Source organism: Heterocephalus glaber, unplaced genomic scaffold, assembly GCF_053883595.1.
Source record: "Heterocephalus glaber isolate CG9 unplaced genomic scaffold, H.glaber_assembly_v1.0 deba00001561, whole genome shotgun sequence".
Lineage (NCBI taxonomy): Eukaryota > Metazoa > Chordata > Mammalia > Rodentia > Bathyergidae > Heterocephalus > Heterocephalus glaber.
Window position 1 is genome coordinate 463289 of NW_028258349.1, and position 144179 is coordinate 607467.

At 36.3% G+C, this 144179-nt stretch overlaps 1 protein-coding gene and 1 pseudogene across 5 annotated transcripts; one reads left to right on the forward strand and one right to left on the reverse strand.

Moving 5' to 3' along the window:
• Positions 1-20447: 20447 nt before the first annotated feature.
• Positions 20448-83110, reverse strand: Nuf2 (NUF2 component of NDC80 kinetochore complex). 4 transcript variants are annotated; one of them, XM_087190855.1, is made up of 14 exons: positions 82967-83110; positions 52444-52583; positions 51034-51108; positions 49932-50008; positions 49362-49423; positions 44500-44597; positions 43236-43309; positions 40289-40385; positions 39390-39452; positions 29665-29802; positions 27514-27654; positions 26441-26616; positions 25358-25493; positions 20448-20853 (listed from the first exon to the last, which is right to left on the reverse strand). In XM_087190855.1, the coding sequence occupies exons 2-14, from the start codon at positions 52564-52566 to the stop codon at positions 20719-20721; spliced, it is 1395 nt and encodes a 464-aa protein (XP_087046981.1). In that variant the 5' UTR covers positions 52567-52583; positions 82967-83110; the 3' UTR covers positions 20448-20718. The 4 variants fall into 4 exon arrangements, with proteins under 4 accessions (XP_087046981.1, XP_004865234.1, XP_021100285.1 ...); XM_004865177.3 differs by lacking the exon at positions 82967-83110 and adding an exon at positions 57099-57257; XM_021244626.2 differs by lacking the exon at positions 82967-83110 and adding an exon at positions 56835-57235.
• LOC101714138 (eukaryotic translation initiation factor 2 subunit 3, X-linked pseudogene) lies at positions 57368-98021 on the forward strand (annotated as a pseudogene). The gene is made up of 3 exons (XR_015443008.1): positions 57368-57565; positions 60149-60257; positions 90902-98021. The product of XR_015443008.1 is annotated as a eukaryotic translation initiation factor 2 subunit 3, X-linked pseudogene (transcript).
• The last annotated feature ends 46158 nt before the right edge of the window (positions 98022-144179 follow it).

Here is a 144179-nt window from a genome sequence, read left to right on the forward strand (position 1 = left end):
TTTCAATCCCCAGTAATGAACCAAGAAAGAAAGAAAGAAAAAAGAAGGAAAGAAAGAAAAAGGCTAAGTTGAATTTATCCTGGAGTTAGATACAATCAAAGTACTAGCAATAAATGATATTACCTGCATTACTTTTAAAGGATTTTTAAAAACCCAACAATTATTCAGGGCTTTCTCTTTTAATCTATAAATGTTATTTGAAGGAGGAAAAATTATTGAACTATAATTGTAAAATATATTTAATAAAAGTAAACAACAATTAATAAAGGTTTAACTAAAACAGTAATAGAGGGCCAGGGATTTAGCTCAGTGGTGCTACCACCTGCCTTGCAAGTACAAGGTCCCAAGTTCAATCCCTGGTACCAAAAAATAAAAATAAAATAAAATAAAAACTAAAACAGTAATAGAATAAAAATGCCTAAAAAGAATTAAGTACATGAAATAGAAATCAATAATAAACAGAATTACATGGAGAAACAGTAGATGTATTTCTGCAAAGGTGAAAAAATGTGAGAAATATTGTATCTGCTGTCATCACCAGTTAAACAATATTCTGGAATTTATGGCTAATGAAATAAACAAAATGAATATATCAAGAGATTCAATCAAAATAAAAGCAGCTATTAGAATTATTAAGAGAATTTAGTAAGGGGCTAGATACAACATTAATAAGCAATTTTCTTTGATACTAGTAAGTCAGATAAAAACTATAATTGAAAAGGATATTCCATTTATCTTAGATACTTTTCTTGTTGCTGAAACAAAACATCCAACACTCACAAGTTAAAGGAGGAAAGATTTATTTTGGATCACAGTTTGCAGAGGTTTCAGTCCATAGTTGGCTAGCTCCAAAGAAGGGCAGCATGGTAAAAGGCAACATAGAGGAGAAATAGTCCATGGCAGGGTAGACAAGAAGGCAGCAAGCAACAAGCAGCAAGCCTTCCATCCAGGCTACAAGCCTTTTGAGTGGTGCCATCCACACCCAGGGTGGGGCATCTCATCATCCACACCCAGAACTATGCTAAACCAATCAGTAGACTAATTTAGTCATCACATCCTTAATCTATATTCACATACCCTTAATTCACATCCACTTACCCCAAATCCAGCCACTTCCAAAAAGCTCATTGGTGCATGAGTGCCTGAGACTGTGGGGTGATATCTAGATACAAGCCACAACATCATTCATACATGTCAGTGGAACTCTAAAATACTCAGAAATAAATTTGTAAAGGAAATGTGCAAATCTAATGAAAAATAGAACATAAGAACTTCTGGGATATTTTTGTAATTTTGATATTTATATTTAGTTTTTTTGGTGTTCATTTTTAAGTAAAATTTAGGAAAGGTATCTAACTTTTGTTTTCTGAGAACTGTTTAGCTCTATTATCCATTCCCCATTATTTTAAAATATTAAATTTATCATATAGTAAATTCACATGTATTTGGATATTTTTCTAAGCTACTAAGGCTAATATCACTGATTTATTTGCATATTTCTGAGCCAATGGTATATTAATTTTGGGGGGGTATATTAATTTTTAAGAGAAAAAAATTTGCTGGAATATTCTATCTACTGGTTGATAATCCCTGTGATAAAACATAAAAGAGAAATTTTTAGGATATCAGTAAACAGACTGCAGAAATTCAGAGCCCAGTGACCTTTGTCCATTTGAGAAATCCTGTATGTAGAGTCTAAGAAAGTGAATTCCTTCACTGTCAGTATATCCCCACCCATCTTGTTTTAGGAATTGCTATTAAATATAATGAGAACTTGATCTTAACAGAAAGTTTCCACCTTCTCTGTTCTCTGACCTAGTTTGGAGCCCAGCAAGTTGTTGCTCAGCTTTTAAAAAACTGGTGACTCTCTCTAGAGGGTTTTAAAATACTCATGCCAGGTGCTGCACATTCCTACAAAGGCAGGCTCAGCATTTCCAGGCGATTTCAACTCTTCCCCAGGCTGAAGCTAGCAGTTCTGTAAGTCTGTCCCTAAGGTAGCTAGGGGTCCCGCCAGGAAAGAAAAGAATCCTGCTATTTTAATTTTGATTTGCTTCAGAAAGCCTTACACACAAATTTTAGTAAGTGCCTATGAGAACTCATTTGTTAACCTAGTCACCATTTCACTGCACAAATATATATGGACACAATCCTTGCTGTTTCCAAGGAGACATAATTGTACCCACAGACAATACATGTGGATCAAAAAGGCTCCATTTCCTGAACCTAATTAGAACTTTTTCTATTCTAATCAAGAGATTTGAATATTTTCCACAGGAGGAGAAGGTATAATCTGGCATTCAGAATGGCTAGAGTTTAAAACTATTTCAATTAATTAATTAAATTATTATTTTTCAGTGCTGGGGATCCAACCCAGGCCCTCCTGCATGGCTAGGCAAGCACTCTCTAACCGAAATACATCCCATCCCCACAGTGAATTTAAAAGCAGAAAATACTGCACTATTTCACAGTTTGTGCTCTAAAATATATCACCAGTTCACTGTATCATTCTGTTAACATCCTTTTAAAACAGCTTTCAAACGTATTTTCAAAGCGATCAAATATATAAGGAAGACCATGAAGATTGCATATAGATTTTGTCTTCAGTAATTACCCTTAATTTTTTCCATAACTGCATTTCAAGGAATAGTTGGATTAGCCAGAAACAATTTTTAGAAGGAAGAGGGAATTGGTTCAACAATGAGCTCTTGGCCAGCTCTAATTATATGGAATAGCACTGGGCAGTGATATGAATGATTTTCTACCTCAGGATTTTAACCTTTTGAGAGTAGAATGCAATGCTATTTGCATTTGCTTTTAATCATTATCACGGATCATGAAACTGGCATCAATTGCTACCTGATTCTAGGAAAAATAAGTTGATAAAGTAAAAGTTCTAATGTACTTAGACTGATTATTTTATACTAATGTGAGAGCAAAAAACTTCAGTTTGACAAACATTTGTCAAATCTTGTGGAATATGTATTATATCTTGGGAATTAGGTTAGGTACAGAAGGTATAAGGATGGGATACTAACTATAAGAAGTTACAATCTAATGAGAAGGATATGTGAACTTGTAGATAGATAATCTCTCCATAACGTGTGTAAAATAGACTCAAAACATCTTCAAATGTGATGGTCAAGAGTAAAAGCCAGACCCTGGAGCCAGGGTTTTCTACTTATAACTTTGAGTAAGACACGAAACCGCTCCAGGACTCAGTTGTTCATCTCAAAAAAGAAAAACAGAGAACTTACCTTGAAAAATTGTTGTGAGGATTTAGATGAAATATTTTGTATGAGGTGTTTACTTCTTAGCAGTCATTAAATAAGTAGTAGCCACTGGTATCATATGCTATTAATATATAGAACATACCAATGCACTACTAAAAAAAGAAAAATGAACAATGTGCATAAAGAGATCATTGACAAGAGTAAATACAAATAGCAGATAAAAAAGAACAGCAGTCAACTTCACTCACAAAACATTAAAAAAATCTACAATGCGGTCGGGGATTTAGCTTAGTGGTTTCGCCGCCTGCTGTGCAAGCACAAGGACCTGAGTTCGATCCCCGGTACCAAAACAAAAAAAATCTACAATGAGATGTAGTTCTTGACAACCAAATTTACAATTTATTTAAAATCAATAAACATGGTGAGATTGTGGTGAAATGAACCATCTTGGTAAACAAATATAATCTTTCTGGATAATTTTGAGTGGAGGTTCTTTCTTACAGTTCTAAAATATTGTTATAGTCACGTAGACACTGGTGCTGGGGAGGAGTTTGCTTCTATCTGAGGTCAAGATTCCCAGAAAATTAGGAAGCAACAGTAAAAGTTGACAGTCTGTTTTCTAGGCAACCCCAACCATTTTCTCTCTCCTGTTTTAAAGCATAGAGAATCTGGGCAACTACCTTGCTATGGGATATATTCAGAGCAGAATTAATTGGCACCTGCTGATTAAATTTGGGGCTATAAAATTACAATATAGCTGTCACAGTTCTAGCAACTGTGGACTATGTTATGTGTTTTCCAATGAGGTGCTTAATTAAAATGAATGTCTAGATATTTAAAGCCCTAGATTCAATCAATCAACTGGTTGTTTGTGCCTTATCAATGGTCTCCCTTTGTCCCTCATGTGTTGTGGTATATAATATAGTGTGTGGTCTCTAAACTGATACGGCAGCTTATACCCCTGAGAACTGAGTTCACAGTCTCATGAGTATCTGATTTTATCAAAGAGATCAAATGCAGCAAAACATATCAAACTGCTGTGCTGATGGAAGTATGAATGACAAATGATCATGCCTGGAAATCCAGACACCAGTTTCAAAAATGCCTTTTCTACCTATAGATTCTAACTCTTTCCCTTTCTTAAGAAGTCTCAGCAATTTAATGTTTATGTTGTGTTGGGAAGCAATGTGCACTTGGTAAGTGCCCAATGAACAGCTATGTATTTCTTTCTCCAACTATGTTTATGGACATAGATAATTGAGAGAAATGTTATTTTTCCTTTTAACGATGAATGAATTTTAATTAGGGTTGCTAGATTTTAACAAATAAAAACCAGAGGATACCTCATTAAATTTGTATTTCAGATAAACAACAAATACAAGAGGAGGACATACTTAATACTGAAAATTTATCCACCATTTATCCAAAAATCATTTTTAACTGGGAGTCTTGATTTTACATGTCAACCCTAATTTTAAGGCTTGCGAGGATTGAAAGTCCTTCTTTAAAGATATTATAGGACTATTAATAGGCACAGGAGAACACAGAGGTGGGGTGATATGCCAGAATCATGCACAGTTATGTCAGAACAAAGGCAGAACTCCTGTTCTCTTTAGCCCCTGCTGGATTCTATTCTGTTCCATCAGACCATTCTAGTATGCTTTGGTTGGGCAAGTCATTTGATGAATTTCATTACCTTCTAATGACTCCATGGAAGTTTATGTAGCATACTAAGAGAGAAATAAGCTTGTTTAAGCAAAACTATGAATTAGTTAATTTGTTAACTTGAGAACCAATTTGTTAATTATTGGTAAATACCCAATTAAGTATACAATATTATTGGAATTTTTTAAAATAGGATTTTATGAAAACAAAATAGGAGCTACAAATAAAAACACCCACTTTAAGGAATATGACTAAGGAAGAGCTTCCTATCCATCAACTAGAACTACCGTGGAATAGAAATTGGACATTCATGTTGTACTCCTGCCTCATTAAGAAATTAGAAAAAAATCTTTAGTTGGCAAAGCCAGTGGGAAAAAATCACTGTTGTAGAGATAGCCAAATTTCTCCTCTTCTCTCTAGTCCTAATTTTGGAGATTCTCCCACATATTACACATATTGTTGTTCCACAATTGTCTCTCAAGGATGGTGCTTCCATGTATCAAGATCCTTATTGCTATGTGAAGATTTTTCTTAATATCTATCTACAATTGCTTATTGTTTGTTCTCAGCTTTACAGGTCCTGAGTGTTTTCCAAGAGTATCGCTAAGGATGTTTGCTTCTTCCAATGTATTCTGCCAAATGTGTGCTAATTACTTCCCACCCTAGGAATAGCTTCTCTATTTGTCTGCTTGGTGCCACAGCTCAGCTTTGCAATCCACGTTGCCAGTGAAATCAGCATTCAGCCCCACTGGGTGTCTGCATGCTGAGGTGACAGGAGGGTGTTTATCTTCTCTCTTGGGAGGAAGTGCTTATTGATGTCTAATTTGCAAATAAATTCCTCATGGTTCAGAAATATTGAGGGTTGAAAGTTGGGCTATTTCTCTAAGGTGTTCAAAGGCACGTTTCTGAGAAGGTTACTAACATTCGTGGTAAGATTTGTATATTGAGAAAGCAGCCATATGAAAGTTTGGGACAAGATTGTCATGTGACAAAGAAATCACCAAGAGCTTTGAAAGCCATGTTTAGGAGTTTAGGCCATATTCTGAGGGCAATGGAAAAATAGTAGAGACTTTTAGGCAGATGAGAAACTTTAAAAATTGTGATTCTTGTGTCTCTGCTGTAGAATATGGATTGGAAAAGAGAAAGAACATAGGTGGATGGATCCAATGGAAGGATAAAAGAATTGGGTCCAGAAAAATATATTTGTAGGTGTGTTGATTGAAGTATTATGGGAATGAGGTATAGATAAAAATAAAGGGAGAGTTTATCTTTTCTGTCTTGTGCAACTGAGTGGCTGGTGGTATTATTTTCTATGAAGATGAGATGAAAATTATGAGCTACATTTTGGTTGAGTTGTGCTTGAGGTGCCTATAATGCATCCAAGTGGGGTGCCCAGAAAACAGTCACGTACTTGGGTCTGGAGCTTAGAAGAAAGGTGTTAGTTGGACATGTGGACTTGGAAACCATCAGAAAGACAGATAAGTAAATCCTAGGGAAAGACTGCATCACGAAAACGGCCTTGTTTACAGCTCTGAGGAGTGCTAAGCTGTAGCTTCTTGGAGTATAACAGTTGTCTGTGCCCAACATTATGCACACTAGATATCCTCTGAACACATCTCCTGGCAGTTGTTAAAAGGCCTGTCACAGTGCATGATGACTTTCATTCTGCAAAAGTTATTAAATACCAAGCATGCAAAATATCTTCTGTTAGGCAAGGCATAATGCATTAGACATACTTTTTGACAAGAATTGTGTTTAGGAAGCCAGGGATGAGAAAGACACCAAGGAGGACAAGTATATGGGGAATTTTCCCTCTGTGTTGGTTAATAACAACAAAAAATCAGCAATTGAGCATCTTTGTGGCAGGTATTGTGTTGGATGTTGAAGATCAAACACTGAATGAGCTTTTATTCCCTAGCCCAAGACACAGATGATGAATGAATTATTGATACAGAGGGAAAGTAATAAAACAGGGCAGTACAGAAGACAGGTAATGATAATGTTGAAACATAGAAGGGGGATGGTAATAGTGGGGGAGTAGGGGAAATAGGGGGAAGGGCATAGTGGTACAAATCTGCTTAGTTCATGGTAGCGGGAAGCAGAGCAAAGGGGAAGAGTGCCAGAGAGGAAGGGACTAGGGGCTCCAAGGTCACACTTCCACGACTCACCCAAACACGTCCAGAAGCGTGCTTTTCTAATCTCCTGGATGGCTCCCAAGGCAATCAAGAGGATAATTAAGCTTAACCGTCATATTAACCTTTCCCAGGATAAAGAACTTAAAACTCTTTAGGCTTCACAAAATACTTGTGTGCCAATAGGTATTTTGAACTTCTTTTCAAACACTACAATAGTGTCAGCTTTATTTGTTATTGATAAAAAATTATTTAATTAAATATCAACTTACAAACACTGGCCCAGCAATGAAACTAAATGGGACCTAAGTTCTTAGGTAGGAAAGACAGTCTGCCCTTAGACGCACTGATGTCCCTTATACTAAACTTTTCTGGCTCAAAGATCCTTGTGATCTATGTTAATAGCATATGACAATTTCTATGCAATGAGGATGAATGTCATGATGTTCCAGAAGCAGGCCAAACATTCAGGAAATGCCCCAGGATATCCGAAATATTCCTATTGCACTAGGTAGCATAACCTGATATATATATCAGGATAGGCAGTACATGTGTAGTCCATGGAGCCAAAAATTGCCTCTTGGGAATTATCCAATTAATTAGTGACCTTATTTGTACCACCCATGAATAAACTTATGACTAGAAAATACAACCAAAACCATATTATTGGTAAAGCAAGTTCACAATTCTCATCTCATTGATGTGGATTTAAAAAAAGAAAAATAATATGTAAAAACAGGACCTAAATTGCCAAATTGGGATTAATCAGCAGGGACTTTCCAGAATCGGCTGATAAAACTGAAAACTCTGGGATAATGAGCTATCTCTAATCCTAACAATGTAAAATTATTTAAGTCCTTAAAACTCCCGGCTAAAGCCTCATTGTTCTCATTAATTTCACTAACTTTAATTTTTCATTCAGATTTTCCAAATAAATCAGGTTATTTGCTGGTTAAGCTCAGCAGAAATTTCAGTTTTTCATAATGCTCGGATAGCCTGAGTCAGTGCTCTTAGTTATACAGCGTTAACTATAGGAAAGGAGGTAACACCAGCTTTTCCCACATCAGTAGGGTTAGCGAGGGACCAGACTGTCACAGAGTCAGGCAGTGAGCCAAAGGACAACATGTGAGAGTGTATGAGGTGGCAGTAGGTAAAAAATCGACAGGGCATTTGAGATCTAAAGTCTGGACCGTGCTCTAGCAGTGCCTCCTGAGATCTCCACAGAAGCCATGACCCCACAGAGATAGAATCTCCACTGACTTATTTAGTAGAAGCTCAGATGCACCTGTTCTTCCTAGGGAGTGAGTTGGAATTACAAAGTGTCTGTCTTCCTTGCCTAAATCTTAGGGTAGGAGACCACTGAGCAGTAGAAATCATGTAGGGGACATCTAATTTCTCCTGAGTCCTGGGCCTCCTGTTTCTTCTAGCTGAATTCTCACAAACCACAGATACATGGTGTCATGTACTTTGTGTTCTAAAAGATAAAAAAGTGTAAAGCCCAACCAAACCCAACATTTTGTCTAGTATGAAAACAAATCAGAGCATTTTACAATAATGTCCATGAAATGGGAGGAGGGTCACTCCCTTCTGAGGCTCAGACATGGGAGGAAAAATGCAGGCTTTGTTTGTGGGGCCATGGTTTTCTGGTGCCCAGGCCCTCTGAGGGTTGGTGGATCCCTCCCACCACTGTACAAGTCCCTGTTGCCAAGTAATGCCAATGAACTTCAAAAATCTGGAGCAAGCAAGTGAGTTTAGTACATTTTTAAAAATTCAAATTCATTACCATAAAAATGAGCCTCTTCTCTGTCACAGCTTGCAATTCTCTCTGACATTCAATTGACTGATCAGCAGACCTGTGCTTTATAGTAGGAGACTTTTTGCATTCCTCTTTGATCTGATTTCCCCCTATTTAATAGACAATTATAGGCTCTTCAAATCCCAAAGGTTCAGAGACAGCAAATAATTACCAGTAGCAATTTTAGAATAAAGCCAATCCAAATGAGTTCAGTTAAATTATGGAATACTAAATGGTGGCGTTTTTTACTTTAAACAAGGACTGCTAACTAAAACCCCAAACAATTGTTATACTGCCTGAAATTCCTCCTGACAGCTGCCGGTTAAACTTCTGACCTGTTGGTGAAAATCTGCACACCATCTACCAAAGGGATGCACACATGATTGCAAACTTCTGTTCTAAGGACATTAAATAAATTATTTCTTTAAGATCATATGGCAGATCTATAATTAATTAAACTCACTATGATACGGCAAAATAATTTAGCTTTCCTAAAAAGGTAAATGTAATTTGCCGATCTGGTATTTGTAAGAATGCTTTGCCCAAAATCAATTCCTTTAGTTTCTAGAGAATAGAAACTAGAGGCAATCTCATTTTAATTATATCTCTTTATTGCTAACAAAGGAATGATTTATGCAATTAAATTAACTGGCTAGAAAATTATTCTCAGCTGGGCTGTCCTAATTCTTTGCTTTCTGAATTGCAGGCTCTTACACTTTCCTATGTAGATTAATTTTTCTGATATGCAAACAATGCCTCTTGTGCTCGTCTTTTCCATTTTTTTAAATTCAAAAATCTCCTTTTCTTTTCACCAATGACATGAGTAATATTTGTTGAACTGCTGGGCTTTGACTAGTTTTTTTTTTGTTAATGCTAAAAAGATGAAAAAGATCTTTTCTTTCCAATCTCATTATTCCAGAACAGAGAAAGATTTGAGGGTTTCTTATCTGTGCAGCAGGAACATGGAAAAATTGAAAATAATGTCAAAGGCTGCAAAATTTGAAAGCAGTTTTAGCAACCCCCAAAGTTAGAAATTAGCAATTACCTTTAAGGCCATGTTTTCTCATTGCTTTCCTCTATCCCTTTGCCTTCACCACCCCCACCCCCCATTCTAGTCCCTCTCTGTCTGCCCCGAATATTTCCTACAAAATACAACTAGGTAAATAATGCACTATAATATCAGCAGTCATAGGTAAACATTCATGGTTTGATTTAGTGACCAGAACACTGAATGAGAAGGACGAGAGGGTTCCGTGACAAAGGAATTCAATGATGTTCCACCTGTCTTTAAGTAGTTGGTAGTCTGGGAGGCAATTTTTGGTAGAAATTCATATGAAATAAGCTCTGTTTCTGTATTTGTAACAAGTCTAATAACACATAGAATGATGACAGTATATAGGGACTGATGGCATTATTTAGGACCTAAATTAATTCAGATTATGTTTAAATATTCTATATATTTTATTAATCATTCTTTAAAGATAGGATTAAATGGGGGTTGCAAAAAAGTAGGGTGGTAATGCGAAGAAAATGGTAGAAAAGAGATTGAATGCTTTTCTTTTTCAAAGCTGCAAACATGTGACTGTGTGTCATATGCATGCCTGTGTGTTCACCCTTATCTACTAGCTCAGGGATCAGAACTTCCCTTTGTAAAAGGCCAACTAGTAATTATTATTGAATTAGGGGACCATATGATTTCATCACAGCTACTCAACTCTGCTGTTTTAGCATCATAGCAATGATAGACAAAGTATAAGAAAATGAGTGTGGCTGTGTTCCGATAAAACTTTATTCATAAAGCAGGCAGTGGATTGGCTTGGCCCATGGGCTATGGTTTACCAGCCTTTACGCTAAGTAGCCTTTAGTAGCTCCTTTTTACTTTGTCTGAGAAAAAGAGTTCTATCCACTTCAGACATACAACATAAATTTTAAAAAGGATGTAATGGGCTCTCATAAATACAAAGCATGGCATGAAGCCTTTAATCATAAATGACAAATAGTTTGCCTTCAAAGAACTCACAACCCAGTATATTACACCTTTTAATAATAGATTATGTGGATTAAAGTTACAATTCAGCAGGTCAAGAACTACAGTTAAAGTTTTTTAAAAGTGTTGTGTAAGAAAAAAGTGAAATGTCACACCATAAATAGAAAATGTTTGCAAAGCATACAACTGACAAAAGATAGCTTAAATTAATATATATATATATATATATATATATATATATCTTGGAAAATGGTAAAGAAAAGTAAGTAACCAAGTAGAAAAATGGCCAGAAAATGTGAATAGGTAATTCACCAAAGAAGAAACATGAGTGGCCAATAAATATATGAAAATATGCTTATCCTTACTAGTAAAGAGGAAAGTAAAAATGAAAACCTCAATGCAATATCTTTTCATATCCATCACTTTGGCAAATATTAAGAAGTCAGTTTATCCCAACTGATGGCAAATATATAAAGTAATTGGGACACACAAATGCTACTGGTCCTAATGTAAAATGGCAAACCACTTTGAAGACACCTTAATAGAATGCTTTGGCATATTTCCTAGAGGAATTTCACTACGTATGTATAAAAAAGGCATTTAAAAATTTTACAGTGCATACCATAGTTATAATAGCAAAAATAATAGAAAACAACCTAAATACTCTTCAACAGGAATATGTAGTTAATACTATACAGATATGAATTTTTAAAAAAGACATACATATAAATATAGAAATAGCTCATAATTACAATGCTGCTTTATTCAAGGAACGTGTGAGTGCCTTTTGTGTGTCAGGCACTGTTCTAGGTGTTGTAGATCACAGTAGCAGCCAATAAAATAAAGTCCTCACTGGTAAATTGATACCATTGAGGCAAACAACAAATTGTAGAATATATAAAAATGTAATCATTCAAAGTTTAAGGCATGTAAACCATATTATATATAGTAAGGGTTACTTCACATATTCAGTAAAAGGATAAAGAAATTCATGGAAAAAAATCTTCAGGATCAAGCTAAGGTTTGCCTGACAACAGTAATCACGGAGGGCTGTACATAGGGCTTTATTTGTTTTGCTAATGTTTTCTTTTTTAAGTTATGTAATGATTATTATTCACAATGTAGAAGCTTTGTGTATTTCTGAAACATAATCTTTTAAAAAAGAAAGTAGAAATGTCTTCAAGTTCAATCAATATATAAAGATATTGATTATTAAATATTTCAACCAAATTTAAAAAACAAACAATTTTGCTTGATTTTCTGAATATTTACTTCCAGAATGAAAAGATTTAAGTAACTAACATAAGATTAAATGCATTATATCTTTTATTACACTGGAAATCATTCTGGTTACTGTGGTGTGGTAGGCTATCAATTCAAGTGTAGCCTTCATATATGTTAGGTCAAGATTTCTGGGCTGGGACTCCATGTTCCATGTTTAAAATTCCTTAGAAATTTACTTTCAACCAGAAAAAACAGAGACTTCGGGGAAAATTTAAACAAAAAACAAAAAACACCCATGTTATCATTTTAGCTGGGAGAGTTAAGAAAAACTTAATAGTGAATGCTTCCAAGCCTGGACTGTAATCCCTTGTCCTCATCCACAACAGCAATGATACCTAACCTCCCAGGCAGGAGAGTTAATTTGAAGATTTTGAAGTGCTATGTCTCTTGGGGGGTTGATGGAAACACATTATCTTGGAGGGTCTACTTTATTCTGCAGCTACCATTGGGAGAAAAGGCAACTACCATTGACATAACCTCTAGCTGTTAAATCATTGAACTCATGTAGGATAGACTGGTCTTGAGTCCTCAAAATAAAAAAAATGCAGTGAACCAAGACCTATGGGGCAAATGGGATGGTGGTAATCCCAGGCTGCCACAGCAGAAACGAGTGGGGAAAGATCCACATTTTCTTTCTTATATAGAAATCAGAGCAAAGGAGCAAAGCTGGGTTTCCCAAAATTTTCATTTAAGTCGCTGGAATTGCATCTGGCTTGTAATATTCAGGTTGTGGCTCTTTAAGTTCTGGAAATGTGACTAGTAAATATCAGCTCACTTTTATTGAAAGTTGAAGGCAGGTAAGATACTATTTGATAAGATGCTATTTGAACGCAATTTATAATATTGTCCTAATGTATATAGGAATCAATGAGAAATCTGATTCAAGATTATACGGTCCAGTTTAGAGATGACTTGAATGCCAATGAAGTAGGTTAGACTTGAACTAATGAGGATATTGGCAGTCATTTTAGGCTTTTGGGCAAGTGAATCAACTGGTTGCCACTAAGAACCTCCCTGAGCCAAAGTTTCCCATCTGTTTCACAGGAGATAATGACTTCTCATCTACTAAGTCATGCTGTGATCACATTAGATGTGTATAACATTCCAATCAAGAAAAAAGAGATACCCTAGTGTCTCATAGCAATACGAGCAGACCAATCAAAGGAACGATAACCTAACTTCATGCCAGTGGTGAAGATGTGGAAGTCCAATATAGGATTGGAAGTGCAGTGGCCAGTCCCATGCATAACTCACAAAGAATCTTGCCTCTTGATATTTCTGTGATTTAGATAACATTTGAATGAGTGCCCCAAAGGGTTGTGGGCTTAGTCATCATTGTGGTAATATTAAGAGCGTGGAAGCTTTAAGAGGTAAGACCCATTGGAAGGTGAGTAGAATATTGGGGGCATCACCTTACAATTCTCATGGGACCCCAATTAGTTCCTATGAGAGAGAGAGTTACTTCGAAAAAGACAGGCCCCTCCTCACTCCCTGAGTTCCTGTCTCTGCCTGTGGTATCCACATGTGCTCCTGTCATTGTGATGCATCTCACCATGAGGCTTTTGCTCAGTCACACAAATCCTGGGGCCATGGTCTTAAATTGCTAGAACTGTAAGTTAAATGAACTTCTCTTATTTATATGGCATCAAACTTCAGATATTTTGTTATAGCAATGAAAAATGGACCAATACAGTTTTCATACTTTGTGTGGTCCCCTCCCATATTGGTCTGTGTGATCAGTTAAGCATTGTAGAAACATATATATATATATATCCATCCATCCATCCATCCCTATCCCTTTGGGAGAAGCCAGCTGCCATGTCAAGCATCTCTATAAAACCTGTGTAGTGAGGAACTGAAGCTTCCCGATACCAGTAGCAGGAACTAAGTGTTCTTGCCAAAAGTCATTTGATTAAACTGTCTTGGAAACATCTATAGCCCTAACCAAGCTTTCAGATACCTGCAGCCCTGCCAGACAGGTTTACTGCAATCTCCTGTAAGTCCCTAAGCCAGGGGCCCCTAGCTAAACTGCTCCTAGATGCCTTGACCCTCAGAAATTTTTGAAATAATAAATATGTTCTGTTTTAAGCTGCTAAATATTAGAACAATTAGTTACACAACCATGTATAACTAAATCAGGGATTTGGGCAGAAAGGAAAACTAATAATATCTGGATGTAGAGAGTCTTTGAGAGTTGATAGTGTCCATGGATACTTCTTGAGAGCAGGAATTTTTTTTTTTTAAACCATGTCTTCTGTGCATGCTGGGAGGGAGCCTACATTCTGTGAAAAAGCCTAGCCATGGTTTTAAGAAGAAATGAGCAAAAAGGAGCTTTATGTACAGTAAATGTCACTAGAGAACAACTGTCCTGATTTGCCCTAAACTGCGAAGTTTCCTGAATGTGGAACATTCAGTGGCAACAGTGATGGAAATAAAGGAACCATTCCAGTGATACTCCTTAGAGCAATAAATGAACATCACTAGTTTGGTGGGTAGATTGCAATCATGAGTATTGTACAGTATTGTTTTCTGGCTGGATTTTATTTCTTCTGTGCTATATGAGCTCATGTTACATCTGCTGCAGACTTTTTTTAATCCATTTCTTGAATTTTAATAGCAATAATAGCCATGTACAGAGTGCTAGGTGCTTTACATTTATTATGTCGTCTAATCCTTTCAACCTTGTGAAGTAAAAACTACTAAATTCCTCAACTTGAAAGTGAGGGACCCAAGGTTCTGTATCGTGCCCCAGTTCACAAAGTTGGTAATTTGCTGTGTGGAATGCCAAGAGATGTCTCTCCAAACCTCATATTCTTAACCACTGTACGAAATACCTCACCACCATAATTTCTAGCACTTCATATGTGCTGGATGCTGCACCAAACCTTCTACATTATCATGTCAATCTTGAAGGGTAAAGAATTTGGTGATATGAAAGTAGAACCCAGGATGAGAGGAGTATTTAGAAATGCAGGCTCTCGGGCCCCACTCAGACTTACTAAATTCTTTCTTTCTTTCTTTCTTTCTTTCTTTCTTTCTTTCTTTCTTTCTTTCTTTCTTTCTTTCTTTCTTTCTCTCTCTCTTTCTTTTTTTTTTGGTACCAGGGATCGAACTCTGGACCTTGTGCTTGCGAGGCTAGCTGCAGAACCACTGAGCTAAATCCTGGGCCCCCACATTTTTTCTTTTAACAAGACTTCCAGATGACTTGTAAGCACATCAAATTTAAGCACATCGAAGTTTGGGAAGCACTGCTATAGACCTATGAAAAACCCAGCCCTAGTTGTGGGCATATTTCTCTAACACAGAGGTTCTCTAAATGTGATCCAGGAGCATTGGCTTCACCTAGGAACTTGATTGAAGTACAAATTCTAGAAACCTGCCGCAGGCCAGTTGAATTAGAAACTCTAAGGCAGTAATCTGATTTAATTCTCCAAGTAATTCTGGTGAATCCTGAAGTTTGAAAATCCTGCTTCTAATGCCTTGCAATCTGTACACCTATGCTTAACCAGGAAAGAGGAGTCAGCAGTGACACCCTGTGGAGCCAAGGAAGGTTTGCACCTTTTCTATTATCATACCTGCTTTTATTTCTCCCTGGCAGGACAAAACCATCCTCTTTGTTCTTTGTACTATAAATACAAAGCTGATTTTGTCCCTTACAAACTATTGGCTTTAGGGTCTTATGCTTATTTTGGTCATGAAGGTTAGGTTAAGTCAGCAAACATGCATTCATCACTATGTGTGAGTTTGTGACAAAGTGTGGAAAATATAAAGCATATCAAATTGGCTCCCAGTGCAATAAGTTTTATTAATAACAGAACCAGCTACCATTTGATTATTAGCTGTGTGATGGACACCATGCTAATTGTTCCCAAAATTTACCTCTGTCCTTATGTACATAAGAGATACATGTTATTCCCATTTTACAAAAAGGAATGTGAGGACTAGTTGTACTTTATACTCTTAATCACACAGAAGTTTCTCCCCAAAGTGATCCCCAAGGATTACTGCTATTAGAATCACTAAGCATGTATACGTCAAGCGTAGGACCCCAAAGACCCACGAAATCAAATCTCTGGGGGCCGGGGCATGTTCAAGTACTCCAGCCAAATTTTACACAAAATTTCAGAATTACTGTACATTATATTCTCATCAAAATATTACCCTATGGATCTTGACATGAGTTAGTATCAAAGATTTGTGGAGCAGTATGCAAAGATGATCAAGTATTTTAGGGATATCTATGTAATGGAAGTAATAATAGATTTGAAGGGGTTGGTGGTGGTATAGATTTATTTGTAGTGTTATCAGAAAAAAAAGTCACATAGAGATTTCAATGCCAGATGGTCTTCTAGACTCTTTTCCTAAGTGACTTGCTGATTGTATGACATCTCAAATTCTTCTGTCAGGAAAACTCAGTTTTAAGAGTTTCATAGAGTCTGGGTTAGAAATTCTGAACCAATTACCAAAGGAATGACTTAAATAAATTTTAAAAGGGTCAGAATTAGAACCTTGAAATCATCTTTTAAGTTACTTATAGGACAATAGGTTTATATCGAGACAGTGTTACGTGAAATAAATCAGACATATATATTTAAATATCACACGGTTTCTCTTATACAAGAAACTCAACGTATTAATAATTTAAAGAGCATAATAAAGAGAATAGGATTCAGGGAGATAGATCTTTAGTGAATGGGAGGGGCACCGAGAGATGGAGGGAAAAGGAGTGAGCAGAAGAGAAGGAAAAGTTAGAAGAATTAGGATGTGTTATGTACATGTACCAATACCCATGGTGAAGATAATCATTATGTACGGCAAGCAGCACAAGTAATAAAAAAAGAAAAACAAAAATAATTTTAAGATACTATCTGGAATATATTTCAGCTCTAAACAGATTGTCTCTAAGTTCTTTCTGAAAAAATTTTTTAATTGTTACTATCACTTTAAAAATTTCAGCTTTTACATTTGAAACCTTAAAATCCATAGCTATTTTAGCATCGGTTATGCAAGTTGTTATGCCCCCTGGTGGCAATATAGATAGAAAGATGAGAAGCATATTTCAATCACAAGGAGAGTGCAGACTTAATTGAAATAGGTGGCAGGGCCTGAATTTGAAATAGAATTTCATATAAAACTTTTCTGGTCTTACTAAAAATAGGAAACATCCTGTTAAACTAAAATCAGATGTATTAACTTCAGACTGCAAAGTGCATATTTCAATTTCCCTTTCTTTGTCATAAAATGGATTAGCTTTTTGAAATATGTCAGTTGAGCTTGAAATTAAACATTTGTTCTACATATAGCTAAGTAGCTGAACTCATAAAAGATAACTAAAGTCTGCATCTGCACAGTATTTCCTTCACAATCAGGTCTTGGCACATGTCATACTCCTAATGCTATGTGCTTCTTCCGGGTATTAATTTCCCTATGTTAAGAAACTTTAAGAGGTTACTTGGACAAAATAGTCACCTTTTAAGGATGTTCTGAGGAAAAAACCTGTACATTTTACAATTTATACTTCAAAACTTCCAATATAGTTTTAAAGGACTTAAACCAAAGGCCTTTTGAATAGTTTTTTAACTGGGGGCAAAAATAGGTAATGTATCAAGGTACCAATGTGAGAAAATGCATAAAAGGGTTTCCCTTGGAGCTGGGGGTGTAGCGCAGTAGCAGAGCACTTGCCTAGCAAATGCAAGCCCTGAGTACAATCCCAGCATGGCAACAAACAGTAACAACAAAAGATAAGATGATTTCAAAGTCATGGAAGAGAATGATGGCTGGTCCTTAGATAAACATTTAAGTGACTACCAAGTATGTGATACTATTCTAGACTAAAAATACTAAAACAGGTACTTAACCAGCATCAAGAAATGCAAAGTGTACATAGGTAGAAAACACATGTAAAAAGTACAAAGTAATGATAAAATATTTAATGAAAATAATAAAAAGGAAAAAACAGTTGAAAAAAAGGATTACAGCTGACTTTGAGATCCTGAAGAATGAGTATTTTCCAGTTGAACAAAGGAGACATTGTAAACTAAGGGAAAACAAAGGTATACACCACCAAGGGTGAAGTGTATGGAAATTAAGTTGTCCAGTATTGCCTGAGAAGTCATTAAGAGAAAAAGCAAGAGTCTAGATTATGAAGGGTCATGAAATTTATACACACTTACTCTATCCTGCAAATGAAAGATCCCAAGAAAAAAATACTTAGCAATTGCTTGTTAGGTCCAAAAAACATAATAGGCATTTATGTCTTAAGGATGTATGTATAAGAAAAATAACACAGCCCACCAGGTTTACACCTGTGTGATACCTGTACTCTGGGAGTCTGAAAGGGAAGATTGCAAGTTTGAGCCTAGCCTGGGCAACTTAGTGAGATCCTGTCTCAAAATTTAAAAAGGACAAGGGGCTAGGGATGTAGCTAGGTGCAAAGGCCCTGGGTCCAATCCCAGTACTGCATACACAAAACAAAAACAGAAATTGAAATGTTTATATTTTACTCTTAAATAACTAATTACTAATTGGATATCTATGCCTATTGGGCAAACTATATAATTTTTCAACTGTTAGAGAACCTGATTAAACATTGTGACTTTCATTTCCTATTTCATGATTTTCAGATGCTTGTTTATCGTAGAAAATGCCAAAAATCCAGCTTCACCTATGTCACTGAAGCACGGTAGAACAAAACCGTGAGCCAATTTGAAAAGTTCACAATGGTGTCTGACAGTTATCAAGTATTACTATTTCCAGAAATTAAAAATATTTCATGGTTTCTGTGAGTTCACTATGTGAGGACAGTTTGAGAAGCCAAAGGCTTTGGACAGACCACTAACATAGTTTAATTTCTGTTAGAGTACCATAGTCTCATGTGTATGTATAAGTGTGTTGGAAACTGAAAACCCAGTAAGAATATTACAAGTACCACCAGGTGAGAAATGATGATGTAAACTGAAACACGAGTAAAGGAAACGTGAGATATTTAGGTATGGTCACCTGCAACTTTTGATAATCAAATCCAAATGGATACAAGGGAGTCAGGGGTTAATGGCATAAGAGGGTGGATGAGTGCCTTTTCCAACATGAGCAAAAGTGTAGTCACTGATGCTATTGACCACAATGTTTTTAAATATTTGATCATCATATGTGAATTTAACTTATTTCCCCTTATGAGCCTATATTTTATCTCATGCATGCAAAACATTATTATGAAAAAGTCCATTAGGCTTCACCAGAATGCCGAAAGGTTAAAAACACCTCTTGGTTATTGGATATGCAAATCTGAAATTCAAAAGAAACATTATAAATGTAATAAAAATGTACATAAATTTGCTAACAGTTATATGAACATTTAATTCCCAACTGACTCCAGTGATATCAATAAAAATTTTCCAAAAGGAGTATAGAGGTTGGGATGTGTCAAGAAAAGCAGCCTAGAAAACAAACATTTATGGGGTAACAGAACGAAGCTCTCTGGGAGAATAAATTTAAAGGAACAAATACTAAATTAAGACAACCAAGAGAGTAGTGTTTCTGAGACAAAGGGGGAAAAAGCATTGGACAGACAAGTAGGATTTAAGGAAGACAAAGATGAATATGCAGCCATGGATCAAAGCCATAGTGCCACGATGGACAGATTCACAAGAATTGCACAGGTTTTCACAAATTTGGTTGTGAAAGAGCGAGCAGTGAATAATGATGGAGATAGGTCCAGGGGGGTTAAAATGTTAGATATGTGATTCAGTCATGTTACACGTGTTACCCAGTCTCACAGGCAGATTTTTCTATGGGATTGAGATTCATGATTAAAGAGAAACAAGGAAGGGTCAAGTATTCCTCCTTGATAACTTATTTTTGCTGCTCCTTTCATTCTGGATCTTCTCCTGTCATGGGAACCTTTAACAAGTTTATTATCTCTGTCAAACACTCATGATGCTAAATATTAATAGGTACTGAGTCTCAACGATTGTCAGGCACTATATTAATAACTTTACATATTTTAACCTATTTTCATCATAAAAAGGGCAATGGCATCAATGAAGACATAGACTACCACACTCAAACTTTCTCTTTTAACTAATTACATTACAAAGTGTGGTATAATGGAAACTCGCCTGACTTCAGTATAGCGCACAGTAAAAGTCAAAGTTTGGTCCAGCTATGAAGATCTTTTGGGGATCTTCATAATTACTTTATAAAGCAGCAGTAAGAATATCTATCTAGAGCTGCTTAAGAATCAGATGAGAGTCAACCACAAAGCTTAGGACACAGCCAAAGCCCAAGATTGCCATAATCCTGCATGTCAATAAGGTAGCAAGAGCCATGATAATAACAGAAAGAAAACATATTAATTCAAAGGCAACTATTTTTATTTTACTCCAAAAGGTACATACAACAAGGGACAGAGACACAAAGAGGTGTGTAAGTGCATAAGGATTTTAACTATAAATTTAAAAGAAGCTACATCTTATAAAACTACTTATAAGAGTTTATAAGAACAGATTGAAGCAACATTATTTGGTATTTCTGATACTTCCATTAGCTTTAACTTAACTATTCCCTTCCCAAGCAAAAATTAGGAGGATAGCAAGCTATTTACAAGATGACATGTAATTGTGTTGATCAGGCTGACATTCTGAACATCCTCTTCTTCAGTTCAGCAGCTTTCTCGTCTATCCTAGCATAACACTCCTCCACTGCCTTTTCAATGCCTTCGTGGTATTTCTCCACAGCAGTTTTCAAGCTTAGAAATATTTCCTAAATGGAAAATGAAATAGAATAAGAATTATTCCACGTGACAGCCTCGTTTAAAAATGAATTACAAGAATTCCAACAGTTTCAGTCAAATTTATTAACAGTATTTTAAAACTCAAACTCATGCAGACACTCCTGCAAGTATGCTTATTTTTATAAAAAATTCATTCATAAACAGTATGAACACATCAAAAAGCCTGCTACTTAGAGAAAACAAAGCAGAAACGTGACAAGAGCCAGGATTCCAAGAAATTAGGAACAAATACTTCTAATAATCAGGAAGAAATTTTACTATGAATCTTTCCATGTTAAACAAGGAAAATACCTACTTTACTGCAGATAGCTATAAACCTCTGCAACTGATCTTAGTCATTTAAAAGATATGTAAGTACATTTAATAAGTAGGCTACAGGACTAAAAAATATATTAATACCTTCAGAGTCATTTTAATAAGCTGATCAGGTAGTTCTACTATAAGCAATAACACACTTTCATATAAACCTGTATGGATGTGCTAAGAACTTCTTAAAAGCATGTAGCAAATTTTACAGATTGAATAAAATAAGAAACAAATTAGCCTGTATACATTTTCTTTTATTTATCAAATGTAGTATCCTTTTATTATGCATTCTCCTTAGACAAAACAATTCTCAAACCATGATACAATAAATAGAGGCATTACAGAAAGTTACAGAATATATTCATCACTGAAATAAAACAGCAACCCTTTTCCAGTGGGACATGAAAAGTAGTATACTGGTACAATGTTCTCAATTTTATGTGCATCTCCTATTAAATTTGTCCTAAACCTATAGTTTTGCTACTATTTACATCAACTCTAGGGTAGGTATTAACTGATTTTGAATATATTACATAGATAATTCAATTTACTACGAATTTACAGTGTTCCAAAAAAGAACACCATTTCAAGCACCTCTGCCACCTATGAAAGTTTGACAGCTATTATTTGTAACTCAATTAAGCATATATATGTATCTATATATGTGTATGTACATACTAAACTCTCCAGAAATCCAAATGTAGTTATTAAACCCTAATACAGAGATAGAAGAGTGTGTTTACATTTCTAAGATCTAAGCAAGCACCAAATTACTACATCTATGTAGTAGGAAAATAAATCAAAAAATTTTGAAAGCTTTATTTCTTAACTCTTGTAGGAAAAATAAGGTGAATTAGTTGCTAGCTTGTGTGAATGCCACTTAAAAAAAATCAGCACATTCAGCAGCTATAGATCAATTTAAGTTTCTAGTTTTATTGGGGTGTATGTTTATTCATACTCAAAAGAAAGATGAATAAATTTGGTAGAAAGATACTACTTGCAAGAAACTATCAAAACTAAATGTAGCTAAATAAAGACATACAATGTATAGATATATGAACTAATCATTTCAATATACCCAAAGGAGCACTTTTTCTCTTGAGAACAAATATCCTCTCAAGGAGGAGCCAATATCCAGACAGAGCTGTAATAAATGAAGGCAACAGGAAAGCTGAATTCCAGTGACACATCCACAGAAGCAAACAAACATGAAATCCTATGTCAGTCCTCACAAAATGTTTAGTGGTCAGAGGACACACCCTTCACAAATGCTATATATAGTTTACAATTAAATTCTATATTTGCATGGAACTTTTTAATGCTAATTACACTAATTCTCACGAAGTCTTATTATGATCATCTCACTCAAGTTAAATATAAATCACTGGTAGAGCATTTTCCTGGCATGAACAAGATCCTGGGTTCTAGCTCCAACTCTCTCTCTCTCTCTCTCTTTCTGTTTAATATGATAATACCTAGTTGTATGTAGCTATTTAAATTTAATAGAATTTAAATCAAATTCAAAATATAGTTCCTCACACAGGTCAAGGGCCCACATGTGCCCAGTGGCTACAGTCAAACAGTAAAGAAAAATATTCTCATTATTGCAGGAATCTCAACTGGCCAGTGTTGGTCTAATTATCTGTTTGCAAATCAGAGAAACTTAAGATTATATAATATCCATGGAATTTACAGCCATTATAACTATTTATCTCACTGGTATGTTCTAATTCATCAAACAAATATATTATTGAGTACTTTCTACAGACAGCACCATAAACAGTATGATAGCATTATGGAAGATGCAATTTATGCTTTCTGTCCTAAAGGTACAACCAGATCACCAGGTCAGACTGGGCAGAACTGATGTGAAAGAGAGAGGAGTGTTTTAACAGATCATAAATTCAACACAGATCAGGGTAAGATGTTGCTGCTAAAAACCTAATCGAATATTAAGCTTCATTAATGGAAGCATTGTGATTTCAAGCTAGTCACACCATCATTTTGGAAACCTGTGTTTAATACTGGGTTCTATTTTTTAAAGGTATAATGACAGGAAAAAAAAACAGGGTAGAAATGAATCTGAAAATTAAGCTATAAAGGATGGCTGGAAAACTGCAACTAAACCTAAATAAGAGAAGACTGACAGACCCATGATTATTATCTTCAAATGTGTGTGGGGCTGTTAAGTAGAAGAGAGTATAGATTTGTTCCAGAGAGAAGATCTAGGTTCACAAGGGGACAGAAATTGAAAATTTCAATTTGAGTAGCCATGAGCTTTGTATCATTAAAGCAGAACCCATCAGTGGTTCTCAAAAGCCATGCTAAAAATAAGATCCAAGGTCCCCATTGCTGCAGATTGTAATTCATTGTATTTGGTTGGAGGGTTATTTATTTAAAACTTCCTCACCGAATTCTAATACACAGCCAGTGACAAGAAAGACTCTGTGATAGATGACCTTTGAATCTCACAAATATTTATGGAAAAGATATTACATGTATGGCATCATTCTAGGCGTGGTTTGACAGGACATGCTAAGATTAACACCACATAATTGCTGAAAAGTTTTTAATATTATGGTGAGACATACACACACAAAACTAACAGTAATGTAAGATAGGCATAGGTCAAATTTGGGTTAATAGTTGGTTACTGTGCATTAATAATGCATTCATTGTAACTAGACCATGTGATAACAAAAAAACTTGTTGATTTGATTTAGTTAAGAAGTAGGATTGAATAGTTCCTAAAGTATTTCTACTCCCCATTCTAGAAATAAACACATAATCCAGTTAAGAAGCAGGAAAAATAATTTGAATACAGCAAAAGAAAAGGAAGGACAGAAAAAAGCAAGACAGGATACTGAGCAGAGTAAGGGAAATCGTAACTCTTTTTTAATTTTCTCTTTTAATTTCTTACTTTTCTTCTTCCAACACTTCCCCTATCCCTGTCTCTCCTACTTTTTAAGATAGTCTTGAGGTAATATTCATTATGTATATACCTAATTACAGGTGGAAGTGCTCACAGTGTAGTCTCAGGGAGATGAGAGTGCTAGAGAATGGGTAAGGGGATCATGACTGTGGCATTTTTTAGCACAGTTCTAGGATCCCTGCATACTTGGTATGGATGAGGGAAGACTGTGACAGGAAAGTGTTTAAATGGCTATCAGATACCAAGGTGTTTCAGAAACCTTGATGCAAAGTGTTAATGTAGGCAAGATGAAGAACAATGTGAAAAAAAGAGGCCAAGAGATTTTGCATGATGAATAGTTACTTTTATTTCTGGTAGAGTAGTTCGGGTAATTGTTCTAACAGAAAAACCTTGAAGATGTAAGTCAAACCTCAAAAGCTGAGGGAGAGTGGAGATGTAATAAATGTGTGAGGACTAGACTCTTTGAGACATTGGCAGTTAAAAGGATAGAGACAGGTAAACATTTTATATTTGGCATTATACTGGCATTTTGAAAGATGTAAAAAGCAAGATGCTTATTTTTACTAAACAAGATCATTTAGAAAGCAATAAAATAAAAATACTGAAAGCAAGCAAAAGGTAAATAAATATAGCAACATGAGATAATTAAAATAAAAATATTAAATGTCTCATAACACAAAGGGACAAATCTAAGTTTTCTTTTTCTTTCCTTTTTTCCAGTTAAAAACTCAAATTCATTTAACATTGCTGCTTGGCAATACTTCTGAGATCCTTTTATCAAGGAAAAAAATGCAGTTTCATTTTAAAGGAATTACTTAAAATCACTATCCAAGTCCATTTACCTAATAAATTCAGAATCTGTATGGAACAACTACTTTTACTACAAAGAATGACATTTACTATATGCTGTCAGGGGAAAAAGACAAGTACGAGAAAAGCAATGGAGGAGATAAATATGCAAACTATACAGGATAACAGAAAAGGTGCTGTAAGTGGAAATAAAAGCACAGGACCTGTGGGAGTCAATCTCTAATACAGAGATTCCAAAAAAATCTTCACAATGAAGGTGACATGACTTACCTTTTAAAAGTCATGGTATCAGCTGAAATTAATTTTTCTTTTTTTTTTTTGGTACTGGGGATCGAACTCTGGTCCTTGCGCTTGCAAGGCAGGCGGCAAAACCACTGAGCTAAATCCCCGGCCCTGAAATTAATTTCTTACAAATACATACTCACCTGCGACTTCAGTTTCTCCCTTTCAGTGGCATCTTTTAGCTGCTGAATTCCAAATTTAATTTTTTTGATCTCTTGATTAATTGTGGTTACTTTCTCAAAGACAGCACCTCTTTTTTCTTGAACTTTATTGCAATCCCTAAAGGAAAACAGAAAAAGCTAACAAAATTCCTAAGCATCTAAAAAGGTAAACAATTCTAATTTTGATTCCAAAGTGACCTATGTGTCACTGTGTATTGGACAAACCTAAAAACTTTTCTCAAGATTTAAAAGGAAAGGAATGAAAACCCCAAAGTATGGTGCTATAGTGACATCATGGCATACAGTGAGCTCTTTCACTCAAGAGCTTTTCTTTAAAATGGAGATTTTAAAGTTATATTTCCTCAGTTATGCACATTTACGTACTGTAGGTAGGAAGACGAATCAGTACAACATTTTTACAATGTGGTTTGATAACATAAAACCTTTAAGCTTTGCTCTTTTTCTTCATCTGCGTGAGGGTATGCAAAGGAAACAATCTCTGATAACCCTTTCAGGACTGATGGAATGACATCTTAGACAGATCTGTGGCACATATTCTAAAAACACACTTGTAGCACTGAGATGGGAAGTATTCTACCACGGAAATACCCTACAACATACTGGCTAAAAACAAAACAAAGTAAAAGGAAACATAACCTCAATGTTTAGCAAATTATTAATTCTTCAATAAAAAAACAGCACTTTTCCTCCAAACTACTAATTTAAGAGACCAGCTGTGCTCTATGACAGACCAACTGATTCATTCTAGTGTAATTCTGGGCCACTGTCTCTCAGTTGGACTGAAATAAGTAGCAGCATCACAACCCTTTGAAAAATTATAAAAAGAAACTGGAATTATGGTCTAAAAAAGGAAAAAAAAAACTGAGTAAGTAAAATATCCCTAGACCTAGACAGAGAATGATAGCTACCATAACTCATTTATTTTTGTCACCTAAAGGTAGAATGCCTTACTGAGAGAAGAGTACTTTAGAAATCCTGGGGGGAAAAATTATTAACTTTTCCTAATTGCTTTCTAATATACCAAAATTCAAAACGAGTTCATACTCTATTACTGTTCGTTTGTACTGCTTAATGTCCTCATGCTTCTTATTTATTTTGAATTGTGCCGTGGCAAGTTTTTCCTTTTTCACAATCATCAGTCGTTTGAATGAATTTTCTTCAGTCTTCAATTTCTTCAGTTCTGACTCATCACTCTCAATTTGATCCTCCAAGTTCAGGCTCTGTATTTTATGAGAAGTATTTAAAGTCAATATAATTAAAATTATAAACAAGATGCAAGTTTGGGCTATAATAAAATACAATTTTGAAATGGGAATACAAAAAAATCCAGACGCTCAAAGCAGATGACAGAAAGACACTAGGCGTACTGAAAAAACATGAACAAGTTCTACCATGTTTTCTTTCAGTAAGTATTAGAACAGAGGGACATATTAAGATCAGCTAAGAGGCTAGGGTTGATGGGAATAGGGTCTGAACTAAGTAAGAATAAAGAGAACAGATTCAACCCTAGAACAAAAGCAGATCTCACTCTTTGGTGATTCTTGATGGCAGATAAGGAGACTATGTAATGCGGAGAGAATAACTCTGGCAATCTCACCTTCTAATCTCTACTTTTCTCTAAAACATTTATCAAATGTTACTAGTGATGATGAGGATGGTCTGGATTTAATATAATTAAAAGGTGAAAAATGATTTTCAAACTTGTACCCTGAAAAACTCTCATTACCGAAGGCAGAATCTGTCATAAACTTTAAATCTCTTCATGAATCCTAGGTACACTGTTGGGCATTAAATTGAGATTTTATGCTTACTGATTATGTAAGATCATTTCCAACTGTTAAAAGAAGTTTTAATAGAACTTACTATTTTCCAAAATATACATGGCAATGTACTATGTTAGTTATTATTCATTGGATCTGAAGGCTAAAATTGGTTTTGTTATTACTATGTTTAAAAAGAAAAGTGTCTTATTTCTTAGCACACATTGGCTCATCTATTATACTGTAGATTAATCCTGTTTTTCTTTAGAACAATAGTCACAAAAAGTGAAAACAAATCCAAAGAACTATAGTAAGTAATTACATAATAAAGACATAAAAATTCCACACAATACAAACCTCCTTTAAGATACTGGTTAATTTTTCCCTATTATCTGCAAGGTCCTGGATTTTCTTTTGATATAACTGCACCTCCTGCTGACAGGAAGGCAGGCAGTCAACTGAGTCTCTATAGATTTCATACTTCTCCATCACTTCTTGCTTTGAAAGAAAAAAAAAATAGAGATCACAGTTTGATACTTTCCTTTATGAAACGGCAATAATGTCAATTTGTTTGCTCTTAAATAATTTCTGCATTTAAGACTGAAAGCTTAAGAGCAGAGAACAATTAAGTTTCTAGGTCAGTAACAAAGGACTGCTACTGACATGTGTCTACTCACATATAATTATGCTTTTTAATTGCCAGATATCCTCGAACAAAGAAAAACTGCCATAATTTTACTAACTTACTCACCGAAATACTTTCCAAAGGTTATCCACGATGCTATTAAGAGTTCATTCTAATTCTCAAACTACTTCTGATCACTCCTGGACACTCATATTACCCATTTATAATCTTCTTCTTCATTTGTATGACACCTATTACTACAGCTAATTCTTTTAAAAAGATTAATTCTTCTGAAATCACAAAATGAACATATATTTACTACAACTCTGCAATAGTACAAAGACTTCTCCCTTTGTCCGCACTAGCCCACTCCTTGCCCTCTCTAATTAACCAGTTGGATTGTTCCTCAGTGAAGGGCCTAATGCTATTATTGCTCACTTTTGTTGCATTTTTCTTAATTTTTAAACACTTTTTGCATAAAATGGATATAATCCCTTTACCTGTCATATGTACGATGAATTCTGTACATTCTAATATGTGTACTTTCCTCTGTAGTTTGTGGGTTTCCAAACTTACTTTTAAAAATCTTTCACAGTTCAAGATTGTATAAATGTTCTTCTAAAATTCTTAAATTTAAATTTCCAATCAATGTAAGAATTTATTTGTGTAAATGGTGCAAGGTATAGAACCAATTTTTCTCGATGAATAGCTAATTTAACTAGAACTGCTTTGAAATAAACTGTTCATTCCCCATATATACTCAAAACTATTTCTGGGCTCTCATTTCTGTCCTGGTGAATTTTGTCATCACTGCCGTCACCTTCTTTTTTTCCTTCTTGTTCCAGGACTGGAGACTGAACCCAGGACCTCACCAATGAAAGGAAAGCAATCTACCATGGAGCTACATCTCCAGCCCTTTTTCTTTTATTGAAACACAGTCCTACTAAGTTGCCCCATCTGTCCTGGAATTTGTGATCATCCTGTCTCAGCTTTCTGAGAGGCTGGGATTACAACCTTGTGCCACTATGTCTGGCGATTTTTGTGTGTTCTTATGTGATAATTTTAATTACCAAGAAAGACCTACATAACAAACTCAGGTGTAAATTAGAAAAATTGTTTAAAAGTTTAAAAACACTGCCTCAAAAAGAATGTTAAATTGTCTACCACATTTAATTTTGTCCCATTTTCCTCAAATTACCTCCCACAGTAACTCATGACTTTGAGTGTATCTTCCTCCCTCCAGTCTTACAGAATTGATGTATGCTGTGTATTTTGTCTTAAATTTTCTTCATGTGTGATTTATTGGGATATCTTGCTCATTTTTCAAATGTTAGCACAAATTTTCACTTTCTTTCCTCTTTCATCAGATTCTTCCAATACTAAATTAGACTTTCCCATTACATTATTTCAAAGCACTCTACACGTCTCCCTGTCTTTTTGGAGCTACTTTTTAAGCTAGATTTTAATTTCTAAAGCACAGCAAAATTGATCAGAAGGTAAACAGATTTCTCATATGCCACCTGCTTCCAAAATCTATGCACATCATATTCTCTTTCATAATACATATTGTGATTATTTATAAAATTGTTTAATATCTTTATTTCTTTTAATGAAGTAACTCAATCTCATGAAGGCAAAGCAGTTCTGCTTTTGGCACTAAAAGCAAAGCCCCCAAACTCTAACATAATTGAACAAATTTCTTGAAATTATAATTTTTTATCCCATATACTAAAGAAGAGCTATAAATTAGATAAGATCAAAAAATAAGTGAAGGGAAAGAGAAATATAGATAATCTAGAAGTCAGAAAATTACCAAATGACTAAACAAGAATTTGCTAAAAAGAAAAGAGATAGAAAAGCATTAAAATAAAAAGGAAACTCACCCTGGAATTTTTAAGCTTCTGCACGGTGTCTTTCATTTTTTCTTTATAATTCTTTACCTTCTCTGGAGAATCCACAATTTTTGTCTTTAAACTCTCTTGTACTTCTTTCAAAGTAACCACTGACAATTTTAGTTCATTCTGTTGAAAAACATTTTTACATAATAGATAAGATAATAAAATGACTTAGCATTTCAGTAACAGAAAAGAACAAAAACTTAAGTTCATGTTTGCAGGAAGTGGGTGGAGGGAGAGGTACGAAACTCTGACCTCATCACACACATCTTTCTACAAGCCAAAGGTTAAGATTCTGAGCCTGACATTCAAGGCCTTAAGTGATTACAGTATTTCTGTTCTCAGTATATCATCCTAGAATATCACATCGTCCTAGTCCTGCCTGCAAGCTGAACTTCTAGGGAATCCCTGAAAATCCCACTTCTGTTTCCTCTACATTCTTTCCTTCCATTAATAATACAATTATTGTACATGCAATAATATAATTATACATTCAATGTGTTTCCAAATGAATTGAACTACCTGGAGTTGTAAAGTTCCCCTTGTTCTCTGAGTACCAAAGCAAAGTAATAGCACTGTGGTGGACTGATTAATGGTCAACTTGTAAAGCCCAGCTGAACTGAATCAGCATGGTATGGGTATGGAGGATCCACCCGAGGATTGTTACCAATAGCCATAAAAAGAGAACTGGAGGGGAAGATCTTGGCTTGTTGATTTGCAGGAGAAGCTTGCTGCGGATGGTTTTCCTGATGCAAACTAGAATGTTCTCATCGGAGGAGGAGCTTGGAGCCTTGCTGTTGCTGGGAATGGCTGCTATTTTCATCAGGGGAGCTCTGATCTTCACCGTGAGCATCACTTCCTGGCTCCAATGTGGATGCCTCAGCTTGGTGGCAGAAATCCTTCATCTCACTGGCATAGATTTTCTGGCTTCCACCCCTGGCCTTTGGGCCTTCTGGGTGCAGATCCTCAATATGGACAAGTATGAGACATTACTGTGGGCTCTAGACCACTGGCTGGACTCGAGGAGGACATTGCCTTGGACTCTAGGCCTTTAGCTGGACTTGTGTGGGAAACTGCTGAGATTTAGACCCTCAGTTGAGTACTTTGGGCTTCTAGTGTGCAGTTAATTTCATGCACTCCTTTGCATTTGACTCTTTGTGTAATTATCATAAAATAACCTTATAAGTTATGTGTTCTGTTTTTAATGTATTCCCTTGCCAAATCCTTCTGACTACAACAAGCACTAAGAAGGTGCTCGATACTTGCTTGCTGAATCAAAACAGATTTCTTTGTTCTTCTGAATTTCAAAAGTGAATGAAACCTACTATATGAAAACAGGGCAAACACTTGAAGACATTATAATGGAAAAGGACTTTTTTGGACATGACTTAAAAAGCACAGGAAATAAAAGCGGAAATAAGTCAAAAGACTGGGAGAAAATATATACAAACCATACATCTGACAAGGGGTTAATATCCAGAATACAGAAGGATCTCCAAAATCTTAATGGAAAAAAAAACCCAAATAAAAAAATGGGCAAAAGCACCTAAACCAACATTTCTCAAAAGACATAAAAATGGCCAATAGGTACATATGAAAAAAATGCTAAACATCACCAATCCTCAGGAAAATGCAAACAAAAATCACAATGACATACCACCTCACTCCAGTAAGAAAACCAATTACCAGAAAGAGAAAAGATAAATGCAAGGGAGAATGTGGAGAAAAGGGAACGATTGCACATTGTTGTTGAATGTAAAGTGGTATAGCCATTATTGACAACAATATGGATGTTTCTCAAAAAATTAAAAATAAGATTGCCATATGATCCAGCAGTCTGACTATGGGGTACATATTCAAAAGATATACAATTAGAATTCTGAAAAGGCATCTCAATGCTCAAGTTTATTGCAACTTTATGCACAAGAGCCAAGAAATGGAAATAATCTAAGTGGCCATCAACTGTTGAATGGCTAAGAAAATGGAACATATATATAACAGAATACTATTTAGCAATAAAAAAGAATGAAATCCTGTCATTTGTGAAAACATGGATAGAAATAAAGATTAATATGCTAAATGAAATAAGCTAGGCCTAGAAAGAAAAATATTGGATGATCTAACTCATGTGGAATATAAATAGTTAATCTCACAGAGTTTGAGAGTAGAATGGTGGCCACCAGAGGCTGACGAGAGAAGGGGAAAGACAAACAGAAGAGGCTAATCATTGTATACTAAATTATGGTTAGGACCAAGGTCTGGTGTGCTACTGCACAGTAGGCTAACCATATATAACAGTTATGTACTATATATTTCAAAAAGTTAGGAGGTTCCTGTATACTCACCATAAACAAATGATAAATGTTTTAGATAGATAGCTCTAACCTGATTTATACAATGTACAATGTATGTTTGTATCAAAACATTACATAGTACCCCAGTAAAATGTATAGTTTTTATGTTTATGTATCGGTTAATAAAGTTAAAAAAAGAAGCTAAGTGCAGTAGAGCACATCTCTAGTTCCAGCTATTCAAGAGGCAGAGGCACAATGACTGATTGAGTCCAAGAGTTGAAGGCTAACCTGAACAACACAGCAAGATCTTGTATCTTCCAAAAAAAAAAAAAAAAAGTAATTTTAGGGAATTAAAAGTAAGAGAGGTTTTTTTTGTCATGCTCCATAGTGGCTAACTGGAACCTCTAGCAACAACAAGGTTAGGGACAGCAGTGGTGCTGAAAGTAGTGGGTGGAACAGCACCCCTCCTGTCCTGCAACCAGCAGATGCAAGAAAGGGATGCTGATGTCTGGGATTTAAGCAGCCTCAGGCAGAGGCAGGACCAGGAGTGGAAAGTCAGCACCCTTTCCCTCCCAGAGATTGAAGCAGGAAGAGGAGCCTTGGGCTGACTCTGCAGCATTGGTATCTGTGACAGTGTTGCTCAGAGCACTCCACCTGAACTGAGACAAGGCTTGAGAAATCAAATCGAATCAAAATAAAAAATAGAAAATGACAAGACACGGAAGAAAAATGGAACACTAGAATTCCAGCTCACCCAGGACAAGTTCAGGGGACAAGGAGATAGAGGAAAATAGAAGCCCCCTACCTGAATTTTCTGAAATGATAGCAGCAGAAGTAAACAAACAGATGCATGAGGCTATAGAAAAAATTAAATCAGAAATAATTTCCCAGGTAAAAGGAGATGACGATCAAAATGAAGGACTTGCTCAGTAAATATAGACACAGATAAAAAAATAGAGGAGCTTAGGAAAATGATAGAAACCATGAATGCCCAACACAGGAAAGAAATGTAATCCATGAAACAAATTCAAACAGATATCAAGGAGATTAAAAATTCCATTGAAAGTATATGCAACCCTTTGAACCAAGGTGAGGACAAAATGTCAGATCTAGAAGACAGGATTGCAGATAATGACCATGAAAAGAGTTTTTAAAAATAGCAAGGCACCATGAAAAATCAATCTAACAGCTGCAAGATGAAGCAAAGAAGAACTAAAGATTGGTTGGAGTCAATGAGAAAGCAGGGGATAGTGCAAACTCCATAAAATACCTGTTCACAGAAGTCATGGCAGAACACTTCCCCAAAATGGAAAAAGAATTTGACATACAATAAGTGAGACATATAGAATTCCAATTAGCCATGACCAAAATAAATCTACACTAAGGTAAATAAAGATTCCAGAAATTCAGCACAAGAATAGAATATTAAAAGCTGTGAGAGAAAAGAAACAAATCATACATAAAAGAAAGCACGTCAGAATCACAGCAGACTTCTCAACACAAACCCTAAAGTCAAGAGCTTGCAGTGAATTATTTCAAATCCTGAAAGAAAACACATTCAACTCAGATTGATGTATTCCGCAAAACTCTCAAGATCAATGGAGAAATAAGAGATCTCCATCACAAAGAACAACTGAAGAAATTCATGTTCAAATTCTATAAAATGCTCTAAAGGATATTTTAGAAAGAAATGACAAAGACCAAAATTCCATCAATAGAAAGAAGCTACCAGGCAAAACAAGCAATTACGGAGGGAAAAGATAGGGAACCAACAACAGGAAAATAGTATGACAAGGATAAGCCAATATATATACATCAATTATAACTATTAATGTAAATGGTCTCAATTCACCAATCAAAAAAAAAAAGACTAGCAGAATGGATCAAGAAACAATATGCTGCAAAAATCACACTTCAAAAGAAATTCATAGACCGAAAGTGAAAGGATGGAAAACAATACTCCATGTGACAGGAACCCAGAAAAAAGCAGGGATAGCTGTCCTATTTACAGACAATGCAAACTTCAAGCCAAGACTGATCAAAAGAGAAAAAGAGGGTCACTACATATTTGTTAAAGGAAAACCCCGTGAGGAAAAGATAACAATCATAAATATATATGCACCAAATATTGGCACACCCAATTATATAAAAGAAATATTAACAAACATGAAAAATCAAATAAGCACTAACACAATTGTGTGTGTTGTATTTTTTGGTACCAGGGATCGAACTCAGGACCTTCTGCTTGCGAGGCAGGCGCTGGAACCACTGAGCTAAATCCCCGGCCCAAGCACTAACACAATTGTAATGGGGGACCTTAATAACCCACTGTCACAAATAGATCAACTAGACAAAAAAATCAACAAATAACAGAACTGAACCAAATCTGTGAACAAACAGACTTAGTAGAAGTCTACAGATTGTTCCATTCTACAACATCAGAGTACACATTCTTCTCAGCTGCCCATGGGAGGTTCTCCAAAACAGACAACATACTAGCTCATAGAACATGCTTAAGTAAATGCAAAGGAACTGAAATTATCCTACGCATATTATCAGACCACAGTGCAGTGAAATTGGAAATCAATGGCAAAAGAAACCACAAGAACTTTGTAAACACATGGAAATTAAACAGCACTCTCCTGCACAACCAATGGGTCACAGATGAAATTAAAGAAGAAATTAAACAATATCTAAATTAAATGACAATGCTGATACAACATACCAGAACTTATGGGATGCAATGTAAGCAGTCCTATGAGGACAATTTTTAGTGGTGAACATCAGGAAAAGAGTGAGCTCAAATAAACAACTTAATGTTGAACCTCAAATTCCTAGAAAAAGAACAAGTCAAGCCCAAAGCTTGTAAAAGGGAGGAAATTATAAAGATCAGAGCAGAAATTAATGCAATGGAATCTAAGAAAACAATGTAAAGAACCAATGAATTGAAGAGTTGGTTCTTTGAAAGATTAAATAAAATTGATAAACCCTTAGCTAACCTTTTCAAAAAAAGGAAAGACAAGACTCAAATCCATGCAATTAGGAAGGAAAAGGGTGAAATCACAACAGATCCTGCAGAAATCCAGAAGATCAACAATACTCACTTAAGAGAAACTTTATTCTAATAAGATGGAAAACAGAGAAGAAATAGACAGATTCCTAGATACATATGAATTACCAAAGCTGAATCAAAAAGATATAAAAATTCTAAATAATCCAATATCAGTCAATGAAATTGAATATATAATTAAAATTTACCAACAAAGAAAAGTCCAAGCCCTGATGGATTCACTGCTGAATTTTACAGGACATTTAGAGAAGATCTAATGACATTACTCCTCAAACTCTTTAATGAAAATGAAAGGGAAACAATACTCCCAAAGTCATTCCTGAAAGCAAGTATTACCCTGATACCAAAACCAGAGAAGGATCTAATCAAAAAAGAGAACTTGAGGCCAATCTCCCTAATGAATATAGAAGCAAAAGTCCTCAATAAGATACTGCCAAACAGAATGCAGCAAATTATCAAGAAGATTATACACCATGAACAAGTAGCATTCAACCCAGGGATGCAGGGATGATTCAACAAATGTAAATCAATACATGTAATACACCATATTAACAGAGACAAGGACAAAAATCCCATGGTCATCTCAATAGATGCAGAAAAAGCATTTGACAAAGTCCAACATCCATTCATGATAAAAAACCAGAAAATTAGAATAGATGGCCCTTATCTCAAACTGATAAAAGCCATGTCAAACAACAGTCAACATCATACTAAATGGACAAAAACTGAAAGCTTTCACTCTAAAACTAGGAATAAGATAAGGATGTCCACTATCATCACTCCTATTCCATATAGTTCTAGAAACATTAGGGGAAGCAATTAGACAACAGAAAGAAATAAGAACAATAGATAGGAAAGGAAGTTAAACTATCATTGTTTACGGATGACATGATACTCTACATAGAAATCCCAAAAACTCCACCAAAAGACTTCTAGATTTAATAATCAAATTCAGTCATGTAGCTAGATACAAAGGCAACACTCAAAAATGAATAGCCTTCCTGTACACAAATAACAAACTTACTGAGAGAGAAATTAGGGAAACCATGCCTTTCACAATAACATTGAAAAAATGAAATACTTAGGAATCAGCCTAACAAAGGAAGTGAAAGATCTTTACATTGAAAACTACACTATTCTGAAAAAGGAGACTGAAGAAGATATCAGAAAATAGAAAGATATCCCTTGCTCATGGGTAGGAAGAACCAACATAGTAAAAATGGCCATATTCCCCGAATTGTTATACAGATTTAATGCAATCCCAATCAAAATACCAATAGCATATCTCACAGAACTACAGAAAACATTCCTAAAATTCATTTGGAACCAGAAGAGACCTAGAAAAGCAAAAACAATTCCAGGCAACAAAGCCAAAGCAGAGAGAGAGCAACACAATCCCTTACTTAAAATTATACTACAGAGCTACTGTGATAAAAACTGTGTGATACTGGCAAAAATGCAGACCTGAGGATTAATGGAACAGATTAGAATATGCAGAAACAACTCCAAACATACTCAGCCACCTTAGCTTTGACAAAGAGGCCAAACTCCTTCACTGGAGGAATGACTGCCTCTTCAATAAATGGTGCTGGAAAAACTGGCTTTCCATATGCCCAAGACTAAAATTCAACACATATCTCTCACTGTGCACTAAACTAAAATCGAAATGATCAAAAATCTAAATATTAAAACAGAAACACTAAATCTGGTGAAAGAGAGAATAGTTAGAACACTTGAAGACACAGGTGTAGGCAAAGACTTTATGAACAAAACCCCAATCCCAAGGGAAATATTACAAAGAATCAACAACTGGGATCTCATCTTATTAAAAAGCATATGCACAGCAAAAGAAATCATCAAAGAATGAAAAGACAACCAAGAGCGGGAAAAAATTACCAGCTGCTACTCAGGCAAAAGACTAACATGTAGAATATATCAAGAACGAAAAAAAATCAAATCATCCAAATTTAATGGGCACCTGAGATGAATACACACTTTTCAGATGAAGAAGTACAAATGGCAAATAAATATATGAAAAATGTTTAACATCACTGGTCATTTGAGATGCAAATTAAAACAACACTAACATTCCATTTCACTCTAAAAAGAATGGCTATTATCAAGAAATCAATCAATAACAAATGCTGGTGGGTATGTGGGGATGTGATCATTATGCATATCTAAATTGTACCAATAAACTTAATTAATTAAAAAAAACTGAGAGCAATCAGAAATCCTCTTTAAATCTTGCTGCAAGTTTGAAATCACATTTTAAAAATTCATGTTTCCTTCCCAAATACTTGTTGATATATTATGTTTACACTGTTTTTGAACACTATCATTCTATAAACTAACATGGAAGATTTCTTGGAAATATTAAGTAAAATAATCAATTCACAGACCAACATACATTGCAAATACATCTGTATAAAAACAACAAATATATTTTTACAAAATACATCAAAACAGTGTCACACAATTATGTGAATTGTACATGTGCACAAAATGTTATAGAAAAAGGAGAAGAATGTCACTTTGAGGTGAAGTGGCTGAGACAGGAAGCCTTTTATATATATTTGATGGCTCTCTATACCTCTCTTTGCATGTGATTATTGCATGGCTGGTATAATTTATCTAAACTTTTTAACTTACCAAAAAAAGGGGATTCCTTACCTTCTGATCAGTTAACTTAGGTAAAAACTAAATGTTTGAAATAAGGCATTTCTGTTGTTTCTCTGTAGTCTCTTACTTTATTCTTAGAATTCAGCAAACTATATTACCTACTCTCTTTTAATATTCTACAAAATTAGGGGTCATTTTCCATATAGTAGTACAGACTTTCATATTTCTTTTATAAAAAGCTTAAATTTGATATTAATCATTTTTAAAACCCAGTTTTCAACAGAACAGAAAGAAGTGAATAATAAAGCTGATCCATAGTGAGTACTATTCAGATGAAAGCATTTGCCAGTAAAAGGAATGAAAGAAAAATTAGGGATCACTAATTCCTAAGTAAATTTCAGATAGATACAAAGGAATATTTTAAAATTATAGGGAAATGAGCACAATACAAAAATAAATAATCTCATCAACAGGACAGGTCTTTCTCTGCGTAAGACTAAACTCAAAACCCATAAAGACTGTATCTATAAATTTTAATACATAAAATATAAACATCTATTTATGAATTTGAAAGGCAAATGGAGGGCTAATATCCCTAGCCCATAGAATTTCTTTAAAAATAAATATAATAAAGAAGATACACAAACAGCTCACAAAATAAGAAATAACAAATCACCAAGATGGTAAAATTCACCAGAATTCAAGGAATCAAATTAAAATGAGGTGCTCTTTCTTTTTTTCCTATAAAAGTAACAAAGATTTAACACAAATCTAAAAACATTTCATTTTAGCAAGGATGTCACAAATAGGCCATGCTCATAATCTATTGGTAGAATGCAAATTGGCATTTTTCTCAAAGTTAGTTTGGCAACATGATTCAATTTTACATGTTTTTTTCTTTTGATCTCATAATCTTAAATTTAGAAATTTATTATATGATAAAAGGGAGAACTGATGAATAGAGGTATATATAGCATATACATATATAAATAAATAGATATTAAAATAGAAAAAATTAAAATTATATTCATGTGTATGTATATATTAACAAATCTGTATGTATACATTTATTAAAATAGCAAAGAATTAAAAGTAATACAAAAGTCAATAGGGGACCAAAAGGATCTACGTTATAGTACATACATATATACAGACATCCAATGCCTCAACATGTATGCCCACAAAGATCTATTTGAAACTCATGATAACTATTTATGGTGATGCTGCTATGTCAGAGTTGAGACATACTGAGTATAATATCAGTTACATAAAATTACACAAATATATGTATATTAAAGAAGTAATCTATGATATAGTCTGCCAAAAAAATGTAGGCACACTCTAGGAAAAGAAAAACTTGTATAAATAGTTTAATAGTAAATTTACTGAGATATCATGAAAATCTTAATGTGCATGTGGACAACACAAAGCAGTCAATTTAGCAGGAGTGTATTAAACTATTTATACAAGTTTTTCTTTTCCTGAAGTGTATATACATTTTTTTGCTGGACTCCATACATATCAGATTGTAGGGTTAGAAAACTTTTATTTTCTCTATACATTTCTGTGTTTTGATGTTTTTAAAAACTGATATATTTAAACTGAAAAAAATTAAGACAGCTTGATTTTGAAGGAAAAAAGATTTGACTATCTTAACACACAGCTAAAATATTCCTCCACATAGTACAGTTCAACTTTAAATGATAATTAATGGAAATGATGCTTACCAAACGCTTAGTTTTCTCTGAAATATCTGATTTCTTTTGGGAATTTCCTTCTTGCAGAACTATCTAAAGAAAAAGTAAACAAATGTTTTATAATGATTCAAAACTGAATCATGCACTGCTTTCTCATAAAATAAAGGTAAGAAAGAAGAGTTAATTGAGTTAGACCAGATAATCTCAAACTGTTCATGATGCCCCAGGCCATAATATATAAGCATTCTTTTATTAAGTAGTTAAATCCAAACAATTGCATAATTCTGCCCTAATAATGCTACAACCCTTTGATAAAATAACATATATAAAAATGAAAGAAGGAAGTTTTAGTGAATTGTTAAACAATCACAACTGTTACTAATTAGATGTGTACCTATTGGGTGTTGCATACATTTACATACCTTGTAATCAGATACGACACAGAAATTCTCATTTCGTCTTATGATTTTCACATAGTACTTCCTTTTTACCATGGCAAATGCCAAGACCACAGCTTCAAAAAGATACAAAGGCAAAGTATAATGATCTAATACTAAAGTTGTGAACTACCTTGAGTTAATGGTTCAGGAAGTACGTATACAAGAGAAGCTGAGACTATTATTTCCTTGAATTTTAAAATATCATGAGGCACCTTTGAAGGTTTGTTGCAGCATCTATGTTAAAATAGAGCAGAGAACCCTAAAAAGTTCTATTCATTCAGACTGCACATTAACTTTGGCAACAAAAACCAACCATCATGATTCTATATGGTTGAGAGAAGATGTATTCAATAGAGAAGATACATTCATATAAGGGCATAAATAGGTATAATTTTATTTTTAATTAAACATATATGCTCTTATGCCCATTACATGCCCCTATATAGTTGTGACATTATTTTAAATTCTAAAATATTTTATGACAGACACCGTTTTTTGACGAAACTCCTGATTCAATGATTGCTGCAGCTCCTGAATATCATCTGTAAGTTGCTTGAATTCTTCTTGCTCTTCAACGGGAACAGAGCTAAACAAAGTAAAATCAATTAACATTTATCTTATTCTTAACCTTGAAAGACCAAAATAAAATCTCTGCCATCAAGTAACTTTGATGACCATCTACTTTCTCATTTCTAAATTATATACCTTGGTATGAAGGCCATTTAAAGTGGACAACCAGGCCTCTACTAAGACAATAAAATTGAGTCGAGCTCCTTCAATTTTCTTTTTTCATTAACAAATTTTATTTTATCCCATTTCCCTCTGAAGCTCCCTCCCCTCCCATGTACAAGCTTTCTTTCCATTTTTTCCTCCTATTTTCACTTTTTTTCTTGTCCCTTCCTTCCTTTCTCCCTCCCTCCTCCCCTATTCCCCTTCCCATTTGAACACTTTCTTTCCATTTCCCAACATCCATTATAAACCTCAGCCTTTATTTCCACATTCAGTTTTTCACACCAAAGAAACAATCTGGTATTTAAACATGTGCGTCCGATTTATTTCATGTAAGAGTATGGTCTCAAGGTCCAACCATTTATTGATAAATGTCAAAGGTCATCCTTCTTTATGGCAGAGTAGTACTCCATTGTATATAAAAACCACATCTTCTTTATTCACTCGTCAGTTGATGGGCATTTGGGCTGTTTCTAAGATTTAGCTATTACAAACTGTGCTGCTATAAACACGGGTGTGCAGTGTGCATATATTGCTATGGTATGGTTTTAATTCTTTCAGGAAGATACCAAGAAGAGGTATTACTGGGTCAAATGTAACCTCTAGTTTTAGTTTTTTGAGAAATCTCCACACTGATTTCCACAGTGGTTGTACCAGTTTACACTTCTCCTAGCAGTGCAGAAGGGTTACTCTGCCCACAGCCCCTCCAGCTCCAGCATTTGTTATTGGTTGATTTTTTGATAGCAGCCATTCTTTCTGGGGTGAGATGGAATCTCAGCATTGTTTTAATTTGCATCTCTCAAATGACCAATGATGTCAAACATTTTTTCATATATTTATTTGTTGTTTCTCATTATCAGAGAAGTGTCTTTTTATTTCAGATGCCCACTTTTGGATTGGGTCTTTAAATTTGGGGGGTCTTATTTTTTGAGTTCTTTGTATGTTCTAGATAATAGTCCTTTATCTGAATAGCTGGTACAATTTTTTTCCCACACTGTGGGTTGTCTTTTCACCCTGTTGGTGGTTTCTCTTGTTGTGCAAAACCTTTTAAATACAGGTCCCAGTTGTTGATTCTCTGTAGTATTTCCCGTGCAGTCTGGGTTTTGTTCATGAAGTCTTTGCCTACTCTAATGTAATCAAGTGTTCCACGTATTCTCTTTTCCAGCAGATTTAGTGTTTCTGTTTTAATATTTAGATCTTTAAACCATTTCGATTTTAGGTTAGTGCACTGTGAAAGATATGGGTCTAATTTCAATCTTTGGCATGTGGAAAGCCAGTTTATCCAGCACCATTTATTAAAGAGGCTATCTTTTACCCAATGAAGGTGTTTGGCTCCTTAATTGTCAACCATCAAATCTATGTATTCAGCCCTGTACATCCCTACCCTATCTAACTTCATTTTGAAGAAAATGAAAATATCATTACTTCTCCTGTTTAATGTTAATTTCCCTGGTTCTCAGCTGTTACTAATGTATCATCTAGACTTCTGTTTTACTGGTCCTTCTTAAAGGCACATACATGTTTAATATGAATTTCTTTCATATGAATGCTCTAACTTTAGTGTTTGCCTATCTGATACATTAGCCGTCTGTTTTTATTGTTTTGTAAATTCTACTTTTAGTCTTTGCCCATATTTCTAATAAGTTACCTCTTTTCCTCTTAGATTGTAGGAATTCTTTGTATACCAGGAATACTACATGAGTTTTATTATTAAGATTTGGCAATATATTATACCATATATGCTGCAAATATGTATCTCCTAACTTGTCACTTTTGACCTGGTTTATAATAGTATCTTTTACTATGATAAGACTCATCCCCAGTCTTTTCAGCTTTTTGTTGACTGCAAAAGCAATTTTTATCAGAGACAGGTCAGAGAAGCTCTCACCTGCAAGAAACAGCCTCAAAGACATCAACAAATCCTTCTGATCAAAAATTAGTAGTGATGATCTTCAATTTAAGATGGTTCTACTTAATGATTTTTCAACTTTACAGTAATACAAGAACAACAGGGATTCAGTAGAAACTGTACTTCAAATTTTGAATTTTGATCTTTTCTTAGGCTAGCAACAGGTGGCAACACTGGGCATCCAGCTTAGCTCCAAATAAGCCAGGTGATCATGAAGATAAACAACTTTTCTCCACAGTACAGTGTGTGGCTAAGCTATGTTGTTCAGCAGGTTAGATGTATTAAATGTTCTCAACTGAACAATACTTTCAACTTAGGATGGATTCACCAGGACACAACTCCATTGTACCTTAAGGAGCTTCCACATATTTAAGGAAGGCCAAGAAATCATAACACTTGAATGATTCTGTCCCCTATGTAACCTCTGAGTCCAAAAGAAAATACTGTTGGGAAGAGTAAAAATTGTTAACAAGATTAACTGATCTGAAGTGAAGGAACAAAGAATCCAGAGAGTTGTTGCTCATCCAGATAAGATAAATACTTCAGATATAATTTAGGCAACTAAGTTAATGACTTCAAACAAATCAGGTTAACAAAGTAAAGAGAATGAAGCCAAAGATCATATAATTAAGAGATAGATTATGAAAAACTTGTTTTTTCCTTTTAGAAAAGACAAACAGATATTCTGCCATGTATTAAGGAAAATTAAGAGACAAAGTGGACTGCAGGGTTATAATATATTGCTAACATTTCACTCAGCATTTTGAAATTGCATTTATTTGTAAATCCCCCACTTACTCAAGTCTCTCCAATTTCATTAATGCCTCCTGGTGTGCAGTGTTTAGCTGCTGCATTTTGTCCACAGAGGATTTCTATTAAAGCAATTTTAATAATCACATATTAGCACTTTTCAACATGAACAGGGATGAATTTGTTTCACAAATAGCACAGACCACAAAATGTTTATTCATTCTATAATTTTCATCATCAGAAGTAAGAAATTTAAGTAGAGGTGACATTTGAATTAAGAATTTCTTTACTTAATACAAATGTTGAGCCCTTAACTTACAGTCACTCTACTAGGTGTTGGGAATTCCCAAAAGGACCAACTTACAGTTTCAGAACTTCAGTAGTTCTGTCTCTTTGAACAGTGAGGTATGAATAGAGTCACTAGCCAAACAAAACTGTGTATGTATGTGTATTTAGCACATGTATGTGTAACCTGTACAAAAGAGTTTGTGATGCTTATGAGGTATGAACTTAACATGATTTGTGTAAAAAAGGACTTAATGGATCTCAGTGCAGCTACAGCTTGAGGTCTGTCTGCTATTACTCTAGTGGCTTCTAAGAGTACAATATGCAAAACCAAGGACAACTAGAAACAAATCATACAAATGACCCATATTCTTCCCAAATTCTCTAAATTGCTGAAGGAAGAAAAGTGAGTTTCTATCTGTTAAAGTGATCGCCTTGCACTGAATCATATAATGTAATACTGGACAAAAATGACAAAACAAACAGTCTGATTAGGCCATTAATTAAAAGGCAAATATAAATAATATCTCAGTTATTTAAAGAACACTACACTATGCAACCCTCAGAGAAAAAAATGTAAATATTGGTATCAATGTTTCTCTTCTCTAACATTTCCTAATACAGAAAAAGAAGCTTCAGCTATAAGATTAAAACAAAAACCCAGTCCCTCATTGATACCAAGAAAATATCCTTTTGAAATACAGTGGTTCACAAACTTAATTCTTTCCACGCTTCTGGTCGCAAACCGAGTTGAACAAGAACTGAATCAAATTCAATGGTTAGGTTCAATGTTGACCTTATGGGGAAATTTGATTTGGTTCTTGCCCAATTCAGTTTGCAACCAGAATTGTGGAAAGAATTAAGTTCGTGAACCAAGGCACTACTGTATGGTTTCTAATGACCACAATCTGAAACTTCATATGACTATAAAAACAAATTCAATTATAAGGGCCATGCAGGAATATAATAGCTTATAAAATGATGCTAATGACTTGATGTGTGACCCATATACATATTTAAATCTTACATATTGCCAAAGAAATTCCATATATGTCTCACGGCATGCTTCTCTGAAGTGAATAAAGTTAATAATTCCACTTAAAAATCGACTTGTCCGTTTTGCTTCTAAAATAGAAAGCAAGACTGAATTAAATCTTGAAACAAGGTAACATAAAAATAAGAAACCATCTTTTCCCATCATATTACTCTGTTCATGTTATATAAAACTCTATACACTGTAACAGAGTACACAATATCTGTTTTAACTTAAAGATCAATATTATCTTTATATTAATAACAAACAAAAATAGACAACTTTTGGGCACAATAGCAGGGACTAAATTGACTCTCTCATCTTAAACATCTAAAAAAACAGTCAAAATGTGTGAAGCAAGAAACTTTCAACACTAGACCACAGTCAATATGACAACAATCCCCAAAAGAATCAAATGAGGGAACCCTGTCAATATACCACCTCACAACTTGGAGAGTTTTTAGGTTGTTGCCTAGACAGGGAGAACATTAACAAAATTCATAGCTCTTGCTGAGTTTAGAAGATACAGTTTAGAGTTTGGAGAGGTCAAAAAAATTAAAATTTATGAGCCTACTTTAGAGGAGCAAGTCATAAGGAGTGAGAATTCTGGAGGTCTGTAAAGGAGTCCACTTAAGTTCTCCTCTGATCAGTATATGAGAATGAAGAAACTACTAATGGTATAAAAATAACCAGAAATATTTATAATAATAAAAAAAAAACAACCCAGTACCTAATAGTGTAAAATTTACATCTGGCACCCAACAAAAATGACCAGATGTGCAAAGATACAGGATAACATCCATAACAAGAAAAAAATCAATATACCCAGAAATAACATAGATGGTAGATTTAGTAGCATGTAACCAAAGCCATTATGAACACTGACAGGCCCCACCAAGAGAGACCCTCACCCAACCGAGAAAGAAAAACCCCAACAGACGTACACTGACTGCAAGAACAGCAATGACCAGAAAGAAGCGACCTACGACCTCACTCATTCACACCTGCAAGGAGACCCACTCTTTAAAAAACCACAAGGCATCTGCTGTACCTTGCTGTACATCACTTTGCCATCACCCTGCTACCCTCACCCCAGCCGGTTCACCGGCCTCAAGCCTATAACCTAAAAGACCCCAAAATTTTCCACCGTCCGAGCTGATACCCCCTTCCCTACTTCAACTCCCCTATATAAACTGTGCGAGCCCTCCTTCCTACGCCAACGGTCTTATCGCCCTTGGCCGACCTGCACCCAGGTCACAATAAACTCCTTGCCTCACTGCTTTAACTTTACCTGCCTCGGTGGTCTCAGACAGTGCTCTGGACAAATCTTACAAAAATATTTTAGTTGTTCAAGAAGGTGAAAAGAAAAATCAGGATTATGAAGACAAAAGGAAAGGTTTTTAAAAAGATCTGAATCAAACTTTTAGGGTTGAAAATTATCTGACATTAAAACTACACTACATGAGATTAACACAGGTTGGATATACAGAAGAAAGAATTAGTGAAATCTAAGACAGTAATAGAGGCTATCTAAAATAAAGGCCAGAATGAAAAAATCATTGCATGAAACACCTATGACCAGAGAGACAAAAGAAGCAATATAACAAAGTGTGTAAGTGGAGTTCTGCTAAAAGAAGCAACAGAATTAAACTTTTACAGACTTCCAGAAATTGTTCAAATTTAATAAATTCTATAAATATATCCAAGAGAATGAACAAATCTTAGCAGGAAAAACAAAACCAAGCAACAACAAACCCAGAAATTCCCCTTCCCAGAGCACATGAGATTCAAATTACTGAAAAACCATAATAAAGAGAAAATCTTAAAAGCAGCTAGCACAAAACAAAGCAAAACCACATTATATGGAATAAAGATGAGACCAGCAGTAGACTTCTCATCAGAAACAATGCAAGCCAAGAGACAATGGAACAATATCTTTAAAACACTGAAAACACTGCCAACTTAGAATACACACTCAAGAAAAACACATCAAAAGTGAAGATGAAACAAAGGCTTTTACCAACTCTACAAGAAATAGTAAATGAAATCCTTCAAGTGTGAAGAAAGTTATACCAGATACAGATCGGGTGTACTTAATAGAATGCAGATTAATGTATTATCAGTGTATCAATTAATTTATTAATTAATTATTAATTAATTAATTTATTTATTTATCATTGTATTAGTTTTAATTTTTCCTCATTTGAAAAAATTCTTTAAAAGATAATGAATTGTTTGAAGCAAATCTAATAACAGTACAAGGTATTCATGATACTTATAGAAGTAAAATTTATAGCACACAAAGATCAAGAATGGGTAAAACATATTCTTGTAAAATACAACGTATTTGAAGACAGATGATATGCAAAAGATATATACAGAGCAAATAATAAAAATAAATAAAATATATTGCAATACACCAAAGTAAAGAAGGATATAAGAAAAACAGGAATAAAAGAACAAGGAGAATATAGAAAAAACAAAGGTAAATTGAAAATCAATCCTATTAATGGATGTAAATACACTAAACACTCCAATTAAAAGAGAGATAGAGGATAAATTAAAAAAGCAAGACCCAACTACATGCTGTCAACAACAAAGACAGATAAGTTTAAAGAAAAGTATGATACAAAAGTATGATATAAAAATAGGCAATACAAATCAAAGGAAAGCAGGAGTGGCTATAATAAAGTCAAATAAAGTATATTTCAGAGCAGAGAATATGTAATGCAAAGAATATAATTCTAAATGTACAGACCTCCAAAACTAGAGCCTCAGGTATAAGAAACAAACAAAAAATAAATAAAAGGCAAAAGAGACAAATCTACAATACTAGCTAAAGATTACATCTATTTATAGTTCAATAGAGTAGTTAGAAGAAAATCTCTATGGATCTACAAGGCTTGACCACTATTAACCAACTGGATCAGAATGTTTAGAAGACCCCACCCAACCACAGAATACATACTTTCCAGTGCACATGTACCATTAACAAAGATAGAGCATGTGGTATGCTGTATAAAAGCACTCAAAGATACTCAGGTTCTAATCCTTAGAACCTGTGCATGTCATCATACATAGAAAAGTGGCTTCAGGGTCATGCAGGTAAAATTAAAGATCCTTACATGGGGATATGATATCTTGGATTTTCCAGGTGGGCTCTAAATTGTAAGTATCCTTGTAAGAGGAAAGCAGAAGGAAATGTTACTACAGACAGAAGGTGGAAAACAATGCCACAATGGAAGCAGAGAGATTTAAAGTTACTATGTGGCAGATTTTGAAGAAGAAGGGAGGCAGCCATGAGCCAAGGCGTGCAAGGAATGTGGCTCTGTACGATAGAAAAGGGAAGGAAATGGTTTCTCAAGAACCTCTTGAGAAAATACTCTCCTAACAATGCTTTAGATTTAGCTCAGTGCAACCAACTCTGAACTTCTGGATTCTACAATCATAGGGAATAAATAAATGTGTGTTATCTTAAGTCACCACGTTTGTGACACTTTATTATAGTCATCATAATAAAGAAATACAGACCATATTTTGAGCTATAAGATAAGTCAGAATAAATTTTAATGAATTTAAATGATACAAAGTACATTTTCTGGTCACAAAGGAACTAAATTATACATCAGTAATAGAAACACTGCTGGAAAATCCCCAAAAGTTTTGGAAAATAGACAACATAGTTTTAACCTGAGAGTGAAGAGAGTGAAAAAGGAAAATTAGAAAATATTTTCAATTGAATGAAAAAGAAAGTGCAACCTATCAAGGTTTATAGGATGCAGCTAAAGCAGGGCTAGAAGAGACTTTACACTAAATCCTTACTTTAGGAAAGCAGGCTTTCAAATTATTGGCCTCAGCTTGTACTTAAAAAACAAAAAGGAAACAACAACCCAGGAAAAGAAAAGAAAAAATAAAACCTAAAGTAAACATGAGGAAAGAATCCCAGAATGTTCACGCAGCTTTGTTCATAATTCAAATATCTATTGTTGATCAATGGATAAAAAAAAATTGTGCTATACACTTACAAGAGAATATTCCAAAGTAAAAAGAAACAAAGTACTAATAAATGCAACAAATGTGGGTAAGTTTCAAAAGCATTATGCTTAAGCTAGAAACAAAAAAGTACCAACTGTATGATTTTATTGATATGAAACTGCAGAAAATTCAAAACTATAGTGATGTCAGTGCTTGCTAAGAATGGAGGTAACCAAAGGAGACTGACTGCAAAGGGACAAGAAGGAACTTTTTAAGGAGGTGCTCACACAACTATATACATTTGTTAAAAATAACCCAAGTTACATTTAAAATTGGTGGATTTTATTGTATGTAAGTGATGTCAATAAATAAGAAAAGAGATCGAAAGGAGAAAAACAAATTTTTAAATAACACACCAAATCTCTCAAAACAAAATAACTTGATGGATAAATATTAAGAGTCACATAAAAAAAAAAAGTCACATAGATTAAGGGACATGTGAGTAATGGTAGGAGAATTTTACATTGTAATATAACACCTGTTATTAGTGATAAAACATAATTTCTCCATGGTAAAAAGTAATTGTTAATTTGATAATACTGTATGATTAATCCACTATGCAACATCATATCTGCATATTATTTGTATTCCCAAATTTTAAAAAAATATTTTTTAAATTTAAGAAAAATTAATCAAAAAGCTTTTCTGTGGATCTACAAAGGAAAATAATTCCAGTAATAAGATATATAAAAATTCATTACGGATGGGATACATTTTCTAAAACCCATTTCCTTTCAAGTTTTTCTTTTATATTTATCAATGGAAAGATAAACTGGTAGATTGAATCTAGAAATTACAAATTGTTTTAAATTCTCACTTACTTGGATATAGAATATCAGCAATCTCAAAGTCATTCACCCGGCAGATGGGCAGGAATGAATCTCTTGAATACAAATTTTGAAAAATGTATTCTAAATTATACATGAAGCCACAGGAATATAACCATTTCATTTTCAAATAGATTTCTGGGTATATATCTCAGTGTTAAAGGACAAAGTCAGAAGTCTACTATAAAGTATAATCTTATAGCATTAAAATTTATTTTTTCTATGTATTATGTAAGTATTCATGAACTACTAAGGTGCAGTAATAGATTTTAATAAATAACATACTCTTGAAGGAATTAAGACTCGCTAAGAACTCAAAATCCTACATAAAGCTAGTAAACAATTTTAGATTTACACCATCTTAGAACGTCAAAGTTTCCGGTGTCCTAACAACTGCCAGAGTTAGAGGTAATTTTGTTTGGTAGAACCTACAACTTTGAATATATGTGGGATGGAGTAGAGAATGAGACAGCAGTACTCCCTCCCCACAAAAATCATATCATTAAAGAGCCTTAATGTAAATATGAATGTATACTAAGAAAAAAAAAATAACTCTTTACTCACAGATGAATAAATAAATTGCTGACTGGCAAAAAGCCCTCCATTATATGTGGATACATGACTTCAGAGTTAACTGGCATCTAAACATAGTAAGTCACAAAATTAGTTACACAAAGATTAGACAAAATGAGACAAATCTTCAGTCATAAAAAATCTGAATCATAGTTAAGCTCAAACTATATTAACTTATTATTAAATTTGAAGAAAACTTAACAGCTCTTGGAACAAAGCCAGAGTTGATATTAATATCAATAATGTTAGGTTTACGACAGGTACTTAATAAAGTTTTTAAATAAATGAAAAACTGAAAAGGTAATTGTGAGCATTTACTAAGTAGCAGGCCCCATGTTAGACATTTTGTATAAATTCTTTTTTTTTTTTTGGCACCAGGGATTGAACTTGGGTCCTTGAGCTCGCGAGGCAGGCAGAGGAACCACTGAGCTAAATCCCCAGCCCCATTCTCTCTTTTTTTATAACAACCCTATTAGGAAGTGCTACCCCTATTTTATAAACAAAGAAACTAAACCTTAGCAAGGTTTCATAGTAACTAGGTGGCAAAGCATTTGATTTTTAAACAATATGCAATCATACTAATGAGATTCTAGACATTACATTCTCAGCACACCTTCAGATGATGCCTTGATGATTTCACGACAACAAAAAAAGATTAGGAAAAATGGTCTTCCCTACTAGAAATATCTAATTTGCTAAATGCTCAGTTGCCTCATTTCAATTGTTTCAATATTATTTTGCATATCTTCTATTTTAATCTGAGAGTCCTTCCCAAGAAGAGAACAATACTGTAAAGACTTTTCTGCTGTTTAATATAGTCTCTGAAGACAGACTATAAATCTGTGAACAACTGCATAGCATCAATAATTTGTAAGTGTCATTTAGATCTTTTACTACAGTTTTCACCTTACTAAAGCAATCCATATAAACCATTATTAGGTCTAAGATTCCTTTGCATTTGACATTAATTTCATATAAGTCTTTGAATTTGTTAAAGATCAAGCACTTCTTATCCAAAAAGATAATAGGCATTGTTAGCAGAATTAGAACAAAAATAAAAAACAAAGATTATTTTGCCACATTGTAAACTCACCATGTAAAAATGCTCCAGTCGAATTCCATATACTATTTGTAAGGCTCTCATGTAGATCATGTGTAATACTTCAGGCTACATTACAAAAACAATTTTTAATATTCTCATGCATGATTCTAATGCTACATCATTTATCATTATCCAGTACTGTATAGTCAATGACTGCAAAGAAGAAAAGGGCAACAAAAGTGCTCTATTTCCCTTGAAATATTTCAAAATTTTTTCCAAATTTTAAAACTTCCAATGATACTTACAATTTGTTCATATGTAATAAACGGTAAAGATGAGTTGCTTAACAAGTTGCAAGCAAGTATATCCAAATCAAATCCAAGCAGCCCCAACCACATTAGCCCACAGAGCTAGTCTTTTAGAATAGGCTGTCATGCATGTGGCAGAAATTTTGGAACACCAAGGATGTATTTTTAAACACTGCAAGAAACTGGTTTACTGCCTTAGATATTAAGGTTTTCTTAGATTTAAACTTTAAGAGAACATTTGGAATAAGGGGTATAGGTATAAAGGGGCAATAAGGATTTTTTTTATTTTTGTGTTTTCTCTCTCTTTTTTTGGTACCGGGGATCAAACTTGGGTCTCTGTGCTTGCGCAGCAGATGGCCGTAAGGATTTTTTAAATCTTCTAAATCAGTAGTTCATAAATGCTGGTCTGTGAACATATTCTAATCTATATACAAGTTTACTGAATGAGCAATAAATGACATATAAAAAATATGGCAGTCTTTTCATAAAATAAAATTTAAAGACCTTGCATTTACTTTTGAGATTTTTCCTCCTATCTTGAAGAGTTAAAAAGTTCTAAGATCAAAAAGTTTTAGTTCTACATCATTAAATCAGGTTTTCCTATGTTATCATTTCAAGATCAACACAGGAAACTGGAAGGAAACCTGGAGATTTTCTGTGACACATAAATACCTCATTTTTGCATTTAATAACTAAACATATAAAGAACAATGCCTGTCAAAGCAAGTCAATTCCCTCTTGAGGCATAACACAAGAAAATTAATCTCTAAACCCCCAAAGAGGCTTGTTTCTGAGCATTTTTTGTGGTTGGAAACCATGTGGAATAAGTTCCATCAAGTCCTACCAATAAATGATACTCTCATACCACCACTCCAACAATAATAAAAAATTTAATATAGCTATAGTTTAAAAGCTTTAAAAAAAAGAAAGCAACCATGTTAAAGAACTGAATTCCTAATGGGAATGTTAAAATTGCCCAACATATAAACCAAATGTTATTTTAAAATTACACTAAGCGAGATTTTTCTTTAGATTAAAAATGACTGGCCTGTATCAAATAACATGATAGATGCCTTTCTTGCCACACCACAAACCTAATAGCTTACTTTGTTCTCACATACCAGATCCATATGCACATACAACCAAATTTTACCTTTGGATTTGGGTAAAGATCATTCTTGGAGAGGTTTTTACCATCAGCTCCTGTTAAAAATTTATTACGAATATGAACCACAATTTCAGCGACATTATATCTGGGAAAAGACAAAGTTTCCATCTTGCAAGTCTCCTAGTCTGAAGAAAGAAAAAACAAAGATCAGACATACAGCCAGTACTTCTCATTAACTAGAAACTGATAAACATAAAAACAAACCTTGAACAAGTCAAGGTTAACTATTCATAGAGGTACCAGCTATAATCAAACATCTTAGTATGATACAGATTTCATATACATATATATATATATATATTCCCTAGTATAACTTATTTCAAAGTAATACATTCATTTTATGCTAATTTTCCTAATGCTGTTTGTTCTCTTCCATAAAGGAAGGATTTTGGTTGATAGACAGTTGGGAAATCATGTATTTCTCTTTATACATTTGGGGATCAGAAGATTTAAACAGATCAAAGATCAATCCTCAAAGCAAAGCATAAGCCAACATCATCAGCAAAAGCTATATATGAACAACAGTAATACAGGAGAGATAATGAAATTGTATTCTGATTTGACAACTTATTTAATATACCCATAGTGGGATGGATAATATGCTTTAAGATGCAAAAGAGAGAGAAAAGAAGAAAGAACAGAGGCTATAATTGGCAGGGATTTCTATCACTAGAGATAAGAACTTTTAAATTACAAACAAGTTCCCTCATGTATTCAGATAGTGACTTATTCCTATCTATGCCCCCTTAAGTAGTGGTTCTCACAATTCCATGTCCCTTTCCTCCAGGGCACATCTGGCAATGCTTGGATACATTTTTACTTGCAACAACAGGAGTGGAGATGCTGTTAGAATATAGTGGGTACAGGCCAGTGATGCTCTTAAATATCATATGATGCACTGGGTGGCCCCTCACAGCAAAGCATTATCTAGTTCAAAATGTTAAGAAGGTTGAGGATAGGAAACTGTCCTAGGGCATTTATCTATGGTGTAATACTTATGGCAATGTATTGGGATTACAGTTATAGAATTCTGATGGCACATTGTGAAATTCCACTCAGTTATGCCCCTTTCATCATCTCTACAACTGTCTAACAGCAATAGCAACACTAAGAGCAAGAGGAGCAGTAATTGGAGCCAATGCCTCAATCACTCACGTAAATATTATTTAATTATCCACGGACTCCCCTACTCTCCAGTAAAGCAGCGTAACCCCAAAGACTCTCAACATGAATATATTCAATTCTGCAAACAAACTAAACTGGTCTGCAATTCTGGAAATCCATTTCTTTAGGCTTCTAATGTTTCCTAGAATATGAAGGTTAAAAAGAAGCCTTGGCAATGTGCCTAGCCTCTGAAAAATGTAGGAGGCCTTCCTCCAAGATGATTGTCAAGTAATATCTTAGATCTGCTTGAAAACATCACAGGATTCACTAACTCAAGTCAACTTTTTCCCACTTCAGCACTGCTGTAATAATTAGATGAACCTTCCTCATACTGTACAGAGCTGTATGTTGTAACTTTCATCTGCTGGTCCGATTTCTGGTCATTGCAGCTACATAGAATATATTGGATCTGTTTACATGGTACTACTTTCAAAAATGTCATGAAAGCTACATCTCTGCTAAGCTTTCTCTTCTTCAAGTTTAAGTTTAATTTCCTTACATATAGCCATTCTTGTATGACATTGTTTTGGAAACTACCCTTTGTGTGAGGAAACAAATCACCTTTTTCTTACTCTGCTCACTCAACAGTCAACATAGAAGACTTCTGACCAAATTGGGAGAGGGGTCCCCCACCCACCAAGGGAGCAGACAATAATGCAGCCCAGCCCAGTGTACTCTAATTCTGACACTAATTACCTAGAGACAGTATTAGAAGTTACCAAATACTACAGGCAGAGGGGTATAGTCCTCAAGACTGCCCCCGCACCCAGCCCCACTTGATATGCCAATTGGAAGCCCTAGATTATTTCCCTGTTTCTGACCAACATGCTATTTACTGGAGTTCCCATCATCCCTTCCTTGAAGTTGATTTATTTGCTAGGGCACCTCATGGAACTCAAGGGAACACATTTACTGCTTTTGTTCCCGACATTTACTGTTTATTATAAAAGATATTACAAGAAATGAACACCGGATGAAGATGGATACAGAAAGGTATGGGGGATGGGCCATGCAACCCCCAGGGATCTCCAAGCATTTGGCTCCTCAGATCTGGTCAATTTGAGCTTTTATGGAAGCTTCATTAAATGGGCATGACTGGTTGTATCACTGGGCATGGGTGATCACTCAATGTTTGGCCTCTCCCTTCCTGGAGATTGGCATGTGGGCCTGAAAGTACTAACACCCTAAACTTGCCAGGATCTTTTAGATCACCAGCCTGAATTCTGGTAGCTAGAGGCTGCCAGTTGTCAGTCAACCATTAGCATACAAAAAGACACTTAGCATTCTGAAGGTTTTAAGGATTTTAGTTGTGAATCAATTACTCAGGACAAAGATCAAATATATATTTCACAATATCACATCATCTGGCTTACCTTCCTATAAAATATTATTTTGTTGATGTCTTCTTAAAACATAACATCAAAACTAAATACAATACTCCATCTAGTGGGCCTAGGGCAGAGTATTAATATAGCAAGGAATGGCTTCTCCAGACCTAAACTACAACTGTAGCACTTACTAATATATGCTTATGATCAACTGAAACTCTAAGAACTTTTTCAACATGATTCACTTATATCAGCCAGGATTTCCCCATGTTCTTAACTTACTATTATGCATACCTTAAATTTTATAACTGCAAACCCTTATTTTAGAGCCAAGATCATTTTGAATCTAGATTTGGATACTTCACGTTATTGGGCGTCCCTTTGCCCAGCATAAATGTGTAAGAAAGTAAAATATCCCACCCCAAATATATTTCTTTGGTATATTTCCAGTTGGTTTTGGGGAGAAATTGCATACTTCTATAGGCACAAAAATGGCACTCAAAAGCTGTCATTTTGTAAAAAGAAATTTAAACTTATCTAAATTTGTAAACAGCAAAAGCAAGAAGAAACTTTTATACTACACACTGTCATTTCTGCATAGGAAACATTTTCGCCCAGGAAGAGACTGGGTTTGCTCTGGGCCAGACAGACTACCACAGGTGGCTGTCACCTGGAAGACTTTCAGTGTAACAAGATAACTGCTCACTCTGCACCTCTTCCTCTCAAACTTCCAAACTCTGTGGTCACCTCCCTTCCCTCCAGAAGCCCAAATCCCCTTTCTGTTTATCCCTTTTATTCTCATACTGTCTGTGTGTACATGATTCCTGTGCTTAGGGACATAATAAATTCTAGGGTTTTCCTCCTTTCACTTATTTCACAGACTAATATCATCAAACCTTCAAGAAGGAAAAGAATAAACACAACACTTCCCTACATATGCACTGTATATTTTCATCTAAGTCAGGTTTAAAAACTATTGGTAAAAGGAAAAACCCCCAAAACAATTTACTTCTCCAAAATAAACATCTGGACTAAAGATTATAGTATCACAAAAGACAGTAGATGTAATACATCTTCATAATTTTCATCACATCTCTCCACAATGTTTTGTTCACTTGGTTGTTTGGTTAATGCTTCTAAAACATGTAATGCATCATGTAACATTTGTATGAAAATACTTGAATTACCTTACCCACCACATCAAACTTAAATTTATGTGCTTAGTTTCTAAAGTCTTTAATAATCTAATGAACTATCTGCTCTAGGTTGTTTCATTTTGGAATCGCTTCCCATATCCAAATTCTGTCATTCTTTCATCGTACAACTAGTTTCAATTTATTCTTGTGTGTGTGCGCTTGTGCGTTCTCTCGCGCACAGGAATAATTTGAGCTTTTAAGTGGGATAAAATACATATATACACAGACTCAGTACGTACATGTAAAACGACCATTTGGCATCCTAGCCAGTAGCACACACTGTCTGCTAATTACCTCTCGGTGACTCATTTATTTGCAATACTACGTGTTAAGCAGAGCAGATATTAGAAGAATTATCTGTTAAACCTCACACGCTTCGTTTTGCTAAACATTCGCAGCAATCACAACTCCAGGAGGAAAAGATTAAACAAAATAAACAACTCCCAATATCGCAACATGCTAAATAAGACGTCCCTTGAACTCCTACAAAGGGGGGAAAATAAAAATAGCACCCTAGGACGCTCAACTTTCGGATTATGGTATTTTTCACTTTGGGTTCATAGTTTTGGATATGGCTAAGGAATGTCTGAGTAATAACGATCCATAGAAAGTTCACAAGCAAATGCAACCAATCAAGCTCTATTAAGATCACCCTTCCAGATATACATAAATATAAGTTTAAATTAACCTGCTTCTGGTCGAATCTCTTTCCAGTCTATACTGCACAGACAACACCCATTAGTGTCTTAGGAACTGACCTCAGGTCTTTCGGGAACTAAAAATCAATTAACAGGAGCTAGGGGCTGGCCCTCCAACTTTCCAGGAGCCAGTTTCTCCAGCCTCCTCCCTAGAGCCGTGCACTACGGAAACACTTGGAGCAGCGTTCAGATGCGAGGAGCTGTAGGGCACCTCAGTCTCCCTCCTCCGTCCTCCCGGAAGTGCTCGCTCTCACCTACTGCATTAGCAGCCCAACAGAAGAAGAGGCGTTCGCAGAGCGGCCACACGCAGTCAAAAATCAGCAAACGCCAACCGTTGTCCCTTTTCAAACCTGCCGCCTCTCACTAGAAGTCCCGCCCCTTTCTTCCCAGCCCCCTTCCACCCGGGACGGTTGCCGGTAGGGCTCAAAAGACTCAAGGAGTGTAGGGTGTAAGTGTGAGAAAGAAGGTTGGGCTCCGGGTAGGCGGAACCATTGTTTGTTCACAGCTGGTTTCTAGCCGGAACCAGAATTCCGCAGGAAGCGGCAGCGCCGCAGCTAAGGGGAGGAGTCTGAGGTGGCCTTCAGTCAGTGAGTTTTCCAGAACTCTGCTACGAGGTCCGGGGCCCGCGTGGAGAGCAAAAGGGAGCAGACGAGTTAGGAGACTTTGGCTAAGCTCAGGGTGACAGAGGAGAAGGGACGGGAGGGATATCAGCGAATCAAGGGTAAGTCAGTGTCCCAGAGAAATAACATCAGTGTTTGTTAAGCAGCGAGCGGGGAGCTGGTAGATGCTCTTATAGACATTATCTCATTTAACCTTTATTAAAACGCTGAGGTCGGGGAGCGGATAGAGTGCTGTAAATCGCAGAGAGATAAGTAACTGATCGTAAGCCACGCACAGTAATCAGCCGTCTCGCCAGGAGAAGGACTCGATCCTCTGGGTCTGCGTTGGTGAGCGAGAGGTGCAGTGAGTCTGTTTCTGTGCTCAAGTCCTCACTTTCCCGAACAGGAAAACTGCCCGCCACCGAATTGTTCCCCCAACCCGCACAGGTCTGGATGAGTTAGAGTCTTCGGCTAAGAGGCCTAGATTTCTGTTTTTTTGTTTGTTTGTTTGTTTAACGTGGATTTTCAAGGCAAAAGTGGAAACACCGCATTTAATACAAGTCAGTATCTTGCAGAAGACGTGCTGGGTGTGGTTGTCCGAGGAGAAAGCTTTAAATAAGTTTTCTTAGGTTTGGGCCCCAGAGAATTTACTGGTTGTGGATGGAGTCTGAACTGAATGACGTGAAAAATACTGCGAGAAAAGTTGTTTTGAAAACAAACAAGTACTCCGATGCTCTGTTAATGTGGGTTGAAGACTTACACCTACTGATACAGAAATCTGTACTAGTTCTAAATAAAAGTACATTTCATATTCAGTAGTTTCTCCTTCTGTGTTCATTTCCTGCTACAAGTCCCAGAGGCAGAATCTAATAAAACTCAAAAGCAGGTTAGAAAAATAAGTTTATAAAAATGAAACCCAGTTAGGTGAGGAGAAAACAAGAAGATCTTTCTGGGGCCAGGGATTTGGCTCAGTGGTTCTGCCACCTGCCTCACAAGCGCAAGGTCCCGAGTTCTATCCCCGCTACCAAAAAAAAAGATCTTTCTCATTGGCACTTGCCAAATCAAACTGATTATCCCTTAGAGGCAGGGAAGCGGAGCATAGTATAGTGCTTGTGAGCACACTCCAGAGTCAGTCTCTGACCACCCCACTCCCTAAGTGGATTCAGGCAAGTTGTTTAAAGTAACTGAGCTGGTTTCCACATGTTTAAAATTGTAATAACAGACCTATTTGCTTTATAGAGTTTCATGAAGATTAAATTAATTTTTAAGTGCCTAACAGAGTTTTGACTACTCAGTAAGTATTAGATGTTATTTCAACTATTATTTGTACATGGACCCTAGTAAAACTCTTACAAATGGTTAAGTGCGCAACAAATGCCTGAACTGTTGTTTAGAGTCTAGACAAGAAATGAGAGACCTACATGAAAGCCAAGATTAGAATATTTCATATGGAAAGCAAAATGAGGTTAAAAAAAAAGCAGGACAAGAGAGGTACATTTTATTTTATGTACTATAAAGATTTGGGGGGATAACAGTACTATAACTGATGAGTTTAGAATTCTACTGGGATTTAAATTATTTAAGAAAAACTAGTGTTTATTCAAATTATCTTAGTTAAAAGGATAAATCTGGCTTTTTCAAAATCCGGTGTGAAGTGAAAGATGGAACAGTAGAATTCTTATGCTACACTTTCTAGAGCTGTGTCATCACCATAAAGACACTGACTACTGCAGAAAATTAAATTCCAGTACAAAGATACTCCTCGGAAGACAATGGGATTACATCTTGTTAAACTACTGTAGTTCAAAATATTTTAAGTCATAAATGTATGTAATACACTTAACCCACCAAACATGATAGCTTAGCAACATAGTACATTGTAGATTATCATTTCACTTCTTAATAGTGTGGCTGACAGGGAGCTTCATCTTGCTCTCCCTGCCCAGTGTGGAGAGAGCATACTCTATGGCATATTGGTGGTATGGGAAAAAATCAAAATTTGAAGTATGGTTTCTATTGAATGCATATTGTTTTTGTACCATTGTACTGTTAAAAAATCATAAGCAGAACCATCATCTATTAGAGACTGTCAATATTCTTCTTGACTGTAGCGTATTTTTCTGCTCCTGTGTACCCTCACATACACTATACTACTCTTCTGTTTTATTTTCCTTGTCAGCCTTCCTCATTTTACCTCCTTTCCCAGCATAGACTGCATGGTTTATTGGCATCCATACTCCCTGTGCCTGATGCTGCTGACCCAGCCTGTTAAATCTTAACCCTGAATCTGCCCTTTAAATCCTCAGATGAAACCCAGGAAATAATAACATGACATAACATACAACAGATTCTCAGAATTCAAACTCTGCTCTCCTTGATTCTTAACAATTCCTTAATTTACCGTTAGTCAGTTCCTTATCCTATAACTTTCAGTGATTTCTCACAAGTTTTTTTGGCGGGGGGGGGGGGGACTGGGGATCAAACTCAGGTCCATGCGCTTGCGCAGCAGGTGGCGAAACCACTGAGCTAAATCCCCAGCCTCTCACAAGTTTTACCACCTATCTCAATCCCCTTTCCAACTTCAGCACCTCTCTACTTGAAGGTGACCAAAGTAGTCTAAAAGGTATTTTTTTAAGCACTTAACACATATTCCTTCTATTCCAGTGACTGTTCCTTCTAATTTTAATTGCATGTTCCTCTTCTAGATTGCACTTTAAAGGCTGATGACAGACCTCTAAAGACTGAATGGATCTTTGAGTGACAAGACAACATTCAGTGAGACCATGGAGGGCTACAGATGGGACTTTAATGCAGGTGACATCCCTGTGCTAACTCGTGCTTTAAAAAAATCTCTTTCTTAAAGGCCAGCAGTTCCAACTTTTTTTTTTTTGGTAGTGGGGATCGAACTTGGGACCTTGAGCTTGTGAGGCAGGCAGCAGAACCCCTGAGCTAAAGCCCAGGCCCAGAGGTTCCAACTTTTATTTCTGCTTTGTTTTAGTATATCAGTAAAGACAAAAAGTTGATTCATTTGATTTAACATAGTAGGAACAGGGGAAGTACTGTAACTGGGCTCTTTCTACTTGGCATCAGTCCCTCACTTATTTGCATATAGATTTTCTAGGGACCATACACACATTGTCAGTACCTTCTTCCCAGTTATTTGAGAAAATTAAAGCCTCATTCAACATATACCTTAATTTCTTGCCACCACACTTTCCCCAGTGCCACATTTATCTGTTTTTCTCTTTTCTATCTGAGACGATAAAATGTACCTCTTCCACCAATGCTGTAGTTCACAGCTTCTCTTTCTAGACCTTTTTGCCGTATTTGATACAACTAATCAGACCCTCCTTTTGCATTGCTCCCATTTTTTTCTACTTGTCTTATGCATCTTAGTGGATTCTTTCTCTGCCTGCCTTTTAAACAGTATTTCTCAAAGTTTCAACCTTGAGTGTTTCTGTCTGTATTTTCCCCTTGTGTAGCATCTGCTTTCCTTGTTTTAACCTAATGTGTCTACTTATGGATCCTAACACTACTGCTATGTCTGACTTCTCCCTTGAGCTTCAGACTTTTATTTTCTTTACTTCAAACTCTGTAATTCGTCTTTTCCTTTCATTCCCACTACCAATTCTATGTCACTGCAGCTAGCCTTTCCTCCCCCACATACACAACCAAGTCTGTCTTGTAAGTAGCAGCCAGAATTAAGGTAGGTAGGATAGAAAAATAAATACAGGTAAAAAGGAGACAAGGAAAATCATAATCTTAAAATAATACTTTTAAGGAAAACTGTAGTCTCAGGGCACAAAAGTTATCCAAAGTTACAGTGCCTTTCCTTCCAGGAAACTTACTTCAAAAAAATTCCTGAGGGTCTAGAAGATGCATGCAGTAAGTCTGTAAATTGGGGCTAGACCCAGAATTTTTACCTTTAAATTGCTTTTCTTCACATATACTTCCAACCTCAAGGAAGCAGCACTATTGAGTAGCAGATCTCTAAACTTCAAACACATGCAAATAGTTTGCATTTTAACATAGCGCACGAAATGGGTGGCCTGACAGACAGTGTGACACATCCTATGTTGTAAATTTTTTTTTTTTTTTTTTTGATACCGGGGATCAAACTCGAGACTTTGTGCTTGCGATGCAGGCAGTGGCATCACTGAGCTAAATCCCCAGCCCCTTACATTGTACATCTTTAAGCTAACCCTAAGACCACAGGAAATCCCCCAACCCCAGACCGTAATTAATGCATCTCTTTCTTAAAGACTGTATTCTTGCTGTATATACTTTTTAAATTCTACTTAATAAACCTTTCCTAGTGCCTCTTAATGATGTGAAAATTCTATTTCTGCAGCTGGAGTCAGTGGGGAGGGGGTGAGTTGAGGTGCCCACAGCCTCTTTGGAGGACCTCCTTGGACCCCTAACAAAATGTCTAGACTCAAGTGTAAATCTTACCATTTCACTTTTCTACGTAAATTTCTATACCCTCTAATCACGTTCAAAATTATGTTTGAATCCATAGCCTGGTATGCTGCTAGATCCTCCATGATCTTGCCACTGATACTTTTCCATTCTTCTCATCCTACTCACTGCCCATTCATTGGGCTGTTTTAAAATGATCTTTGAGACATGTTCATGTTGACTCTGTCTGGACTGTTATTTTCTTTCCTTGATTCTTCTTTACTCTTGGTTTTCAGAAGTCTTCGAAAAGGCCTTTCCTTCTGTCACAATCTTAGTTGATTTCTTTTCCTTGCTTCTCAACCCTCATTTGTTCATTCAAAAAATAGTCATTGAGCCCTAATTTTTTGTGAAACAATGAGCTATATACTGGGGATACAATAGTGAGCAAACAGATATGGTGAGAATCAACCCAATATCTGATCTGGCAGAGTTTATGTTCTTGTAGGAAAACAAATAATTTTACAAAAATCCTTTTTTTTTTTGGTACTGGGGATCGAAATCGGGTCCTTGCGCTTGCGCAGCAGGCGGCAAAACCACTGAGCTAAATCCCTGGCCCTAAAACAAATAATTTTAAACAAAGAAAAGGAGTGGTGCATTCTGTTTGGCTCCAGATTTTGGAATATCCAGGAAATGACCAGGTTACAGTATGAAGAACTAGTTTTCTACATAGAATTGACAAAATTGGTAAAGGCCCATGAATGAGAAGAGAATTCACTTTAGGAACTGAGATTCCAGACAGGGCTGGAGAGTGAACAAGGGCCAGGTTATAAGGCAGATTGCTGGTTAAATTAAGGGATTTGTATTGTTTTTTTAAGAGTAATACTGTAAGTTTGAAGAATTTCAACATGATTAATTTCATTTTACATTATAAATTAGACTAATCTGAGAAAAAGGAATTGAAGAATGACAAAACTGGAGGAAGAAAAAACAGGAGATCATTGTACTAATCCAAGGAAATAACCTTTACTAGGGTACCTTTACCAGTGTACTTGGAAATAGATACTAAAAGAATTAATGGTAGAACTTGGTATCTGATTGGATTGTAAGGGCATAAGTAGGAGAAATAAAAGATGGCATTCTGTAAACAAGTTTTAGTGAAAGACTATACTATTTGCTATCATGTATCCACACGTTAGCCTGTCTTTCTATATTGCAGATGCTGAATAAACATTAAAGAATTAGGACTGAGCACCTAGATACATGGGGTACTGTTTTCTCATTTAAGAAAAGAGACAAACTCATTTGGGAGGTGACTGGTGATTGAATTTTGGACATATGTAGATCAGAATACTTCTGGAACATATATATGACATCCGGAAACATTGCAATTTGATGAATGATTCTGAAACTCAAGAAGAGAGATCTGAAGTAGATTCTTTGCATACATAAAAAAGTTTTTATTATATTGAAATGTTTTTTTTTTTTTTGTCTGTCTTTACCACTCTCCAGGGTGGATCTTAATGACCTTTGATTATATAGCACTTAATATTATGCCTGGTATGTACTGGATATCCACTGTATATTGTTGATCTGAACTGCTGCCTTTAAACATGCTCATCTAATAGGAAAAAGCAATAGAAGCAGCCTCAAAAGACTTTCTTTTTCTTTTAATATATACTTTAGTCTTTTTGCCCCCCATACCATGTGCTTGTATTTCCTGTGAGAAATTGAAGATGACAAAAAAAACTATTCCATTTTATTTTCACAGACTTAAAACAGAAGCTATTACTCCAACTATGATCTGGTCAGTAGAGAGTGAGATATTATAATACTATCCAAGGTCATGTTAGCATTTTCACAATGTCACATTATTGATTGATTTGTAAATTCTCTGGTGATATCGTTCATGCCAGCATTAAGTTTATGAATAATATCTATTGATGTTTTAAAAGTGATGACTAACCATGAATAGCAGTCTGAAGTGAAATTATGAACACATATTAAGGGTGGCAAAAAATCTTTGAGACTATGTATTATGAGGTATAGATAAAATATATGAAAGCAGAAAAATATCATACTTTTTTACTTGTCTGCCATTTCATATGAGAGAAAATAATGATATGTTTCTCCTATCATACAACATTTTTAGCTTGCTAACATTTCAGGTAACATTTAATATAAAAAAATCCTTTATTCACAAGCATTGTAATAGCCTTTGTACATCTTAACTGCACTTAATTTGAATGCCTAGGGAAAAATGTATAATGCTTGTTTAATTTTGGGGTTAGTATTGTTGTGTATAGTTTCACAGATATACTAAAAAAAGCACTAATATTTAAAGAAAATGAAAAATTGTACCTTAGTATCATTTTTGTTTATTCATAATATTCACTGGGTGGCGCTGTTGTTCTGATGTTAACCTTACAATTTTGTTTCATTTTTTTTTAATATAAGTAAACAAAATAAACGTGATAAGCGTTGAACACAGTGTTTTGGATGAAAAAGGTAGATTCTAAATTTATTGGCTTTAAAATACATGTTTGAAGTTCTCCTTAAGGAAACCGGCATTGAATTCAAAGTGCCTGTCTGCTTTTTGTTTACCCATTAATCATTCTAGGCCTGTCAATCTGCTTCACTCCTCAGCTACACTCTTCTTTATTTTAGTGGTTTGAGGAATTGACACATACATCTGCAGTGCCTTAAACAGTGTCTTTGTTAAGGACTCAAATGGAATTTTCAGTTTGAAAAAAAATATTTACCCTATTCTAATTCATACTGAGCTCTAAACCAGACCCAAGAAAGCAGAAAATTGTCATGCTGTATTCCACTCTTCTGGTATCCTTTCCCCAACTTCCACATAAAGCTATATATAATATATCTCATATTTTATTAAAAAATTTTTTTTTCAGACAGGGTGTTGCTCTGTAATTCAGGCTGGCATTGTACTCACTATATAGCTCAGGCTGGCCTGGAACTCACATTGATCCTTCTGCCTCAGCTTCCAGTGCTGGAATTATAGCCGTGCTCCAACATACCTAGCATTATATCTCATATTTTAATATAGTTGATAAAGAGAACATGAGTATTGGGGAGACACGATGTTCATACAAATTGAAACCAATAATAGCACGAATCCAATGTTTGAGAATTACTTTTTTGGTCATAATTCTGATGTCATCACTTCCATAGGTTTTTACTTTTTTACAATCGTGAATACTGTTATCTAGACTGAATCCTCTAATATGGACTGTATTTAATATATCCTTAGAAGAAAATTGATCATGTTTAACTCCTCAACATCTTTTCATAGCTTCTAATCTTCTTTACTTTAAAAAATGAGACCCTATCTGAGTGTACACATTTCCATATATGTGCAAGTAGTATCTAGTTTTATCCTTTGTTTTTGAAAAACAATCATCTGTCAATTTTCCTCTGCTATTAAGCAGGTTCAGCCTGATAAACACCATACAAATGGTGTTTATATAAGTGATAAATGCCATATAAATTTAAAATTAATATCCAAGTGGATTAGTCCTAGGATAATTCATTAAGATCAGTTCTACGTATATACCTTTTGCATATGTACTTAAGTAACATTAATGATACCTTACATTTTTAGTGAGTGCACTAGGTGTCCTTTTCATATATGACTTTATTTAATTCTCCCAACTGCATAAAGTTATTTTTATTCCCATTATTGACTTGAAAAGCCAAAAGCAAGTTATATAAGAAAATGCAAACAGTTTTCTCAGGAGCATATATTTTTTTAAACTGATTTTTAAACTGTATTTATTTATTTTTTGGTTTTTTGAGACAGGGTCTCATATGTAGCCCAGGCGGGCTCAGGAACATATATTTAGGAAAACTTGAACTGAGTAGCTAAAGTTAGAAGCTCTGTTCTTAGCTCCTCTGCTCCGTTCCCTAATCTTATAGCACACTGATGAGAGCCTGTGTTAATTTTTATAAACTCTGGAATAGACTTGTCCACCTAAAATAAGGCAAATAAAAGGAGATTCTCCAAAGAATACTGATATTTATCTGGGCATGGGAAAGCACTGCAGTGGAAACGTGTGCTGAAGTAGACAGTGGGCATATTCAAAAAGGTTGAGCCAAGGGGAAATTTTTAAAGGTAAAAATGATTACATCAGATAGTTTAAAAGCGTAGTCCTTGGACACAGTGAGTAGTACTAAGAATGGCGTGAGTTTCAGGTTGACCAGGCCATTGCTGGGTAGATGTCCTTGTGGAAATACTTTTTGTAGAAGTTTTCATTGGCTTTGTGCAAGCTTGAGGTTCTAGTAGTCTTTTATGATAGTACCAGGCACTTATATGCAAGAATCTTTCTTCCTTATCTCCTGGCATTATTTACTCTTGTTAGGGTTGGCACAAGCAACTCCATTTTGATTTTGGTAACTTTCACATTTCTTCCTGAAATTCCTTTCTATCTTCTACAGATTGTATCCCTGAATCCTTCTAACAAGAGCTGTATCTCTATAACTTCTACTCTCAACCACTTCCCTATGAAACATACAAAATAGCTGTGTGTAGAGGCATACACCTGTAATCCCAGCACTTGGGAGGCTGAGGCAGGAGGATTTTTGCAGGAGATAGAGGCTAGCCTGAGCTCCATAGTGAGTTCAAAGCCAGCCTGAACTGCTTAGACTCTGACTTTAAAAACCAAAACACACACACACACACACCACACACACACACACACACACACACACACACACACTACAGAGATGTGAAGGACTAAGTACTTCTTCAGGCAGGATTTAGACTGGATTCCTTGATAATGATCTAGTCTCTTGCATTGTTGCTATGTTTCCCTCTGTAATCCTCTGGGTGCAATGGCATTCTCACAGGGATATTCCTAGGCCTTCAAAGATACCTTATGTATGTATTCTCTCACTTTTAACCCTTTTCCATGTTTTGAGAGCCCAAGGTCTGACCCATCCTGTTTCTCTAGGACCTACTTTCACTACAAAGGGGAAGAATAAAGTGCTGGACTCTCTTAGTTTCCTCCTTTGTCTTACACATATACCTTCTGCCATTTGTTCATTGCTATTTCTTCTATTCATCAACTAGGGCTCCTGTGAAGATTTTCTTCTGGAATTAATGTTACCTAAATCCTAGCACATTTAACATATTTATTCCACACTGAAGATTAATTTCCATAAGAAAACCACTATTTGTTGTATGTAGGGAATTTATAATCATAGCATTAATATAACTGATTTATCTTCTTAAGAATGAGCCAGACTATCTTTTACTAGGTGAACATTGCTAACCTGATTGACAAGGAATTATTTGTCTCAACTCATTGTTTTTCCTTTAACCACAGCAAGGGTATGGTAGTGTGGGGGATGAGGACATTTATTTCACTCCTGTTGTGTTTTCATTTTAGGCTTAGAGATAGAAAGCAGAGTGGTAAACTACACAGGTGCGTGGCTATGTTGAGTAAAAATTAAAACTAAAATTCTAATGTCCGAATAACTCAGTCTTGGCAGATATTGCAAAAAATTTATATGGATTGTAGTATAGTGGCCAACAGAAGTTCATTGAGTACTTGTATGTATGAGACATTATGATTTCAGAAGTTAGGACAGATTTTTTTTTTTTTCATTAAATTCTTTTATTGGTACATTGTAGGTACATAACACACTTACATTTCTCATTGGGAATTGTGCCTTTACATAATGCATCTTGGTTCTTATTTTTTCCCCATTCCTAGCCCTCCCTTCATCCCCTCCACCCTTCCCTATTGACAAAGACTTTATTTACATTTTTTCCATTTCTCATCATTTTTCCTTTCCCTTCTTTCCTTTCCCCTGCCCCTCCCACTACCCCTACCCCTTTGGACCATTTCTTCCTATTTTGCATTATCGATTATTCATTCTAATCAATGGTACATTTTAGGTATAAAATATAATGACATTCATCATCGGAAATTTGCACCTTTACATAGTCTCTTGGTTCTTATTTTTCACCCTTGCCCAGCCCTCCCTTCAACCCCTCCATTACTATTTACAAAGATTTTGTTCCTATTTTTCCATTTGCTCATATTAATTCCATTCCCTTCTATCCATTCCCCCATCCCTCCCACTTCCTTCCCCTTTGCCCCTTTTCTTGCTATTTCACATTACCTATTATACATTTTAGTCCTTATTTACACTTTCAGTTTCTCACACCAGAGAAACTATTCAGTATTTATACATGTGTGTCCTATTTATTTCACTTAAGAGTATCGCCTCAATGTGCATCCACTTAGCTATAAATGTCTCTAATTTCTCATTTTGATGGCTGAGTAGTACTCCATTTTATAAAACAACCACTTTTTCTTGATCCAGTCTCCAGTTGATGGGCATTTGGGCTGTTTCCAAGTTTTAGCTATCACAAACTGTGCTGCTATGAATGTGGGCGCACATATATCACTGTGGTATGATTCTTTTAATTCTTTGGGGAAGATCCCCAGCAGTGGAATAGGGGGGTCAAATGGGACTTCCAGTCCTAGTTCTTTGAGGTATCTCCATACTGATTTCCACAGTGGTTGCACCAGTCTACAGTCCCACCAGCAGTGGAGCAGGCTTCCTCTTTCCCCACAGCCCCGCCAGCATTTGTTATTGGTTGATTTCATGATCGCAGCCATTCTTTCTGGAGTGAGGTGGAATCTCAGCGTTGTTTTCATTTGCATCTCTTGAATGACTAGTGATGTTGAACATTTTTTCATGTATTTATTTGCTATTTCTACTTCTTTGCCTCAGAAATGTCTGTTCATTTCAGATGCCCATTTTTGGATTGGGTCTTTAAATTTGGGAGGTCTGATCTTTTTAAGTTCTTTATAGATTCAAGACAGTAGACCTTTGTCTGAGGAAGAGCAGGTGAAGATTTTTTCCCACATTGTGGGTTGTCTCTTCACACTGCTGGTGGTTTCTCTTGCTGTGAAGAAGCCTTTTAATAAGAAGAGATCCCACTTGTTGATTGTTTGTGCTAGTTCATGGCGAACTGAGGTTTTGTTCATAAAATCTTTTCCTACACCGATGTCTTCAAGGGTTCTACCTAACCTCTGTTGCAACTGGTTCGGAGTTTCTATTTTAATATTTAGATTTTTAATCCATTTTGATTTTAGTTTAGTGCATGGTGAGAGATATAGGTCTAGTTTCAATCTTTGGCAAGTTGAAGCCCAATTTTTCCAGCACCATTTATTAAAGAGGCTATCTTTCCTCCAGAGAGGGTGTTTGGCTCCTTTATCGAAGATGAGATGGCTGAGTGTGCCTGGTGTTGTTTCTGCATCGTCTAATCTGTTCTACTGGTCCTCAGGTCTGTTTCTTTGCCAGTACCATTCTGTTTTTATCATAGTAGCTTTGTAGTATAGTTTCAGGTTGGGGATTGTGATACCCCCTGCCATATCTCTGGTACCTAGAATTGCTTTTGCTATTCTGGGTCTCTTCTTGTTCCAAATGAATTTTTGGATTGTTTTCTCAAGGTCCCTGAAGTATGCTACTGGGATCTCAATTGGAATTGCATTAAATCTATATAGCAGTTTTGGAAGTATGGCCATTTTCATTATGTTAATCCTTCCTACCCAGGAGCAGGGGATGTCTGTCCATTTTCTGAAATCATCTTCAATCTCTCTTTTCAGAGTGCTATAGTTTTCAGAGAAGAGGTCTTTGATTTCTTTTCTTAGGTTGATTCCTAGGTATTTCAGTTTTTTGGATGCTATTGTGAAAGGAATTATTTGTCCTATTTCTCTCTCAGTGAGTCTGTCATTTGTGTAGAGGAAAGCTATTGATTTTTGTATGGTGACCTTGTAACCAGCTACTTGACTGAATTTGGTTATTAAGTCTAGAAGGCTTTTGGTGGAGTTCTTGGGGTCTTCTATATAGAGTATCATGTCATCTGCAAAAAATGACAATTTGACTTCTTCATTTCCTATCTTTATTCCTTTTATTTTTTTCTCTTGTCTAATTGCTGTGGCTAATGTTTCCAGAACTGTACTGAACAAGAGTGGTGATAGTGGACATCCTTGTCTTGTTCCTGATTTGAGTGTGAAGGATTTCAGTTTTTGACCATTTAGTATGATATTGGCTGTTGGTTTTTCATAGATGGCTTCTATCAGTTTGAGGTAGAGACCATCTATTCCAATTTTTTGTAGGGTTTTTATCATAAATGCATGTTGGATTTTGTCAAATGCTTTTTCTGCATCTATGGAGATAATGATATGGTTTTTGTCCTTGGGTCTATTGATATAGTGAATTACACTGATTGATTTGCGTATGTTGAACCATCCCTGCATCCCTGGGATGAATCCCACTTGATCAGGGTGTATGATCTTCTTGATGATCTTCTGCATTCTGTTTGCCAGTATCTTATTAAGCATTTTTGCATCTGTATTCATTAGTGCGATTGACCTATAGTTCTCCTTTTTGGTTGGGTCTTTCTCTGCTTTGGGGATCAAGGTGATGCTTGCTTCCAGGAATGAATTTGGGAGTATTGCTTCCCTTTCAATTTCATTGAAGAGTTTAAACAGTAGTGGCAGCAGTTCCTCTCTAAATGTCTTGTAGAATTCAGCAGTGAAACCATCAGGGCCCGGGCTTTTCTTAGTTGATATGTTTTTAATTACATTTTTAATTTCATTGGTTGATATTGGGTTGTTCAGAATTTTTAGGTTGTCTTCGTTCAACTTTGGTAATTCATATGTATCTAGGAATCTATCCCTTTCTTCTGTGTGTTTCCATCTTATTGGCATATAGGTTCTGGAAGTAGGTATTGATGATCCTCTGGATTTCTGCTGGGTCTGTTGTAATTTCACCCTTTTCATTCCTAATTGCATGGATTTGGGCCTTTTCTTTCCTTTTTCTGACAAGGTTGGCTAAGGATTTGTCAATTTTGTTGATTCTTTCAAAGAACCAACTCTTGGCTTCATTGATTTTTTGTATTGTTCTCTTAGGCTCCATTGCATTGATTTCTCCTCTGATCTTTATAATTTCCTCCCTTGTATAAGCTTTGGGGTTGTCCTGCTCTTCTTTTTCTAGAAGCTTGAGGTCCAGCATCAGGTTGTTTAATTGGGCTCGTTCTGTTTTCCTAATATGCGTATTCACTGCTATGAATTTCCCTCCTAAGACTGCTTTCATTGTGTCCCATAGATTCTGATATGTTGTATTGTCATTGTCATTTAATTGAAGGAACTGTCTGATTTCTTGTTTAATTTCCTCTGTGACCCTTTGGTTATTCAGAAGTGTGTTGTTCAATTTCCACATGTTTTTGAAATTTTTTGAGTTTCTTTTGCTATGGATCTCCAATTTCATCATACTATGGTCTGATAATATACAGGGGAGAACTTCAGTTCCTTTGCACTTACTTAAACATGTTCTATGTGTGAGTATGTGGCCTCTTTTGGAGAATGACCCATGTGCAGCTGACAAGAATGTGTATTCTGATTTTGTGGGGTGCAAGACTCTGTAAACATCTGTTAAATTCATTTGTTCAAGAGTTCGATTGAGTTCTAGTATTTCATTACTTATTTTTAGTCTAGTTGATCTATCTATTTGTGACAGTGAGGTGTTGAGGTCCCCCACTACAATTGTATTAGTGCATATATGACTTTCCATGCCTGTTAGTATTTGTTTTATATAGTTGGGCACAGTAGTGTTTGGTGCCTAGATATTTATGATTGTCATCTCTTCCTCTTGGATTTTTCCCTTTACAAGGATGTAGTGTCCTTCTTTGTCTCTTTTAATCAGTGTTGGTTTGAAATCTACTTGATCTGCAAAGAGGATAGCTACTCCTGCTTTTGTTCGGGTTCCCGTCACAAGGAGTATTGTTTTCCACCCTTTAACTTTCAGTCTGTGAGTTTCCTTTTGAATTGAGTGTGTTTCTTGTATGCAGCATATTGTTGGATTTTGCTTCTTGACCCATTCTGCCAGTCTATTTCTTTTGATTGGTGAATTGAGACCATTACCATTGATGGTTATATCTGAAACGTATTGACTTGTCATTGCCATGACTTTTTCTTTTTGTTGGGTTCTCCCCCTTTACATTTAATTTCTTGTCATGCCAGATGGGTTCATTCTGCTTTGCTTCCTGGGGTTGTGATCCTCAATGTCTGTTCCTAGGATATTGTGTAAAATTCTTTGGAGTGCTAGTTTGGTATTCACGAAGTTCCTAAGGTGCTCTTTGTCATGAAAGTATCTTATTTCTCCGTCCATTTTGAAAGATAGTTTTGCAGGGTACATCAATCTGGGTTGGAGGCTGTTTTCTTTTAGGGCTTGGAATATGTCCCTCCAAGCTCTTCTTGCCTTGATGGTTTGTGTTGAGAAGTCTGCTGTGATTCTGATGGGCTTTCCTTTGTATGTGATTTGTTTCTTTTCTCTGACTGCTTGGAGAACTTTGTTCTTCTGTTGAGTTTCTGGAATCTTGACAATTATATGCCTATGTGTAGATTTTTTTTTGATCAAGGCTATTTGGAGCCCTATATGCCTCACTTATCTGTATGTCAAGCTCTTTTCCCCTGCTTGGGAAGTTTTCTACCATTACTTCTGTGAAGAGATCTTTTATGTCATCTGCACTCTCTCCTGTTTCTTCATTGACTCCAATCAGTTTTATGTTATTTTTCTTTGCATCATCTAGCAGCTGCTGGATTGATTTCTCATGTTCCTTTATAATTTTGAAGCAATTTTTCTCTTCCTGGTCACTAATTGCAGTCTTATCTTCTATATCTGAAACTGTCCTCACATTGGCTCATTCTGCTGTGTAAACTTTCAATGGAGTTTTTCATCCCCTGGAAATCTATTTGCATCTGTTTTATGGATTCCATTTGTTTCCTGTGTTGTGATTCCATCATGTTCCTGAGTTCCTCTCTAGATTTATTAATCATGTCTGGCACTAGGGGCACAGTTTCTCCTGTTATCTGAGAAATTATTTCTGATTTCATTTTTTCCAGATCCCCTTTTGTTGCCAGTTCAGTGGGTCCAGGTGGTTGAGTATCAGAGTGTTCCATCTCATTTCCCTTTGGGGTTGCTGTAGGTGATCTGGGAGTCTGGTTTTGAGACTTATTTTTGTGTTTTCTCATTTCGACTGGGGGGCTGTGATGGCGCCTGCATGGGTTACCTCCTCTGAGCTGGGAGAGGTGGGACAGGGGCCCGGGGCAGCGGTAGGGATGGTGGCCCAAAAGCCCTTTCCTGTGGGCTGGGAGCAGCGGGGAGGATGGTGGCTGGGAAGCCCCCTCCTGTGGTCCAGGAGCAGTGGGATGGTGGCTCAGAAGCCCCTACCTCTGGGCCAGCAGCGGTGGGAGGGATGGTGGCCTGGAAGCCCCTTCCTCTGGGCCAGGAGTGGCGGGACAGAAGGTGGCCCCAAAGCCCTTTCCTCTGGGCTGGGAACAGCGGGAGGGATGGTGGCCCGGAAGCCCCTTCCTCTGGGCCTGGAGTGGCGGGACAGAAGGTGGCCCAGAAGCCCTTTCCTCTGGGCTGGGAGCAGTGGGAGGACTGGTGGCCAGGAAGCCCCTTCCTCTGGACCAGGAGCATGGGACAGCGCAGAGCCCCTACCTCTGGGCCGGGAGCAGTGGGACTCAGTACCGTGGTCTGGTGGTCCGGTGTCCTCTGCGTCTTTGTAGTGGGGAACCAGGTGGCTGTACAGAGGAGCAGGGGTTGGGGGGGGGTCCCGTTCATCGTTGCCGGGGCGCGGGTTGATTTGGGGTCTTCCGCGCAACTAGGGACCTCGGTAAGGCGTGTGCAGACCTTCCTGTCTGTAGCAGGCTCTAGGACAGATTATTTACCAGTGCAAAATATCTGTGAGAAACTACTTATATCTGCTTAAATCTAGATTCCTTAGTCTGGTAGTTCATTTTCACATTATTCCAATCCACTTTTCTTATCTAACATAATCATCTACTACATTTTTAAAACATCTCTTTTGTTATAGTTAAGTTGGTCTCCTTAAAATAACCCGAGCTCACGACACTGTCACCCTTGGTATGTTACTTCTATTCTTGTGTGATTTGCTTTTTTTGCCTTTAGTGTTCCCTGATTTTCTAACCTACCCAAATTCAGTTCAGCTACAACCTACTAATCCTTTACTACCTACTCTAGCTCATATAGATTTTTCTTTATTAGGTGTCTCATTATGTACACCTACTATCTATACCACATGATTATATACTATTTTACATTCTTTTAGAGTCTATGCAGGTAAATTTGGTTGTGTGAGTTAAATTTCAGTACCCCTACAGTCAAGAGCTTCCTTCTTACTTTCTACATAGCAGTGGTCTATGGACATGGTTCAACCTGTGAGCCTGTTTTGGGCCCACTTGAAGCTTTGTCAATTTAAAAGAGGAGAGTGAAGTTAGTTTTTTATAATGCTGAATTTATTTGATTTATGAATTAATTTAATATGTTTTGTATGTAAAGTAGAACATAAATTCAAGTTGCTATTTCTTTTTCAAGAAGGTTATGATAATAGATGGTGACTTTTGGAATGTTCCTATTTGTCAGAGTACAAGGTTGTCAGTCCTGTGTCTGTGCCTAACATTTCCTTGTCCTAGTTCAAATAATCTAAAAATCAGAGCATCACTAGCCAATAGTACTTGTTAGTTCTGCCAGTTACTACTCATTATTTTCTGGGGGAGGTTTCTGAACATTTTCAAGTTTCAACTTACTCCTCTATAAAATATGGTTAATAAGACTGTTGTGATGAAGGCTAAATGAAATAATAAATACAAATAGTGGCACAGTGAGGGTAATCAATAAATATTAGTTTATTCCTTTTCCTTCCTTTGAAATCCTGTTGTACTTCAGCAAGTAGTATAGAGTTTCTGGCTCTTTACTAAACATTGCTGTTGGCTGTAGATCTCATCATTGAATCAATTGTGTAATACTAAAGCTCTCTTGTTTTTCTTTTTTATTGCTGTTGAAGCTAAGGTCCTTATATGTCATCATTTTGTCATCTCATTTGCCATTAAGTTGTAGTACTCTCTTAACCCCCCAAGTTTTTGCTTCTCCCATTCTTGTCAACAAGGAATCAAATGGAAGGATCATTGGACTGGAAAACATTAAGCTATTGGTTTTCTAGTTAGTAAAATAAAGACTTTTTCTGGATGATTAGGTCCTTTCTGTGCTGTGGATGAGGGGAACAGTTTACATTTTTATTTTCAAAGTTGAAAAGGTTTCATTAAGTTCTCTACCTTTTTTCCCATATAGACTCCTAGAGTCATTTGAGAGAAAGCTGTTTCATCTCAGAGAAGGAAATAAATAAAAGATCTACTAGAATCATGTTTTACTGCACAGTGGCGTCTCTGTCTCAGAAAAAGCATAAGGGGAAAGGTAGAGAGAAACAGGAGATAGAGAAAATGATGACTAACTTGCAGAACTGGGATATGAAACTAGATGGGGGTCTGGCTGCCAGGTTAGCAATTTTTCTCAACTTCATGCACCAGCAGCATCTAAATCATTCAGGAAGCTACTTTAAAGTGGTAGTTTAAACTTCTCAAACCCAGAGAACCTGATTCAGTTGCCTTGCCAATTGGATCCAAGAATTTGTGTTTCAAAAATGTCAGCATCACACCCAGTTTTATAACAATCAGCAGATAGAGAGCAAAATAGAGAGCTAAGAGTAGGGAGGCCATGATCTGAGAAGCTCCACCATATCCAGCAGCTCTTTCTTTGCTTTAGCCTCATCCTTATAGGAGTTAAGTGTGAGGTGACTCCTCTTTATATGTGAATTTAGAATTGACAGGTTTGAAAATGGGAAATGGGAAAATGGGACATGATATGTTAGTTTGCTAGGGCTGCTGTAACAAGTATCACAGGTTAGGTAACCTAAATAACAGAAATTCATTGTCTCACAGTTCTAGAGTTAGATGCACGAGTACAAGGTATCAACAAGATTGATTTCTTCTGAGAGTTGTCAGATGGAATCTGTGCCATGCCTCTCTCTTAGCTTTTGATAATTTGCTGGCAATTTTTGTCATTACTTGGTAATAGATGGGCCACCTCAGTTTCTGTCTTCCACTTCACGTGGCATTCTGAGGTTGTAAATGTGTCTGTGATCAAATTTTTGCTTTTAGATTGTTCAAGATTTTTAAACCTTCTTGGTTCAATTTTCATAATTCGTATGTACCTAGGAATCTGTTTTTCTTCTCCATTTTCCATTTTTTGGCATATATGTTTGTGAAGTAGTTCCTAATAATTTTCCGGATTTTGGTGGGATCTGTTGTGATTTTGTTTTTCGTTTCTAATTGCATTGATTTGTGTCTTTTCTTTCCTTTTTTTGGTAACATTGGCTAAGGGTTTTTCTATTTTGTTTATTCTTTCAAAGAACCAGCTCTTCAATTCATTGTTGTTTTGTTTGAGTCTCCATTTCATTCATTTCTGCTCTGATCTTTATAATTTCTTTCCTTCTACAAACTCTGTATTTGGATTATCCTTGTTCTTCTAAGACCTTGAGATATATCATTAGGTTATTTATTGCTTCTGTTTTTCTGATGTGAGCATTCATAACTATAAACTTCCCTCATAGGAGTCTTTTTATTTTGTTGCATAAGTTTTGGTGTGTTGTGCTGGCATTATTATTTAATTCTAGGAGCTGTCTTATTTCTTCCTTAATTTCCTGTGACCCATTGATTATTCAAGAATGTGTTGTTTAATTTTCATATGTTTGCAAAGTTTCTGTAGTTTCTTATGGTGTTGATTTCTAGTTTTATTGCACTGTGATCTGATAATATGCATGGTAAAATTTTTATTCTTCTGCATTTACTAGGCATGCTTTATTAGCTGGGATGTCATCTATGTTGGAGAGAGTACTATGTGCTGGCAAAAAGAATGTGTATTTTGTGGTCTATTAAGTCCATTTGTTCAAAGGTTTGGTTCAACTTTGATATTTTTTTGTTGATTTTTTTTTTCTTTTTGCTTAGTTGATCTGTCTATTTGTGATAGTAGGTTATTGAGGTCCCCCAATATAATTGTATTGATTTTATCTTTTTTTTCCTGTCTATTAGTGTTTATTTTGTGAAGTTGGTTATACTGTGGTTTGATACATGTATGTTTATAATTGTAATCTCTTCCTGTTGAATGGTTCCATTAACCAATATGTAATGTTTTTCCTTGCCCCTCTTGAGCAGCTTTAGCTTGGAATCTACTTTTCTTAAAATAGTACAGCAACTTCCCACTTGTTTTCAGATTCCCATTCCATGGAATATTGTTTTCCAACCCTTGGGTTTTAGTTTATGAATTTCTTCTTGTGTTAAATGTTTCCTGTATGCAGCATATCCATGCATTTTGTTTCTTAATTCATTCTGCTAATCTATGTCTTTTGAGTGGCAAATAGAGTCCATTAACATTGATAATTATATTTGATAGGTATTGACTTATTTTGTCATTTTATTATTTTTCTTTTGCTGTTTTAATTTCTTTCCCTTTTTATTTAATTGCTAGCCCTAACTAAAACATTCATTGTATTGGACCTTTTGTTGTTTGTTTTATTGTCTCCTTCTAGAATAGTTTTGAGAATTCTTTGGAGCATTGGTTTGGTGGTTGTGAAGTTCTTTAGGCTGTCTTTAATCATGAAAGTATCTTGTTTCTCCATCAATTTTGAAAAATAATTTTGCAGGATGTATCAGTCTAGGTTGGAAATGGTTTTAGAGTTTGAAACACTTCATTCCAAACTCTTCTTGCTTTTAAGTTTTATGTTGAGAAGTCCATTGTAATTCTGATGGGTTTTCCTGTATAGGTGATGTGTTGCTTTTCTCTAGCACCTTTAAGATTCTGTTGTTGGATTTTTAATATTTTATTTATTATGTGGTGTGGATTGGTTTTTTTCTGATCATGGCTATTCAGGGTTCAACATGCCTCACTTACGTGTGTGTTAAATTCTTTTTCCATGTCGGAAAAGTTTTCTGTTTGTTTTGGGTTTTTTTTTTGGTACGGGGGATCAAACTCGGGTCCCTGCGCTTGCGCGGCAGGCGGCAAAACCACTGAGCTAAATCCCTGGGCCAAAATTATCTGTTATTACTTTTATAAATGATTTTTTATGCCTTTTGTGCTGTCTTCCAATTTTTCATTAATTCCAATTACTCTTATATTAGTCTTCTTTGAGTCATCTAGCAGCTGCTGTATCCATTTTTCGTATTTTCTTACTGTTTTTAAGGTATCTGTCTTTAATTGATCATTTGACTGTACCCCTGTCCTCTAGACTCTTCACATTGGATGCTTCTGCTGCTCTTCCAATGGTATTTTTAATCACCTGGCTTTGTGTTTGAAACTTTTTTTATGGACTCCCATTGTTTAATCACCTGGCTTTGTGTTTGAAACTTTTTTATGGACTCCCATTGTTTTCTATGCTGGGCATTTATGTTTAGCTCCACAAGATTTTTATTAGTGTCTTCTCTAGACTCACTGATCATTTGTTTCATTGGGGTCATTATCTGATTGGTTACATCTTCTTTAAATTCCCCAAGCGCCTTATTGAACAGTTTTACCTTCATTGATATCCTTTGAGACCTTTCTACTGTGTGGCTTATGGTTCCCTCCACGTTGATGCCCTCTGAACTGGTTTTGGGAGATTCAGGAGTTTTGGAAGGCATCTGATTACCTTGTCTTTTCATGTTTCTATTTTTTGTTTGATTGTTTGTTTTCTGTGCTCAGCTTTGCAGCTACTTTGGCCCTGTGCCAACTTCTTTGGGAGTCAGCCACAGTATTCTTTATGACCCAGATCATAAAGCAATCCAGATATCAGCATACAGAGAAAACCAAATAACAGCAAACATCTATGTCAATTTAGGCATAGTATTAAAGTCAGCAACAGCAGTAGTATCGAATATCAACTAGATACTGACAAATGCTAAGAATCACTAACGAACTCCCTATAACCGGAGAAAAGAGGTTTATGATTTTAGTGAAGATACTTAGGCCACCCAGACCTGTAGTAATTCAGACTACTTTGTGTTTATCGCCAAAATAACACCTACCCCCCACCCGCCATGCCAGCACCAATCAGCTTATCCTTGCCTTGCATGGAATTGCAGAATAGCCACCAAGCAAGAAAACAGTGAGATATAATCTTCTGTATGACACTCACCATCATCATGGTAATGACCAGCCAGGGCTGGTTCCATTTAGGTAATTCCAGTTAGGTCTTATTTTCAGGGAAACACAGTAATTTCTACTGAATGTAGGAAGTGGTGCCTAGGCCCACAGGGAGGGTGGTTTAGGTTGTGCAAAGCCAAGATCCCGTGGCAGTGTCCCAAATTTCTCCTTTTATAAGGACACTCACCAGTCATATAGGATTAAGCTACATCTTAATGACTGCATTTTAACTTGATTAGTTTTATAAATACCCTATATCCAGATATCACATTCTGAAGTTTGGGGGTTAGAATTTCAATGTATCTCTTTTAGAGGACACAATTTAACCCATCAAACATGGTTCACAGTATCATAAGCCAGAATTCTTTCAGGCAGGATCTATAAATAGCCTATGGGTTCAAGGGAGGACAAATGCATCATTCCCGCTCAGAGCAAAATATAATCAGTGGACTCATATCTCCTTTTTTAATAGAGTTCTAATTACTTATTAACATGCTGAGTAAATAGGGTTCATTTTCTTAGAAATAGCTCTAAAAAGCACTGTCTGGATATCTTCAGAGAACAAACAGAAAGTTAATTGAATTGGTGACCCTTCAGGTGTCTCATAGAGGAAAGTGAAGTTCATTCAACAGAAATAAATAAGGATTATCCTACTTTACCTGACTGGCAGTGTCTGTAAATTCTAAACCTGCGTGAAGGTATAAAGATAAAATTAAAACCATAGTAACAGTTTAGAAATCATTTAAAAATGTGCCCAATCCTCAAATAGCTGAGAATGTACTAGTATGCTAATTGTGAAAAATGTGTTCTAAGACGTATAGCCAGCTCTTAATGACCTTAGTGACAGAGTCCATATCAGTTCTAAAAGCAGTTATATACCAGCATTAGGAGAGCCCTCTAGAGCCATAGTTTTGTAGCATCCTGCACTGATGAGCTGAAGACTAGTGTCCCTACTTAGGAACAGCTGGCTGAGAGGATAGCTAAGTCATAGTGGAATACTCCAGACGATCATTGTAAATAGAGATGCCAACAAAAGGAAGATTTCCTTATTATTCTTTGTGATCTGTAGAATTTACAGGTCCGTGTTGTGTTAGTTACTTTTCTCTCATTGCTGAGACAAAATACTCAACACCCAAAGTTAGAGAGGGAAGGGGGGTTTATTTGGCTTACAGTTCATAGAAGTTTCAGTCCATAATTGGCTAGCTCCAAGACAGGGATGGCAAACAGGCATCGCTGAGGAGAAACAACATGGTGCACACAAGGTAGCAAAGGTAACAAGGGACCTTCACGATGTCTTTCTACCTTTTTTATCCCATCCAGACTACTGGGACTAGGGCAGTGCTAAACCACTCACTTATGTGTAGCGGTTTAATAATCACACATCCTTAATCCCAGCATCACACATTCTAGATTCAGCTACCTCTGACCAAATGAGGCTTTAAGGGGACATCCAGACTCAAACCGTAATACTCAAACCATTATGATTTTCTCTTGGAGCACAATAGAGCATGGTGAGAGAATTCTTAGGGCTCAAGAAGGAGTTCAGGGAAAGAGCATGTTTGTAAACATAGGAGAAGGTGCATGTTTCTGGTTTACATATTCTAAATACAGGAAACGCTCTACTACAGCCTGTATTTGTAAGGCTTTAAGGTGCCAAAATAAGGAATACTTGGACATCATGTTGTATGCCTTAAAATACACAGTAAAATTTATTGGAATAAAAAATACTTGAAAGAGCCAGTGATTTCAAGTGCTCCCTGTGGAAGTACATGCACAGTGGTTGGGGTGGGGCACAAGATCTCTAGAGTAATTTATGCAGGCATAGGGTTGAGAGAGGACCCCCACCTAGGAAAAATTTGGCACCAGGGCTGGAGAGAAACTGATTTTAGAAAAATCAAACACTTCTTCAAGAAAGTAAGGACTCTAACCTCACAGAGAGACCACCATTATCAACAGAAGCCACTGAGAATGCAAAGTCATTCCAAGCCTGGGTGATTCCAGAAATGCCTTGCACCTCCCTCTGGTATATGGATGTTTATGTAAGCTGATCTCTGATTCTCTTGGCTCTCTTCCTTGCCCCCATTTTTAGAGAAAAAAAGAGGGAGGGGAGGTATGGAAGAGCATGCCATGCTTTACCTTCTTTCCATCCTGTTTAAAACTGGAAAAGTCTTTTTTGATGATTAAACAGGACTAGAAAGTTATGGAATCTAATGCATTCTTGAAGAAAATGTGAGAAGTTTAAAATAGCACAGTTGGAAGCTATAATGAGAAGAAACCAAACAGATTAATGTTTATAATATTCTGCATAGTAAACATTCCTGGCCCAGGTGTGGTGGCACATGCCTGTTATCTCAGCATTCTTTGAGATTGAGGCAGTAAGATGGCAAATTGAAGGCAAGCCTGGGCAACTTAACAAGACCCTGTCTCAAAATAAAAAAAGGGCTGGCACAAAGCTCAGTGTGATTTTCCCCCTAGAATTGTACCTTACTTGTGTCTTTGTTTATGTAAATGTTAGGCCACAACAATTGATGAAAAATTTGTTCTCTGAGAATAGCACCTAGAGGAACAGTTATCCAAAGTGTTGTGTACCCTGTCAAAGTCCTAAATAACCACCATTGCTGAAATTGTATGTTTAGAGATAATGTCTCCTTGTTTTGACATTTTTCTTTCAAACTGAATTATCACCAATACCTGCCTTTATTAATTTCTTATCTTCAGCTTCATTTCCAGCCCTATTGCTGAGTATCTAAAATAGATTTGCAGGTAAAGAAAAGGTACTTATTCTGTTTCTTTTTTTTTTTTTAACCAACTGGGTTTGTAGTTTCCTTTCAAGTTTATTCCTGTGCGCGGCACAGTGTGAGTTGTTGTGTCTTAGGTTTATCCTCATTCTTTGTATTCAGGGTCAGTAAACTTGGTAATTGCACAGCTGTGACCCAGTAGGGTTCCTACAGACTTTAAGCAAATGTACGTGATTTTATTAGTCCCAAAAGACTGGACCTTGAGAAATTTGCTTGGGTAACATATTTGGCACTGCTTCTTTCTTTGTTTTTATTAACATTCTGAATTCCTGTTTCTGTGGCTCTCAAATTTATTTCCAATTAGATAAAGGTGACCTTCCTCATCTCCAAGCTGAGTCTCCCATGAGACTCATGTATCCAGTAGAGGCCAATCATGGTTGTCACTTCTTAACTGTTAGAGTACCTTCAGTATTAAAATAGCTGCTAGAAAATTAAGACTGCAACATGAAGGAACAGGCACATCACAATGTTTTTATCAAGTGATTTGGTTTAGGACCTGCTTATTGCTTGAGCACTGGGAGACAATTTGAATTCAAAGTAAGATGGAGAAACTGAGGGATGCTAAATTACAGAACCTAGAGTTAAGATCAGTGATATACAGGGTAGAAATATCTTCAGATCTATGGGGGGAAAATGAGATTAGGTTGCCTTAGAATTTAGCTCCCATTTGTTTGAGTGGCCTCTACATACAAAGAACATTTTGTCAACCAGATGAGACTAGGATGAGAATTGCAAGACCATTATCTTCCATTTTATTTTTTTACTCCAATCCTTATATCACCATGGAATTTGATAACATCAATCACTATAGGAATGAGTTACTGGAGGGATTCCTCCCACACCGTATGCTCACATTTTGTCTCTTTAGAAAAGGGAGAATTTTACCACCTACCTTGGGAAACATCAAAGTGAAACATGATTAATATAAAGGTAAATGAAGCCAGCATTGAAACCTATAAAGTTGGACGTAGGACCTAATATTCTGGAGTAAATTTTATAAAAGAAGCACATATGAATCATTTTAGGAAGGTTAATTTCTGCCACCTCTCAAAACTAATTATTCTAAAAATAATGTCAGAGTAAAATTTAACTAAACATTACAGGCACCACTGGCAGAAGTGTATTTCCTTATCTTTCAGGTAGGAAAGAATAACATCTACTTGGTCAAAATGATAGAGTAACAATTTTTACTCAAAGACATTTCTATTCAAACAAAAGAAAAACAAAAGTAAATAGTTGGATCAAATTATATACCTGTTTTTGAGTCTGGAGAGCGGCAGCTAGTGAAGATTTCTACATATTGGGCTCAAAGCCTCTTTTGCAGTTTGAATGTCTCCATGATATCTGAGTGGCCCACATAGTACAAGGCATGAAGGTTGTCTGCGTGTGAGTTGCCTTGGTGATTTCTCTGTGGTTTTAATCAAGTAGTCCAGCCTCAGCTTACAGGGCTTTGGGAACAAGGCAGGCTTCCTTCTTAGTTATTCCAAGTTAGAAGTGTGGGAAGAAACATGATGGGTCATTTGAAGAGTCTTAGCCAAATGTAAAAATTCAGGATTCAGCCCAGTTTACATGTATATAACAAAACATCAAAGACAGTGAACAGGAATGGAAGCTTATAACAGGGGAACTTTAGTTTTTTTCCTGACACGTAGTGTTTACCTCTATAATCACCCCCATTTCTAACAAAGATAGTTCACAAAATTTACAGTACTTTCCAATTCTCTGCCGGGGATGATTTCCAAAACTTAGTTGTTTCCTGAAAATTCATACAAGCAGGAACTGTCAGTCAGAATTTCTTCTACTCTACTGCATTTCCAAAACTTTGCCTTAAAAACTTTCAACTCTGCCTTCTCCCAAGTACTCAGAATGCATTTGGAGATTATTATTTGTCTAAAAACACACCTGTTAAATATAACCTCCAACCCAGTCTCTTCTTGGATGTAAATTTCTGTGGTATCTATTACTTGAAAAGGAAGTGAAAGTATTAGGGTCAGGGAAGATTCAAGAAATTATTTATGGGGTTTGGGGTTTGGTTTGGTTTGGATTTTGGTTTTTTGAGACAGGGTCTTGATATATTGTTCAGGCTGGCCTTGAACTCACTGTTTAGCCCAGGCTGGCCTCAAACTTGGGCAGTCCTCCTGCCTCGGTCTCCTGAGTGCTAGAAGTTATGTGTTTTTAAATTAATCTGATTTCTAAGGGAAAAGTAATGTATTATCTGATTTCATGTTTTAAATGATGCTATTAAGATGATTAGAAAATATTACAAGTTGATTTGGGAACTTGAAGTTACAATGATAGACTAAAAATTCTCCCTTCAGGAAATGCAATGAAAATAAACAAGCAAAAGTTTAGACTAAAACTCTACTTTTATTAAACTGAACAAAAGTCCGAAAAGAAGCCTTAAAACATAAAAGCAATCTACTCAGTTCTCAAACATTTGGAAAAACTAATGTGAAAGCTACTGTGCAGTGTAATGAGGCTCATGCAGAGTGGCTGTCCAGATACACCATCAGGACAGTTATCCAAAGGTGTAACTAGAGTGACTGAATATCCTGTTAATCTTGGTAATGTTAGAGGAGTCATATTAAAAAGATACATGATGTATTTTCCATCCAAAAGGCAGATGCAAGGAATTTGGTAGGTGGATCTTTGGCCCAAAAGGACTTATGAGAGTTTCTCAGGAACCTCATGCTGATAGCCTCCAACTGAACCATGTAATCCAGTGACATGGACCAAACAGGTCCATTTCAGAGACCAAGAGTGAATAACCGTTATTTTAGACATCTGTCAGTCTATAAATTTACTTAAAAAGTAAAGGACATGGTGCTGAAATCTCATCCATGATTATTTGTTAGAATCAGCAGGATCCAGGAGCATGAGTATTATGAAAGAAGTATAGGCTGCAGGGAGGCATGAAGAAAGAGAGGTAGAGGCTGGGAATATCTCTGTACAAAGTAGGTTCCATAGTCTGGGAGTATAGCTCAGTGGTACAATCCTTGCCTAGGATGTGCAAGTCCCTGGATTCAATCCCCAGCACCTCAAAAAACAAACAACAACATAACAAACCAGATTGTAGGACTATAAGGAGGGAAAGGCTGAAAGAAGTTCTCTTCTGACATTTTCCTTGACCTCAACTTCTATATAGGCAAAGTGCCTGGAGGTAAAGCAGAGTAAAGGTGATAAAGGAAACAGCAGTTTTTCAGTTATTGACCCAAATAAGTAAATTTCTCCTCAAAGAACTTGGGACAGGTACAGTTTCACTATGAACCATACTAATGTTTTACTTATAGAGGAAGGATGAAAACTGAGTGATATGTCCTAAATGCAGAGTAATAGTGAAGATTTTGTGAAAAAATCTTCTAAGATAATACTTAAATTTAAGCCTTTGTCTTCCTCAGATTTACCCGTTTCCACATAGCCCTTAGACCGCCTGGCTATAAAATTAAGAGTTCCCATGACCTCTTCTTCATGTTCAATAATTTGCTAGAATGGCCCACAGAACTATATTTACCTTACCAGTTATTATAAAGGATACAGATGAACAAGATGAAAAGGTACATAAGGCTATGATTGAAATGGATCTAAGGACAGGGTTCTCAGTCCACATGGTACTAGGGTATGACTCTCCCTTGTGTCATGTGAATGCATTCACCTATCTAGAAGCTTTCCGCATCTCATTGTTCAAGAGGTTTTTCTGGCCCCAGTCTCTAATCCTGTATTACCTCTCCTTTCCCAGCATTTTCCTGAGTGAGCCTGGAGTTGCAACCCTCTAAACTCCTGGTCTTTCTGGTGACCAGCCTGTTGTGAAAGTATCTGGGAACTACCCTGTTACTTTCTCAGCATAAACTCAAGTGTGATGATCAAAATGAGCTCATTATGAATAACAAAGGCACTCTTTTACACAGAAAATACCAAGGATGTTAGGAGTCTGTTCTCAGAACCAAGGAAAAAGACCAAGTATATTTTTAATACTGTGTCAACTCATATGTAAGTCCATCAGTGGAGACTGGAAGCCTTATTGGTTTGAGTGTTTAAGTACAATCTTGACAAATCTTTGGCTAAACATTAAGCTGTATAGCTATAGTAATAAACATTAGAAGACAGGGTTAAATATAGAACCAAGAAAAGCCTCCAAAGACCTCATCAACCGTATATAGGCCAAGGAATCAGATTCACCTTAGTCCAGGCTACTTACTAAACAAGCAAAACAGTAAGTGAAATCCTCAGAGGGAAAAAAATCATGATCCAGAGATCCTGATATGCAGTATACTGACTAAAATCTCCAATTTTAACAACAACAAAAACAAAATTGAGAGAGATGCAAAGAAACAAAGTGTGACTCATACTTAGGGAAAAATAGCAGTCAGTATAAAAACTGATTATTCCATTATTTTGAATATAGCAGACAAAGTCTTCAAAGGAAAAACTATATTCAAAGAACTAAAAAGTCACATTAAAATAATTATTATAGAACTGATCTAATGGAAAAAATTTTAAATAATCATAAAAACAAGCAAGAGGAACCCTTTGATTTGAAGTATTACTGGGGTGTTTCATACTGATTAAATATACAGCAGTTTTGAATAATTGATAATTTGAAATAAGAAGAAAAAGTCCAGAAGGGTAGGGGAAGTGGGAGGGGAAGGGGAAAGGAAAGAAGGGAAAGGAAAAATTATGAGAAAATGAAAAAATGAAAATGAAGTCTTTGTAAATAGGGAAGGGAGCACAGGAAATGGGGAAAAAAATAAGAACCAAGATACGTCATGTACAGATACAAGCACCCAATGATAAATGTAAACATATTGTATACCTAAAATGCACCAATAAAAGATTTAAGCAAAAAAAAAAAAAACATATATATATATATATATATGGCAGTTTTAAATGTATCTGTACAAACATTTTCAAGATACATGAAGTGAAAGAACTGGCTGAAGTGAAAGGAGAATTGGACAGCAATGATAGCTGGAAATTTCAGTAATTGATGGAGCAACTAGATAGTAAGTTAGGATAAAGAAAATGTGAGCAACTCCATTAACCAATATTTAATATAACTAGCATCTATAGAACACTCCACCCAGAGACTTCAGAGTACACATTCTATTCAAAATCATTTGGAACATTCTCCAGATAGATGATATGCTGGACCTCAATACATTTAAAATGTTTTTAATTATATAAAGTATTCTCTCTAGCCACAATAAAAACGAATACAAATCCACAATAGAAAGAGATCTGGGAAAACTCCAAATATCTAGAAATTAAATATCATGCTTATATATAACTCATGGTTCAAAGAATAAATCACAAGAGAAAGTTTCAAAATATTGTAAATGAATAAAAACAGAAATAGAACATCAAAATTTACCAGGAGCAGCTCAAACCATGTTTGGAGAGAGATAGTTAGCTTTCAACAGCTGTCAGAAAAGAAGCAAAGTTGCTGGGGATTTTAGCTCAGTGGCACCTTGCCTGCCTTGCAAGCGCAAGGTCCTGAGTTCGATCTCTGGTACTAAAAAAAATAAAGAAATGAAGTAAAGTATCACATCAAAAACCTAAGCTCCCATCTTAAAAATTAGAAAACTAGGATCAAACCCAAAGTAATAATAAAGATGCAAGTTAGAACTCAAGAAGAGAAAGAGAAACAATAAAATGGAAAAATGGACTCTGAAAAGACTAACACAATTGACAACCTTTGACTGAACACAATTGTAAAACACAATTGACTGAACACAAAAGTAAAAGAAACACAATCTATCAGTTAGGAGTAGTATCAGTGTTATCCATAAGAAATTTAAATGATTATGAGACAATTATGAATGTTCCCACAAATTAGACAATTTAAGTAACATGAGCAATTAAAAAACACATAAATTAGAACATTTTAATACTTGTCTTGATTACTTTTCTCATTGCTGAGACAAAAATACCCAACACCCAAATTTCAAGGTGAAAATGTTTATTGTCACTCACAGTTTGTAGAGGTTTCAGTTCATGGTTGCCTGGCCCCAAGGCAGGGTAGCATACCTGAAGGGCATCGCAGAGGAGAAACAGTTTATGACAGGCAGAAGGCATCAAAGCACAAAATAGCAAAGAAGCAGCAGTGACAAACAGCAAGTGACCAAACAGCCCTCTTTCTATTCCTTACAATTCTACCCTTAATCCTACCCAGAACTATTCCAAAGCAATAAATGGACTAATTTAGTAATCACACACCTTTGATCCCAGCGTCATGCATTCTAGATCTAGCCACCTCTGAAAAGCCCTACCTATGACTAAATGAGGCTTCAGGGGAGCATCTAGACAGAAGCTATAAATTCAATTTTAAAAAACAAATTAGAATATCTCAATAGATCTGTAAGAAGTTGAATTAATACTTAAAACTTTTAACAAAGCCCAGAACCAAGTGGTTTTTATCTGTTGAATTCTATTGAATTTTAAGATAAATGATAACAATTAATTATTAACTCTTTCAGAAAATAGGGAACACTTCCCAACTGTGAGGTATTATGATTCCAAAGCCAGACACAAGATGTTTTATTAGTCAGCTTGGTGTTACTATAATGACATACCAGAGGCAATGTATATAGAGAAAACTGTGTTTTGGGCTTATAATTCTAAAGGATTGGGTCTAAGATCATGCAGACCTATTTCCTTTGAGCTTCTTGCAGCAAACAGCCTGTGGTAGAACAGGTCATTTAAAACATGAGCCAGTAAGCAGAAAAAAATAGAAAAGGGCCAAATTCTCACAATCCCCTTCAATAGTACAGCACCAATGACCTCTAAGAACCTACCATTAGCCCCCCAACACCTATATTTTAGCCACTTCCTAATAATGTCACAGAGACTGAGCCTTTAAGACATGGACCTTTGGGGCCACATTCATATTCAAACCATAGCAGATATCATGAGAAAAGAAAAGTATTGTTCAGATCCTTCATGAACATAATCACAAAGACAACTAAATGTTAGCAAACCAAATTTAGCAATATAGAGAATGTACTAGACACCATGACCAAGTGGAATTTTTCCCAGAAATAAAAAGCTTGTTTAACATTAGAAAAATTAATGTAATGTGCCATATTGGTAGAATAAAGGTACCAAAACTTGTGACCATTTTAGGAGATGCAGAAAAATAATTTAATAAATTCTAACATGTACTTAAGACTGCTGGACAGAAATGGAAGCAAACTTTCTCAGCCTAAGGGCATTTACAAAGAACCTAAAATTTACTTAAAAATATACTTAAAGTTAAAAGACTTAATGATTTCCTCCTAAGATTGAAAGAAAGGCAAGAATTTCAGTTATCACCATTTCTTTTCTCAATTGTATAAAAGGTTATAGTGAAAAAAGTGAGTTGGGGAGAGAAAAGGGAAACTAGAATGGAAAGGAAGAAATAAAAACGATCTTCACACATGACATGATCTTCTGTGTGCATAATCGTAAGGAAAACAACACCCACATACGTACCAGAGATCATTAAGAAAATTAGAAAATTTATATCAATAGGGAGCACTCAATATTGCAAAATTGATCATTTGCCTAAATTGATCTATAGATCCAACACAAACCCTTACTAAATCCCAGCAATCATTTTTGATAGAATATTTCTAGCTGTTTCTGAAATTTATATGGAAATGAAAGTGGATAGAACAACCAGAATTTTAAAAAGGAAAAAAGCTCATGGCTTACATTGCTAGATCCTTTTTTAAAAAAATTAATTTTATTGGTACATTTTAACTATACAGTATAATGACATTCATCATTGGAGATTTGTACCTTTATGTAATATATCTTGGTTCTTATTTTTTCTCCATTCCCCTGACCTCCTTTCAACCCCTTCACCCCTCTATTTACAGAGACTTTGTTTCCATTTTTTCATTTTCTCATGTTAATTCCCTTCCCTTCCTTCCTTTCCCCTTCCCCTCCCACTTTCCCTTCCCCTTGGCAGCTTTTCTTCCAATTTCACATTATCTATTATACATTTTGATCCTTATTTACACTCCGTGTCTCACACCAGAGAAACTATTCAGTATTTACACGTGTCCTATTTATTTCACTTAAGAGTATCGCCTCAACACATATCCATTTAGGTATAAATGTCTCTAATTTCTAATTCTTTATGGCTGAGTAGTACTCTACTTATAAAAAAACACATTTTTTTATCTGATCTCCAGTTGATGGACAATTGGGCTGTTTCCAGGTTTTAGCTATTATAAACTGTACCACTGTGAACATAAGTGCACATGTATCGCTGTGGTGTGACTCTTTTAATTCTTTTGGGAAGATACCCAGCAGGGAAATGAATAGCTGGGTCAAATGGGACTTCCAGTCCTAGTTCTTTGAGGTATCTCTATACTGATTTCCACAGTGGTTGCACCAGTCTGCACTCTCACCAGCAGTGGAGAAGGGCTCCTTTTTTCCCCCAGCCCCACCAGCATTTGTTATTTGTAGATTTCATGACAGCAACCATTATGGGGTTAGTTTCTAAAGCTTATTGTAAAGCTACCATTATAAAATAGTAGTGTGATATTGGCATAAGGATAGGGATACAGGTCAATAGGAAAGAGTTTAGATTTATTGAACAAAATTAAGGACTCAATAAACATATATCTCTTGTCAGTTGATTATCAACAATAGTGCCAAGACAACTCAAACAGGAAGATACTTTTTTTCAACAAATGGTGATGGAACAATAGGATAGCATATGCAACAACAACAATAATAATAATGAGTTTGTGTCCTATACACTATAGACCTAATTTTGAAAACTAAAACCATAAAACTCAAAAATAAAATATATAACATCTTTGTGATATTGGATTAGCAAAAAAAGTCCTTAAATGAGACAACAGTAAAAGCACAAGTCTTAGAAGACAAATGACAGATTTGATTGGATTAAAATTAAGTATTGTGGGGCTGGGGATTTAGTTCAGTTGTGCCGGCACCTGCCTCACAAGTACAAGGTCCTGAGTTTAATCCCAAGTACCCTCCCCCCCAAAACAAAAAACAAATAAAATTAAGTATTGTGGCCAGACATGATGGCACCTACCTATAGTCCCAGCACTTGGGAAGCTGAGGCCGGAAAATCCTGCCTAGTTTGAGGCTAGTCTGGCTACCTTGTGATTTTAACGCTGGCCTAGAACACACAGTGACTGCTTTCTCAAATAAACATAAAATCTTGTCTTTCAGATAACACCATGAATCCCAATACTACAAAAAGAAAAAAAAACACCATGAAGAAAATGAAAAAAGAAACCTCAGAGTGGGAAACTATTTGCCAATTACATATCTGAATATTACTTGTATCTAGTATACACATTCTTATAACTCAGTAAAAAGACAGTGCACTTTTTTAAATCAGCAAAAGGTAGAAATAGACATTTTATCAAATAAGACGTATGAATGAAAATATTTTGCACATTCATTATCAGAGAAATGAAAAATTAAAACTGCAATGAGATATCACTACATACTCATAAGAAAGGCTCTAATAAAAAAGACAATAGTGGTGAGAAGATGAAGCTGATGGTGCCCTCATGCATTGCTGGTAAAAATGTAAAATGCTGCAATCACTTTGAAAAATAGGTAGTTTCCTAAAAACATTAAATACAAATTTACCACCTGACCCAGCAGTTTTACCCTTAGGAATCTAAACAAGAAGCAAAGCCAATGAAAGAATTTGTATGCAAATATTTATAATACATTATTCTTAATACCCTACAGCTAGAAACAATCCAAGTGCCCATCAACCTGTAATTAATTGAAATGTGATTTGTCCATACAATGGAATACTGTTAGGTTATCAAAAGAACAAGAGTGATACAAGCTACAACATGGACGTTTTAGTTAATTGGAACTGTGATATAACATGGTACCATAGAGTGAGTGGCTTAAATGATGGAAATTTATTTCTCACAATTTTGGAGGCTGGCAAGCCCAAGCTTAGGGTGCCAGGAGATTCTGCAGAGGACTATACCTGGTTTGCAGACAACTATCTTTTCATATCCTGAAGAGCACATTCTAGTTTCTTTCTCTTAAAAGCATACTAATTCCCTCACCCCTAAAAAAACAATCTATCATAGAAGGCCTACTGTTAAGAACTTATGTAAACCTAATTACCTCCCAAAGGCCTTGCCTTCCAATATACTATTGGAGGTTAGGGTTTCGATATACTGAGTTTAGGGCAGACAAGAACATTCAGTCCATAGCAATGGATTAACTTTGAAAATATTGTTAAATGAAAGATGCTAGATAAAAAAGACTGTATATTCTATGTTTCCATTTTTATAAAATGTCCAGAAAAGGCACATTCATAGAGGCAGAAAGCATCACTAGATTGAAGATTGTGGGAATGGGACCTTGGCAATAAGAGAGCAGTTTGTTTGCAAATAGAGTTGAGAGAAAATTTGAAGTTAAAAAAAGTAAAACTATAAATTTACTAAAAGTTGAGTTGTGTACTTACAGTGGATAAAATTTATGGCATTTAAATTATATTTCAATAAAAATATATATCACAAGGAAGGAAAAGAACAAGGTCTTTGGTCAAGTCTGGCTTGCATATTTAGATGAAGACTGAGTTGCACAGTCATTCCTTTTCTTTCTCATTGTCCATGTTGATTAACTCTGCTTTCAGAAGGTCAAATCAGTGGGAAATTTAAATGTTCAGTTCCCTGAAAGATTTTGAATCTTCTGTTAATCCTTGGAGGAGAAATACCCAAGTAACAAATGCATGAATTTCACCTAAGCATGTATCTTTTGCTACTAACCTATGTGAACTTCTTAGAAATACATTCAGGAGTTGTTTTAATCAAGTTTGGTCAGAGCAGGTGTGCAAATGTTTGTCTTAAAGGAAGAAATTTACCTTCATGAAGGAAGAAGTTTCATAAAACAGATAGTTGGGCGTATGGGTTCTGGTTGGTAGGTTCATATACTAAAGGCAATATCCGAGAAATTTGCTTTATCTAGGAATTTGCTAGCCCTGGCTGGGCCAGTAGCTCCAAGATCAAGACCTCTAATGTCAGAACATCAAGAATATAAAAAATTAACAGTCAATGTAGGGGCCTCAGTTTCTTTGCCTGTAAAATGACAGTATTGAAGGAAGTGACTTCTAATGTCTCTTTAACACTCCCTAGTTCTAAGGAGAAATTCTTTGGTTCAGGGTCATGTGCTTATGCCAGTGAGTAATGGTTTTCTTATGCCAATGAGTAATAGCTATAGTTAAAGCCATGGCTCTGTTCTGTATAGAAGGTATTGTTTATGTCTGGAAAACTGTTTTCTTAAAAGGAGAGAAGACTAATAACCCTACAGTCAAAATATTTAATGTCTCATTTAAACATTTGTTTCCTTAACAGGAGCTGAGCAGATAAAACATTTCAGTTATCTAGTAAAGCCATGGAAACTTGAGAAAGTGGGAAAATGTCTGATAATTCTCACTCATAATAACTAGAGGAATGAGAACCACTGGAATCAGATAAAGTTTTGTTATTTTTATATAAATCACCTGGTTACAAACTAATCTTTTGTTGGAGAAAATTTAATATTCAACTCCTGGATTTATTTGCCAAATATGGTCACATGCATGTCTGTGAGTAAATGAAATTTACAGACTGCAGGCACCACTTAGGTTATTTAAGAAGTACTCGTTCATTCTACCATCCACAATACATAAACAATAAATTCAGAAAATATTCTTGATTTTAACTTTCTTCCCTCTTACATGACTCAGTCACCTTCCAGTGATGTTAACCTGGCTGCATATATTACAACTTTAGAACAGATTCAGAGTAGGAGTGTTGTGTGTGTTTGTGCACATTGTGAACTGCAAACTTTTGAAGGCACAACTCATAATCAGATTCAGTCCTGGCCCTCCATCTGCTTTCAATTTAATAAATGCACTGTTCAGTGTGTGAGTATAAGAATACTGTGAGGAAAAAAAAGGCTCTGCAATAATGAAGAGTATGGATAAGTAATTTCTAGTGGGATTACCAAAGAAGCTCCATGTCCCAAACAATCACACTATGCCTTTGTCTGCCTGTGCCGCCATTACAAAATACCATGTTCTCAAGGGCTGAAACACCAAACATTTATTTGCCTCAGTTTTGGATTCTAGGAAGTGTAAGAACAAAGTGCTAGCTGACTGGCTGACTGGTGAGGATCTCTTTCTGGGTTGCACATAGCCATTTTCTCCCTGTTTCCTCACATGATCTGGAAAGCACATGTTCTTTGGTATCTCTCATAAGGGTATTAATCCCATCTTAAAGTCTCCATTACTGTATTGATAACCTCCCCTAAACCCTAAATTATCTTCCATAAACTTCACCTCCAAATATCATCACATTGAGAGGTAGGGCTTCAAAATATGAATTTGGGTGAGATAACACTCAGTATGTAACACTGTAGATGGTACTTCTTTAGAATTATGAAGTGCACAATTTTCACAACTGTTCTTACCCACTTTCCCCCTCAGAATATACATCAACCTTATTTTTACTGTACCATATTCTGTTCATCTTTTAAGACTCATCTAAATCCTCTCCTTATTCTTTTAAGATGCTTATTGAGAACTAGGAGTGTTCCAGGCACGTGTTTTGGGAATATATCGATGAATAAGATACACCTGTACCTCCTTTTGCCTTAGAATCTAGAGGAGGAGATAAGTGCTGTGATGAAGTATCAAAGATGTAATGATATAAGCGCAGACAAAAAAATTAACTGCAAAAGAGACAGTGAGTCATTCTACCTGAGAAAGTTAAGATAGGCTGTGACACAGCAAAAGTAGAGTAAGAATTTATAGAGAAAAATGAATTTTAAGCTGAATTATGAAGAATAAAAAGCATTGGATAGGCAGAGTTGAGAGGTACGGGCAATAAAACATTTAAGCAAGACTTGTAGATATATTATTAAAAGCTCTCTATGACCTAAAGGGTTAGAACTTTATCCTATAAAGAGCAGGGAGGCATTGAAGAAAAACATTGTGGTTTAAAAACATTATTCTCCCTTCCTCTCCGGGCAAGATGGTGGGGGGTGAGGCTGGAGTGACCCTGGGACAGCCGAACCTTTCCCGTCAGGATCTCGCCACCTTGGATGTTACCAAGGTGACTCCACTTTCACATGAGGTAATCAGCAGACAAGCAACAATTAATATAGGTACCATTGGTCATGTAGCTCATAGGAAGTCCACAGTTGTAAAAGCCATTTCTGGAGTTCACACTGTCAGGTTCAAAACTGAACTAGAAAGAAACATTACAATCAAGCTTGGATATGCTAATGCTAAGATTTATAAACTTGATGACCCAAATTGTCCTCGACCAGAATGCTGTAGGTCTTGTGGAAGTGGTACACCTGATGATTTTCCTACAGACATTCCAGGGACCAAAGGGAACTTCAAATTAGTCAGACATGTTTCCTTTGTTGACTGTCCTGGCCACGACATTTTGATGGCAACTATGCTGAATGGCGCAGCAGTGATGGATGCAGCTCTCCTGTTGATAGCTGGTAATGAATCTTGCCCTCAGCCTCAGACTTCTGAACACCTGGCTGCAATAGAAATCATGAAACTGAAGCATATTTTGATCCTACAGAATAAAATTGATTTGGTAAAAGAAAGTCAGGCTAAGGAACAATATGAACAGATCCTTGCATTTGTACAAGGTACAGTAGCAGAAGGAGCTCCCATTATTCCAATTTCTGCCCAGCTGAAATACAATATTGAAGTTGTCTGTGAGTACATAGTGAAGAAAATACCGGTGCCTCCTAGAGACTTTACTTCAGAACCTTGACTTATTGTCATTAGGTCATTTGATGTCAACAAGCCTGGTTGTGAAGTTGATGACCTTAAGGGAGGTGTGGCTGGTGGTAGTATCCTAAAGGGAGTATTGAAGGTGGGCCAGGAAATAGAAGTCAGACCTGGTATTGTTTCCAAAGATAGTGAAGGAAAACTCATGTGTAAACCAATCTTTTCCAAACTTGTATCACTTTTTGAGGAACATAACGATCTTCAGTGTGCTGCTCCCGGGGGTCTTATTGGAGTTGGAACAAAAATCGACCTCACCTTGTGCCGGGCTGACAGAATGGTGGGGCAGGTGCTTGGTGCAGTTGGAGCTTTACCTGAGATAGTCACAGAACTAGAAGTTTCCTATTCCTGCTTAGACGGCTTCTAGGTGTACACACTGAAGGTGACAAGAAAGCACCAAAGGTCCAAAAGCTGTCCAAGAATGAAGTGCTCATGGTCAACATAGGATCTCTGTCAACAGGAGGGAGAGTTAGTGCTGTCAAGGCTGATTTGGGCAAAATTGTTCTGACCAATCCTGTGTGCACAGAAGTGGGAGAGAAAATTGCCCTTAGCTGAAGAGTTGAGAAGCACTGGCGTTTCATTGGTTGGGGTCAGATAAGAAGAGGAGTGACAATCAAGCCAACCATAGATGATGACTGAAGAATCCCAGTTAAATAATACATCTGGATGGAGCTAGAATCTCTCTGAACAACCTAGGGCTATATTTTCAAACCAATACTAGGGAAATAATTTCACAGCTTATTACCTTAGTAGGTAGCTGTAAGGTTATTCTCATTTTTTGTTGATGAAAATCTAACCTCTAGTACTAATATGAGGTCTACAATAAATGTAAAGGCTGGTATCATGTTGGATTGAATCTACATTTTAGCATTTCCAAATCAGGTCTAATTTATACATAAATACAGCTTTGAAAAGAAACTGCTAAAACCAGCCTTCCCTGTAGCGCACATGCTACTGAACCTATCTGAAATAAAGTTTTTCTTTTTCACGATTCATCATTGAATAGCTCCAGGCTAAAAGACTGTTAATGCTAGTAAAAACTGGAAGATCTCCTCAAAAACCATCTCTCCTTTGTTAGGCCTCACATTTTATGTTTTTTTTAAAAAAATTTTTTAAATTTTTTATTAGTACATGTTTACAGTACATAATGATTACATTCACTGGGGAGCTGGTATGTATACATAGTACATCTTAACTCTTTTTTCCTCCCCTTCTTGTCTCCCCCTATGTTACTTTATCCTTTAAATTTTCATTAGAAAGGAAATTAATAGGTTCAAATGAAATTGTCCTCTAGAGCTGGGGTTTAGCTCAGTGGTTCTGCTGCCTGCCTTGAAAGCACAAGGTCCTGAGTTTGATCCCCAGAACCAAAAAGAAAGAAATTGTCCTCTAGAGTGTGAATGCTTGTCCCACAGATAACATTTCCCCTATTTTTTTTGGACTGGCACATAGGAAACCTGAGCCAAAAGTTCTCCCCCTTTCCCTGTGGTCCCCTGCGATTATTTGTGCATTGGTTTATACCTGAAACCTGACAGCCTCCCCACATTGGCAAAACTGTTGTATCAAGTGATTGTGGACAGCTAACAAAGATCTCTCCAGGCTTTTTTCCTGGGTAGTTGTTTTGTTTTTTGTGGTGCTGGGGATCCAGCCCAGGGTCTCATACATGTTAGGCGATCACTCTACCACTGAGTTCCCCTCTCCCCCAAGGCCTGTTTTTTCTTAACTGTGTAATTGCTAGGATTATGACATAGATTCTAATAATGATCTTTGGACCCTACAAGAGGTCAAGAGTAAAAGATGTCAGAAAGCAAAGGGTGGGTCCTTCTGATTCTTCTTTTTTTTTAAACCTTTCTCCCTGTGCTTTTATACATTTCTATTTATTTATGTCTCCCTTTCATAAGAGATTATTTTAGAGCAGTGACTCCTAACTGGCTAATGTTAGAATTGCTAGGTAAGCTTTTAAAAAAAGATACCCCACAGATTATGATCTAAATTAGCTTGAGGTAGAAGCTGATGCATTGATTTTTTTAAAATTAATTTTATTGGTGCATTTTAGGTATACAGTATAATGATATTCATCATGCATTGATATTTTTTGTTTGTTTGTTTTTTTGGTACCGGGGATCGAACCCGGGACCTTGCGCTTGTGAGGCAGGCGCTGGAACCACTGAGCTAAATCCCCAGCATGCATTGATATTTTTGAAAACTACACATTTAGAGAGTTAAGAGGTGGGCGTATTAAATAACAGTATCTCACTGAGTTTTGGTGGTCTGATTATGCTCTATAGTTTGCTTTTCTTAAATTTGCATTGAGATGGATTTCATGCCACAATCATTGTATTGTGTTCTTTTGGATATTGAAGCTGCCTTGTAGAAGTCTAGAAGCTGGGGCTCTGGGTCATTTTAAGTTTCTAAGTATATTGAAGAAGTATACTAATATTATGTTCTTGATTGACTTTGAAGGGTTGTATTGTAGCATGAGGACCACAAATAAAAGAAAGTTCTAAATCAAAAAAAAAATTATTCTTAAGAGTTATTTGAGAGATGTAGGTCCAGCATTATAAGTACAAATTAGATGATAACTGTAAGAATTCAAAAGAGGTGATGAGTGCCTGCATTAAGTATATAGCTGTAGGATGAATATGAGAAACATTAAAAGAAAATCTATAGGGTTTGATAGAAGATTTAGTATGAGGGAATAAGTGGAAGGGAGAAGACCAGAGTGACTTCCAGTTTCCTGCCTAGATAACTGGCTCTTGCCATAAACTGAATGTCTTAGTTACTTTCCTCATTGCTAAGACACAATACCTGACACCTACAACTTAAAGGAGAAAAAGTTTATTTTGACTTATGTTGTAGAATCGTCAGCCCTTGATGGTTAGCAGTATCATGGAAAGACAGAGACAAGCTGTTCACGTCATGTAGGTCAGGAAGCAGAGAGAAAAGGGAGGATCCAGGAAGAGAGATACACCCTTCTAGGTCATGCCTGGAGCAACTCCCACCTCCTCTGACCAGAACCTACCTCCTAACAGTAAGTCAACTATAGAACCTCCATGGTTTAATCCTCTTCCAAAAGGGGCCTGCCTATGATCCTATAAAGCTCTTGGGGATCATCTAGATATAAACTGTAACACTAGAGTTATAATGAAACTGTTGGTGCAGATCTGTCTGAGGTAGATGAGATGGCAGGTGGTAAGTAGGAAGACTGACATTAAACCAGTATCGTACTATAGGCTGTAGTCTTCTGATCAGGCCTGACAACAGATGAGTCTAGGGTGTAGGGATGGTTTGGGCTAGAACTATATCTTCACAGTCATGTATTTAGGGTTTGACTGAAACCAAAGCATGCAGAAAGAACTAAAATAAATGAGTGCCCAGGATGAACCCTTTTGAATTATTAACTTATTTTATTTTATTTTACTTTTTGAGGTACTAGAGATTGAAACTAGGGTGCTCCACTACTGAACTACATCCCCAGCCCTTTTTATATTTTTCTGAGACAGGGTCTCACTAAGTTGTCCAGGCTGGCCTCAAACTTGTGATCTTCCTGCCCTAGCCTCTTGAGTAAGTGGGATTATAGGTGTGTACCACCATACCTGACCTGAATGATTAAATTTTGTTATGGTTTAGATTTAAAATGTCCTTCAAACGTCTCATGTGTTCAAATTGGTGCTTTGGAAGGTAATGGAATTATGAAGATACCATATTCATCAGTAGATGAATCCATTGATGAGTTCATACCTGAATGTGCTGTTAGGAGGTGGGGCTTGGCCAGACCAGGTAGGTCACTGGGGGCATGATCTGGAAGAGTGTATTCCTGTCCCCAATTCCTCCTTTTCTCTGCTTCCTGGCTTCCATGGAATGAGCAGCTTACACTTCTACTCCATCATACCCTTCTACTATGGCGTTTCTGCCTTGAAGCCATTCAAACATGGACTAAACCCACTGAAACTGAGAACTAAAGAAACCTCTCCACCTTTAAGTTGGGGTGTCAAGAACTGGGTCTCAGCAACAGGAAAGTGACTCATACAAAGTTTGAAGGTGTAGAGAAGAAGATGAGAATACAGAAAAGGAGAAGAAATGATTATAGAATTGGATGATAATAATAACAGCAACAAAAAAGATAATTATGTAGAAGAATTTTGGAGGAAAGGCAAAGAAAGGTAAATTGAAACATTAAAAAATCCATGGATTTGCCAATGAATAACAGTTTCAGTGGCATAGTAGGGACAGAGCCTTGAGGGGTGATTGGGTAGCTGAGGCAAAAGAATATGTAATCTTTTTTTTTTTTTGTACTGGGGATCGAACTCATGACCTTGTGCTTGTGAGGCAGACGGGGTGCCACTGAGCTAAATTCCTGGCCCAGAATATGTAATCTTTTGAGATGTTTAGCTATAAAAAGGAGGGTTATAGGGGGAAAGTTAGCAAAGGATGCAAGATTGAGGGTTACTTTTATTATTACTGTTAAAGGGCCTCAACAATGTTCATAGCCTAGTTGAAGGGTGTAAGAACAGGAAAGGAGAGTAAATATACAAATTAGAAGAGGATAATGAAGATACAAGCTCCTTACAGGAACAGACTATCAGATGTGGGAAAGTGAAGAAACTAACATTGATATTGAGAAATCTCTTTCTTTGATAAAGAGGTGGAAATAGGAGGGATGAATGTATTTGAATAAATTGTAAATCTATAGACTCAGAGGTAAGGTGGTATGAGAGTTCATGTCTGATAGCTTTATTTTTATTTTATAAACTTAAGGAATAAGATCATCACTAAAATTTCTGTAGCAGTAGAATAAGGATCAATCTTTAGACTTTGCATTGTGAAATGTAAGGAAAGTAAGGACTAGCCCCTGTGAGAAACAGAAGAGAAACCTAAGCAGTGGTAGGGAAAATGTTAAACAGTACAGGGCATTTCACTGAATTGGTGACCAAACATTTCTAGTGGCAACGATACACACAGATTTGTGATATCACTTTACCAAAACTCATCCATACAAATGCATGAGTGGAGAAGGCATGATGCTGGATTTATCAATGAATTAATACATGGTAGGTACAGGTGGGTAAGGTCTATATCTTTGAAGTGCAGGTGAGAGATTCACCATGGACCTAGGTTTGGTAGGGAAAAAAAAGAATAATAAATTGGAAAGAAAGATTTAAGAAGGAAGCTTCAGTGAAGCTGGGGATTTAGCTCAGTGGTGCCGCCGCCTGGCTCTTGCAAGCACAAGGTCCTGCATTCGATCCCTGGTACCAAAAAAAAAAAAAAAGGAAAGAAACTTCAGTGAGGTTGAAGAGCAGATCAGCATTGGAGAATATAGTGACTAAAGATGGGAGATGATTATCAGATCTGGGAATAAAAGAGTTTACTGTTCCAGAGATGAGGGTATTCCAAGGTCCAGATTCAGCTATGTGCTTGCATTATTGATATAGAAGGACTTAGAGGTCAAAGAAGCCTAATATCAGGCTGTTAGATGGATATATGCCTGATGCAATCATGGGTGATCTTAGGAGAAGCTGAAGCAAAAAAGATTGTGAATCATAACAGAGTGCTCAATGATAGCAGGTTTGTGATGTAGGATATAGTGTAAGGAATGAACAAATGAGCTTTTATTCAATTTGGAGCTTATAAAGTATTATTCACAGATAAGATTTCACTTAATCTTTACAACTTATGAGGTAGAAATGACTATTAGTATAATTTTATAGAAAAGAAACTGAGATTTAACTTGAGACTTGTCAAACAACAGTCATTGAGCCACTGCTGGAATTCAAGCCCACAGTTTCTGACTGTAGATCTCAAGTTCTTTCCAGGAAAACATACTTTCTTAGCTCAGACAAAAGTCTGTCCCTTGAAGCACACATTTCACAGAAGTACTTCACTCCAAACAAATGACATCATAAATGTGAAATTTAAATTGGATTAGTAGATTAGGTGGTGCTTTCCCGGAAGTCACTAGTGGCAGGGAAGAAAGTTATTTTCTCCAGTTTGTGCTAAGGAAGTAGAAGGCTATGCATATACATTAAGCAAATCTTTCCTCCCCTGCCCCAAGGTCAGTGTAGAACTTACCCAAGCTTCTTGAGTACAATTCCAAGTATACCTGCATAGGAATGTCAGGTATTATGGTTTGGGTCTAAAATGTCCCTTAAAGGCCAGCTGATGGGCTTTTGAGAAGCAGTTGGGTCATGATGGCATTAAGCTCATTAGCATCTTAGTATATGTTTCAGTTCATAGCTGAATGGCCTATTAAGAGATGAAGGGAGTGTGTCATGGGGAGTGCATATGGAGGCCATATCTTATCCCCATCCCCTACCTCTCCAGCATGTGCTCTTTCCCCCTCTCTGCCTTCTGTCCATAAAGTGAGTTGTGTTCAACCACATGTTCCCTGCCATGATGTTCTGCCTCATCACAGGCCCAGAAGCAACATATCCAAGTGACCATGGACTGAAATCTCTGCACCACCCTTCTTCATTGTTGGTAGGAGTGCAGACTGGTGCAGCCACTGTGGAAATCAATATGGATTGGAAGTCCCATTTGACCCAGCTGTTCCTCTACTGGATATCTTCCCGAAAGGATTAAAAGAATCACACCACAGTGATATATGTTTATAGCGGCACAGTTTGTAATAGCTAAAACTTGGAAACAGCCCAATTGCTCATCAACTGGAGACTGGATAAAGAAGATGTGTCTTTTTTATAAAATGGAGTACTACTCGGCCACAAAGAACGAGGAACTAAAGACATTTATAGCTAAGTGGATGCACATTGAGGCAATACTCTTAAGTGAAATAAATAGGACACACATGTGTAAATACCAAATAGTTTCTCTGGTGTGAAAAAATAGAAGTGTAAATAAGAATCAAAATGTATAACTGATATTTTGAAATAGGAAGAAAATGTCTAAAGGAATAGGGGAAGTGAGAGGGGAAGGGGAAAGGAAAGAAGGGAAAAGAAAAATATGAGAAAAGGGAAAACATGGAAACAAAGTCTTTGTAAATGGGAAGGGTGGAAGGGGTGAAGGGAAGGCAGGGGAATGGGGAAAAAATAAGAACCAAGATATGTAGGGAACAGGGGAAGGGGACGTTACCAGAACCTCTGCAGTGAGTCCTGGTCTCCTGGGAGCCACAGCAGCACAAGGCGAATTACAGGAAAGGTAGAAAAATGAGACTGAGAAGAAGCTGAGCTTTGGGCCTCATCAGTGCTGCTCTGGGCGGCAAAGACGAAAGCCCCCAGCTTACCGCACTTTTTATTCAGTACTCGGTACATCGGGAGAAACAAATGTAACGAATGACTTGCAGAGAGTTCAGTACATCCTGCGTGAATAAGATGTAACAATCCAAGATCAAAGAGGAACTGAGTAGATGTTTGTTCCTACCAGGATGTTCTCAGCTCCCAGGATGTTTCTTGTCTTGGAGAATCACAGCATCATTGGATCATTGAGGTCTCAGTTGTGACCGGAGGCCAAAATGGAGTTACGTCTCGGAATTCCGTAGCTGGGCTGTAGGCAGGAGAACTAGGCTAACCAAGTGATTTTACCCTAAAATTATGTAGCATTGCTCCCGACAAAGATACATCATGTAAAGGTAGAAGATCCTAATGATGAATGTAACTGTATTATTTACCTAAAATGTATCATTAAACTAAATGGGAAAAAGAAAACTGCACCAAAATAAACCCTTCTTTACGCTATTATTCTCAGTTATTTTGGTCACAGAACACAAAGCTAACTAATACATCAGGTAAAGGGGCTCCAAAAATAAGGCATAGTACATCTATCTATTTAGGGTCATCCATGACAATCTTCCCACAAGGCATTTCCCTAAAGGGAGGACCCTTTCCTTAGTCTTCCAAATATTTACTCCTATCCACATTCATGAAAGAGTGCTGCTTCTTGAGATTCTTGAATTTCCATTTTAAACCTCTCCAAAAATTGTTTTGGGTACTTGCGTCTATTATCATGGACATCCCCTTAGTTAGTTATTAGGCTAAGTATAGCAGTTACCCATTCTTAGCACTTGCCGTATTCTTGGTACTACTACTGGGTAGGGATAGAGCCCAACACCTTTCTAACCAATCTCACTTCTTTACTGTTTCTGTTATAGATAAACGCTAGATGAAAAATTATAGGAAATGGGGATGAAGAATTAATTTTATTTATTGTTGTTTCCCTTAATAGATAAGTTGAGAGAAATAGAAGAAATAAAATTTAATGTATGAAGGTAGGGATTCTGATTCTTGATCACAGAAACGTTGATGCTTTAGAAACATTTTGCTTAAGCAATGTTTAGTACTTTTATGTTTGAGGGGCTATGCCACTCATCCTTGTTCAGTCAAATGATATGAACAATAAACTATGAACCATCCAGGTCTTTCTGATATTTTTAAGTAGGTGGCAAGACAGGAGAAGAATAGAATCTAAGAAGTAAAATGCAAACATATTGAACAAGCTACTTCCACACCAGACTATGAGAAGGATTTGAACTATAAAATCCAGGTAATTAAGTTTCTGAGATTCTTTTTCTCATAAGGCATGGGTTTAGGTGGGAGTAGGGAAGAAGCTGAGTTAAGAGGTAAGCTGCAGTCAGATGGCACTGAGATCAGTTTATGGAATCAAATTCTCCTCCTGCCTAGTGGGAAAATTACTCAAAGAAACACAAGAATCTCCATCCCTTGCTGATCCTTAGAGCAAGAAAGAACTTTTTGATGTTCAAATTGCTTTTTTCAGAGATACTTCCTTTGAGAGCCCTATTTGGGACAGATTCAACCCCAGCCATCTTGGGGAGAGAAGAGAGACCAACTGGATAAGAAACACCTTTCTCCCCCCATAAGAATGCAGATTTATTTGAAGAAAAATACAGTAAAATGGTTTTTAAATACTAACTTTTCTTTGATATTTCCTCATTTTCATTCTAAGTAATAGTTTTATCTATGTTCATCATTCCTGGGAAGGGCAAAAAGCTTTGGGGTTTTTTTTCTTTTTCTTTAATCTTAGCTTTGTTTTCCAAAAGCCTTTCAGGAAAGAACTGGAAGAAATACAAATTGTGTGGGAAATCTATGGTTGAGGAGTAAGGTGTCTCCCATTCTACCTCGGAAAAATTCTCCAGGCTTTAAAAGGAAGTTGGTAAGAACAGAGTTAGTTGTGTGCACTTGAGAGAGAGACAGGCCCTCCATCTTTTTTCTTTGATATAATCCCAAGGAAGTAGGTTTGAGGTTTGTAGTGGTCTTAAGAACAGGATGAACCCAGATTTCTAACCAGAGACTGGAAAAAATGATAAAGATTCTAGAGGGAAATACACTTAGGCAAATGGGCCTAAAGTCATTCTTCAGGAGATAGCTGAAAAGCTGCATCAGAATTCCTGTGCTTACATGTGTAGGAAGGAAGGCGCAGAGAGAGCTATCACCTTGAAGAGCTACTGAGAGGGGACCAGAGGGTATCACATCAGTGACCAGTGTGGACAGGTAAAGGATGTCCAGATAGCATCCTTCCCATAGGCCTCAGCTACCATAAACTTCCTCTTGGATCTTTGCTTCATACTGGGGGAAAGAAACATACACGTTTATGCCACTCTAGAAAAATACGGACTTAAATAAAATTTAATATGAGTTTAAAAAGATAAAAGTTGGGGCCAGGCATTTAGTTTAGTGGTTCTGCCACCAGCCTCGCAAGTGCAAGGACCCGAGTTCGATCTCCGGTACCAAAAAAAAATAAAATAAAAAGATAAAAGTTAAAATTCTTTCACAACTGAATTTGAGGCTTCAGATATATGTTAGCTAAGCTGACACTTAGGCTATTTGTCAGCTTCATGCATTTACGTCTAGGTATACCTATTGAGACCAAAACTGTCCTATGCATCATTCTGTTCACTTAGTATTTAATGGTCACTCAATCATTTAAACAGATACTGGCAGAACACTCACAAGTTTCTAGGAACTTAGCTTCTGAGGATATATCTTTAAACAAAAATGAAGTTGTTTCTCATCTCATGGACCTCATGGTTTAGTGCAAAAGGTGGATAATATTAAAAAAAACCAAATGTATGACATGCAAAGTGATAAGTGCTATGAAAATATGAATCAAGGCAAGAGAGCTACCTAGAGTCTTTGCTAGTTTCAAATGCATGATATTTGCTCAGTAAAACTATCGAACTGAATTGAGTTGAAGTCATGCTCTTTGAAACACTGACAAGAATTTCAATATACTAAAAACATCTTTATTAAGGCATATAGGCAAATGAGCAAAGCAAATATTTATATAGGATTCATAAGCCCAACTAAGACCTCATTAATAAACTGCAAGTAAATGGAAAAAAACAATCACACGAAACAAGAACAAAATTTATTTGTATTAACTCAAATCCAAATGCATCTAATTTCAAATGAAATGTTATGGCATCTTTAAAAAAGCATAGGCTTTGATTTTGAATTCCTGTTTTAGATTTTTTTCTAGCTGTGTTAACTTGGGCAAGTTATTTAACCTTTCTCTACTCTTTTGAGTCTCAGTTTTCTTTTTGTAAAGGGAGATTAGGAATCCCAGTCTCACTAGGTGGTTGTTTGAAAGATACATCCAACGATAATTATTTAAAAATATGAATCAAATATGCATTCAATAAATGATAATCATTTAAAAATACCTTCTGTTTGCCTGAACTGCATGCAGAAATGGGAGTGGAAATGATGTATACTGAATATATCATTGCTTTATGAACAGAGTGAAATGTACAATTGTTTTGAAATAACTAGAGGATGCTCTCAGTGTTCTCTTTTGGAATTCACATGTGGTTTCTCTCCTCCAATATTTACTTAAGTCTTCCCTTCTTGTCAAAGGATACAGTCAGTCTCTTCTATGAATATCCAGTGCTCAGAACTCTTGTCCCACTTGTGATCCTCCGAAACACAAGTCTCACCCCTATTGGCCACTTTGGAGTTGCTAATGCAATTGATGGCCTCTCCCCCTTTTCACCCCTTGTACCTTTCCTCTCCTAGATGTCTCCCCTTCTAATCATCTTCTCAAGGGACTCCTAGGAGATTATATGACTCTAGAGAGGGGTGAAAAACTGCTGCAGTTCTTGACAATCATATATTAAGTCAGCTTTTAGGAATCAGACATCATATACCCCCTCCCTGTCTCCAGTTGTGTTGAAGTTTTCTCATCATAGCTAAGATTTTCCCATTATTATCACAAACTACACTGTGCTATATGTTTGTGGACCTATCTTTCCTCATGGACTATGAACTCTTTGAACGCTGAGATTCTGTCTTACATTAGTTTTTAATTCCAGTGCTTGATGTGAACAGAGTTCAAGTATTTGTTCAACAAATGAAGAAACCAAGCCATCATCATCATGTAATATACATGGAGTACCTTGGCTCGTTGCCTAGCATTATGCTAGTAAATATAAATAAATATATATACCTTATATATATTGTTATATATAATATACACACACATAATTTCTTTGTTCTCCTTCTAAAGATAAGGCTATGAGTTTTAGTTAAATAACTCAAGGTAAATATCTGATAGAGAAATTTCTGATCAAACCTGGAAGTGTCAGTGGAGAGAGAAACTTTTTAGCAGATGAGGGCTTTTAGCTTTCCCAAATTACATATAAATGTAGCCACATGTAATACCTGCTTTGTTTTTTGGGATGCTGAATAAGCCCTTGTGGAAAGACAGAAGGAACTTGACTTGTTTAAGCCATCTTTAATTATTCCAGATTTATATCCATCTCTTACCACCTACAACTAAATTCTGAAAAGTGCCTTATTTTGTAAGTTGTTTCCTAGAGAATGTCTGAAATCTAATCTTACTGAAGCTGAAATTTTCCCAGAACAGTGGCCTGAGAAACTAGTTGGATTTCTTGTCCAGTAATACTCAAAACCAACAATTAATTTTTGTGTTAGCAGATTCAAACCACAAAGGTTGCAAATGGCAATGGAAGAAATCAGATTGGCTAGGGGCATAAATATTTTCCTCAATGTGGAATGGAACTTGCTCGCATCCTAGCAGTGTGGAGAGAGTCAAGGCTGGTGGGAATGTAGCAGCTGAGGACCGGCAATCTCCAATCATACATCTCCCTGGGGAGCATTGTCTTTTAAGGTGCCTCGGGGATCAGATGATGAGGCCAGCCTGAGGTTCCAGGGTCATGTCTGAAAGAGGAAACAACAAAATCTTCATGGGAAAATTATGTGAAAATAAAATAGCTGGAATATACAAGTATTATCTAGCACCCTAGGGAGATTGTAAGTATAGCCCAAAAGGGGTTGGGGGAATGAAGAGCGATAATAGCAAAAAGAAAAAGAGCTGGGTTAGATGTTTAGTCCCAGCTGTGTTAGAATACTGTGTGTTGCTGTCTTCCTCTGGAACTTGGTTTCCTTCTTGGAATTATTTATTTATTTATTTATTTATCTATTTATATTTATTGGTACATTTTAGGTATAAAATACATTTACATTTATCATTGGGTGTTTGTACCAGAACATGATGTATCTTAGTTTTTATTTTTTCTTCCATTACCTGTGCACCCTTCACCCCCTCCACCCTTCCCTATTTACACAGAGTTTGATTCCATTTTTTTTTCTCATAGTTTTTCCTTTCCCGTCTTCCCTTCCCCCTTCCCCTCCCACCATCCCAAACCCTTGGACCCTTTCTTATTTCAAATTATCAATTGTTCATTTTAATCATTTTCATCCTTCTTGGAATTATTACCTACAGTTACATCATATGATACTTTCTAGTATCCTGCAGGGTTGTTTTCAAGTATCTGCCTTTGGTAAAAAGCAAAACATGTGAAAAGAAAAGAAACAATTAGTTTTGAAAGTATGAAAAATAATAACAACTGAGGGGGAAGATTTTACCATTTGGTGGCAGGCTGGCAGTCTTGGGTCATCTACTTAACCACTCTTACCTGACTGCTCACCCTCCTCACCAGCTCTGTACCAACTGGTGATTCGAGATCCCCAAAGGGGACATCTCTTGGACTATGAAGCCTTTCTGAGCCTTATATTCCTCAACTACAAATCTTACCCCTGTGGATTTCCTACTTTCTCAGGCAAATAAGCATCCTTCCTTTTTCCTTTCTATAACCCCCAATACATATCCCCCCCCAAAAAAAATCCACATTATCTGTGTACTTTGTTGCACTAACTAGACTAGACTGGACTAGAATATGGGTTCCTCAATAAAAGGAATTGTGTCTTAATAAATTTGGTGTTCTCAAGATATAGTAATATGTGGCCCGTAGTAAAAGGCCAAAAAATGTGCTAGGTAAATGGGAAAATGAATGATTATATTGGAAAAGAAATTTGAGCACAGAAAAAAAAAAGATGGTTGGATAGATTACTTTTCAAATCTGAGATTGTTAAACATTTTTGGTCCAATTAAGTAGTTTTTCTAAATATCAATGTGAATTTTCCCTGTCCACCTTCATTATCAGTACAGAGGCACTTACATTTCTACCTGTCTCTTCTCCAGCATCAGCATATTAACATTCTTGGGCTGACTACTACTCTTTTCCTTCTCTTACCTCCTTATGAATACAGTATTCGTTGTTCTGTAGTCTTGGGATGACAGGTTGGGAGAAAAGCATCTGTGAAACTGATTTTCAAATCACTTAGGAGATGTACTTCTCTTTGTGAAGTTCCTTTTAAGCAAAGATACTGTTGTAATTAATCATAAACCAGTCTACTGATACTCTTCTTATTGGATGGATGTGTATCTGGCTCCTGACTAATCATCACTAGCCCACTCATTATCTTCTTTCTCTTTCTCTCACTTCTGCTTCCTCCCTCTCCCTACCTCCCACTTAACTTTAGGAAAAATGGTGCTCTTCTTTCCTAATTATTCCTGGTCACTGATTTTCAATATGAATTTAGATTAGAATTTCTTTTTTTTAATCAGAGAAGCGGTATGTAGATTTCCCAGAACTCTAGCACAGGAAACCTAGAGAAGTTGAGGATAGCTTCAATACTTTGATCCTAGAAGAAGTAGAAAACATCTTGTGTCTTCATAAGGAAGTAGGTACAAAGATTGGCTCACTCCAGAGAGATTTCTAGAATCATTGAAACACATTCAATGCTCAAATTATCCCTGTCATTGAATGTTCCCAATCAGAATCACACAACACTTTTTATAACAGATGAGATCCCCATCTGCAATTGGGTAATGACTTAGAATTATAGAAATTAATTTTGCTCCAGCCTCTACATTTTTACTGTTGAGGATACAGCACCAGAGCAGAGTAGCCTTTCCAAAGTCACAGAAACAATTTGTGGTAAATGCAGGATTAAAAGCTATGTCCAGTGCTTCCCTGTTAGGAATGTAGGTCCCCCCCCCCAAAAAAAGCTTCTGTATAGAAATTCCTACCCCCTCACATTATTTATTTGTTTTACACTTGTCTACAGAAAGCCCCTGGTCTAATACTAATATGCACCTCAGGAATAGGGTTCATTCTCATAGCACTCACTGCCATAAATTTTGTTTTCAGGTTACTTCTTGATTTCCTGATTTGTAGTACAAAGTAGAACCCTGAGAGAATTAGGTCCATCAGATAGGTACGGTTAGATGTTGGGAGTGGAAATCAAGAAATGACTAGAATGACATTCTAACTGTGCTTTGCAGAATATCTGTGATGTATGACATACTAGTTACCAGCCCCCAAAAAAGTGATAGTTACCAGCCCCCAAAAAAGTGATTTTGCTCAGTCAATTGAAGAAATACTGGAATAAGTAAGATAAATGAATTTTTTTTACTTCTATTCTGTAAAAGAGATTGTGAAGAATATGAAAAGACAATCTACAGAAAATATTTGTCAACCACATATTTGATAAAAGACTCATGGAATATAAAAAGAATTCTCAAAACTCAATAATAAAAGAAAAATATAATTGGAAAATGAGCAAATACATAAAAAGACAAGTCATCAAGAATATACACAGCAAATAGGCACATGAAAAGAAATTCAAACATAATTGGTTACTAAGCAAATGGAAATTATTTCCACAATAAGATACCATATACTTTAAGGGGGCTAAAAAAAAGTGTGATGCCAAGTGTTAGCAAGGATGAAGAAACTAGATCTCTCACATATTGCTGATGAGAATGCAAAATGCTACAGCTGTGTTGGAAAATAATTTGGCAGTTCCTTAGAAAACTAAATATATATTTAACATTCAACCCAGCAATCATGCACCTGGAAATTTATCCCAAAGAAATGAAAATATATTCACACACAAAATCATATATGTGAATGCCCCTAGAAGCTTTATTTGTAATAGCCTAAAGTTGGAACTAGCTCATATGCCTTTCAATAGGTAAATGTTGACCAGGGATTTAAAGCTCAGTGGCACCATGCCTGCCTCAAAAGCACAAGGTCCTGAGTTTGATCTCCAGTACAAAAAAAAAAAAAAAATAGGTAAATGTTTAAATAAATGTTATTACATACACAGCATCGAAATGAATGGACATGTGCAACTATGTGGGTCTATTTCAAGGACATTATCTCAAGTAAAAAAAATATGCCATTTATATAACATTCTGAGTGACAAAATTATAGAGCCTGGACATAGTGGTTACTGAAAACTAAAGACACAGATTGATGCCATTTAAAGAAATTGCAGAATACCTAGGCTCGAGTTATAAGTCTAGGAGCAGTATGCAGATATCATTGAAAGCCATGAGATTGGATAAAGATTACTTTGGAATAAATAAAGACAGAAAAAATAACAAGTCCAAGGACCAATCCCTGAATTCCACCATATTTAAGAATTAGCAAAAGAAATTAAGTGGATATGACCAGAGAGTATTAAGAGTGGTGAGTGTCAAGATGATTTTTTTTTCTCCTTTGTATGTGGTTCTTGAACTTTAAAAATGAGGGGGAAAAAAAGTTCAGATAAATCTCTTTTGATGTGTTTGAAAAATTCTTGAAGGCAGAAACAACTTTCTCTTGCTTGTTCTGGAATCCTCCATGTCATCTAAACTCTAGTGAAGAACCAACATTATTCACAGAGAAAGAGCTTGTTAACCTGAGGAAGGCATTAGCAAAGGCATTTTATAGTCATGATGGAGGATTGACCTCATCTCATGTTTGTGCTATCTTATGAGACCTTATCTCATGTTTGTGTTAGTGAATGTAACTAGAGGAAAACAAATCTAAAATGTATTACTGATAACTTTCAGTGTTATTTTCCCTTGTTATGGCTTATATCTAGATGTCCCCCCAGAGCCTCATGCAGTTATAGGTAGAGCTTTTTGAAGGTGATTGCTTTTGGAGGGCAATATATCTGGCCTGATGGTAGGAGGTGAGAGCTGGTTAGAAGAAGCAGGTCACTATGGTCATGATCTGGAAAGGTATATCTCCTTTCCCTGGTTCTCTCTCCCTCTCTGCCTCCCCCCCCCCACCCTCCGTTCCTGTCTGCCATGAGTTAAGCAGCCATTCCCCTACTGTGCTCCTGTCTCATGCCTTGGAACCAGTCAGGTATTGTGTCTCAGTGACTGGGAGAGTAACTTAGAAGCTTTGTAATGGCAAGCACAGATTTTAGTTTTTTGTGCAGTCCCTTCCACTTCATAAAATTCCATAGTATTTGAAACATTTAAGTTGTTGAAAACCTCCAAGTTTCCAAAGCTTATATTTAAAACACTTCCTTGTTAATGAGTAAGGCTTGGGCAGAACTTGTCTATAATTTTACATTTTTTCCCTTTTATGGGTAGAATTTTATAAAGCATAAATTCAAATGCTCAGAAAACCTTAGAAGTTATTTATTCTTGCCCTTTCTACTGATGCTCTTGTGTTAAATTTCTGACTCAACAGAGCTTAGCTGAAACGCACTATTCTTACACTAATAATATTTTTTATTTTTTTCAGGGTATTTCTGCCAAGAGCTTAAAAAGTAGTGAGGTATGCATGAAAAGGCCAAATCTCCAAAGGCCAGATCTTCCATCATTTACCATGAGGCTTTCTCCATTCCCACCACACCTGATATCAGCAGGGTTTGTTTTGGAGAATGTGGGGAATCTAGGTTCTATTTGTGAACAAGTTATTTATTCTTGAAGCCGTAATGATTCAATTATAATGCTATATCATCCTGGTGCCATTATCACCTCTTGTTTGCTGTAATTTGAGATAATATTCATAAATAGATTCAAAACATATTGATTAAAGGCTACTGCCCTAAATGTAGATATCCTTTACAAGTTTGTCTTTGAATCTCTTTTTCTTTCCTTCTTTTCTTTATATTTCTTTCTTTTCCTCTTTCCCCCTCCTTCCTTCCTTCCTTCCTTCCCTCCCTTCCTCTCTCCTTCATTTATAATCATTGCAGTGACTGTTCCCAAAAGATTAAATGTGCAACTCTAGCCTATCAGTTCTAGATAATCAGCAGGTAGCCCTGCAACACCATAATCTAAGCCATGTTTGCCAAAGAGCTGAAGACTTTACTGGGAAAACCAGTGGTCATCTTTGGGGCCTTGTGTCCTGAGACAGCCAAGATTCATTAGGTGGCATTAAATTAAATGAATGAGCCCACTTTTTCTGGCCTCAAGCCCATATTACCCTAGAATCTGCTCCATCATTGTACCTAACAATAGGAATACCACATACTGAGCCAAGAGAAGTGACAAGAGAAAGAGGAAGACAAGAGACTAATAGCACTTATTTTACGGTTTTATGGTATTAACTCATCTAACTGTCCCCCAAAATCTTACATGGCAATAACCATGTTCCCCATTTCATAGCAAAGGAAACTGAGGCATGCAGAGTGACTTTAAAAACAATATTAGAGATTTGGAAGAAAGTTGGAGTCATCATTAATCATCTAGGAAGAAGATCTTCACGTTGTGAAAAACAAAAGATTGATGACATTCTATTTAGGTACTATTGCTATGCTGCATATGAGAAATGGCAAAGATGAAACTAAAAACCTCAAGAAATATGAATTTATTCTTCATTGTATTTTCATAAAAGAGACACTTCTACTTTACTCTCCTTAGAGCAGAGGGCATTGAAATAAACACTTTCTGTCTTTCCCTCTTCACCCATGTTTGTTCCAACTCAGGGAACAAGAGTAAATGATTTGAAGTTTGAGATCTTCCTACCCTATTAGAGGGTTAATTCTCTTAAGGTATGTTTATTTAGTTTAATGGCAGTATGGACATAAGCATAAAGTTTGTGTTCACCAAGCTGTGTTTTTCCAGAGAGGCTCATTTCTGATATTTTTGCTTTTCTACTTGAACAAGGAAGCCAATTAGTATCTCTGAGCCTTAGGATTACCAGTATCTCATTTTAAACAAGGATGCTGCTATTTCTTATTTGCTCCTCCTTCCTTAAGTTGAAAATAGGACATACATAGAGCCTGGTGGATTTTCTATCATGTCATTTTAAATGGAACTCAAAACTCCTCCTGGGCCTCCAGGACACTGTGATGGAGTGTCAGAAGTCATTAAAGTAAATGAATACAGATAAACAACAGGAGTCTTTGATCCCTGGCTTTGGTAATCAGTCCATTAAAAAAAAAAGGAGGGTGAGATTCAGTCACACTTTCTAACCATATTAAAACCAAAGCAGATCTGACTCTTCATGTTTCAGGGGCTTGATGGACTCACCTAGATCTAATAAAAAGGTGTTTTTGTCTCTGCTCTTACTAATACAGTCACTCTGTATTGAAGGTAGTAACATGGGCAAGAAGAAAATAAGGTTTGGAAAGCTGATATCTTGGACTGTCCAATGCATAGATGTGTGAGTGCCCTAGTGACAAATCCATTGTCTAATGTGTCTTTTCTATGTAAGAAAAAGAAATGAGGCCCACAGAGATTATAATGAACTCAAAATCATAAACCAAGTTAGTGATGAAGTAGGAAAAACATTTGTTGATCATCTACCATGGATCATCTACCACATTGTACTAGATTCAAAGGATAAGATTTAAAAAATGAATAAATAGTAGTCCCAGTCCTTTTACCTAGAAGATACAGTGGGATCAATCAAGAGAGAATGATCATTTTATTAGGAGGGGAAAGTGAGAAATGCTCTATCAAAAAGTTTATGCCCTTTTTACATATGTATATATATTACATATATATATATAAATTTCAATTGCAATTAAATATACATGACTAAACAGATATATAGAGAGGATTTATAAATGTTTTAGTAGAGTTAAATCCAATTTTATTGGATTTATTTGCCTGACAGTCAATCTTAATAGTTACTGATTACATATTAAATTGATTTAAATTAGAAATCACCCATGTCACAGATAATATAGTTAGGAATAAGATAGGCACCACATCATGGGGCTAAGAACCCTGGAAACTCATCAGTTCAATTTACTACAACAAAACTCAAATTTTTCTATCAAACATTTAAGAAAAATTATTCAAATGGCCATTTAATGTATCTTGGAAAGCCTTTCAGTTTTCAGAAAAGTTATCATTGCAATAAATCCCAGAGGGATCAACAAGTGATACTAAACTCATTGTAAATTGTCCACACAAGTGGGTTGATCACTAATATGTCACTGTGAGAACTCTTCCTGTGCACTATGACAAAATGAGTTGTCATTTTGTGTCTAGTACTCTTTCTCACAAATGGTTGTTTTGTTTTAAATTGAAGGTGAAGTTGAGGGCAGAATCTAGATGATTTATCTGTATAAGATTATTGTACCTCACATCTACAGAGCACAGAACTTGTTTTAAGCTACCACTTATTGAGCACATACAATAGATCAAGTGCCATTTTTAGTTGATCCTTTCAACAAATCATTGAAATTCGTATTATTTACCCATTTGTACAGAGCCATAAATTCCAAGAAGAAAATACCTAAATTTACCCAAGTAGTAAGTAGAAAAACTAGGATTCATTTGTACATTCTCAACTATGCTATGTCAGACTTTTCAGAAGATGTAATAACATAAAAAGTCTTGGTTCCTGATTTCTAGGATCTTACACCATATGTGGGGAATCAGTATGAAAGCAAAGTGATATCAATGCTAAGGTGTTAGAAGCAAAGTCTTATGGCAGTATTTAAAAAGAAAAAGGTATCTGAAAACATTTCTTGTAGGAAACAGAAGTCTTGTGAAATTTCCAGTGAAAATTATTTCTACAAGTTATGAGGAAAAGAGAATTCTGGGTCAAAGTGCTTGTAGAAGTACATAGTTGTGCTCAAGGGTCAATGGGAAAATAAGCATATAGAGGTCCTGGTGCAGGAGTAACTATAGGAGATAATAAGTCTTGGAAAATAGGAGTGAAAAGAGCAAGACCACAAGCTCTCCCTTCCCCCCAAAATTGGAAGAATTTTAAAGTTTCAGGAGTTCTGATTGCATTTTAGGACTTTTAAGCAAATGAAAATCTGTTTGTCTTTTTCTTTTTTTTTGAGAAAATCTACTCTGCAGAATATATTCAATAATGTAACCTAAGATTTTATTTCTCAGGTCTCTCTCCATTACCCCCTCACCATTCTTTACCGAGATAATCCAGGAAGCAGGGAGAAGGAGTGAATCTAAAGTTGATGAGCCCTTATGGAGTATGGGAAAAGGGAGATATTTAGGGTGCAGACCTCTAGATATTTATTATGGATCCACCCCCCCCACCCCCCGCTCTCAACAACAATGGAGCCTGCTGGGACAATGCTCTCTTCCATGTCATAATTGGACTTGTTACAGATGAGCTCTTGTAATGAAGACTTTCTGGTTAATTAAGCTCTGGAATGATTTCTGTGTCATGTTGAACATGTCTTTAGTCTTGCCCTCATGAATTACTTTTTTTCAGTGAATATGTTTGCTTGGTTGTTTACTCTTGTAGACACCTTGTACCTGGTGAGTCAATAGTAGAATCAAGGACTGATTACCCTTATTGTCTTCTCTGAGTCCTTTAACTTTTTCATTTTTTGTTAACCTCAGTATTTCTGCTAATGTTTTTAATATCTGCCAAAAATTAAAAAAATTAAAAACATTTATTTTTGCAGCTTTCTCTGTGAATCATAGAAGCTGTTGTAGGGTAAACTTCAAGCATTTGGGAACAATATGTTTGATTAACTTGCTGTGTTAAATGCTTTGGAGATGGTTCCTGAGCAGGAGTAGCATAATGACTTACTAAATATATGGGGAAACAGCAAGAGAGATGGAAAGTGTTTACTCATCAAAGTAATTTCTGAAGGAATTTGGAAGAGACTTTGAAGGATTCTGTGTTCTGTGTCTGGACCTTTGTTAAAAATGTAAAACCATGGCTATGGAAAGCATCTTTCTCAAGCTGCTTCTGGCAAATGCTGTTAACCAAAATATTCTGTGACTTGAGGTAGGTATCAGATGGACAACAATAGAGAAAAGAATAACAGTAGTAATGTTTGCTCCCAGCTGGTGAGCACTTACAATAGACAAACTATATTGTATAATATAGTTATATTCAATGCTTTAAAAAGCTCTAAAGTAAGTATTTTAATTCTATTTTACAGAGTTTAAGTGTCTTAAGCAAGGTTATACTTCTGATCTATAAAGATGCAGGCTTTTTTTCTGATTCAATAGTCCATTACCTTAGCCAATGCAATATTTTACCTCTCAGATTCCCTGAGTCTCTGTCAAACCAATGTACATGCAAACGCATGCCATCTGTACATGTGCATGTGTATGTATAAATACCTCCTCCTGTGTATAAAGACACCCATACAAATGTATTTCTTCTCCTTTGAGTACAAAATGTTTGGTAAGACACAGTAGAACTATTTCCATTCATAGTGGGGGCAGCTGACTATAGAGACTGCCTCTAGTCCATCTAACATACCTACAGAAGTAACTTTTTTTTCCACTTAAAAAAAAGATTTAACCGTATCAGTTCAACTCTCAGAAAACCCTAGTAGCTCCAAAAGGAAATTCAGCCCTCCGTCAATATTCCCCATGCTGAACTTTATAATCTTACATCTCATTATGTCTTTCTTCCAATTCTAAGTCTTGCTTAGAATTGGTAAACCAACATACATGCAGTTTTTTCCCTGCCTATATTTTTTTTATGCTGTCACTTTTGTGTGAAATTCCCTACTCATCCTAGGTTTTAAACATCTGTTAAGACCCAGATGAAAACATATAAGGCACATTCTGCCTTCTCATTTTCTGATAGTACACACAAAGAGGGTGTGTTTTAAGTTTACCTTAGAGTATGCTACTGATTTATGTCTGTCTTTTGTCCAACAACCCCCTTCTATGTGTATTCCTTTAAGTACAGGGACATCTGCTTCATTTTATGTTTACACTGCCTTGCATAACGCTTAACACATGCTCAGAAAAAAATTGGTTAAATGGAATCAAATATTCACTGTTTATTTCTGCTTCTGTAACTACTTCATGCAAACAGTACACAAAATGTACTTATGACACAATTACCAAAATATAAGTAGTTTTTGATATATTTAAACAATATGCCATGTTGATCCATTACCTGTCTAGCTTCATGAAATAACTACCTCAGATGTTTAGGTCAAAGCTTTTAAAGACTTTATCTGTAAGACAGAAATCAAACATTTTAAAGAAAAGTTATTTTTCAAGAAGGCTCTTTTTACATAATGAAGAGTCTCACATAATTAAGTTTCCCACTTCCTGTTTCCAGAGTTAGCTACGAAATGTGAAGAAGTATCTTGAGGTGCTTGAGATTAATACTAAATGGATCATTCATCCAATTTAATCTTGAGCATAGAATATTTCATGTAAGTACTTTAATTATGAACATTCATTTTCCCAACAGTGACTGATTATAGCCCCAGAAGTTCAACGAGTTTTCAATCGGCCAACCCTCCATCCCCAGTGAAAACATTGGGTTCTTTTCTATTGTAAACAATTTTAGCTTATTTTTATGCATGTCTATTTGTGTCAATGTTTTCTATCTTAAACTGAAGATAGACTAGAATGGCCATGTAAAAGTCTGGTCAGCCTGATAATTTCTGTCATTTTAATTTAACAAATGAATTTAATTGCAACTTAGTGATCTGATTTAAATTACACAGCTAGTTTGGAATTCAGATGATGTGAGGGTTCATGGCCTTGAGTTGCATATGTGTGGCCCACTATGCCAGAAAAACTATAGTCTAATACAGATTAGAAGGACAGTTTTATTACAGTCTTTTTCACAAAGAAATTATTATCATTATATTGTTTTATTGTTATATTGGTGGCATACTAGGGCTTGAACTCAAGGGCTTTGCATAGAGCTAGGTCCCCAGCCCTTTTTCAAAATACTGAAGCCCAGATTATTTGTAAAAGAGAAACTTTTTTTGGTTTACAGCTCTGAAAGTCTGCTTGACTGTACTGAGGGCCTTGTGCAGCTTTAATCCATGGCAGAAATTAGAAGGGCAAAGAGGTCACATGGCAAAAGAGGAAGCAAGAGAAAGATGAGGTAGAGGTAGCCAAACAACAATCCACGATCATTTTGATTAATACAGTCTTCTATGAGCCAGAACTCTCTCCTTCCCACCAGATAGCATTAATCTGTTCATAAGGACTCCTTCTCCTTGGCCCTAATACCTCCCACTAGACCTTACCTCCCCCAATGTTGCTGCATTAGGAATTAAGTCTTAGCATGAGTTTTGTGTAAATACCACCAAAAAAGGAATTGGAGTGTGTTATGTATATTTACCAATTTCCCACAGGAATATAAACATTATGTTCTATACAGATGTACTGGTGAACTAAAATTTTAAAAAATATACCTTTCCTATTGTCCTGCATTCCACTCTAAATATTTACCCAAGAGAAATGAAAGGGGATGTAAACACAATAATTTGTACATAATAGTTTATTTGCAATGGAAACAGGAAACAATTCAAGTATATGCCAAGAGTATAATGGATAATTGTGATAGATTTGTTTATTAGAATACTAATTAGTGAGCAGTTTAAAAAAAGAATATACTAATAATACATGCAAAATCATGAATAAATCTCAAAAACATATTGAGCAAACAAAGCTCCAAAAGAATACCACCCTCCGTGATTTCATTGATAAGAAATTCTAGAATGGATGAAATGAATCCAGTGTGCAAGAAAATTAATTAGACTATGTTTCAAGAAGCAGGGTGGAAATTGACCAGAAGTGGAGATGAAGAAATTTACAGATGTAATGGAAATATTCTGTATCTTGAGATGATAATTATGTGGATGAACATACTCATCAAAATTTAATTCTTGACTAAAGATTTGAACCCAATTGCACATAAATGTTACTTCAATTAAAAAAGAATCTGCCAAGGTCCAAAGTGACCTTTTTCTTGGCTGCCTCTCTAATCTAATATCCTACAGCCATACCCCTAGCTTATAGTGCCCAAGCACCATGACTTCCTTGTTGTTCTTCAACCCACCTCCTGCTCTCACCCATTCTTAGTACTTGCTGTTCTCTTTAATTGAAACATTTTTCCCAAGACCTCTTCATAGTTTGCCTCCTTACTGCATTCAGGTTTCTGCTCACTCGTCATCAGGTGAGAGACCCTGGACAACTCTCCCTGAAGCTCTATCGATTCTTTGATATCCCCAAGTGTTATATGTCTTTCCTTTACTTTATTTTCTTTCTAAAATGCCTGATAGTGCTTTATTTTATTTATGTTTTATTCACTTTCTTTTCTCACTGGGATATAAGTTTAATGATGACAGGGACTTTTTATTGTTTCTCATCACAGACTCCCTCAGTACTTAAACACTGTATAGCAAAATGTAGGTCCTCATGAAACACCTGCTGAATGCAGGAATGAATGTCGGCATGATTTTAGTTAGAAGTACATTATCTTCTTGTCTGAACATTGCCAAACTTCCATTGCACTCCAGGGTGCCCTCTCCACTCTGCAAAACACAATAGTATAGTCTGAAGTGGCTAGAGTGAGTGAGAGGCACCATGCTGCCTGTATGGCTGCTCTCATGTTGAAGTGAAAAATGGCAGTCACTGTAATAGCCAGCTAGTCAGAGAGTGAGGCAGAGGAGAAGCACCTGACTCTCATTTTTCCCTGCACTGGCTGGAGGGGGGATTGACTTGGCCAGTGCCCAGTGCGCCCCTCCCCCTTGCTTCCCTTTGCTCCCCTTTGTACACCAGAACTAGGACAGTTTGTTTTGGTGTCCTCCCTGGCTATCAAACTGTCATTTTCCACTCTTAACACGAATGCAGCCAGGCAGTGTGGTGCCTCTGTCCCACTCCAGCCACTTCAGACAATATCGTTGTGTTTTTGCAGAATGTAAAGGGCAGTGTAGACTGGCTAAGATCAGGAAGCAGGCATCTGGTCCTTTATTTGCATACCCAACACTCACAGCAAGCCTTCCAGAAGATTCTCTGGTATGAGCCCTCACCCTCATAAGTGACCTTCCCAGGCACCTGGTTTTAGTCTAAGAGGACTCCCTCCTGTGTACTATTCCCCCCTGTGCTGCCACACAGGCCCTGTTAAAATAAAGACTCACTTTGGTATTCCTACAAACCTGTTTGTGATTTATTTCTTGGGTAATGTGGGCTCTAAAAGTCCTGTAAATCTACTTAGGATTATCCTAAGTAGTGTGGACAAAGAGAATAAACACTCAGACCTGTTAACACCAAAGAGCTTCAGAAACTAGCACCCAAGGAAGACTAACAAGAGACATAGCACCCAGACCTATGGTGTCCAGCACAATCTGGTAGTCATGACTACAGCTGGCTGTGTCAACTGTTGGCATGATTCACAATTTCCATCTGAATCAAGCAAAAGAACCCTAGGCTGATTGGCAATAGAAGAACACTGAAACACACCATCCTAGTCCACTGGGGTGCAAGGGAGAAGGAAGGGAAGCAAGGGGGAGGGCCAAACAGTTGCTGGCTAAGCCACATCCCACTCCAGCCCGAAGGGGAAAAGTCAGGTGCTTCTTGTTTGTCTGAGAACCATTACCCAGAGAGGAAAGACAGATGAGAAGAATCATGGGTTAGGAACTTACTTTCAGGGAATAGAACTGGACTCTAACCAAGGGACATTTTCTCGTTTTATAGAAGGAATCAGCAACATGTGTATGACTGGAGGTGAGAACAACTACTGACCAATACTACTTTGAGTATCTTATTTTTCCCCTTTTGAATAGAAATGTCTACCTAGTATCCTACCGCTCATATCTTGTATGCATGGGAAGGGGTAATGTCATTTTAGTTCTCAGGTTTGAATTAAAGGGAGCAGTACCAGAGTAGATACACCTCAGAAATTTTATCCAGAATGTCCCATCTAGATCTGGACCAGATTTACATGATGAGATCATGAACTTTAACCCTAAGCTCTCATTGTATGAGAATTTGGGAGTTTGAAAGAGCATGTCCGTATGCATTATTCTGGCCTAAAATGGCTGTAGTAGATTGTTTGGAAAGCTAGCTTCAACAACTTCATATTCCTCTTCCTGTTCAAGATCTCTCTTTTCACCCTTCTGAATCAGAGACTTCCTTTGACAAAGACTTCTGAAGCTTACTTTTCAGGTTTCACTTCCATCATTTGGAATACTTTTCTGAGATTTCCCTGGCTGAAAGAACATGTGAAGAGAAAAGCTGAATCATTAGCCAGTACCAACCCACAGGCTTTCAAGTGAGGCCATCTTGGGCCTCACTGCTCAGCCAACCCACCAGATGAATTCAGTCTCATGAGTGAGCCCAGACAAAACTAGCTAACTCACAGAAATATTAGATTAAATTGTTGTTTTAAGCCACTAAATGTTTGTTTGCTTTATGTAGCAGACAACTGAAGCAGAAATTGACATTGTTATCAAAAATCTTCCCCTAAAGAGAATTCCTAGCTTAAAAAGCTTCACAAATTAATTTAGTAATGTTACACAAACACCTCCTAAGAATAGAAGAGGAAGCCTTTACATCTAGTTTTGTGAGATCAACAAAACTGCAATGTAGATAACAAAAAATATGCACATTATTTATTACAAGCAAAAAATGTGTTACATCAATATCTCGTAAATATAGGTGCAAATATCCCTAAGGGAAAGTTGAATCAAGGAGGACATAAACTGGGGCCAGGGACTTAACTCAGTGATGCCACCACCTGCCTCACAAGGCAGGTGGTCCTGAGTTCGATTCCTAGTAAAAAAAAAAAAAAAAGAAAGGCATAAACTGGAAAATACATGAGTACCAAGTGAGTTTTATTCTAAGAATGCAAAGTTGGTCTGAAAGTAATCAGTCAATAATTCGCTGTCTTAATAGAGGGAAGAAAATATGATCATCTTTATAGATAATTAAAAATTTAAAATTCAGTGCCTGTTTGTAATTAAGAAATATTGAGAAAAGTAGGAATGGAATGGAATATCCTTTGATAAAGAACACCTATGAAAATCCTGTAGCTAACAGAACGATTTCTCTCTAACATCAAAAACAAGGTAAGGTGGTTTGCTCTTATCCCTCTTATTTAACATTGTACTTGAGTTCTTGGCCAGCAAGAGGTCAAAGGAGAGAAATAAAAGATTTGAACTGGAACTGAATATTGATTAATTACTTTAAATGTTCACTTTAAAATAACACTGTTGTTTACATAGAATTTTCCGAAGAATCTGACTCCCACTGGGAATTGTTAACAAAAAGAAATAACTTGCTCATGGATTAACAGTGGATAATAAAACTATTTGCTGAAAGTTCAGTGAGGAACAGGATTGTTGTGAAATATTCCTTATTACAAACTGCTTATTAACCACAAAGAGAAAAGTGACTAGATTTACAATGAAGAAACTTCACAGACATCATTTTAATTCAATGATTGAGGTTAATGTCATCAATAATGGAGCACAAAATGTGACAAAGTGAATGTCAGCAGTCACGTATGTCCAGATATAATACATTAAGAAGGACAAAATATCATCTGTGTAGAACTCCTGTCCAAGATTCATAAATCCGACCATAAAAGGTTTCTTAAAAATCTAAAGGGCATTCTAAATACTGAATTTTATTTTCCAAAAATACTAAGGTTGTAAATGCTAAGGAAGTGGATCATGATAACTAAATGGAATGAGAGATTGCAAGGCTTTTGAGATCTGGCTGGCTCCCACTCAGATTTCAAAGGAAAGTGGGAGGTCAAGCAGTGTGTGCAAGAATCAGAGTCCCTGAAAGAAGCTCCTGGCAGCAAGTGCATAAGGTCAGGGCAATCCTAGCCCTTTCATCCCCACATCCTGCCACAGTGTGTCCCAGATGGTGGACAGGAATCTGTAGAATTTAATGTTTGCCCCGCTGGGTTTCAGCCACTTGTCTGATGCCTTCTTGGTATTCTAAGATTCTTATCTTCTGGAGTAGGACTATTTTCCCTGTGCCACTGGATTTTGGAAGTATAAAATGCTTTAAAAAAATTTTCCCCACAGATTTAGAGATTGAAAGGCCTTTGCATTAGGCTGCATCCTTAGCCCCTTTTTAAATTTTATTTTTATTTTGAGATAGGGTCTTGCTTGATTTCTTACAGCATCTTACACATTGAGATTTTCCTTGAGTCTGAATGGAAACTTTGGAGTTAGACTTTTGAGCAATACCAAAACAGTTAAGGCTCTTGGAGATGGACTGGATGCATTTTGTGTTGTGAGGTAGATGTGAGACTTTGGAAGCCAGGACTGGGATGCTATAGTTTGTATGTGTCACAAAAAGGCTCATTTTTAAAGACTTTGTTCCTAGCACATGATGCTATTGGGATAAGGTGGAAACTCTAAGATACAAGGCCTAGTGGTTAAGTCTTAGGTCCTTGAGGATGTGCTCCTGAAGGGGATTGTGGGACCCCAGCCACCATATTTTCTTTTTTCATGTTTTTTCTGTGAGGTGACCAATTTTGCTCCATCATGTACTTCTGCTGTAATGTGTACCTCACCACAGCCCCAGAGCAACAGGGAAAATTGATGATAGACTGGAAACCCTGAAACTGTGATCCAAAATAAGACTTTACTCTTTATAAGTTGACTATCTCAGGTATTTGTTATAGTAACACAAAGGTAACCCAGGGATCTTAGATTGGATTGTGAATAAGAGGAAAAAATGATATAGAAAACACAAAATTTTAACATAAGTTTTATAATAAATAATGTTATTGTAATGATGTTAAATTTCTGAATTTGATCAGTGTATAAAGAGACATGCTGTTCTTTGCATTTGGGCTCATGCTGACCTTCATATTGCAAACTTTATTATCTTTTTTATTATCTTTTTCTTTTGTGAACTGAGGACCTTCCGCTTGCCAGGCAGGCATAGCACCACTGAGCTAAATCCCAGGCCCACTTTATTATCCTTTTGTCTGAATTTTCTCCTGTTCGTCAAGTTGCTTCTAAAATTTTACTTCTTCATAAACTTTCCAGATGACCCAGTCATATTCATTCTCTTCTCAGATCTCCTATATTATTAATTGTATGCAACATACTATTGTGCCCATTGATAAGTTTATGAAATGGAAGTCACTTCATCTGAATAGGGTGAGGAGACAGGTTTCAGTTTTAAGCATTGCTTTTATGTAATGATACTTATTTCTATGGGGGGTTTTTTGACCCCCTTTTATCCTGCTCACCTCTCATATCTCAAGAAGCAACCCACACCTCCAACCAAATTTCACAATACAGTGAATATTACACACAGACATGTTGAGGATATAGTGAGCCATCTATAACCAGTTTGTACTGATCTTTAAGAATTTGACGTGGACAATAACAGAAATACGTCATCCTGTCTCATTCTCAGAAGGCCCCAGAAGCTTTCACTGAGTATGGACGTGAATAAGTGAGATACCGGGGCTCTGCCTCTCTGCTCACAGCAAACAACCAATTTAGAAAATTGCTCCTACTTTAAATTTTACACAAATTGACCACTTTCTGTTTCATAGTCTTCCAGAAAGTAATCAGAGAATTATAGTATTACGTCATAAATCAAACTAAGCATTGTTTGGATTCATCACCCACTTTTGCACTTTAGACAAAAATAAATCAATCACCTAAGAGCAACCAGAGGGAAAAAAATGACTCTAGGATCCCAGTTTCACAACTCTTTTTTTTTTTAACCTACATATCAGCCTCTGTGATTTCATTTTTAATTATGAAAACTATAGGTTGTAACTACTGTAATTATGAGAGTACTCTTGTTTCTGTATAAGGAAAGGTGGGAGCCGTGGTGTTCCCCAAGTGCTTTGAATAAGACACCAATTTCAACCTTCAAAAGGAGAAATTTATGATTTAGCCTTTGTTTGATTTTGTTACCTATTTATTTCCAATGGGCCAGATAACAGAGCCCTAATAAGCATAAATAGTTCTGAGAGCTCTAGGATGAGGGTGTGGAGAAAAAGAGACAATACCAAATAAGTTCAGTCTATTCCCCACCACACAAAACACATTCCTTCAGGGTTACTCCAACCTTGTACATACCACTGGATTAAAAATAGACCTAACATTTATTCCTGGAACATTGTTTGGTTTACTATTGTTAAATTCTCCAGGCATAGTGGTTTTCCCAAGAGATTACATTTGGAGATCATAAAAACTAAGGTTTTCCTGGAGTCAAACCTACAAAACAGATTTCTCTCCTAGTCTCTCATAAACACAAGCTCTATTTTTTTCTTTTTTTTTTTTTCAATCAGTGGGAAAACTTAAGTAAGTCTACCATCATCTCTGTGCCTATGTGTACATAAATATGTGTAATGGCATTTTACAAATTTTGAAACACTGTGAAAGTGCATAGGATTATTATGGCTGTTATTATGGCTGAAAGGTAAATTTCTTCAACACTGTTAGATTTAATGCTAAAAAGACAGAAGAATGTTGGAAAGATTTCTCTAAATGATTTTTTATACTTTTAGCCCGTGCCTCTGGTCTACCACAGTTTTGACAGGCATTCACTGTCTTTTATCCCCACATCTATCCTGCTCTGTTGGCCAGAGAATGGTTCCTGACTTGATTTTGCCGGTGAAACAAATGCCTATTACTTGTACAAAGTCCATTTAAAATGCAGACTTGCCATCTTATAACCAGTAATAGGAAAAATGATTATAAGTGGGACTGAATTTCTTGTGATGTATGCATCTGGATGGAATTTTGTTGTTGTTGTTGTTGATTTGCTTTTTTGGTACAGGGGATAGAACTCGGGTCCTTGCGCTTGCGAGGCAGTTTACAGAACCACTGAGCTAAATCCCTGACCCTGGATGGAATTTTTTTAGACGACTCTTGATGAGTAGATCCTGTTAAATCTGTAACACAGCATAGAGAAACATGTCTATATGTAATTAAATAATCAGACAACTTGTTTTTAAAAACCTCTGTTTTGACAAATCAACATATTATGCACATCTTTTTATATATAAATCCCAGACACCATGAACTCCTGAATGTCAGCGATCAAGTGTTATATATCTTTTATCTCATACAGAGTTAATTAATGCTAAAAGTAATTTAGTGGCAGTGTAGTGTCACTGAGCCAATTGTCATCAGAGCATAAACTTTATACTACTTTTTTAAAGTAGTCCAAGAAAGACATGGAGTGACATAGGTCCACCGATAGTCCTATATGGCCGGCTGTGGGTGTAGTCAATAGTGACAACATTAGGTAAGCAAATCAGCCCATGTGGTCTAAACTACCCATATCTTAATAGCTTAGAAATAAACTAACTACCCAGGGAAAAAAATAATAATAACTTACTAATGTTATTAGCATTAATGTCATAACTTCTTTTAACTTAAATGATAGGGAAGAAAAGAAGGAAACCAATGTTGATTTTATAGTCACATTATTCTATGCCTTCTTTCAAAATTCACAGTAATCTAAAAGGTAGAAAGGGCAGCTTTATGTTATCATAAAATACAAATGTACCCAAGATATTCTTTCCTTGAACTAAAGTCTTGACTCCCGGAACAAAACTGTCTGCAATTTTATCTCTAAATATGAACATCTCATCTCCTGATGCTTTTTATTTAGAAATTTGAAGGTCTTTATAAACATGAATTCATAGTCAATAGCAAAGTAGCAAAAAATAAGATGGGAGTGTTATGACCTTTATTTTACAAAGGAATGAATGCAGGTACAAAAGATGAAAAGAGGCTTGCCTTCAATCAGCCAGTGATTTAGATATATTTAGAGCATTCATTCATTTAGTTATCAATTTGACAAATATTTGTCAGTGACCTACTATAAGCCAGGTATCTGGAAGATGCTGGGAATTCAGCAGTGAACAATTATGGGAATCAGAATCTCACTATGGAAATCAGATGTAAGTAGGAAGAATCGGACAATAAGGCAGAAAGGAGGAAGGAAAAGATGCCTGTGTATATGTTGAAATTTTAATTAGAATCCTAAGGAAAGTCTTACTGCAGAGATAATGTTTGAGTAAAAATCTGAAGGTGGTAAGGGAGAAAGTCAAGCAGATGTCTAAGAGGAGCATTCCAGGAAAAAGGAACCACAAAGGAAATGCCCTGCTGTGCAAGGATGTGGAACTGGAGGCCATGGTGGTTAGGACACAGTATGTGAGTGGAGAAGAACAGAAAGTGAGTTATTTGGCCTGGAAGAGGGCATATGAGTCTTGAGAGACTGAATGGTATTACTTTGACTTTACCTTTTATGCAGTAATTTAGGAAGCCATTGAGATGTGTTGAGCAGAGAAGTAACCATACTGTAACTTAGCTTTTAAACTGACCATTCTGGTGCCAAATGTTAAGAATAGATAAGTGTATAGAAATGGAGAACATTTAGGGGGCTAAATCATTAACTCAAATGAAAGATGCTCATGGCCCTTATGAGACTGTCAACAGTGGAGGAAGTGAGAGTGGTTTCTTCTAGTTACCACTTAAGACTATCATCCCTGCTATCTTGTTACATTACTTATGTAATTTCTCAATGTTCAGAGTAATGATTTTTTAAAACTGAAATAGTTAAAGAATGTAAAATGACTTTTGGCCTTGAAGGGTAGTAACAATAAGAACACATTTTGTTTATAGATGATAATAAAACCCTAATTCCTTGAAACTCTATTTTCAGTTAGATATTACAACAGTTATCTCCAAGAATTCACATATCACACAAAACTTAGTTCTATTTGTAAGTATTTTTTGTCTTGGTGATTAGAAGAGGGCAGTAATTCTGTACTTTAGCTATTCTTTGTACACACAGTTAGCATTTGTTTTATGAACAAAGAGAAGTCTGGAATATTCTTTGGTCAGTGTGTTGAGTATATTAGGATGAAGGTACATATCGAAACCACAATCGGTTCATGAGACAGGTTCACTTTCAGTTGTCTTGGTTCCATCTCCACCATGCCTCTCTTTGACGCCCAGAAACTCTTTTACTAGTTGAGCAATGCTTTCTACTCAGATGTATGGGTAACACATCCATGGGACCACTCATTGAAACTTTTAAATCAATTCTAATCAGATCCTTTTGTTTCTCCAACCTTAGAGGTAATAGCTGCCTCCTACATTTTCTCCTTCCATGAAAATTTTATGTTCCCTTTTGTGTGATGAAATGTACCTAGGGAACAATTTTTACACCCAATTAGCAGTTCTTTATATTAAATGCTTCCTTTAAAAATTATTTGTAATTTTTACCTCCTAACTGAATTAGAAATTGGAACCGTATTGTCCCAAGCAGTTCTTCAAAGACAGAATTTTGACATTGGTTTGGTTATTCCTTGGCCTTGAACTCAGTGTTGTGTTCCTGGAATGGGAAATGGGATGCTAATAATTTATGGAATGCAGTGGTATCACATTTATTCAAATTATGAATTGTGATTGACTGGATTGCTCTTCCTACCAAAGCAAGTGCCTCAAGTGTCCAAGTGTTTCCTACATTTAACTTTAAATCATGATGAGAAAACCCTAAAAGTCTTTAATTTTGTAGCCATAAGGTCAATATTGTTAAATATTAAATATTAATAAAATATTGATTTTGTAGGTTAGAGAAGTATTGTAGCCTCCTTATGTTTCTCATGTAAAAAATTAAGCACTTATGTGGAAGGAATAGATCCACAACAATGTACAATACTGGGTGTGTACATAAGTAAAAATGACAGCTTTGGAACTTTGCCTCACTGTGAGCCTCCCTTGAAAGTGTGAGCCTTTTGTATCTGAGACATCTAGTCTTTTGCTTGAAGATCTTGTACTGGCTTTACATAGATGCTCATTCTCCACAAAACCCACCACAGTGACCCCTTGTTGCTCCTCGACCCATTACTAGAGTTTGATCTCAGTGTATTTGGGAGGAAGGAGGGGCAAGTATAAAGTTTGGCCTGGAAGGAAATAATTTATACTCTAAGATACCTGTACAATCTTACTAATTTATTTAATTTAAACTGAAGGACTATGTATGGGGTGGATTCTAAGTAGATCAAAGAGAATGAATGTACAAGATCCCAATGATGTATGTAAATGTATTTCATACCTAAAATGTACCAATAAACTTAATGAGGGGGGAGAATGAAAGCAACCTTAGCGTAGGTCCAGCTTATTGATGTGAGTGCTCTTGTCAGGTATTCTGGGTTGTTATTGGAAGTAGCTTTAATAGTGTATTTGTTGGCTTAGCTGAAACTATGTAAAATGAGGTTGAGATGCCAGATCTTCCCCTAGGTTAATGTAAAAGAAGAAAGCCAAAGGTTTGGCAATATGAGCATTGCAAAATAGATTTATCGTTTGTGACCACCACCTCACCACTTCATCCTAGTTAGAGTCCAGGTTGTAACTCATTCCCTAAGGTATTGAGAAATATATTAGTGGAATGAGCACCGCATAATTGAAAAGTTAAGCTGTAGCTATATTTATCACCTCATTATAGCTGGAAGACTTTAGGTACTATTGAGATGGACTCTGATATCAACAAAGGTGTTGAGATCCTGGGGTGGTATGGGCCAATTGACTGTTTTGAATCACTTAGGAAAAGATAGGTACTTTTATTGTAATGAGCAGCAAGGACAAGGTGGTAATCAGAATTCTTGGAACTCAGAATACTTTGTAGTGGCTAATTGATCTTTAGAAAATAAATAGAGAAGCAGCTCACTAAAATAATTGGTTTATGTAATATGAAAAAGGTCCAGTTCTGGTGTTTGAAAACCTGACTTCAGTCACCTCAATGAAGAATCACAGTTTTTTACCCAGTACCCACACCTAATCCTGTTCATAATCCCAGAGTATTTTGAGTTAGAGGCTAAGTCTCCTTGAGAGGAGTCCTTGTGATTTTGTCATCGTAAGTATAAACTGTAAATATTTTCCCATGATTTCTCCAAGGAGACCTTTGGCTATCTATAAAGAAAGTACACACAAAGGAAAAAAAGTACATAGAAATTTTACAGACCACTAGACACCATTTTTGAGTCCACCAGTTAAAGTGTGGGCTTATGAAGGTCAGGTAATGTATGGAATTTGATCAAGTAAGTACTTTAATCCTTGTTCCTGAATTGAAAAAGATATATTGGCAGCTGGCAGATTCTTCACATTGGATTTTTGACCAATGGAGTAAAGACCATAATTACAGGAAAAGCCAAGCAAAAATACTTGGAAACTTTCTTTCTAGCATAGAAACCATAATAGCACTGGATTCCTGGAAGAACTGTAGAGGTTAGCATAGTCATTAAAAATTAGACAGATGTATGGATGTTGACAGCTGACTTATCCTTATCAAAATCACGTTTGGCCTAAGCAAAAGGATATTACAGAAAGGCTATAGATTGTGACTTAGTAAGGGAGTGATTCCAATTGAAGCTTCTATTCCAGATATAATATTTTCATTAAAATAAATCAATATGACTCTGTGATATATGACACGCAACTATTGAGCTGCCAAATACATTTTCCCCATACTAATTTGCAATGAACGTCAGAAACAAATTCCTTTTATCTGGTCTGATTAACAGTAAAACTTCACAGACTTGCCTCGGGCTACATAAACTTTGCTGCTCTTTGCCATGACACCATCTATGTAGCTCTTAATGGTCTTCACATTCCATACAACATTACACAAGGAAAATAGTTGATTCATGTCCATAGAAGGTATCATTCTGCACATATATGTACACATATGCTAAGAAGGGTTGATGTAAAATGACTCCTATAATGATTGACTGAAAAGAGTTATATTGGTTTCCTATTACAGATTTCCTGTAACATATAGCCACGAGCTTACTTGTTTACGCAACAAAAATTTATTCTCAGAAGTCTAAAAATCAGTGCAAGGCCAGGGCTTCATTCCTTTTTAAGACATCAGAATTTTCCTTAACTATTTCAGCTTCAGAGGTTATCTGTACTTTGTGACCCATAAAACCCTTCTTTGTGCCTCTGCAGCCTCATTTCCATCACCACATATGCACACATCATTCTGATCCTCTCACCTCTTTCTTAAAAGGACCCCTGCAATGACATAGAGCCCACTGCGAGAATACAGGATAATTTTCTCATCTCAAAATTCTTATCCTTAATTTAATCACATCTAAAATGTCCATGTTTACAGGTTTATGTGTGTATGTGTGTGTACACACAAGGAGGAGCACAGCAAAAGTGCAGTAGCACACCAAAAATAACAATTAGGCATTCCAGGTGAAGAATGTATGGTAACTAAAATTTAAAAATACAAATTATCAGTATGAGCAAAGAAAATGACAGTATCCCTAGTGATTCTTTGAAAATGAAAAAATTAAAAAGGTATTTTTAAAATTTATACAATATACTTGGTAATTTTGATAAAATTTCCTCAAAAATATATCTTATTGAAGAAGTAGAAAATCTAAATAATCTGCCATTTACTAAAACACCGAATCTGCCATTTAAAAATCTTCCTGTGAAGAACACTCTAAGCCTATATGACTTAATGTATGAATTCTTGTGACTTAAAAAGAAATAACACCAATGTTGCTGAAAATAGAAAAAGGGAGAACATTTTGCAACTTATTTTAGGAAGTCAGCATAACCTTGATTATAAAGAACATTGCAAAAAGGAAAATTACAGACTAATTTGTCTCATGAATATAGGTGAAAAAAAGCAAAGACTGAAAAAAGAAACATAAACAAGCCTAGGGAATGCAGCAACCCTAATTGTGTCCTGAAGCTCACGGGCATGAGCAATTAGTTCCACAGGACTCATCTTCTCCCACCCTCCCCAGTACTTCTCCAGTGGACAGAAGTGGAACCTGTTCCCAGGTCCCCAGCTGTGGCAACTGGAAATGCCTCCTGGCTGAGAACCAGTGCTTTAAGTCAACCTCAAGCTGATCCATCCCGCCATTCCTGGCCCAGAGGAAAGGGCTTTTGGGCTGCCTTCTGTCCCGCTGCTCCTGGCCCAGAGGTAGGAGCCTCTGAGCCGCTGTCCCACTGCTCCTGGTCCAGAGGAAGGGGCTTCCCGGCCACCATCCTTTCCACCGCTGCTCCCAACCCAGAGGAAAGGGCTTTTGGGCCTCCATTGGTCCTGCCACTCCCAGCCCAGAGGAAAGGGCTTTTGGGCTGCTGTCTTTCCTGCTGCTCCCGGCCAGGAGGAAGGGGCTTCTGAGCCACTGTCCCACTGCTCCTGGTCCAGAGGAAGGGACTGCTCCACCACTGTCCCTCCCACTGCTGCCAGCCCAGAGGAAGGGGTTTCCAGGCCACCATCCCTACTGCCATTCCTGGCCCCTGTCCCACCTCTCCCAGCTCAGAGGAGGTGAGCCACACAGGCGCCCACAGCACCCCCCTGCCCCCCCAGTTGGGTTCTATCCTTTGATATTAGTGACCTTTTACGTCCAGGAGGTTTAGGTGTCTACATGTTTGAGTGTATATACAAGTTTTAAATACAGTTATAATATAAACCAAGTACATAATAGTGGGTGCTTTAAAAAAAAAAAGGAGAAAGAGACAGAGAAGAGGATTTCAATTTATTTTTAACAATTTGTTTCCTAATGATATATAGTATTTGGACTTTCCCCCTGGCCTGGAAGTGCTAACATCTCCCTCTCTCTGTTGCTACTATGGGTAAAGATACTATTCTTTGTGGGTTTCTTGTTCTCTGCCAACACTTTGGTAATTATGCTCCTTAAATAGTAAACCCTCCTTCAAGTACCCTATTGTGAATGTGCATCTGTGTTCTTCCTGACATGCTATTGTTGCATGTTTACTATGCAACAAGCTCTGCATGCTTCAAGTACATTAGCTTATTTGATCCTCATGCAATCAACAATATAACTGCATTCACTACTTTTACAGATGAAGTGACTGATATTAGAGAGTTCAAATAAATTCATGCAGCTAGTAAGTAACATGAACTTAAATTAAAACCAAGCAGCCTGGGCCAGAGCCCCTGCTCTTAATTAACCACTACATTAGGAAGCCTCTCAAATGAGGGATTTTGAATACACAAGGAGGGAAGCAGGCAGCATGGACAATGAAAAGACAAATAAATGTGAATCAACATGAATATCCCAAAGTTCTAAGATTGAGACAAAAAGAAAGTTTCAAAATCACCCCATTGTATGTGCATTTAAAAATAAATACACAAAACTAGATTTAGATTGTTTATGGATGTGTGTGTGACAAAACATAAAACATGATTTTGATACAAAATACATGCATTACAATGGTTTTCTTGATTAAGAAAGGGATTATCTAGGGAATGGATTTCAACTTTGCTTGTAATGATTATTTGTTTAAAACAAAAAAACTAATGATAATCTCAAAAAAGAAAGAAAAAATTTGACAAGTTTTGATTCTGTGTCATGAGTACTCAGCCTTTGTTGAATCATCCATTGCACTACAGTGAGCACTTTCACAACCTCAATACTAAAAAGCAAAGAGCAATGATAACAAAAGATTAAAGAAACACAAGTGTCGGCCCGGGGATTTAGCTCAGTGGTTTTGCCACCTGCTGCGCAAGCACAAGGACCCAAGTTCGATCCCTGGTACCAAAAAAAGAAAAAAGAAAGAAACACAAGTGTGAATAGTAAATAGGAGGTTAATGTATAAAGATTGAATGTGGACAAAATTATTTAAAGAACTTTGTAAAAAAGAGAAGAGGTAGCTATGGTAGACCAAGGGTGAGCTGTTAAAAGAGAGACCAGAGCGGGCCTTTGTGGTAACTGAGAATGAGCCAGAAGGAGAGTTGATGATGAAGAAGATAGAGAGGCATTATCCAAAGGCACAAGGCCCTTTTAGCTGCAAGCAAGGAAATATATATTTGATAATGTGAAGAAATGTGAAGAAGTTGGGCTTTGAAAATATAATACCACAAACTACAGTGAAGTATGCTACAAAAATCTGAGGAGAAGATATGGAGGAGTTCTTTATACAAGTGGGGAAATAAATTTACTAGAACAACCTAGAAGAACTGCTGGAGAGGCTAAAGCACCCATCTGAAGTCACTGTCACAAATTTAACATAGAACCTATCTCTTCTGTGAGAAAACCTTGTGATTTTCTTCAAGAATATCAATCATTGAGCAGGGGATTTAGCTCAGTGGTTTCACCGCCTGCTGCGCAGGTGCAAGGACTCAAGTTCGATCCCGGTACCAAAAAAAAAAAAAAAAGAATATCATTCGCTTGGTAAACTTACTCCTTGGTTTTGCCATGAGAATAAATTGGAGAAAGCAGGAGTGAAGGAAGCTTGCTAAAGAATAACCATATCTTGGTTTCATGAGGTCTAATGTGGGAAAGGAGGGATGTAGATAGATGAGGTACATCAAAGCTGGAGCTCAACAGATTGGTTACCCAATGAGATCAAATGATTATTTTACTGATGTTACTTAGTCACAAAGAACACATGGTGTTGTCAGAAAATGAAAAGTTTAGATTTGAGATTTTGGTGAGGCAATTCCCAGTAATGGTGAAATCCTGAATGAGTCCTTGATGGACTGAAACAAAGATAATTTAAAATGAATTTTAAAAAAAAATCCATAGGAAGAAATACTAATTGGAGGAGATGCTGGTTCAGGTTTCCCCCTGGATGCTGAGGTCACACTGAATGAAAGATTGTGATTCTGCTATTGCAGTCCATGGAAAATAAAGAGGAGGAATGAAGAGGGAGAAGTTAGTTTTGTTTTATTGAGTGTCAACCATGGGTTACATAAACAGAGAGTTGTTTTTCTTGTATAACAGGAAGTCTGGATGTAGGCCCTCAAGTCTGAGACAGCCGCCATGTGGTACCAATAACTTCTTTTTCTCTTTTCCCTAAACTATCTTTAGTTAGTGACTTTTGCCATCATAATTGCTATCCCAAGGATACCAAGATCTAACATCTAGTTAGCATCACACTCTCTTTTTCTGAAAGGAAAGAAAGAGAGATCAGGGTAGGAAAAGAGCTAGCTCTTCCTTATTTTCAAGTGAGTTCTTTCAATTTCTATCCAGTCATTTCTGTTTATACCACATTAAATATACCCACAGACTTGGCTAATCCCAGCTACAAGGGCAATTTAATTTGTTTTTAAAGACCTGGATATATTGTTGCTCTGTACAAAATAATTTTTTTGGTTTGATTTGGTTTGGTTTTGAAAAGAAAAGAAAAGAAGAGCATGTAATATAGACAACTAGTAGCATGTACCATGTGTTATATCAAGGGTATGTGACTCGAAGAATAAATTGATTTTTTAAAAAGCATAGAGGCTTATTAATCTGGGCGTGACAAGTTATAGCAAAGAGGAAGGTTCAGTTACCTCTTTTTCCTGAGATCCACAGGTTATGAGGAAAGAAAACAACAAAAACATTCTTTAATTTAAACTGCAGTTCAATTTCAGTTAAGTCCAGGAAGTGGTATGAATGATAAGAGAAGATAAAGATAAGAAGAGCAAGCTAATTTATAAGGTTAGAGACATAGAAGGGCAACTGATATGGATGTGAGGCAAAAAAAGGAATTGAATCAGAATTGTATGAAGTAATTAACAGTTGTTGAAGAGTGAGGCTTTACTTCTGAAGTACTCTGAAGTAAACGGGGCTGCCTTAGTCTACTTTTTGTTGTTAAAACAAAATACCTGAGACTGATGATTTATAACAAATAGATTTATTTTCACTCATTATTCTGGAGGCTGAAAAGTCTAAGACTGGGGAGCTACATCTACTGAGAGCCTTGTGTTACTTCAATTCATAGTGCCTAGTGGCAGGGTGAGCAGGGGTATGTGAAAATGGGAAAACACAAGGGACAGCCTTGCTTTGTGACAACCCACTTGCTTCAAAACTAACTCAGTCCTATGAGAGGAAGAACTCACTCACTCAAAAAGGATATTAATCCATTCATAAGGACTTCACTGCCATGACTCAAACTTCTCTCAGTTAGTCCGTATTTCTCAACACTGCCACACTGGGGACAATCCTTAACATGAGTTTTGGTGGGGACAAACCAGATTTAAATCATGGCAGACATGCTATGAGAGATGCTGTCAATCACTACAGGTATTCAGAGAATGGTATATGTGAGTGTATCTGTGTGTGAGTGTGTGTGTGTGTGTGTGTGTGTGTGTGTGTGTGTACTAGATGCTTAATGTTATGGTTTGTGTCCAGATGTCCCTCCAAAGCCTCATGTAGTCATAGGTGGGGCTTTTTCTGGAAGTGGCTGAATCTAGATTGCGTGATGCTGGGATTAAGGATATGTGATTACTTAATCAGTCCACTGATTGGTTTGGCACTGTCCTAATCCCTGTAGCCTAGACAGAGTATAAAAGGGGCAGAAAGAAGCCGCTAAGGTCCCTTGCTTGCTTTACTACCTTCTTCCCACCATGAACTGTTTCTCCTCTGTGATGTTTGTCTGCCATGCCACCCTGCCTTGGAGCCAGCCAACTGTGAACTGAAATCTCTACAAACTGTGGGCCAAATAAACCTTTCCTGCCTTAACTTTGGGTATTGGGTATTTTGTCTCAGCAATGAGAACTGTAACTGTCACACTTAAGTTAGTGTCTCTCAGGACAGGTGTCCACTGTAGTTACATGTAGACCTGTTTGGGAAGCTAGGAGGGAGCCTGTTCTTTAGGTTTCACTGGAGGTGAAGTGCTGTGTGTCTGTGGCAGAGAGATCCAATACAATTGTGCAGGTTATATTCTTCATAGGAACACATGACCGAAAAAGGAGTCCAGGCTTGAAATTTCATCCTGTCCTGCACTGACCAAGCCATGTACTTAGATGTTTATCTACCTGGAAGGATCTTTCTTTTCTATTTCTGAGTAAGGTAGTCTCCCTGGACAAAACTATGATATTTGGAAGCATTGCCATTTATTTAATCAACTCACTTACATTTCCAATAACAGATTTACTAATATAAGCACTCCATTTTGCATGCTTTGAGAGACTCAAAGGCAGGTGAATCATATTTCCTATTTAGTCTCAAGAAGTTTAGCATATACTAAGGAAATACGACACAAATAGCTGAAATTATCCTGATTCAAAGAGCTCCAGAATATTAGGCAATTCAGAGATCATCTATTCAAATCCCTCATTCAGATGTGGGAATAAAAACTGGAAAGAAAAAAATGTAGATTCAAAACTGAAAGACTAATCTTGTATTCAAAAGATTCTGCTTATTTTGTGAGAAAGGAATTAAACCCAAGATACACTGTATTATGGCTAAGAAAGATCAAGAAAGACTTTGTTTTTACAATGTCCTCCAGTGCTATGTTGGATAATATTATGCAGTGAAAACATAGACTTACAGAGTGTTCTTCCAACAGAAATTGTTTGTCAGAGGAGGATGGTGTTCTCCAGGGAAAAGGATAGTCTTTTTAACAGCCACTGTTGACCTTGAGGATAAATACTACATTAAGATAATCAGACAAGAAAAGCAGCTCTCACAGAACTATGTTGACTGTTTGTTCCCTTTGAAGATAGAACAGGACTCTTTGTTTTCAGTATTTCATAGAGAAACATGGAGTCTGTACCCAAAACTGTACTGCTTCTGATTTAACCTATGTAGTGAGATTCCTGGAGTTTCCATGGGAATCTTCTTATTCTACAGCTGAGTGGTATGTAGGTACAGTGAGACCATTCACCAAAGAAAACTCTATCAAAAGATTTAATAATTCAATAGAATATGAATTTCCTACCTTCAATTTTCCATAAATTGGGTAGAATGAGTGAAAATCCTTTCAAAGCTACCCTTTTATCTCTTCCTCAGCTGAGACTGAGGCTGCCGAAGAAGCTCCTTCACCATCTTTCCTGCACCGTAATTTGTTTTAGGATCATCAGCCATTCACTTTCTTTCCCCTCTGTCTCAGAATGGATTGAATCCTTTCCTAACTATAGCCTGCCCGTCACTCACATCTCATTCATCCTTTTAAAAATAATTATTAACCTTACTGCTACTTAAGCTACCACTCATCTTCATGAAGTCTGTACTCCTTGGTTCAGCTTCCTCAAAACACAGTCACTAGCAAATGTCTCAGAATTAAAGTTCTGGGGCTGGGGATTTAGCTCAGTGGTTCCGCTGCCTGCCTCACGAGTGCAAGGACCCAAGTTTGATCCCCAGTACCAAAAATAAATAAATAAATAAATGAAGTTCTGTACCCACAATTTTGTTGACGTTGTTACCTTTGAGTTACTCTCTCAATCAATGAGCTTGCATAAAACCTGAAATAAAATGTACCTTTTACTTCTTTGCTGCTGCTGTAAATGTTATTTTCTATTATTATGTCCTCTGATTTCTTGTTAATTATATATATTATGACACTTCAGTGATTTTTGTTGTTGTTGTTTCAATTAATTTTATCATTGATTTCCTAGGATGTTTAAGGCTTGCTATCATCTCTTCTGCAAAAAGGCTTTTCCCTCTTTCCTTTACCAATTCTTATGCCTCCAATTGATTTATCTTGATTATCTAGTGTATTACATCTAGTGCCATATTTAAAAGAGCATCTTTTGGCTTTATTCCCGATATTAGTGCAAGTTTTCCAGTATTTCTCCAGTAAGTATGATATTGGTTTTAAGATTAGAACTGTAGTTCTTTCATTTTTTGTGTCTTTATGCCTATTAAGGAAATGTCAGTTAGCCTCATTTTTTTGAAAACATGTGTTAAATTTTGTCAAACTTTTTCAACATCCCTGAGGATAATCATGAGTTTGTTTGATTAAACCTTATTAATAAAGCATATGACATTAATGAATTTATATTGAATTAACTTTGAGGACTTGGAATGAATTCCACTTCATTGTAGAGTATTGCTTTGGTAATGTTGATTTTGCTTGCAAATATATGTAGTATTTTCACATTCACACTTATGAGTGATTTTTGTGTATACTTTTTTGTGCTATCTCATTTCGATTTTTTTCCCTAATGCTGAGGATAGTGCTTTTCCCTCTGCCCCACCCACAAAACAATCACACTTAGATCTTAATGTTAACCATACTTCAAAAAAAGGAATTTGGGCCAGGGATTTAGGTCAGTGGTACTGCTGCCTGCCTCGCAAGCGCAAGGTTCCAAGTTCAATCCCCAGAACCAAAAAAAAAGGAACTGAGGGGCTGTGGATGAGCTCAGTGGTAGGGTGTGTGGCTGACATATAAGAAGCTTTGGGTCCAGTCATAAGCAAACAGAACAAAAGGGAATTAGAAAGTTTTCCTTGGTTTTTGGTATGCTGGAAAATTTATTAAGCATTGAAGCTTTATAGTCTTAGAAGGATTGGTTGAATTTCCTTGTGAAATAATTAGACATTCTGCTTATTCACTTCTGCTACTTTTCCTTAGACATTGTTTGTGCTATTTAAGTTTTCTAACTTAAAAATGGTCCATTTAATGACTTGTAATTCTCCTGAAACTATTTATTTTAAACAAGTTTTTAAATGTATTTGTACAGTGGTCTAAAAAGTTTCATTTAAAAATATTTCTTTCATTGATTCCTTATTCTTTGTCATTTGATTTGTTTTGTTTTGTTTTGTTTTCTGAGACAGCAGCTTGCTAGATAATTCAGGCTGCCTTTGAACTCACTATGTAACCTAGGCAAGTCTTGAACTTGGGTGATCCTCCTGCCTCAGCCTCCTGAGTGCTGGAATTACAGGCATCTGTATATGCTCGGCATATGTCAGTTCTTGACTTATTTGTAATTTATCACTTTTTCTTAAGTTTGTTAGTGGTTGTGGGTTTTCTTGTTCATTTACAGTAAAAATCTAGATTTTGTTTCTGTAATTTGCTTACTATTTTTCTCTCTTCACCTCATTAACTTTTGCTTCAGTCTTTACTATTTCATTTTAGCTTGTTGTTTCTTTTATTGTTCCTTGTTATATTTACTACCATTTTAACCAATAAAAGTATTTGGCACTATAATTGTCTTTTCCTAACCACTAAGTGTTTCTCATAATAATTATGATAGTGTAATGTTTTCATTATCATTAGTTTTTGACAGCATATTTTCAACATATACTTTCCCTTTTCACTCAAAGGTACTTGATATTTGATATTGCTCAATTACTTTTTAAATTTCAAGGAGGAAGGGCCTATTTGTGTCAACTACTTTAAATTTTATTATGATCACAGAATATTGCTTGAAATATTTATACTTAATATAAAACTTAATAATTTCCTTCATAAACTACTATATGCTCATTTGTTGGTGAGTATTCAGAGGCAGGTAATAAGAAGTTTTTGATCTCTATTATCAGAGTGTAGAGTTTGACATATATCTGTCAGAATTACTCTTTTTTGTTGTTGTTTTTCTGGTTTTGGTTTTCTATCTCCATACTTATTTCTTGTTCTCTCCTGTATACTGAGAGTCCTGTAGTAGTCCCTGCTTATTAGTATATTTCTATCAGAAAGGTGTTCACTGTGTTATTTGGTGCAAAAATATATATAATATTAATATTTTCTTTGTGAGTTGTGGTTTTTAAATCTTGAAAAATTTCTTTGTCATATCTTACCACTTTTTGGCTCATTCATGTTATATCAGGTTCACTTCTCTTACTAAGTTCTTTTTATTTTTGAACTTTCTAAATAACTTTGTTTTAGATATGTCCCTTGATTACAGAATATGGTCATGCCTTATTTTGTAAGCCTCATTAAAACTTTTCTAAAAGGCAATTTGTACCCAATCACATTTCTTGATGCAATTTATGTTTGGTCTCAACTCTGTTACAATTTGTATAATTATGTATATTAGCTGATATTTTCTATTTTTATTCTGTATGAAATGTTTGCTTGTTAATCTTTAAGTTTTTTATTTTTGGTATTTGGGATGGTCTTAATTTTTATTATAATTACTTTTGTACATACATATTTTTACTGGGTTTTATCTCCTGTTTAAGTTATTATGTAATTTATCTGATTTTATTAGTATCTTTAACTCTAACCTACTACCTGTGTAACAGTGATTTAATTCTATCATTTTATTCTCCCTTCTAATAAATTTAATTTGATTGTTTATCTGAAGAAGTCTTCATATCAATATTGACAAGCCAAACAGAAAAATTGTTTAAAATATGGGAACAACAATGAACAGAAGAAAAAGATTCCCTTAACCAGTATAAATATGAATAGAAGCTCAGATTCACAAGCAATCACAAATGTACAAACTAAAATATTTTTTGCCCATCACTAGTAATGTGATATACTGGGGAAATGAGCAGGAAATAATTATTTTATACATTTCTATTAGGAGTCTACATCAATCTGATCATGTTATGAGTTTGTAGTGTTGTATCTCATGGTCCAGCAATTCCACTTCATAAATTGCGTTATAGAGAAACTGCCCCAGGGAACATATATAGGGATATTAAATTACTTTTTCCAGGAGTAAAAAAAAATGTAAATGACCTAAATGTTCAACAATGGGACTGCAGAGAAATGCAATTATTTTTGCATATCATGAAATTGTCTCTAGCACAAATGAGAGGTAGAGTGTAGGTTTTATATTTGCTATCTTACTCTTGAGCCTTTAATCTTAACAATTTTATCTTCATCTAAAAGACCAGATCATTCCCTTATTTTAAATATACCAATAATAATATCAATTATCTCACACTTTTATTGTGAGAAGTATATAAATGCATGAAATATCTTGTAAAATATCTGGTGCGAAGAAAATGTTCTATATGTTCACTGTCATTATAACCTAAAACAAAAATGAAACTTCATAATTTTTTTTTTGGTACAAGGGATCAAATTTGGGTCCTTGTGCTTCTGAGGCAGGTGGCAGAACCACTGAGCTACATCCCTGGCCCCAAAACTTCATAATTTTGAATGAAAAAAGATGTGGAGTATATTACTATTTATAGAAATCAAAACATTCAAGGAATGACTAAATGCTTTTCATGAAGCCATGTTGTCTTAGTCTGTGCTCTTACAACAAAATAAAAGACTAAGTAATTTATAAACAGCAGAAATTTATTTCTCATAGTTCTGGAGGCTGTAAAGTCCAAAATCAAGGCAAGTTTGGTATCTGTCAAGAGCTACTCTATGCTTCCAAGGTGAAGCTTCATTGCTGAGTCTTTATAGGGTAGAAGAGAAGAAGAAAATGAACTTAACTCACACAAGTCCTTTTATAAAGGACTGACTCCCAGCCAGGGGGGCTTTATCCTCATGATTTAATGATCCCCACTCAAGGTGCTACTTGTTTACTTATTAGTACTCATCACCATTGGCAGCAAGAGTCAATACAGGTGCCAAGGGCGGTGATCCATACCTATGATCCCTACCCTCAGGGGCTAGGGCAGGAGGATTGCTGCAAGTTTGGGGCCAGTGAGTTCACGACCTGCCTAAACTACAGAGCAAGACCCTGTCCCAAAGAACAAAACAAAACAATTTGACACATGTATTTTAGAGGACACATTCAGAAAAGAGCTTATATGTGTATGAAAATATGAAAAAAGTCAGGAAGACTACATATTAAAATCCTAATGAGGATGCCCTACCGAGGTCGTGAGTCATGCGGAACATGCTGAATCAGCCTGGCACAGACAGGCAGGTCTGTGGATGGCCTACAGAGGTCACGAGTCTCACAGAACATGCCGAATCAGCCCGCGCCCTGGCAGCAATCCACTGGACACCCCCGCCCCGGCTCCTCTGTACAGCCATCTGGTTCCACACTACAAAAACACAGAGGACACTGGACCACCAGACCATGGTACTGGGTCCCGCTGCTCCTGGCCCAGAGGTAGGGGTTTCTGAGCCACCATCCCACTGCTGGTCCAGAGGAAGGGCTTCCTGGCTACTATCCCTCCCGCTGCCCCCAGCCAGGAGGAAAGAGCTTTTGGGCCACCTTCTCTCCGACTGCTCCCGGCCCAGAGGAAGGGGCTTCTGGGCCACCATCCCTACCACTGTTTCTGGCCCCTGCCCCATCTCTCCCACCTCAGAGGAGGTGATCCTCGCAGGCACCAACAGCACTCCCCTGCCGCCCCAGTCGAAATGAGAAAACACATAAATAAGTCTCACAACCAGACTTCCAGATCACTTACAGCAACCCCAAAGGGAAATGAGATGGAACACTCTGATACTCAACCACCTGGACCCACTGAACTGGCAACAAAAGGGGATCTGGAAAAAATGAAATCAGAAATAATTTCTCAGATAACAGGAGAAATTGTGCCCCTAGTGCAAGACATGATTAATAAATCTAGAGAGGAGCTGAGGAACATGATGGCATCCCAACATAGGAAACAAATGGAATCCATAAAACAGATGCAAATAGATTTCCAGGACATGAAAAACTCCATTGAAAGTCAACACAGCACAATGAGCCAATGTGAGGACAGAATTTCAGATATAGAAGATAAGATTGCAATTAGTGACCAAGAAAAGAAAAATTGCTTCAAAATTATAAGGGAACATGAGAAATCAATCCAGCAGCTGCTAGATGATGCAAAGAAGAATAACCTAAGACTGACTGGAGTCA

What these genes read in the sequence shown, in the direction of transcription:
- Nuf2 (XM_087190855.1), bottom strand. Translation starts at nt 52,566, where the DNA reads ATGGAAACTTTGTCTTTTCCCAGATATAATGTCGCTGAAATTGTGGTT. An exon ending in AGGAGTTTCGTCAAAAAACG is followed by an intron (nt 39,453 to 40,288) that starts GTGTCTGTCATA and finishes CTTTTTCTTTAG; the next exon opens with ATAGTTCTGCAAGAAGGAAA. An exon ending in TAACCAGTATCTTAAAGGAG is followed by an intron (nt 26,617 to 27,513) that starts GTTTGTATTGTG and finishes CATAAAATACAG; the next exon opens with AGCCTGAACTTGGAGGATCA.